Here is a 118,743-nt window from a genome sequence, read left to right on the forward strand (position 1 = left end):
AAACACCCTTGAATGAGTAGGTGTTCTAAACTTTTGACTGGTACTGTACATAGAGAAGAATCAGTGGAGGCTGCTGTGGAGAGGACGGCTCATAATGCTGGCTGGAACGGAGCGAATGGAATGACGGAAACCATATGGGAACCATGTGTTTGATACCATTCCACTTATTCCGCTCCAACCATTATCACGAGCTCGTCCTCCCCAATTAAGGTGCAACCAACCTCCTGTGATAAGAATACCTCCCATTTTAAAGTGATAGGACAGTGAAATTTGAAATGAACAGTATTTCCAAAAAAGTTCAACAGCTCCAGCTTGGTTAACTTGCCTGGGAACTAACACTAAAAAGTATTCCCCCTTATTCTTTTCCTGGTAAGGCAGGAGAAGAGTACATTAGTATTCATACATACTGTACTTTGACAGTATTCCATTCACTCAGCTGTTTGGTCATGAATAAGCAAACAGCTGAAATAAGAACCTTAAATTGTGATGGGGAGGAGCTCAACTGTATTGAGGGTAAAACATACATAAATCAGTGCCATTCAGTGTTAAACGTGTTGGCTGAGAAGTTAGAATGGTGATAATTTGTTCTCTTGGTCCCTTTTTATTGCTTTGCTCTGAAACAGTGACACACGACGGCATGCCATTACTGTTGTACTTCTGTTCTATGTCCGTCCTTTCATCCTCAATGTTGTTCCAAGTCCGATATTTATTCCTAGTATATTTGTCTGTAAAAAGAGATCTTAACGATAGAATCTGTAGTTGTGACATGCATTTTTGGACTAATATATTCCCATCAGAACCCCAAATATAAGCTTGTTTTACTCCAATGTTTGTAAACAATGTAAATGTAAACAAACACTGTATAGCCTCGAAACATGGTTCATACTATAATTTTGATAGCGTGGAGGGTCAGTCCCTTGCATCCATAGCTCAGTCTATGAATTAGAGTGTGGGTACATTTATCCAGGCCCATTCCTTTTTATTTATTTAGTTACATTGTTGTTTCAATTAAGGATTCTAGCTTTCAATACATTTTTCTGGAGCCTAAAAAAAATCAAGTATACCTTTCAAAATGTATACATCTATCGCTCCAATATTTGTTTAGAGAATTTGCTTCGTTTTGTTTATAATTTTTAAAGCCCAAAGTTTCTGGAGTTCAAGTTGTTCAAAGTGAAAATGCCAATAAATATGGAAACCTGTATGCCTATTAAATTGATAATTTTTGTGCATATTCTTAAATCTGTCTGTGCGCAAATAGTTCATTTCTGTTTTATTGAATCCCGGCCTAATCTTTGATTCAAGCATTATTCTACATGTCAATTTGAACGCGAGATATTATTTGCAATGCAGCTTTCAAAGGTAGCGTGTGCAGAGATCATTCACCGTAAACTGCTGCTCGTGTCGCTCAGCGTTAACCGACAACTGCATAGCAGACTTTTTTATTATTTTTTATTATTAAGCCATGGGTTTACGAAGCCCCAAGTCTGTCCACGAAAATAAGACCACGAAGTTAAGATTTTTTTTTGCATGGAGGTCAACGAAAAATGCAATTGCTAATTTGCTACGTGAGGAATTTTTTTGATCGAATAAAGTAGACGATTCGGGATAGTTAGTTTGTTACGAATGCACTGATATAAGTAGACGCATGGCATTTCGGCAACTTTATATCGCATTTGTGTATGCTCTTATTGTCTAGAATGGTCCCACCCAGTGGCGATTTTAGCATGTAAATATTGATGGGGCAAACAACAACAAAAAAGTGGGACGCAATGTCAGCAAAACCACTACACATACTGACAATTGAGATGTACGCAGATAAGAGGCCATCCTTAATTTCAGTTAATACATCAATGAGAAAGCGACCACGGACGTAGTCAATATAACTACTTGTTCAGCACTTTTGAAATGTACAGCGACAGAATTCAGAACATGGGCTGTTCTTACAGTCTTCTCCCTGTACACGTCAGAACCGTGGGATAAACACATGGGGCATATAAACAGACAATGAAAGCTCTTACAATAATCGATTATTACATTTATCTAAAACAGTTTATAGGCTATTTGTGCACCACCAAGTTAGAACAGCAGGTGAAATTAAGAGGTGAAAAATTGACCAAATTATTAGCGTGAGGGACATTGAACGTCGTTTGGGTCTTTGCGTGTCAAAAAAGATACACGTCATATAACATTATTTTCGTGTTTTAAATAGGCTTTTAATTTAACACGTAAAACACACAATTATATTATAGAATGTTGTGTGTGCTGAATTTGCACGTGCAAGCCAAGCACCACCACTTCTATCAGTAGCACTGTCAAAGCTGTACAAAAAAAGTAGCCAGTGTGTTTACAATACGCATTGGTGAAAATAGACCAACATATTAGCGTGAGGCACATGTGTAGTAAACTGTTAGTAGCCCAACATACACTTAGTATTACTTAGCTACAGCATACATTTCTCCCTTGCATATTACATCATTTATGCAGCAGCATACATTATTACATTGTTGGACTCGTAGCGGTCCTTTGTCAAAGTCTGGCATTCTTTGGATTTATGGTGGGAACTACTTTTTTTTTTTTAGCCACTCAATTGAATAGCAGGCTAACTTTAGTGGTTTCTTTGCAACGCTTGCAGTTAGCCACTGATTCCTTCCAAACGACTCATTTGATGTCATTCTGTGGCCAATGACCTTGAGCCTTTTTGGATGGGCACTTCTAATATAACTCAATGGCAGAACCCAAGGGGATAAAATGTAAAAGCTCTAACCTTAGAATGGGGGATGACGTCCTGTCCCATGAGTGACAGAAAACAGAGCCAATCAGGTGCAACGCTCTGTATTTCTGCTGGTTAGCCCCACCACCACAAAGCACTGAGCTAGGCTGAAACACCTACATTTTGGAGCTGCCTGTGAACTCACTTTTTTTTAAAACATTGTTCGCAAACTGATATGTGACATGTATTAATGGCAAAATAACAAGCAAAACAGGCAAGCCCACCTAAGTGTGCCGCTCAAAACGCCCTGAATGACGAGTCGCCACTGGTCCCACCTGATCTCGCCTCCTCCTGCCTGCCTTCCATTTTTGAGGACATTTCCATTGTTAGAGCCATCACTTCGACTATCTTTTCAATATAATAAATCTTGGTTGGGTCTAGATTTAGGGCTCTAAAGAGCAGGGTTTCCCAAACTCTGTCCTGGGGCACCACCCTGGGGGCACGTTTTGTTTTTTACCCAAGCACTATACAGCTGTTTCAAATAACCAACCACAGTATGAGTCATAATACCCATAAAATCTAGAGGTCAAACAAGGAAATGTTTACAATTATTTTTCCCCATCGAGGATTTTAGAAACACTTATACTGAACAAAAATATAAAACGCAACATTCAACAATTAACGATTTTACTGAGTTAGAGTTCATAAGGAAATCAGTCAATTGATTGGCCCCAATCTATGGATTTCACATGACTGTGCATGGGCACAGCTGTGGGTGGGCCTGGGGAAGCATAGGCCCACCCACTTGGGAGCAAGGCCAAGTCAATCAGGAGTTTTTCCCCACTAAAGAGCTTTATTAAAGACAGAAATACTTCCGGGGGGCTGGTCTCAGACAATTCCGCAGGTGAAGAAGACAGATGAGGTCCTGTGCTGGCGTGGTTACACATGGTCTGCGGTTGAGAGGCCGGTTGGACATACTGCCAAATTTTCTAAAAAGACATTGGAGGCAGTTTATGGTAGAGAAATGAACATTCAATTCTCTGGCTACAGCTGTGGTGGACATTCCTCTCGACTTGAGACATCTGTGGCCTTTTATTGTCCCCAACACAAGGTGCACCTGTGCAATGATCACGCTTAAGACATCTGTGGCATTGTGTTTTGTGACAAAACGGCACATTTTAGAATGGCCTTGTCCCCAGCACAAGGTGAACCCGTGTAATGATCATGATGTTATATCAGCTTCTTGATATGCCACACCAGTCGTCAGGTGGATGGATTATCTTGGCAAAGGAGAAAGGCTAACAAACGTGTGCAAAAAATGTTGGTTGTGCCCAGTCTTTTGGCTGCCATTGCTAGAAAAAGAGATTTATGACTTTGAAAGAGGGGTCTCAAAAGGACCATACGGTGTTTAAAGGGTGTGTCAGTCACCAGATCAACGCAATAACACTTTTTGTAGCAGTGCCTAAAATAGCATTTTCAACCAAACTATAGAATTACTTGTAGAATCTACCTCAAGGCGCATTGAAGCTGTTCTAGCGGCTTGTGGTGGCCCAAAACCATATTTAGACACTATGTTACCTGTACTTTTGAAAAAAGCTGCACATAAAAGGAACATTGTTCTCCAGGATATGCAAATTAATTTTAAAATAAGTCAAAGGTTTTTCCACAGATAACATTACATGTCTAATGATGTTGACAAGAAGTTGATATTCTGCCATGATTGTTGCTTTTTCCAATAGCTTCAAAATGACCCCAAGTTGGTCATCGATGCATGTCAAATATGTTGGTAGCTTGAGGGTTAAGCTTTCTGGATGGAGGCTTGAAAGTTATTTACAAACTGTTCATACAAAACAATGAACCTCAATTTGTTAGCATTGGGTTTATTTATCAATACATAGGGAGTTATTTAACACAGTATTGTAGAATCACACTGACAAAATATATATATATATTTAAATCGTTCAATTCATGAAATACAGTTCAGCAACTGATGTTTTTGAAAGACCATTCAAGTTAATCAGGGAAGCTGGTACTTATATTGTAACAAAATATTTCAAAACATGACTGTTGGTTTCAGTACAAACGCGTGTCTAGTTTCTTCTGTGCCCCAGTACAGGCAGGGGGCTTACCTCCCCGTGGACAAATATGGGTGGTCATTACATTTTAGCTCAGCCCATGACCAAGTACATGTTGACCACAGTTTATGACTTTAAATGTAATTCATATTAAACCTCAAACAAGGACCAGTAACCCCCCTGCTACTCACCTTGTACATTTTGCAGATCAAGTTGAAAAGCGAAGATATTGCTTTGTCCTGAAAGTCATCCGTGTATTCCTGCAAAGCAGCAAAGGAGGAGGAAGTGGAATGTCAATGTACAGGCTTGACATCGGCACAGTGTTTAATTGCATGACCGGCTGGCTATACACTTAAGAGTTTTAAGTAGCACTGTATCCTGTCAAAAAAATATTACTCGGTAACCCCATTGTTGATAAACAGTAGATACTCACCCCTGGTTGTACTATAGCCATGTTATCTACATTGTGCACCTAGTTTCAGTCCCGGCACGGTCTTCTTACCCCATTAATAGTCACCCAGGGGACGTGTGTTTTTGCCGGACTGAGAGCTTTGGTCTTCAGGGCGTTCTCATGCATCAGTTTGAAGCCGAGCTCTCCCTACTCACAGGACGTTACACTGTCCCACATCATGGAGGGGACGTGCAGCTGTAAGCACTAGATGAGAACAGAATGCAACCAGAGCCCTTGATGTAAACAAGTGCACAAATGCATTTTGAATGACGAAAAATGCAACAGCTAAAACATTAAGTTAAAAACAGTACAATACTCACAGGTTGGGCAGCATCAAGAACGTTAGCTGCAGATTCCATGCAGTAAATGACTGGGAATGCTGAGTACCGACCCACTGAATGTAGAAAACATGCCTAAGCGGAAGGTATGAAATCATGAATGAACAATATTTCAGGTTACAAGCAGTTTGCCATTTGATTGGCAGGCGCACCTCAATCATGTTACCATGACACTCTGGTTCTCCATGTTGAAAGGTGAAGGGAGAAATCCCTGAGGGAAGCTCCCGTGAAAGAACACCAGGAATAAGACTGCAGCATTAACACAACACAAGATTCACTTCTGTGATTACGGTTGATTTCTCTAATGTTCTTATTCACTCAGTAGTCTAACTGAACACGGATCCATCAAAAGGCCTAAATGGAGGTACAACCTGAACTTCACTTTTTAAAATGTGCCCTACTGAACCTGACCCAGTGCTCTCCACTTCGAGAAGAGGCCTACCTGTGCATTGCCGTAGGGCACCGATTTGACGTCCATGATGTCGTGGAGCATGGCCCAGGTGGGGAAGAGCTGCTGGGTGAGGAAGGCCCTGCAGCCTGGACACAAGCTCTCATAGTACAGGGTCACCTACACTCGGGGTACCGCCAAGTTGGGCCTGGTGGCATTGAGCTCTAGACACTGCTTCTGAACCTAGACAGGATCCATGAACACGTGTGATACATGTTCAGGGAAAGCACGTGTCGTGGAATCATTCTAATCAAAAGGAGAGACTTACATTTCTTCAAAAACAAGTCCACTTTAATATTTAATTACTGCAGTAATGGAGCTTGTCAACTAGCCCCCCCATTGGTGATTCGTTGAGAGCCCAACCAGCAGGACAATACCACAGCATTTTATAGCAAAGTCCCTCCTCCTGGATGTTCATGGCAAACAGATGTATGGAATGGGTCGCAAGAATAAAATGTGTATGAAAGATACTAATAATTGACAGCAAACAGTACATGCTGTAAAAACTGTGTAATGTGTCAATGTGTGAAAACCAGAGTCTGGCCCCCAGCTCCATATTGGAGCCACCCCGGATTGGGGTGGCATTTACCTGAGAATGAATATTGTGGGAACCAAAACAACTTCCAACCCCCAGTTACATGTTGAATGTTTAGAAATCATAGTAAAATGGAGGGCTTTGAAATTCTCATGAAGACACATTTAAGGGATAACTTGAACCGAAACAAAACAGCTTGTTGGCGTCACATTCTCATTGACATTTGGCTTCAGTCACATGCCCTCACGAAATGTAGGTCCTCTGGTGCTCAATTTCAAAAGCATGACTCATTCAATCATGGACAAGGAACTCTTTGAACATCAATTTAAACTGAACCCACAATCCTGTAAAACAATGTTTGGGAATATGGGATATACACTGACATTTACATATATTGCAGGAGAATGTCTTAATGCTTGGTGATATTACACACAAAAAGGACATTTGATATAGTAGAAAATGACATTTTAATCATTCAACTGCGACAGATGAAATACTTCAAGCCAGAATCAAGAGAAAAAAAATCTTGAATAGATTTGATAAAACAAACCTAAACTGAGCCCAGCAGTCATTATAATAATGTCTCAGTGCAGTTATTCAAACTTGATGATCATCCTTGATGACCCATTCACAAGCCGGTTTGGGCTTCGACTTTCCTTGGGATTTCTTGAAAGTAGAGCAGAAGAAAAAGACAAATACAGGTGCAAACGTCATGTTGCTTACAGGTACTGAAGCCAAAGCCCTTCCTTGACACTTATCTCAGACAACACTCTGACCAATTTGAAAAGCCAGTGGGTTGGAGCTCCTCCCACCAATGATTACGATCATCCTCAGGATGTGCTAACGAGATGGATTTTTGTGACCACTTGAGAAGCCAAACTCTCTCATTGGACATCCCACAGCAATTACAACAGCCATTTCATCTCTTCAACCACTTCTCTTTACGTAGAGACAAATTGGTTGGCAAAACAAAACAGAAGAACAAACATAAAACTTAGGCCAGAGTAAAAGCCTTCTTAATTGATTGATTAATTATCTAATAGATAATTAATAACATACATACAGTCACAACATCAAAGCAGTACCTAAATAAAGCAGTCCATCATCAGTAGTAACTAACTTCACAGAAAATTGCCAAGACAACAGTGAGGAACATCATAGACCATCTGACCACATTTTGACAGTAGATATCACAATTCTCCAAACGTTTACACTCAATTGCCTTCTGAGCAAGGGATTACTTTTCTCAGAAAACTGTCGGTAAAAATGTCAACAAAAAGGTATTTTGACAACTATACTCTTTTTAACAAATGGTTAATTTAGTCCTATACAAAACTACCAGTCTAACAAATACAACATGAAAACATACCATTGTTTATGTGCAGCCAGAAAGTAATGCAATAACAATTTTACAGAGTTGGACTAATGTTGCTTACAGTCAATTTTAAAGTGCATTTTGCAATGTTTTGGGGGGGTTTTCCATGTTTTAAAGTACTTAACTCCAACTTATGTCAAGGTTGTATAAATTACAGTTTCACAAATGCAAAAGTTAAAAACCAAGCAGTCTTAAAAACATTTGAAAGTCAAGATACAACAAACACTACGACAGAATTTCATTCTAGATATGCTTTTGAGCAGACAAATAGATCGTTAGAAAACAGTCTTTTTAATCTATTTGCTTATTTAGAGATTGTAAACACATTAAATGTAAATGTAAAGAAGATCCAAAAAATTCATATTAGCTTCTTCAATGAAATCTGTTCAGGTTATGATGAACAAATAACAAAAACACTGAAACACAGACGGGTTTAACGGCCTTTCATAAAAACCCATTTCAAACAGACCCTTAAAAGTGCCTCTTCAATGATGCCATCCTTGTCTTACAATGAATGAGATGTCCACGATGAGGAGTGTTCCTGACCTATCATAGCCGGTTATTAAATGAGCATGTTCAAGTCCAATTGTAATAAAACTCCTGAAACATATTAATGTCTTTGTGGTGCATTTACAGTTATAATATTAGTTATAATATTGGCAAGGCAACCTCCCGACTCAAACCTCAAACATTTACCCACTCACACACTTTCTCTCACAAGCTGAAGAAGCGTTTGGTGTTTTATGCTGCACTGTCATAACAGTCTGTGGGGCAATCAATGGACGATAGTCATAATCTCCAATCAATGGACGATAGTCATAATCTCCAATCAATGGACGATAGTCATAATCTCCAATATGGGCCCAAGCACACAGAAAAGGCCAGGGGAGATATATAACAATCCCTCTGAGCCTGGCTCACGTTGAAAAGACTGTCTACACGTTGGAGAACAAGCATGGTCTTACACTGCAAGTGCAATTTCAAAATCAACCGGAAACTTTTGGGGGATTGCTCTCTCTATTTACATACAGTACTCTCTCACATGCCCCCCCCAAAAAAATGCAATCTCACAGTTTTCAAAGATCCTTTGACCTGAAGGGTAGCCTAACTGAGCAGGACTCTGGCTGAAATGCTATGTTCAGTAAATAGTACACAGACTATTCATCTGTCATCTCTCTCCAAAGAGACCTTTTCTCCTAACTACCAGATACACATAAGAAACAGGTTTACCAGATTAACATAACACACAAAACAAACAATGTTGACCGTTATAAAACGTACATCACCAATCCCAACATGCTGGGCAATTGAATCACTCCTAATAGTGAGCAATAAAATGCACCAATGCAATGTCATCATACTATACAAGACATCGTCCACTTCTAGCACCAATAACCCCGTCACCCCTGCTTCTGGTTAGGTTAAGAACATGATAATAATACCATACAAGATCTCTAAATCAAGTGAGATTCTTGCGTGCAAAAGCTAATGATTTATGACCTTCTGTGTCCCTGCCGTTGGATTTCTACCTCAATACCTCCTCTAGTCTTGTTTAAAGGTCTGATTCATACACGACAAATGTGAGGGTTATCAATGTCGATAACGAGGCGTCATCAAGTGGTCTCCGAACTCGCTGCATAGTACTAATCAGTTTGTCAAAGTAGTTTGTTCGAAATCTAACAAGAATATCTTGTGTATGTTAGCATCACAAAACAGATTTGGAAGCTTGTGCCCTGAGAAATAAGTGCATTCATAAAGTGTGTCAGGTAAGGTCCAATTAAGGAAAATGCGTTTTGAATCATTGAAATAGGCTACTTATACCTTAACGAGAGACTGACAAATACCTCAGTTCATACAGCATACATAACCTAATGTCAACAGAAAGCAACTCATCCCCCGACGAGATTTACCAATGATCGACTCGAAAAATGTGAACATAAATCCATTTTCAACATGGACAATTCCAACACCACCATCATACACACACTAATGCAGGGGTGGGCAAGTTTCGTCTTCATAGTGTCTTTCCTTTAAATCAGCAACTGATTGAGACCTGGGAAACCAGAAGTGTGCACTCTGAGCAGGCAGTGGCAGTAGTGCCAGGTACAACTCTGAGGGAGTTGCCCATCTGCTCTAAGGCCATCAATAGTGAGGTCCGTTTCAGATTTCCAGTTTCACACACAGTGCTGTACAAAACACTTGGCATCTGATTGGGGCCAGGCATCCACACGGACTCTGATTTACAGAGAAATAATGGAAGACAGAGGATTAGAACAGAAGGCACTTTCACCACCAAGTGTTGTTCTACTGTGAAAGGGCACATAGCATGAAAGGTTACATAGAGAGCAGATAGAATGCTTTCTTTGTGTATGTGTGCTACCCAACACTGTGGATTTTGTGTTTGTATTAATATGTACTTGAAGTAAAGAAATAAAACATTGGCAGTTAATAATTACTGTTCTCCCTCAATTAGCCACAAAATCCCTAGTTTGAAAGCAACTGTTTTTCTGGAAGCTGTGCTGCGCCATTTTCCCCAAAATCCTCCCCCTCCTGTGCAAGCCCCCTAGTAATTTGAGTTCAACCAATGAGCTTCAGCCCCTCGCCATGTCAGTAACAGCTAGCAAGTTGCAAATGAGCAAGACAGAAAGGAATGAAGTGGTGCACATAGACGTAGTACATAGACATAGTGTGAGCGCTTCTTTCAGAACTACTGGCTAAAAAGTAGTGAAAAGTACGGGAGAATCCCTTTAAGCATTTTACCACAGTGGACAATGTGAGCAAGGCTTAATGTAAACAGAAAAGCGCTGGCAGGTCTTTTTGTTCTCCGTGTCTTGAATATCAAACCCTCTCGCAAAAAAAGCCCCTCTTTAACTGTAGAAAAAAGTAACAGAAAAATAAAGAAATACATTTCAAAGTCGATTTCAAAAGAATCTACAGCAATTACTTTTAGAGATTGAAATATGTTTCTCCAAAAAACGGTGTAGTGTTGTAGAGATTTAACAAAAATAGAACACGTGAATGTGCTCTTCCATGTCAAAATCCACTCCGCCCTCCCCCTCCTCTCAAACCCAACGCGCAGAAAGCCGTTTGCTTTTTTGTTTTCTTGTATGGGAAAAGTGAGGGTTTGTGGTCTTTGTGAGTTCTGTGTGTTTCCTCTGTGTGTGCCAGGCCCTGTCCGGGTTATCTTGCGTCTCATCTGGGTTGCCGCTGGGTTAGGACAGGACATGCCAGAGTTACATTCAGCAAGTCATTGTGCTGGACCAGGGAGGTGTGTCTATAGTGAAGCACCAGCTCTCTCAGGGAGCTGTACAGGTCGTAGGGCTCGGCGAAGCCGTAGCCCGTGGAGGTCTTGAATATCACACAGTGCTTGATGTCCCCGTCCACACTGCATGTACAGATATGTGAAGTCAAGAACAGAACCTTTGGTTAGCCGAAACACAGCAGTAAAAGTGATATTTCACCCCAAAACCACAGTTTGTCAAATGTTTTTCAAGACCTCAGAAGTGGACTACTATCAAGATCTACACGCCATAAACATTCCTGCTACAGTGGTTCCTTACGCTGCGACGTGTTTGTGGTAGATGGTGGCAGATTGTGGTAAATTGCCTCGTTCTGTCATTGCGCCACACTATCACAAGGGGGAGGTAGAACGCTGGCTATGCTTTTGGTTTCTCTCCCTCCCCCCGCAAAAATAATTGCTTTATTTACCACAGTGTTTTCCAGACCTGAGCTATTTATTAACTTACTTATGAACTGTACTGGTTTATTTAGGCAACTAAATGTATGTTTAGGTTAGGCATATTTTGTAGGCTATTTGGCAGCGCAAAGCTTTTTGCAGCACTCATTCGCGGCTTTGAATCAAAATAAATAAATACCAATACCATGTTCTGCAATTCCATAGGTTTGGAAGAGCTGAATCAGTTGTGTTACTGCTTGCTGGAACAAAAGCCTGCACCCATAACGGCCCTTTGAGGATAAGATTGACCAACCATGTTTTTAGATGGTCCCGATATTTCCTATGCATTTGAGATTTTCAGCATCTCGGCAGGTGAGGCCGGAAAACATCTGATAAACCTGGCTAAACCCCATCCAACTGTCTAGCCATATTCCAACCCGAATCATTCTGTGTTCACTAAAGCCTTGTTCACACGGCAAGCCTTAATGCTCAAATCAGTTTTGTTTTTCAAATCTGTTTTGGAATACTGACTGTCAAACAGCAAGTTACAAGTGACCAAATTGCATTTGTGTGTGTTCATACAGCAGTCATTTGCTGACATGGCTATGCTAGATGTAATCCTAATGACGGGGTATGTGTGCAGTGGTGTAGGCTGATTGGTGGTGGTGCTCGTGCTTCCTATCACTCAGAAATGATGTATCTAGCTAAGGTGGTGACAACAATGCCTGCCATGGACGTCTCCCAGTTGCTTTGAATGTTCAAAATGATAGTGTAAGAAAACATGTCAAGCCTCAAAGGATGAGATGAACTTTCAAAACAAGTCCTTTTTGGCTAGCCACAGCAGTCAACTAGCTAGCTAGGTAGCTGTTTAGCTTTCTAGCACATTCACTAATTTGTTTGTAAACGATTAACAAGCTAGTTAGATACCAAATGTTATTGTCAAACTGTCAACAGAGTAGCTAGGAAGCAACAATATATGCCAAATAACAGTCTAAAAACCACACAAGGGCAAATAAATTAGATTTGACCGTACAGACACAAGTCACATGGCCAGGAATCAGATTGGTATCGGATTTTAAACCACCTACAAAGGTGGTTTGAAATGTGGTTTGAAATATTTCATTCCATGCGCTTTTTGGCTGTTCAGACTGCAAGGGGAAAAAAACTAATTGAAATCAGATATGCAATACAGATTGCAGAAAAAAATCAATAGTTACATATCGGATATGATTTTTGATGATACAGTGCCTTGCGAAAGTATTCGGCCCCCTTGAACTTTGCGACCTTTTGCCACATTTCAGGCTTCAAACATAAAGATATAAAACTGTATTTTTTTGTGAAGAATCAACAACAAGTGGGACACAATCATGAAGTGGAACGACATTTATTGGATATTTCTAACTTTTTTAACAAATCAAAAACTGAAAAATTGGGCGTGCAAAATTATTCAGCCCCTTTACTTTCAGTGCAGCAAACTCTCTCCAGAAGTTCAGTGAGGATCTCTGAATGATCCAATGTTGACCTAAATGACTAATGATGATAAATACAATCCACCTGTGTGTAATCAAGTCTCCGTATAAATGCACCTGCACTGTGATAGTCTCAGAGGTCCGTTAAAAGCGCAGAGAGCATCATGAAGAACAAGGAACACACCAGGCAGGTCCGAGATACTGTTGTGAAAAAGTTTAAAGCCGGATTTGGATACAAAAAAATTCCCAAGCTTTAAACATCCCAAGGAGCACTGTGCAAGCGATAATATTGAAATGGAAGGAGTATCAGACCACTGCAAATCTACCAAGACCTGGCCGTCCCTCTAAACTTTCAGCTCATACAAGGAGAAGACTGATCAGAGATGCAGCCAAGAGGCCCATGATCACTCTGGATGAACTGCAGAGATCTACAGCTGAGGTGGGAGACTCTGTCCATAGGACAACAATCAGTCCGATATTGCACAAATCTGGCCTTTATGGAAGAGTGGCAAGAAGAAAGCCATTTCTTAAAGATATCCATAAAAAGTGTTGTTTAAAGTTTGCCACAAGCCACATCGTAAAAGCAACACAGCTCATCACCCTGAACACACCATGCCCACTGTCAAACATGGTGGTGGCAGCATCATGGTTTGGGCCTGCTTTTCTTCAGCAGGGACAGGGAAGATGGTTAAAATTGATGGGAAGATGGATGGAGCCAAATACAGGACCATTCTGGAAGAAAACCTGATGGAGTCTGCAAAAGACCTGAGACTGGGACGGAGATTTGTCTTCCAACAAGACAATGATCCAAAACATAAAGCAAAATCTACAATGGAATGGTTCAAAAATAAACATATCCAGGTGATAGAATGGACAAGTCAAAGTCCAGACCTGAATCCAATCGAGAATCTGTGGAAAGAACTGAAAACTGCTGTTCACAAATGCTCTCCATCCAACCTCACTGAGCTTGAGCTGTTTTGCAAGGAGGAATGGGAAAAAATGTCAGTCTCTCGATGTGCAAAACTGATAGAGACATACCCCAAGCGACTTACAGCTGTAATCGCAGCAAAAGGTGGCGCTACAAAGTATTAACTTAAGGGGGCTGAATAATTTTGCACGCCCAATTTTTCAGTTTTTGATTTGTTAAAAAAGTTTGAAATATCCAATAAATGTCGTTCCACTTCATGATTGTGTCCCACTTGTTGTTGATTCTTCACAAAAAAATAGTTTTATATCTTTATGTTTGAAGCCTGAAATGTGGCAAAAGGTCGCAAAGTTCAAGGGGGCCAAATACTTTCGCAAGGCACTGTATATCGTATCGTTTTGGCAATATCGCAATATTATGTTTGCGCTAGTTTTCTGTACCTGCACCAAAATGCCAGTATTCTTCCTTCATAGCCTGTCCTCCATCTTCTTTTTAAATAGGGACCCAATATGTTTTCAGCACTTTTATTTCCATGACTGAGCTAAACTTGTTTTCTCATGGCTCTCTCTTGCCACTCTGCAGAAGCAATATTTTGTAACATTGAATTGCAATAAAATCACAGTATTGAATCACAATACATATAGAATTGTGAGAATCGCAAAACATATCGTATCAGCACTTATCGTAAATTCCCCGCCCTAATATGCAAAAAAAATTAGATTTGAGTCACTTCAAACTGCCAGTGTTAACAAGGCTTTGCAGACCCCAGGTCAGGCTAACGGGACTCACACTACAGAGCAGGCGTAGGAGCCCTTCTGGGACTGGCTGTCTCGGATCAGGAAAGTGCCGTCACCCTTTCCCCTCAGCAACTCCTCGGCTTGGCTGCGCGTGATGTCGCCCACGTACCAAGTGCGCTCGTCGAGGTGCGGCAGGTCTTCCTCCTCATCCACCAGAGAATACAGGCTGGGAGGTAGAGGGGAGGAACGGCTGACATGGGGAGGAAACCAGTGTCAATACGATGCACGATACGACATGATAATACGTGGTAATACATTACAACTGGCTAATGGCCACATTGGTTTCACTCACTCTTCCATGTCATTTTTGATCCCCAGCCACTCGTTAATCTTCTTCTGTCTGGTGCCCTTCTGATTGAGCCACCTGGGACGTTAACACAAGCAAACTGTTGGACTGCCATGTTCCTAAATATTGGTGTGTGTGTGTGTGTGTGTGTGTGTGTGTGTGTGTGTGTGTGTGTGTGTGTGTGTGTGTGTGGTAGAAGGGTATAACTTACACCAGGTACTGGTCTCTAATCTTTTTCAGCTGCACGAGGTCCGTTTTCAGGCTACTCATCTTCTTATCGATCTCTCGGTTGTCCATCGCATGCTCCTTCAGGTCCTGCCCTAGCTTCCTCTTCCTGTCATGGATCTCAGTCACCCGCGACTTCAGCTTATCCCAATTACTTTGGATTCTGGGAGATGGAGCGGCAACATTGTTAGGTCCCCCACTTTAAAATCCTGATCACGACCAGCTTGATAGTCAATCAGAGGGCTAGTTCAAAGCCTGTATCACAACAGGAAAATCTTAGAGCAAGCAATGTATTGTGGATACCTCTCAGTATCTTTGCTGTTTCCCTCCCTGAGGAACTGGTCAATGTTCTCCTTGCTATAGCCTTCTTGGGTCTCGCACTGCTCCTCTGAGACCTTGATGGTCTCGTTGAAGGCCTCGATGGCCGTGCGGTTCATCTGTAACTCCTGAAGTACAGGGAAAACAGACGATATTGTGCTCATTTCAAATACTATGGAGCCCAGACCCAAATGGGACAGTGAAAAACATAAGTGTTGGATATGTACCTGAGAGGTGCGAGTATACTCTTCATACAAGAAGTCATATTCCCGGCTCGTCTCCTGGCAGTGTTCGTGGTACACCTTCAGTTGCTCTCCTACTGCTTCCACGCTGTCCCCTTTCACCACCTGATCCTGGAAACAACAGAGACCACAAGTCACTAACTGACCACAGCACTTGAGATGTTGAGATAAAGTGCATTCAATATGGGCTCAGTGCATTTCAAACAGAGAACGGCAGCAAGCAAACTGTTCTCACCTAAACAGAATTGTTTGGGGACATTTCAGACAAGCTTAAGTGCTCTTGGGAATGCCATGGGTTATTTTCCTTCACGCAATGTGCCATAAGAAATGTAGGGCCTTCCAGAAAGCATCGGAGTGCTGTTCGAAGGCTACATTCCTTATCTCTTATAACATCTCTGTCTAAAAACCAAGGAGTCCCATTAAGATATGGCCCAGAAGCCAAACCAAGACTGAGTCCCTTCAGAACAGGATACAGAACACTATAATAATAATAACAGAATGAGCCTACCTGCTGATATTTGGAGATTGGGTACAGTAGCCGTGAGTCCAGCTTGGGGTTGTACTGGGCCAGCGACTCGTGGTGATAATACAGGATGAGTTCCACCACAGAAGCAAAGGTCAGCGGCTCAGAGAAGCCGTACTTGCCTCCTTGGTGGAAGATCTTGATCAGCTGGTTGTTTCCTCCTTTCCTAGAAAAGTCCCGAGACGTTGTGCAACATTACTGAGGTTCTGTGAAAGACTCTGGAAGCTATCCAAAGTGGTAAAATGCCATTGCACTTCAAATGAGTGACTAGGCAAGCTCAAACTTGGAGTGTATTTTAGGAGGGACAAAATAATCACTTTTAGAAAGACTTCATTATTAATACCCTTACCTGAGAGTCAATGTATATTCTCCTTGCACCTTGCTTGAGGCATCTCGGACCAAGAAAGTGCCATCTGGTGTGTCTCTCATCTTGTCATTCACCTCATCTCTGGAAAAATGTATACAAATATATAGCATGATTATGTAATTAAAGATGGTTGAGTAAGACGAGTGACAATATTTTCTTCTTGAAACAGAAGATCGTGATTTCAACTGTAAATAACCAAGTGTGGATATCCATTATTTATACATTTTACCTGGAAATGTCTCCCCAGTACCACTCTGCATCAGCCATCTTGCTGCCATCCCCATTGACGACAGAAGATGCCATGGCTTTGGTTTTGGAAGGCTTGGAAGGTAGGGCTGTCAAAGAAATCAATAGGTGGTGGTGTTACAAATACAGTGGGACATCCAATCAAAACCTACCCAGGAGGCAAAGATGGGTTTTTAGTGTAATAACCTTATTAAAACCAAGTATAAGTTTATTTGGTATATTTAATTGGTATTAGATTTAAAAGATGATCGAATTGCTCCTGCATTGTACTGTCATTAATGCATTTATTTTTAATAAATATTTATTTAATGTACAAGTGAATAGGCTGATTTACTTTTAAGTTTAAGTTTTGATCAATAAGGTAGCTTGTTAAGCTGTGGCCAATGGGAGAGTCTACCGCAAAAGTATGCTCAGACGGCAGAGTCGATTTCCGCGCTTATAAACCCAGGGTCATTACACTATGAAAGACGATAAAAAATAGAACAAAACCCATCTCTACCGAGTTTTGAAGGGACATACGGATTTGATTTGATAAGAGTTATTATTATTTTTTGTTAAGAAACACTTGGAGGCTGAAGCTACCGTCGCGTTGTGGAGGTATTTGACAGCTCTATGAAAGTAGACGATAAAAATAGAACAAAACCCATATCTAGCGAGTTTTGAAGGGACATACGGATTTGATAAAAGAGTTATTATTATTTTTGTGAAGAAACACTTGGAGGCTGAAGCTACCGTCGCGTCGTGGAGGTATTTGACAGCTCGAGGTTAGCCTAGAATAGTGCGAGACCTGGAGGGAATTGCTTGTGGAAGATTAACGAGTTCATGTTTCCATGGGATATCTGTTGCTGCTAAGGAGTACTGTCGGCATTGATAGCTGTGCTTGCTGTGTATCTTGTGAGGACACCTGCTGGGAACTGCTATACTTCAGTGAGGAAATATCAACGAGTAGTGGGTAACTACAACGGTGGGGCGCTTCGGGACTTTATGTATGGCATAATGTTTTTGGAGCACCAACGCGCGACAACGACTCATTGGGGTTTATTCTTTTGATTTATTTTGATGTGGTACATTGAAAATGTGATAATACACATCTTTACCCTTATGTCTGTTGCATTGGTGGAGTCAATTACTGTTTCAGTTTAATTTAATGCATGGGAAAGCACATCCTTATATAACAACAAAAATCTATAATCATTCTATCTGAAGTTAATACTCTGTCATATCCTTAGCGAGTTTACAATAGGGATTCGTATTGGAGATGTCCTTCTCACCTAATACCCCATGCTGTTCAGATATTCTAAGGTAATATGGTGAGAGTCACATTCGAGCCTGGTGAGGGGGTTACATTAGTGAGTGTGCTAAATTGTTGTGAGCTTGTGTGTTTACCTGATGACATCTGGTCCAGCTCCCAGGCCCTCGCCACCAGCAGCCTCTCCAGCACCTGAACCTGATGACCTTCTTCTGACCTGGACGCAAATAAATACACTCATACGTAAGTCATTCAGAGTCATTCAGAGGACGGTTGCTGTTTGGGGTTTTAGGCTGGGTTTCTGTACAGCACTTTGAGATATCAGCAAGGGCTATATAAATAAATGGATTTGATTTTGATTTGACGGTGGAAAGAGAGTTGTTCAATGCGATACTGGGGTGGCGGGGTTCATATTTTACATTAGTACCAGATGGATGGGTGCCATAATAGGACTTCAGTTACTAACATGTGGGACATTGGAAAGGTGCTGAGGGGACGTATACTCTGCTGACTATAGAGAATAGTGTTATGGAACAGACAGGTGTTATGGCTTCAATCTCTTTCTGGCTCAATCTGAGGCCCATTCCTACAGCCAGAACTCTGTAGACTGACAACAGCATGCGCTCAAGAAGATGCTGGCACTGTTAATGCATTCTCTTCCTCTCTGTGTCTGTGGGCTGGCCAGTGTGTCTCTCTCCCTCTCTCGCTGGCACAACAAAGCCCTCGTGAAAGTGGCAGAGGGACCTGCCGTATATGAAGATGGCAGGTTTTTATCCTCTTTCAAGATTAGTCTAAATTTGAGTTTAAGTAAAAACAAATATTTTGTCTGAAAGTTTTATGACCAACATAGGTACAGTATTTTGTTTAAATGTGAAACTGACCCAGTGGTGAGCAGAAGAGGGCTGAAGAGGAATGCGAGGGTGTGGGGGTCCAGGCCGTTGTGGGCCGAGCTCTGGCCGTTGTGGGCCAAGCCCTGGCCCACTCGGTCCAGGTGTCTGAGCAGGTAATGCAGGCTCGGCAGGGGCACAGCCGGAGGCTCCAGAGCCTTCAGCAAACGCCTGCCTGTCTCCCCGACGGACAACTCTTGGATACAAGAACCAGCAAGGAGATTGAGTGACAATCTTAGTGCCTTGGCTGTGAGACACAATGGTAAGTAAGCAACATTATTTTCTATCCAATGCCAAATTAACATATTTTGCTTTGCATTTCTAAGGGATTCCAAAATATACACAATTATTTTGACAGTCCTGATAGTGTGCTTCAATGATGGCATTTAAATAGTTTTCCTTAGCTTTGTTGGCCACCAAGTAGAATATGCTCCTTGCATCAGTTCTTGACAAGATACATGAAGAAGCATGTGAGTGCTAAAGGTGCTGTTACCTTCTTCCTCTTGCAGGGTAGTCTTCAGGCTGGGATAGATGGACTTTGGGATGACGGGGGATGGCAGGTCCTGCAGGAATCCCATCAGGGCCTCTGAGAGAGCCTGGGTGTCGTACTGGCCCATCTCAGGCCCAGAGAGCTCTGTAAAAGACCACTTTAGTCGTTAATTCAGACACTGCAGAGTCCGTTTGTGTACATCGCTGGTTCTCCTGTTCTGTTGTAAGGTCTCCAGAGAGTGTTGTTGTGGTGTGGCAAGTGTTACTGGTGCGGCTAAGTGTGCTGTCTGGGAGACAGTGTCCAGACTCGTCCTACGACAGGTGACAGTGTCTGAGTGCCTAAAATAACGTCCTCCTTCTCTTCCACCGCTGCGACAGGCAGGCAGGCCAGACTGGCTGGGTGCTGTTTACTGCTCTGTCACGCCTCAGCTAGCAAACAACAGCTGTCTGAAAAGGCCTGCCTGGCTCGGCTGAAGTCTCTCTATCTGAGCAGATAGACTGTGGGGAAAGTGTCTGGCATGTGTGAGCACAAGGAGGGGAGAATCTGAGTTGTTCTATCTGTCTGTGTCATGTTAAAGGTATGTGTGGGTGGGTGGGTGGGGGGGTCTAGCTTACACCTGTTCTGTCTGCACATGCAGCAAGTCCCAGGTCACATGAACTCTAGGAACAGCCTCTCCACGTAAACAGATCTTACAAAACACACACTGTTCACTTTCTCCAGTCGAAACAAACGGTCATGCAATTATAGATATACACGTATATCAATCGGAACATGAACTTGTAGAGACCATTCTATTGCATTTAATGCAATCGTACTGCCAATTGTACTGAGTTCCTCTGAGGAAATCAGTCAATTGAAATAACTGGATTGGGCCCTAATCTATGGATGTCACATGACAGGGAATACAGATATGCATCTGTTGGTCACAGACACCTTTAAAAAAAAAAAAAAGGTTAAGGTCGTGGATCAGGAAACCTCATGCAGCGTGACACCTCCTTCACATAGAGTTGATCAGGCTGTTGAATGTGGCCTGTGAAATGTTGTCCCACTCCTCTTCACTGGCTGTGTGAAGTTGCACAATGCCATACACGCTGCCATCTTCCCGGTACAGTTGAAACCGGGATTCATCCGTGAAGAGCACACTTCTTCAGCATGCCAGTGGCTATAGAAGGTGAGCATTTGCCCACCGAAGTCGGTTACGACGTTGAACTGTAGTCAGGTCAAGATCCTTGTGAGGACAACGAGCACGCAGATGAGCTTCCCTGAGACGGTTTCTGACCGTTTGTGCAGAAATTCTTTGGTTGTCTCAAGACGAGCCCGCAAATGAAGAAGCCAGATGTGGAGGTCCTGGGCTGACATGGTTACACGTGTTCTGCGATTGTGAGGCCGGTTGGACATATTGCCAAATTCTCTAAAACAATGCTTATGGTAAAGAAATGAACATTCAATTATCTGGAAACAGCTCTGGTGGACATTCATGCAGTCAGCATGCCAATTGCATGCTACCTCAAAACTTGAGAAATCTGTGGCCTTTTACTGTCCCCAACACAAGGTGCACTTGTGTAATGATCATGCTGTTTAATCAGCTTCTTGATGTGCCACACCTGTCAGGTGGATGGATTTTCTTAGCAAAGGAGAAATGCTCACTAACGAGGATGTAAACAAATTTGTGCACAACATTTTAGAGAAATATTATTTTTGTGAATATGGAACATTTCTGGGATCTTTTATTTCAGCTCATGAAACATGGGACCAACACTTTACATGTTGCGTTTATATTTTTGTTCAGCATATATCAACCATTTTTTTTACACTGTTTGGACTTAGGCGACCCGAAAAAGTATTTCAATGGGAGCACCCAAGTATTTCAACGGCAGGAAAATCCCTGGATTGTCTTTAGAGGGGAGAACAGCAGAGCCGGGTTTCTAAACAGGCTGGCCTATTTCTCTACACTAACACAGGCTGTGTTATTGGCCCACTGTTGAAATTGAGCAAAGATAAATAGAGCATGCAGTGGATCCTCCAGGAGTGGGAGTCACAAGGGCAGCATGGTAATAACCCTCGAGTTAAGTTGGAATTTAACCTATTTAACTGAACTCAATAGGCAAGGCTATAGTATGAACAGCAGCACAGATCACTGAAGTCACAGGGTTGGGAGTAAATCCCTTTTTATCCCATTGGAATGGATGACTCTATCCGACCATGGCAACAAACTATACCAACTTGTGTAGCTCAGCAAAAGATGAATGTAAGAACAGCGCATGCATGCGCAGACATAAGGTGTAAGAGAGGAAGTGGGTCTTACCGACATTCAGGCTCTGTCTCTGACTGCCAGCAGCCAAGGAGCCAGGTGGCCTATTCAGAGTCTCACACTCCAAACCTGCATGAGTTTCTCTCTCTCACACACACACACACACACACACACACACACACACAAGTTAACTCACCCTTCTGAAATAGTCTCTTCTCTCCTGGCATGCCTGGATTAGTAGGTCAGTAACACATATATAAACATCCAAAATACATCACCCGGAGCTAAAAACACATGGGCGAGACGCTAACTGGAACACGGCGCGTTTCAACGCTAACCTGGCCTTTGACATGCTACCCAGAGGCCAAGGAGCCCCTTTTAGGAGTGCTAAGTCTGAAGGGTCTAAGACCAGATGGCGGGAGGAAAGGTTGACTGGTATTCAGGAGTAGAGGTGTGAGCGGAAAGGTGAATTCCTATCAAATCCCAAGCGTCTCACCTAGCTGATAAACACTTTCAAAAGTCACTGTTTCTATACCATAGGGATCGAAGTCGATCATGATAAAATCTAAATAAATATATGTATACATATGTCATGTCATGCATAAAATATCCCCTACCAAAGCATTGGTTTACATGTAAGTATGGATAACTGATACATTCATGCCAAATTGAAAGCACTATGTGGCATATTTTCTGGGCAATGCTGCTATTTATCTTGGCAAATTCCCTGTAACACCCCAGAATCAAGTGTTCTGATATTACACAGCCATCTTACCTTTTCTCTCAATGGCCTCTACCAACGTCCCCAAAGTGAAGGGGGGGGGGGGGGGGGGGGGGGAACGGACATTTTCTGGAGGAGAAAACAGCTGGACAAACTCATGAGCTGAAGTCCCTGGAAGACAAATTGGATTTTTGCATTTTTTTTGCCATTATTTTACCAGGTAAGTTGACTGAGAACACATTCTCATTTACAGGAACAACCTGGGGATAGTTACAGGTGAGGGATGAATGAGCTATTTGTAAGCTGGGATGATTAGGTGGCCATGATGGTATGAGGGATAGATTTGCAATCTAGCCACAACACCAGGGTTAACACCCCTACAATAAGTGCCATAGGATCTTTAGTGACCACAAAGAGTCAGGACACCAATTTAACGTCCCCTCCAAAAGACCGCATCCTACACAGGGCAATGTCCCCAATCACTGCCCTGGGACATTGGAATATTTTTTGGACCAACCCTCTCCCTTGTAACTATTCCCCAGGTTGTTGCTGCAAATGAGAACGTGTTCTCAGTCAACTTACCTGGTAAAATAACGGATAAATAAAAATAAATGCTGCTGGATAGGCTTTGATGTTGTTTAAAATCAATGAAAACTAGCACTTGATGGTTTTTGCGACTGCACTTGAAGAAACTTACAATGTTCTTGAAGTTTTACGGATTGACTGTCCTTCATGTCTTAAAGCAATGATGGACTTTCGTTTCTCTTTGCTTATTTGAGCTGTTCTTGACATAATATGGACTTTGTCTTTTACCAAACAGGGCTATCTTTTATATACCACCCCTACCTTGTCACAACACAACTGATTGGCTCAAATGCATTAAGAAGGAAAGAAATTCCATAAATGGACTTTTAACAAGGCACACCTGTTAATTGCATTCCAGGTGACTACCTCATAAAGCTGGTTGAGAATGTGCAAAGCTGTCATCAAGGCAAAGGGTGGTTACATTCAAGAATCTCAAATATAAAATATATTTTAATTTGTTTAACACTTTTTGGTTACTACATGATTCCATGTGTTATTTCACAGTTTTGATGTCTTCACTATTATTTTACAGTGTAGAAAATAGTAAAAATAAAGAAAAACCATTGAATGAGTAAGTGTGTCTGAACTTTTGACTGGAACTGTATGTATTTTAATCTAGCCTATTATAGGCCTATAATAAACTCTTCAATGAAGATGCGCTTATTATCCCAAATGGCCTTATATTGCATAGCCTATTTGAAGGTCAGTTGGCAATATAATAAGCTATAATAAGTTCCCTGTTACAAATGGTAACAGGAGCCCTGCTTGGCCTAAACAGTACAACATTGTATCAGCCCCTTCAAAACTCCCTAATTCTTCATAACATCCCTCACACAGGTCCACTGATGTCGGCATTTGCCTACATATTCAATCTTAAGTATTTGCTTTTCAAAATCTAATATTCCCATCACTTTTTCTGATTGTTTTCTCATAACTCATCAGGCCTACTAAAGTGGTTCAGACCAATCCACTGCTCATAACCTATATCAATCAGCATTGTGCCAGGTTTATCTTAGTAGGCTATAGTTTGAACTTTATAATGTAAAATTCTGTATTTTGTTTATACCATGAATATATCAATTGACATCAATTAATTTTTGTAAAACAACTAGTACATCATAAGCTGCTGTAAATAGGCAACCTACGTTATTGTCCTTCATCAGCCAGTAAGCTTTAACAGGACATACAGTGCCTTGCGAAAGTATTCGGCCCCCTTGAACTTTGCGACCTTTTGCCACATTTCAGGCTTCAAACATAAAGATATAAAACTGTATTTTTTTGTGAAGTATCAACAACAAGTGGGACACAATCATGAAGTGGAACGACATTTATTGGATATTTCAAACTTTTTTAACAAATCAAAAACTGAAAAATTGGGCGTGCAAAATTATTCAGCCCCTTTACTTTCAGTGCAGCAAACTCTCTCCAGAAGTTCAGTGAGGATCTCTGAATGATCCAATGTTGACCTAAATGACTAATGATGAGGCAGGTCCGAGATACTGTTGTGAAGAAGTTTAAAGCCGGATTTGGATACAAAAAGATTTCCCAAGCTTTAAACATCCCAAGGAGCACTGTGCAAGCAATAATATTGAAATGGAACGAGTATCAGACCACTGCAAATCTACCAAGACCTGGCCGTCCCTCTGAACTTTCAGCTCATACAAGGAGAAGACTGATCAGAGATGCAGCCAAGAGGCCCATGATCACTCTGGATGAACTGCAGAGATCTACAGCTGAGGTGGGAGACTCTGTCCATAGGACAACAATCAGTCGTATATTGCACAAATCTGGCCTTTATGGAAGAGTGGCAAGAAGAAAGACATTTCTTAAAGATATCCATAAAAAGTGTCGTTTAAAGTTTGCCACAAGCCACCTGGGAGACACACCAAACATGTGGAAGAAGGTGCTCTGGTCAGATGAAACCAAAATGGAACTTTTTGGCAACAATGCAAAACGTTATGTTTGGCGTAAAAGCAACACAGCTGAACACACCATCCCCACTGTCAAACATGGTGGTGGCAGCATCATGGTTTGGGCCTGCTTCTCTTCAGCAGGGACAGGGAAGATGGTTAAAATTGATGGGAAGATGGATGGAGCCAAATACAGGACCATTCTGGAAGAAAACCTGATGGAGTCTGCAAAAGATCTGAGACTGGGACCGAGATTTGTCTTCCAACAAGACAATGATCCAAAACATAAAGCAAAATCTACAATGGAATGGTTCAAAAATAAACATATCCAGGTGTTAGAATGGCCAAGTCAAAGTCCAGACCTGAATCCAATCGAGAATCTGTGGAAAGAACTGAAAACTGCTGTTCACAAATGCTCTCCATCCAACCTCACTGAGCTCGAGCTGTTTTGCAAGGAGGAATGGGAAAAAAATTCAGTCTCTCGATGTGCAAAACTGATAGAGACATACCCCAAGAGACTTACAGCTGTAATCGCAGCAAAAGGTGGCGCTACAAAGTATTAACTTAAGGGGGCTGAATAATTTCACGCCCAATTTTTCAGTTTTTGATTTGTTAAAAAACGTTGAAATATCCAATAAATGTCGTTCCACTTCATGATTGTGTCCCACTTGTTGTTGATTCTTCACAAAAAAATACAGTTTTATATCTTTATGTTTGAAGCCTGAAATGTGGCAAAAGGTCGCAAAGTTCAAGGGGGCCAAATACTTTCGCAAGGCACTGTATGTCCTACCGTTTGAAATGATGGTGTAGGGTACAATGCACTGCTGCAATATATGGGCTGGGCAACAGTACATTCCACTCAATATCAGATTAGCAGGATGATGTTGTATTTACAATGTTGCAAGGAGCAGCAATGGCTTGCCGCATGCTCCACCAACACTTTTTATTACATCAAAACAATGGATGGATTGAAACACACACTCAGAGCCGTTAGTGCTTAATGCATTTATTAATTAACAAGTAACTGAACGTAGCCATTTTTAGAATGAATCAAATCACCGTTTTTCTTCGTGCATAAAGGCTCTCCAAACCTGTTTTGTATGATTTAAAAAATACTTTCATAAACTTAAATAAACATAAACTTAAATAAACAAGATCAGAGTATTTTTAAATGTAACGGTGCTTCAACAGATATGAATATTTAGATGGATTTCATTCATTGATCCCAAATATTCTGAATCCGTTCTCTTCATATATTCTATTGAGGCTGTCAACAAAATATTTAAAGGGATGGCTCAAGATAAATGTACTGAAAACTCTAAGAGAAAATCTGTTGGCCAGCAAGTGGGTTTTCAGCATTTGAATTAGATTTATTCAGCACGTGCAAGAGAACCATGCATATAATCCTTAAGCACCTTCATAAGGTAAGTCTGCATTCCAAACAAAAGGCAATGAAGAAATTTACAAAACTAGAAACAAACATTTATTTATGGAGTAGAGGACATTGTGTATTTCAGGTAAAATAACAACCCAATGTTTATATCCCAGGACAAATTAGCTAGCAACGGCAAGCTACCGTGGACTTCAGGAAACAGCGGAGGGAGCAATCCCCTATCCATATCGACGGCACAGCAGTGGAGAAGGTGAAAAGTTTTAAATTCCTCAGCGTACACATCACAGACAAACTGAAATGGTCCACCCACACTGTGGTGAAGAAGGCGCAACAGGGCCTCTTCAACCTCAGGAGGCTGACGAAATTTGGCTTGTCACCTAAAACCCTCACAAACCTTTACAGATGCACAATTGAGAGTATCATGTCGGGCTGTATCACCTCCTGGTACGGAAACTATGTACAAGCGCGAGAGGTCTGTTCAGCATGTTAAGAAAAATATAGTTTACTTAACTAAAGATAATTTGAAGGGAGTTCACTACATCCAAACTTCATCGTTATAAATTATTATATCTAAATCTGAAATGTGATAGAATACAAATTGCAACAACAGATCAGGTTGGGGTCATATTAACAGAATGTGTAATTTAGCCCATTAAACATTTTCAGTCAGACATTCACGCTTGCCATACAGAGTTGGAATATCTAGCTAACATTTTTAATTGAATAACATTGCTTGTAAACATCAGAGCTGTAACGATTTGACGCTTTGGTTAAAAGCAAGTACAAACGCATATAGTATTCACAACGCAGTATCATTAAGTATGTACTATATATACAAATGAGCACAATGTTTTAGGTACTAAAAGCAAACTTATGCCACATCGAACTCAATACCAGATGCTGCTAATTGGCACACCCCTTCTGAATCCCTTTAAACTCGATGCGCCCTGAGTTTGTGTTATTAGTACAAATTAACATAACCGCTTATTTGGTTGAAGCTAGCTAGCTAGCTATTTTACAGTGAGAATGAGGTAAGTTATTGGACAAGAAATGACCAATAATCTAGTATTTTCTGTTTTTCAGCCCGCATATTTCTAAACGTAATTTATTTCAATCAGTTACGTATATTGGTTCAACTTCTAGACAGGAAGTGATATCTTTTCGCTCAACAGTATCTTGTATGCTATCGTTAGCTTTTTGGTTCCCGCCGGTTGCAACCCCAGTGAACATTGGAGCGTTTTTTGCTAGCTGTGCGGCGTTATTAATTATGTAAAAAGACAATAATATCAATTGTGTAAGCACATGGAAATACTTTTTAGCAAATTATTGAGGTATTTATTTCATGATTTAAAAGTGTCTGACTATGAAACTCAATCTCCCATGATTCCGTAGTTCCGAAACTGACGTTTTATCATTTGTACCGGAACTGACCATTGTGTTCGTTCTTATTATACCTATGGTTGTGTTGAACACCGCACGCACCCAACTTAAAATAAAGAATTACTCTGCACAGAATACATAACATATAACAAAATAATCTATTTGGCCTTTTAATTAGATATTTGATGGCGTAGCTAGTTTATTTATGGCCTGTGTGTCTCCCATATAAATAGGATTACATAGCTACACGTATCTACACATTTTAAACTGTTAACTATAATTCTCTTTTTGCTGTCTGTCTATCAATTGTGTAAATATGAATACACATCTAGTTCATAAATAATAATACTAGTTTTGTTCACAACTGAGTGAATTAAAGCAGATAAATAACAAACATGTGAGTGTTAACTATGGAGGCTTTGCCTTTTGCTTTTGCACAATATAACGCAGTTCCCACGGTAATGAAAATCAACCATCCACAATGTATACCAATTTACTTCTATCATGTGTGAATCTACTATATATATTTGATTGTCTCACAGTATATGATCACACGTTTAGTTACTTTTTTATCTTTGTACGTTAACATACAATTATGTTTATGTTCACACCAAATAGAGAAATGAGCTTGAGCAAAGAGCGGGATGCGGCACGGGTGGCATTTGAGGAGGCTCTTCGAGAAAGCTATTGCACAGCATTACAATTTCAACATGTAAGTGGTATTTCTTCCCATTTCCACAGTATATTTTTAGGGCAGTTGAATTGTGGGTACATACCACAGTTGTTGTGTTGTAATTTGAATCGCAGATATATTTCCATTCTATGTTTGAGTTGCATAAATACTTTAGGATCAGAAAGAGCGAGCTGCAAAGCGACAGTTACCTGCTCCTGCCACAAGCCTTGCCCCTGTCCAATGGATAGAGAGGGACAGAAGAGGCAACATAATTCCCCAGAGACCTGGACTAAGAAGGCTTCAAGCCATGGTAAGTGTTATGTGTCCTTTTAGTTGTGTGTTTGTTTACACATGTAAAGTCTAACCATTTTTTTTGTAAATAGATAACATATGCCAGTCCTGGCTGCCTCATGTTAATTCTATATTATTGTCAGCAAAATTCTCAGCGGAGGACATGGACCTTCCCGGAACAGGTGACCATATTGCAGCTAATGGCTGGGGCGAATACTGCCTTAAATAGAGCTTAACCCTGGGGCATCTGACCCTAAAACAGTGTTTCCCAACCCTTTCCACTGGCCCCCCCAGAAGTTTCACATTTTTGTTTTAACCCTAAATTGCCAAAACCTGATTTAATTAGGGCTTGATGATTAGTTGACTAATTGAACCATGTGTGCCAGTTAAGTGTTAAAACGAAAATTTGAAACGTCTGGAGAGGCCGAGGAGAGGTTTGGGAAACCCTGCCCCAAAAGAACCCCAAGGGAGATGCCAAGAGTGAAATCTCCCTCGGGGGATTTCTTAATAGACTTATCATGGCTAGGATCGTTACACTACTCCCTCAGTTCAGAAAACACAACCTGTGCTTCTCTATCACAAATCCCTCACGCCTGAACAGGACATGCTTTTGACCATCATACACTGTCCTACTCCTGCTCATCAGTGTAGGAGGGGGTGTTAACCTGCGGTAGGCATGAAGCCAGGTCGCTTGACCCTGAGGAAATCACACTACACACAACAACCCCCAAAAAGAGTAAGGGCCTCATCAAGGCTAGCGTCGTTCAACTGTCAGGCAGCATGACTACCTTGTTAGGACATTTATAACCACTACTAAATGCTGTTGCAATATACTGACCAATTTTTTGCTGACTCACTGGCTTTCATTTCAATACAAAGTAGTGCTATAAAACTTAAAAATCCTCAGACCGATTGACTGTAACCTAAGCCTCTGTCTTGCAGGCATGAACTCTTAGGTTGCATGTATTGAAAATATATTAAAAATGTTATATTACTCTCAAAATAAGAAGAACCACTGCTAATGTACATTAAAACCACATAGTTATGCACATGTAATTTAATGACATATCTAATATAATGATGTACAGGACATGTACAGTGCCTTGCGAAAGTATTCGGCCCCCTTGAACTTTGCGACCTTTTGCCACATTTCAGGCTTCAAACATAAAGATATAAAACTGTATTTTTTTGTGAAGAATCAACAACAAGTGGGACACAATCATGAAGTGGAACGACATTTATTGGATATTTCTAACTTTTTTAACAAATCAAAAACTGAAAAATTGGGCGTGCAAAATTATTCAGCCCCTTTACTTTCAGTGCAGCAAACTCTCTCCAGAAGTTCAGTGAGGATCTCTGAATGATCCAATGTTGACCTAAATGACTAATGATGATAAATACAATCCACCTGTGTGTAATCAAGTCTCCGTATAAATGCACCTGCACTGTGATAGTCTCAGAGGTCCGTTAAAAGCGCAGAGAGCATCATGAAGAACAAGGAACACACCAGGCAGGTCCGAGATACTGTTGTGAAGAAGTTTAAAGCCGGATTTGGATTAAAAAAATTTCCCAAGCTTTAAACATCCCAAGGAGCACTGTGCAAGCGATAATATTGAAATGGAAGGAGTATCAGACCACTGCAAATCTACCAAGACCTGGCCGTCCCTCTAAACTTTCAGCTCAAACAAGGAGAAGACTGATCAGAGATGCAGCCAAGAGGCCCATGATCACTCTGGATGAACTGCAGAGATCTACAGCTGAGGTGGGAGACTCTGTCCATAGGACAACAATCAGTCATATATTGCACAAATCTGGCCTTTATGGAAGAGTGGCAAGAAGAAAGCCATTTCTTAAAGATATCCATAAAAAGTGTTGTTTAAAGTTTGCCACAAGCCACCTGGGAGACACACCAAACATGTGGAAGAAGGTGCTCTGGTCAGATTGAACTTTTTGGCAACAATGCAAAACGTTATGTTTGGCGTAAAAGCAACACAGCTGAACACACCATCCCCACTGTCAAACATGGTGGTGGCAGCATCATGGTTTGGGCCTGCTTTTCTTCAGCAGGGACAGGGAAGATGGTTAAAATTGATGGGAAGATGGATGGAGCCAAATACAGGACCATTCTGGAAGAAAACCTGATGGAGTCTGCAAAAGACCTGAGACTGGGACGGAGATTTGTCTTCCAACAAGACAATGATCCAAAACATAAAGCAAAATCTACAATGGAATGGTTCAAAAATAAACATATCCAGGTGTTAGGATGGCCAAGTCAAAGTCCAGACCTGAATCCAATCGAGAATCTGTGGAAAGAACTGAAAACTGCTGTTCACAAATGCTCTCCATCCAACCTCACTGAGCTCGAGCTGTTTTGCAAGGAGGAATGGGGGAAAAAATTCTGTCTCTCGATGTGCAAAACTGATAGAGACATACCCCAAGCGACTTACAGCTGTAATCGCAGCAAAAGGTGGCGCTACAAACTATTAACTTAAGGGGGCTGAATAATTTTGCACGCCCAATTTCAGTTTTTGATTTGTTAAAAAAGTTTGAAATATCCAATAAATGTCGTTCCACATCATGATTGTGTCCCACTTGTTGTTGATTCTTCACAAAAAAATACAGTTTTATATCTTTATGTTTGAAGCCTGAAATGTGGCAAAAGGTCGCAAAGTTCAAGGGGGCCGAATACTTTCGCAAGGCACTGTATATCATCATTTCATGAAATATCTGTCAGAGTGGATTCTCATCTCATCACCCAATCAACACAGGTATACTAAGTTATACTTAAGTTGCGTTGATGAAGAAATATAACACCATTTTTATTTAATAGTTTCCAGTACCAGTACCCATCCTCCTGCAGTACCATGCTCCTGCACCTATCCCCACAAGATTCAGGTACAGAATGCTAGAATGCTAAACAAATACCATGCCAACTTTAACATGTTTTTAATACAGCCAAGCTATTCTGTTCATGAGTTCTGTCATAATTTTGTATTCAATTATTATTATTTTTTTACATCTCCACAAGACTCCCTGATGCAGGACCTACAGGAGCTGATGGGGAGTTTCATGGGGCCAGATTGTCACGTAACCCCAAAGGTGACTTGGGCAGAGAGGCAGACACAAGTTGGGGGAAAGGATTGAGGCAATGGTGGACAGCATGCTCTCTGCTGAAGGTACTGTGTTGGGCCAGTGTCAGTATTGAAACAGTGAGGATAGCCTGTCCAGGCATCGTCTCTGTGCCGCATGTGACATAGCCACCCATAGCACCAAGGTTTTGCACAACAGGAGTCTCTGTTTGAAGGGTTTTATTGCCCCTTGTCCCCAACCACCGTAATCCATCAGGATGATGCGTGGTCCCTTACCTTCCAGGAGCACGGTGTGTGTTGATTGTTTTGGTGTTTCAAATGAAATCTGATAGCACCTCCTGCAATACACACTTTTTAGTCAAGCTGCACACTTTCTGAGTTTAACTGATGATGCTACGGTGATGTAATGTTAATATTTTGTATCTTACACGACTGTAATAGCAATCTTTATATTGATTGGTTAGGCACACGGTAGTACATTATTAGAATAGCTGACTGAAGAAGAAGGGGTTTTTTTTATGGGGGGGGGGGGGGGGGTTGTGCTTTCATAATATATATTTGTTTGATCTGGATCTGCTTTCTCATTCTTGTTCATCTATTTCTACATGTCTGATCTTCTGTGTGCATCCCTGGCTCAGCTTTTAATTATTCTATTAGTCATCTTGATGTAGGAAAACTATATACATTCAAGTCTAATATTTTAGTGTGATTCACTTGACATATTAAAACCTTCACATATGTTATTCCTTAATTGAATTGAATTTTTTCAGAATGTCAAAAGGAAAGAGACGACCACATCCACATTCACATCCCTCCTTGTTCTAGTTCCACAGCAACTGGCCTGCCTTATCAGGAAGTAAAATCAAACTACTACCCTTTGCTTCCTTCCTTAGAAATATTAATATTCAGCAATAACAAGTTTGAACAGAATATGAACTTTCTGACCCTCCCATTGTCTCACTCAGTAACTTTCCATACCCAAAGTTCCTATTCACCCTTCATTGACCCCCAACATTTACAGTTGAAGTTGGAAGTTTACATACACTTAGGTTGGAGTCATTAAAACTTGTTTTTCAACCACTCCACAAATGTATTTTTAACAAACTATAGTTTTGGCAAGTCGGTTAGAACATCTACTTCTAATTTTTCCAATAAACTATCAAAATAAAGAAAGCCGCACACTCCATGTATAATCTCCCAGCAATTGAATGGGTATTTACAAGTAATATTTCCAACAATTGTTTACAGACAGATTATTTCACTTATACTTATACTTATTCACTTATACTCACTGTATCACAATTCCAGTGGGTCAGAAGTTTACATACACTAAGTTGACTGTGCCTTTAAACAGCTTGGAAAATTCCAGGAAATGAAGTCATGGCTTTAGAAGCTTCTGATAGGCTAATTGACATAATTTGAGTCAATTGGAGGTGTACCTGTGGATGTATTTCAAGGCCGACCTTCAAACTCAGTGCCTCTTTGCTTGACATCATGGGAAAATTTTTAAAAATCAGCCAAGACCTCAGAAAAAATTGTAGACCTCCACAAGTCTGGTTCATCCTTAAGAGCAATTTCCAAACGCCTGAAGGTACCACATTCTTCTGTACAAACAATAGTGTGCAAGTATAAACACCATGGGACCACGCAGCCGTCATACCGCTCAGGAAGGAGACGCGTTCTGTCTCCTAGAGATGAATGTACTTTGGTGCGAAAAGTGCAAATCAATCCCAGAACAACAGCAAAGGACCTTGTGAAGATGCTGGATGAAACCGGTACAAAAGTATATATGTCCACAGTAAAACGAGTCCAATATCGACATAACCGGAAAGGCCGCTCAGCAAGGAAGAAGCCACTGCTCCAAAATCGCCATAAAAAAGCCAGACTACGGTTTGCAACTGCACATGGGGACAAAGGTCGTACTTTTTGAAGAAATCTCCTCTGGTCTGATGAAACAAAAATAGAACTGTTTGGCCTTAATGACCATCGTTATGTTTGAAGGAAAAAGGGGAGGCTTGCAAGCCATAGAACACCATCCCAACCGTGAAGCACAGGGGTGGCAGCATCATGTTGTGGGGATGCTTTGCTGCAGGAGGGACTGGTGCACTTCACAAAATAGATGGCATCATGAAGAGGATAATTATGTGGATATATTGAAGCAACATCTCAAGACATCAGTCAGGAAGTTAAACATTGGTCGCAAATGGGTCTTCCAAATGGACAATGACCCCAAGCATACTTCCAAAGTTGTGGGAAAATGGCTTAAGGACAACAAAGTAAATATATTGGAGTGATCATCACAAAGCCCTGAACTCAATCCTATAGAAAATTTGTAGGCAGAACTGAAAAGGCATGTGCAAGCGAGGAGGCCTACAAACCTTACTCAGTTACACCAGCTCTGTCAGGATTAATGGGGAAGCTTGTGGAAAGCTACCCTAAACGTTTGACCCAAGTTAAACAATCTAAAGGCAATGCTACCAAATACTAATTGAGTGTATGTGAACTTCTGACCCACTGGGAATGTGATGAAAGAAATAAAAGCTTAAATAAATAATTATCTCTGCTATTATTCTGACATTTCACATTCTTAAAATAAAGTGGTGATCCTAACTGACGTAAGACAGGGAATTCTTACTAGGATTAAATGTCAGGAATTGTGAAAAAACTGAGTTTAAATGTATTTGGCTAAGGTGTATGTAAACTTCCAACTTCAACTGTACATTTTGTATACATGTAAAGTAATCAATACGTTCTAATATGATGACAGGAATAAGTATATTTCAAGCCAGAATCCAATAGGCAGAAAAGTGAATGTTTCTGTCTCTCAACCTCAGAATTGCGTTGATGTCAGTGGAGTCATGTTTGTGATTTGCTCGATGTTTGACAGCCACACTTCAGGATAGTCAGACAGGGCAGACACGGCATCTCCATAAGAAGACTGAGGGGCTTGACAGTGTGAGACAGAGGAAACACTACCTCTACCGTTGGACAGGTAAGCCCCAACAACAATATGACCTCAAACCCATTATTAATCAAGCAGTGAAACTGATTTGTGAAAGAAAAGGCATTAGTCATGCACATCAGACCATGTTGATGATCAAATGTAGGCATGACCTATGTTATCAATTGATCTAATGCAAAACATTTCATTCAACTGAGAAATTACGTGACCATAAACAACAGATCAACTTGTGAGCCACAACTGTGCATGCCTTGTGTAATGTTATAACTGCATGACAAATGCTTTTGAACTGAGTTAATTGATTTGTACTTTGTTTGTTTGTGCCTCTATAGTAGCTCTATAACTTTTAGTAATGTAATATATCTGATTTATTTTTTATTTAATTAACCTTTATTTAACTAGGCAAGTTAGTTAAGAACAAATTTTTATTTACAATGACGGCCTACCCCGGCCAAACCCAAACCCGGACGATGCTGGGCCAATTGTGTGCCGCCCTATGGGATTCTTAATCACTGCCGGTTGTGATACAGCCTGGAATCTAACCAGGGTCTGTAGTGACACCTCAAGCACTGAGATGCAGTTCCTTAGACTGCTACGCCGCTCGGGAGCCCCCAGTCCATCTAATCACCCCTTTTTATTCAGACGGCAACAAGAGGCATCAGATTCGGATAAAAATTGTTGAGGACAAGGCCTTGACAACTGCCATTGTTCAACTTCACGAGCAGCAGGCAAAGTTTAGGCTCAGTACTGACAACTTTGTGTGGTCATGGGAGAGACTTGGCAACAGTAAGTGAAAGATTGCAGAAGGTTTCTATCTACCTTCACCGTAGGCTGCAATCATTGCTGTTGTTCTGTTATATACCTCTGTGAGTTTACATCTCACAGGCAACAGCCATCTTGCCATCAAAAAGGCAATTTTTTACAGACTGATGTTGGTGAACAGACTGCAAGAGGAAGAGAGGATCCTGGTGCAGGAGATGAAGAGGCACTGGGGAAGCCTACAAAGAGCAGTTAGAACTCTGGCGGCACTGTCCCTACAGCTGCAAGGTCAGAGTAAATTGAAGTTTATACTATTTTTGGACTGAACTTTTTGTTTTGCTATACAAATACCTTCCACACTTATTTTGTGTAATGGAATTGTAAATAATTTAGTGCTTTAAATGTGACTTTTAGGCAATGCAGTGGAGTTGTCAGAGGGAGGGAGGAATGGCCTTCTCTGCCACCTGAAGAGAAGATTGAGTGACCTGACACAAGACGAAGTCAACACCAGGAATACCTACCACAAGCTCATTCTGGGAGAAGTGGATATTTTTGATGATTCTGTAGATGAGAACTCAAATGAAGATAGCAGTCCTATTAGCGAGAGCTCGAGGGCTCAGATGACGACTGCTAATGCTTTCTGAAATCATACACCACCCCTGCCTCTTTCTCTCGGTCTCGCTGTCTCCTACAGGAGAGGGAGAAGGCCACCACCACCTCCTTTGGGAGCAACCTGGTCTCTTAACGTTGGCCCCTTACCTTCTGAACCAATCCAGGGAAATGTAATTTGCCTGATGACTCGCTAGTGGAGAAGGAATGTCTCATTTCAGCCGCATTTGTTTCCATGTTTCCTCTCCTCACCTCCGTTTCTTCCGGTCCTAGACTATGGCGACGTCATCAGCACAAGACTGTTGTTTGAGGACCTCTTTACCGAGGAATGTGGTTGTTCTTTGTGATAGTTTTTTTTCCTTGGGGTATTTTTTTAAATTTTTATGTACTTAAAACAGTATTAAAAAAAACAGTTAACAAATTCTTATTTACAATGACGGCCTACCCTGGCCAAACCCTCCCTTAAAATACACAAATAATGGTCTTAATATTGGAAGATTAGCGTAAATCTAATTATAATAGGGACAATAGTGTTGGCAATAGTGTTAAATCTCAGACATGACATCTTCCGCATATGACAAACCTACCGCACTATACCCTGCTCTATTGCCTGTACAAACCCTGGAACTGTGTAATGACAGCGAAGTATTGCGGCACGCGTTGGGTTCAAACTCTGCTTGGTCTGCGATCGGCTCCGAAGTGATTTAAATTAGCCTACAAGTCTTTTTTTAATATGATCAACTGTTACTAATGATCATCGGCAACAACCACATGGCCGTTACGGCGTTTACAGAGGAAGTACATGAAAGTAAAGAAAACAATGTAATTAAATGAAATAACAATTAGGCTAAACCAACTGAAGCGGGCTAAAAGTAAATTGGCATTGAATTGACCTTGATAGAAATAGGAAACAGGGAAAGTCGTGGTAGCCGATAATTAAAACGTTTCGAGAGTGTCCATCCCTGCAAGCTAAAAGGCTGTACAATTTAAATTCTGCAAAATGGCACAGTATTTCATAAACTTTACTATTGGAAAGTTGCTAAGTTTATATGCTTGCGTTTGCTGCCATATGACTGATTTCACATGTGTCTCCAGCGATTATAAGGTAAAATGTATCTAAAACAAGTGTCATTTATATTTACAATTCCCTTATCCAAACGGATTACTAGTTTACATAGCTATTATCGTAAAAAATAATATATATGTTTTTTCCATTTGGTTCGCAATACCTTATTCATGACTTTCTTGCGCGTAAAGGAGGTGGAATTATTAGGGAATTAAGTCAAGGTCAGAAAACGGCGTACAGTATTTGTAGACACTTCAGCCACACCTTAATGTATTCGATCTCCACTCAAAACGAATAGCAGGTGAACAGCATGCTATTCTCATGCTTAAATGTCTGGTTCGTTTCTCTGTCCTGTTAATGTTGAAGTAGTGAGGTCGGAAAGCGCCCGTTTGGAGATGTCTGATTTCTGACCACCACTATTACTAAGCGGAGCTTCTCAGTCATTTTTGTAACCTTGTGACAATGTTTTTGAGAAACTAAAACGTTATTGAAATGAAACTGTGACGAGACAACTGTGACAACTGGCACGCAGATCGGTAGAAATGGTAGGATAAATTCTTAACTTCCCCAAATGTGAAATGTAACCATGGCCAGTAGAGAGGAAAGGAAAGGGAGCTAGGAAAGGAAATAAGGACATGAAATAGGGAAGGAAGCTAGGAAAGGAGGAAAAGGAAACGATGAAAGGAGAAAAGGAAACTAGGAAAGACTATTAATAAAGGGAAAGGAGGAAATTAAGAGGAAAGGAATTAAGGAAACGGAGATAGGAAATGGAGGTATGGAAAGAAAGGAAGTCATCAAAAGGAGGAAAGGAAGCTAGGACATGAGGGAAGGAAAGGGAAAGGAATCTAGGAACAAAAAGGAGGAGTTCATACATGTGGTAGGGATTAACCACGGCCATAACCACGGCCAGTAAGGAGGTAAGGAAGGGAGCCAGTAAAGAAGAAAAGGAAGCAAGGAAAGGTGGAAAGAAATCTAGGAAAGAAGAGTTCACAAATATGTGGTAGGGATTAAACACGGCCAGTAGATGGCGATAGTATTGCTTTTAGTGACTGGCTAGTTTCGTCACAGGCTGCATGTATGTATGAAGCTTGCTGAACACGCATCAGTTCAAAATAACTTCTTAAACAAAAGATAGGACAATGTGTGCCTTCAATATCAAATGCCATACGGAAACAATTTATTATCAAACCGTTTGGAAACATCAAGTAAAAACACAAAATAGATCAATCTTGACACTTGTACCAAGGATGGCCGGCATCCCTACTTAAACAAAAGCAGACAGATGTTCAAACGAAGCAAAGTGATGTGAGCCTGCAAAATTGTTCGGATTCTCAGGTACACAAGCACTTCTCGGCAAACACATTCAATAGTCCAACCCAACCATAGGCATATTCACATCCTAGCCATCTATTTACTCAACATTTGCTTTTGTTTGAATAGGGCGCTAGGCCATACAGTTAGAACCACAAAAAGAAAAACTAGTCAGACAAAACTGGCTTCAAATGAAACAAATATGAACACCACCATACTCTCCATATTCACATAAAATGGACATTATAGCACTGTACCTCCAGTATTTCTAACCCAATCACAGAATTAAACAAAAGGGAAAGAATTAATGTGGACATGTTTTTGCATATGTGTCCATTTGACCCTGTAAGTGTGTGACAATGTGTACAGGTACCCTTGTCTACAACTAAGTCAGCATAGAGGAGTTCCGATAGCAGACAAAATGGAAAATGTGTTAAAATGAGGGTTAAATGCAAGAGAGACAAACCACTGTAGACTAATGGACTATGCGTAGCCTAACCGTCTAAGCTTCACTCCCAGCCCTCGATGAACCACATGCATCCCCCTTATGACGTAGATGACGAAAGAGATTATTTTACCGCGCAGTGGTGAGAAAGTGAAAAACATTAGACATACACATCCCGAGAGTGGAAGATTTCATCCCAGTACACACAGAAAAATACCTACAACTATTAGGAAAACAGACCAGTTGTCTATTTGTGGTTCAGGGTATGATGAGTAGGAGTCAGAGGAAAGTGCAAAAGTTGACTTTGCACACAAATGCTCTATTAGACACACTGTAGAAACCCCAGCACCGGGCTATATAAACCCAGAGTACCATGCAATCAAGTATGATGTGTCCTTGTCTCATGCAGCATGCAGCTAACAAAGGCGTAAACAAGAGAAATGCATCATACTGTATTCTTATAGAACAGTTCGGAAGTTTTACAGTTCCAAAAAGGTACTTGAGTAAAAGCCTTTAAAACGGTGTAGTGTTGAAATGCACAGACTGCAACACAATACCTACACAGTACATAGAAACACAGGATTTACAAAAGACCATTTGTTCAAATTGTACATAGCATGTTCGTTGTAAACAATTCTGACCGGCTTTGCGAGATAGCATGTCCTGGGTATAATTCTATTTCACCACCACCGACTTCTGAGTAGTTCATCAAATCTGAAAATATAGACCTCTTTTGAGGATCTGTTGAGACGTCGAAAGAACATCCCCTCCGCCAACGCTTGATATATACAGACAGTTACATAACAGCAAGTACAAATGGACACAATATCAACCTTCAGAACTACTGTAGTGTAGAAAAGCCCAAAATGATGGTGTTCAACACAACATCACTAATTGTACAATATGCATTGCAATACTGATGTGATTCCCCAACCAGCTTCATCCTTGAGGCACATTTTTTACAGCCATTGTTGTTCACATCGCTTGTGCAACTGGTATGTTGGTATACTCCAAAATATAATAATATTAAGTATAATAATAATGCATATGGCATTAACAGACTCCGATATAAAAATACATAGTGAGGGAAAAAAGTATTTGATCCCCTGCTGATTTTGTACATTTGCCTACTGACAAAGAAATGATCCGTCTATCATTTTAATGGTAGGTTTATTTGAACAGTGAGAGACAGAACAACAACAAAAATCCAGAAAAACGCATGTCAAAAATGTTATAAATTGATTTGCATTTTAATGAGGGAAATAAGTATTTGACCCCTCTGCAAAACATGACTTAGTACTTGGTGGCAAAACCCTTGTTGGCAATCACAGAGGTCAGACGTTTCTCGTAGTTGGCCACCAGGTTTGCAGATCTTCTCCAAGTCATTAAGGTTTCGAGGCTGACGTTTGGCAACTCGAACCTTCAGCTCCCTCCACAGATTGTCTATGGGATTAAGGTCTGGAGACTGGCTAGGCCACTCCAGGACCTTAATGTGCTTCTTCTTGAGTCACTCCTTTGTTGCCTTGGCCATGTGTTTTGGGTCATTGTCATGCTGGAATACCTATCCACGACCCATTTTCAATGCCCTGGCAGAGGGAAGGAGGTTCTCACCCAAGATTTGACGGTACATGGCCCCGTCCACCGTCCCTTTGATGCGGTGAAGTTGTCCTGTCCCCTTAGCAGAAAAAACACCCCCAAAGCATAATGTATCCACCTCCATGTTTGACGGTGAGGATGGTGTTCTTGGGGTCATAGGCAGCATTCCTCCTCCTCCAAACACGGCGAGTTGAGTTGATGCCAAAGAGCTCCATTTTGGTCTCATCTGACCACAACACTTTCAATCAGTTGTCCTCTGAATCATTCAGATGTTCATTGGCAAACTTCAGATGGGCATGTATATGTGCTTTCTTGAGCAGGGGGACCTTGCGGGTGCTGCAGGATTTCAGCATTCACGGCGTAGTGTGTTACCAATTGTTTTCTTGGTGACTATGGTCCCAGCTGCCTTGAGATCATTGACAAGATCCTCCCGTGTAGTTCTGGGCTGATTCCTCACCATTCTCATAATCATTGTAACTCCACGAGGTGAGATCTTGCATAGAGCCCCAGGCCGAGGGAAATTGACAGTTCTTTTGTGTTTCTTCCATTTGCGAATTATCGCACCAACTGTTGTCACCTTCTCACCAAGCTGCTTGGCAATGGTTTTGTAGCCCATTCCAGCCTTGTCTACAATCTTGTCCCTGACATCCTTGGAGAGCTCTTTGGTCTTGGCCATGGTGGAGAGTTTGGAATCTGATTGATTGATTGCTTCTGTGGACAGGTGTCTTTTATACAGGTAACAAACTGAGATTAGGAGCACCCTTTAAGAGTGTGCTCCTAATCTCAGCTCGTTACCTGTATAAAAGACACCTGGGAGCCAGACATCTTTCTGATTGAGAGGGGGTCAAATACTTATTTCCCTCATTAAAATGCAAATCAATTTATAAAATTTTTGACATGCATTTTTCTGGATTTTTTTTGTTGTTCAAATAATTGTAATGGTAGGTTCAAATAAACCTACCATTAAAATTATAGACTGATCATTTCTTTGTCAGCTGGCAAACGTACAAAATCAACAGGGGATCAAATACTTTTTTCTCCTCACTGTACATAAATACATGTACAGTACAAAGACATAAAACTATCATCTGTTCCTAATATCTAAGCCCTGGGTTCTGACTGAAGGTACGTGACACTCCTCCATCGTTGCCTCTTCCTTATGTCGTTTACAAAATTCATGTCAAAATATACATTTTCCTTAGTGCACGTTACCCCAATGTAAACATCAACACACAGAAGAAGGAGATGAAAGAGGAATGGGTTTCTTACGCATGGACATTTTCACACGCACACTAGTCATTGTGCTCAAATCTGAGTCTAATACGTAGATAAAAGGTCAAAGGCTGCATTGAGGATCATTTGAAAATATGCACGCGGATCTTGTGGAAAGCTTCAACGGTTTATCTTTAGCTTGGTGGTGTCACCTGGACAGCTGAATTCTAGGATGTAGCCTAAAAAACAGGTTTGAGAGCAAAACTATCTGTGGCTTATCAAAACAATATCCTGTCAACAATTGCCTCTGTGACAGAGATTAGGTGACAGCATTTGATAGGATTAAAGTTCTATGCTTTAGAAGTACAAGCATTGGCAGCAAGCTCAAATTGCCATGCTACCATGATTTCAGCGAAATCATGTGGTATAAACCCTGTTGTCCATCAGAATCAGTACAGAGAAACCAGGAAACCCAGAAGTGGATGAGGTCGGGATGAACGAACATAATGATGAGGTTATGGCATAATATTGTGCAATATAATCAGCAGGTTTCAAAACGAACTAAACCAATAAGATTGGAAGAAATACCCTCTTTGTGATTTGGGTAAAAATGCTTAGAAATATAAACTAGCAAAATAATTGAAGCATTTGTAAAGGTGACTGCATTTTCTTGCTACTATCAAGCCTGCAAACAAGGGAATAAGAGCTATTTGTCAAAGAAGAAAGGCCCTCATTCCATAAGATATGGGTTAAGAGAACAAAAACAAAACAAATCTGTTTCATGGCAGCTAATACCATTTGTTAGTAATACAATGTCTTCACATCAACCAAAACCTGAACTAGCCATAGTGCATTCGGAAAGTATTCAGACCCCTTGACCTTTTCCACATTTTGTTACGTTACAGCCTTATTCTAAAATGAATTAAATAGTTAAATCTACACACAATACCCCATAATGACAATGTAAAAACAGGTTATTTCAAAACTAATATCATATTTTACATAAATATGCAGACCCTTTACTCAGTACTTTGTTGAAACATCTTTGGTGATTACAGCCTCGATTCTTCTTGGGTATGACCCTACAAGCTTGGCACACCTGTATTTGGGGAGTTTTTCCCATTCTTCTCTGCAGATCCTCTCGAGCACTGTGAAGTTGGATGGGGGGGTGTCGCCGCACAGCTATTTTCTCTCCAGAGATGTTCGATCGGGTCCAAGTCTGGGCTCTGGCTGGGCCACTCAAGGACATTGAGACTTGTCCTGAAGCCACTCCTGCGTTGTCTTGGCTGTGTGCTTAGGGTCATTGGAGCAGGTTATCATGAAGGATTTCTCTGTACTTTGCTCCGTTCATCTTTCCCTCGATCCTGACTAGTCTCCCACTCCCTGCCGCTGAAAAACATCCCCACAGCATGATGCTGCCACCACCATGCTTCACCGTAGGGATGGTGCCAGGTTTCCTCCAGACGTGACGCTTGGCATTCAGGCCAAAGAGTTCAATCTTGGTTTCATCAGACCAGAGAATCTTGTTTCTCATGGTCTGAGTCCTTTAGGTGCCTTTTGGGAAACACCAAGCGGGCTGTCATGTGCCTTTTACTGAGGAGTGGCTTCTGTCTGGCAGCTCTACCATAAAGGCCTGATTTGGTGGAGTGCTACAGAGATGGTTGTCCTTCTGGAAGGTTCTCCCATCTCAACAGAGGAACTCTGGAGCTCTGTCAGAGTGACCATTGGGTTCTTGGTCACCTCCCTGACCAAGGCCCTTCACCCCCGATTGCTCAGGAAGAGTCATGGTGGTTCCAAACTTCTTCCATTTAAGAATGATGGAGGCCACTGTGTTCTTGGGGAACTTCAATGCTGCAGACATTTTTTGGTAGCCTTCCCCAGATCTGTGCCTCGACACAATTCTCTATCGGAGCTCTTAGGACAATTCCTTCAACCTCATGGCTTGGTTTTTGCTCTGACTTGCACTGTCAACTGTGATACCTTATATAGACAGGTGTGTGCCTTTCCAAATCATGTCCAATCAATTGAATTTACCACAGGTAGAATCCAATCAAATTGTAGAAACATCAAGGATGATCAATGGAAACAGGATGCACCTGAGCTCAATTTCGAGTCTCATAGCAAAGGGTTTTAATACTTATGTAAATAAGGTATCTGTTTTTTATTTTTAATACATTTGCAACAAAAAAAATCAAAAAACAGTTTTTGCTTTGTCATTATGGGGTATTGTGTGTAGATTGAGGGGAAAAAACTATTAAATATTTTTTTAAATAAGTGTGTAAAGTAACAAAATGTGGAAAAAGGGGTCTGAATACTTTACGAATGCACTGTAATTAGTTCAAATAACAATTACCCTGCAGTTTTATATGATTCAAAATATACTTCAAACTGTTCAAGACGCAGTCCGGCATCTTAAGCACAACAAATTCTTAATATATTGTTTGAATTGGATTCGTAACAAATCATACGAATTAAAAAAATAAATTAAAAAAAAAAAAAAACGTAATGGATGGCATTGTACACAATTGGATGATGTAGTACCCGTTTCGGGACCCGTTTTGGCTCGTTAGCACCACTTTCAAAACTACTGGCTGAGATTATACAAAAGCATCACTCAGTCTCAGTAAACGAGCCTAAATCAAAACATGAATGTGTAAAAAATGAATTCCTCTCAAACTACTCACTTCTTTGAACTATTAGCAACTACTCTGTAGAATGTTTTAAAATAGACATAACAACAAAATATATGGACACAAAACATGATTTAACCTTGGCTAGCCACTATCAATTTAACATTTTCCTTTTTTGGCCCCAAAAATCCACTTAGCTTATAAAAGTAATAAATAAGCCCAGGAAATAAAGTGCAATCTATTTCCTAGTGTTACATATTTACAAAACAATATCCTGGATCAAGTGAAATCTACAAAATAAAATCAATGTCGCGATTCGTTTGAGTTCCTTCGGAGGAGAAACACTCTTTTGCCCAAACATTTCCTTCCTTCAACAGTGAGAGTGTCAAGGTGCATCCTTGGAAGATATGTGCTGCATGAAATGATTCAAGGAAATGTCACTTCCTTAGCTTCCCTTTCTGGGGGCTAGAGTCTACTGCGGTATCCAACCTTATCAGAGGCAGTCTTTGTGTAAAGCAGCTGTCGCTTCTGGTGCCTTACTGGAGACGTTCACCGTGAGAGAGACATCCTTAACAAGCTGCTGTGTGCCAACGGTGTTATCTGTAGATTCGGGCTCCTGTCTCTTGCCGTCGTCCTCCTCTCCGTCTGAGCACGGCTCCCAGTCGTCCTGCTCTTCACTCTCCGTCGAGCCCTGCACAGCAATCTGAGGCACCAGGGTGAAGCGTTTCACCTCAGTCACCTCCTCGCTGGGTTGGGACATGGGCGTCCAGGAGGCTGCCCTCTGCTGGAGCCTATTGGCTCCAGGGGCAGTGAGCATCACGGTGAACGTGGGGCTTGTCTTCTGGTCGTCAGACTCGTCAAAGCTCACCTCCTGCACCGCCTCCTGCTTCTTGAAGGAGTCACGGCGTTCCGAAAGGTTGAGCTTCCTCATCACCACCAATTGCTCTGAACGCTCCGCCGCCCAGTCCCTCAACCTCTGGCAGCCCCCATAACCCCCCAGCAGCCTCCCGTGGTCCCCGAGGTAGGAGACCCCCCCGCCGCAGACCCCCTCCACCTCCACGTCCTCCCCCTCGCCCTGGAAAGGCACCTCCAACGTGTGCCTCCGGTGGGGGTATGACTTCTTGTCAACGTGGTAGGCGCTGGAGAGCCTCTCAGCCGACTGCACCCTCTTTAGGAGGGGAGAGCGGGGCGGCTCTGCGCTGCGGGGGCGCACACAATGGCGGACAATGGTTGGGGGGGACAGAGTCTTGCCACGGACTGTGTGGAAGGTCTTGGTGATGCCAGGGAGGGGAGAAGGGGAGCGCTGGGGCGACAGAGGCTGGGGAGAGGAGTTGCAGGCCAAGGGGGACGGGGGGATGCTGCTGGTGGACTTGCGGCGACCCACCTTGGTGTAACGCTGGATACTTAGCTTGGAGCCCAGGCCGTGCAGGGAGCTGGGCCGGATGTGTGCAGCCGGGGAGCTGGGAGAGCTGGAACAGGGAGAAGTGCTCTGTGGAGAGTTTGTGTCTGAGGGAGAGGTAAATACAGTTTACAGTCCACCTCAAAGGGGCTATTGCATTGTCATGGACTAAGAGATATTGCAAGCAAAATGGGGAGATAAAAGCTTAAGTTAGTGGTAACAGTAGTCGTTTTAGTAGTAGCCTAGTAATACAGTAATGACTGTAGCCACAGTAGTAGTAATAGTGACAGTAGTATTAGTAGTCATAGTTACAGTGTCAGTAGCAACATTGCTGCAGGAGCGTGGGCCTTGTCTTACCTGCAGGCTGGTGGTCGGGGGCAGGACTGCGGCAGGGGGTGGAGGGGCCAGGTGATAGGCTGTGTGTGGGGGAGCCTGGCAGGCTCTCGCTGGACGACACAGAGTGGTGCTGCAGTCCAGAGTTGAAGCTGCGGCTGCTGTGAATCACCGTGCTCTGCTTGGACAGCTTCTTCAGGATGCTCCTCCGCCTAGCTCAGTCAGTGGTTACAAAGAGTTATGAAGGGGTTGCGAAGGGTTTCGAAGGGTAAATAGAGCCAAAACATTATTATTATAGTACGTGATTCACAGCCCAATAGTTTTTTTTCTGAAAATGTATGCTGTAAAAGGATTATGAGGATAATTTGGTTTTCTAATTGATCGGGGATAGGTCAACTTGTTTCACAATGATGATAGAAATGAGAGGGAATACTCTGTGCAGTAAGGAGGTCTTCTACAGTATACCTTACGTTTCTTAGCCTAAAGTCAAGGCTTAGATTTCTTACTCCATTTTGAAAAAAAGGCAACACTGGTGAGGTACGCAGTTTGTTGTCATCCATGCGGTAGTGTGTTGTGTGTAGTGATCTCGATTGAACACTGGGGGGAGATTCACGTCGACGGGCGTCAAGTTCCTCTGTGTCCACATCACTAAGGATCTATCATGGTCCACACACCAACACATGCCTCTTCCCCCTCAGGAGACTGAAAAGATTTGGCTAAGATCCTCAAAAATGTTATACAGCTGCACCATTGAGAGCATCTTGACTGGCTGCGTCACCGCTTGGTATGGCAACTGCTTGGCATCCGACCGCAGGGCGATAGAGGCTTGTGCGTATGGACCAGTACATCACTGGGGCCGAGCTTCCTGCCATCCAGGACCACTATACTAGGCAATGTCAGAGGAAGGCCCTAAAGACTCCAGCCAATCAATTAAAGTCTGGAACCAACAGGACCCTGAACAGCTTCTATCCCCAAGCCATAAGACTGCTAAATAGTTAGTTAAAAAGTTTACCAAATTGCTACTCGGACTATCTGCATTGGCCCTTTTTGCATGAACCCTTTGGACTCGTCACATACACTGCTGCTACTGTCACTTTATTCCTAGTTAAATGTACATATATAGCTCAATTACTTTGTCCCCTTGCACATTGACTCGGTACTGGTACCTTGTGTATATAGCCAAGTTATCGTTAACCATTGTGTATCTATTATTACGCAAATACTTTTCTATTATTTCTCTGTTTTATTTCTCTCTGCATTGTTGGGAAGGGCCGGTGGGTAAACATTTTTCTGTTAGTCTACACCTGTTGCTTACGAAGCATGTAACAAATACAATTTGACTCGATTTGGAATAGTGACTTTTGCAGTACGACTCTTGCTGGATGTACTTATATAAATGTTTTGATACAGTATCAACCCCCACCAGGTTAATATATCATAACAATGGCAATACGGCAGCAATATTCCATCAAATTAAATGAGCACAAAAACACATCTAAATATTTTCCCTCACCTGTCCTGATTGTCCCTTCTTTTGCTCTTCTTGCAGCGTCTTGCCATCTTTCCCTTGTGGCTGGTCTTTCGAGCCGGCCCAACCTTGATAGACGTGTTCTCCAATGCCGTAGTCTGAAGGGCCACCTTGCCGCCACTCTGTTGGTGTTTCACAAAAAAAAAATATGAAGGATTGGCTCTTCTAATATCTCCAACAGTGTTGTTATAGGTTGACAATAGGTATAGGCTCTAGGGTGTGTATTGTTTTATATACCTTCAGAAGCAGCTCCATCATCTCTGTGTGGACCAGACCCTGCACGGACTCTCCGTTCACGTGAGTGATGAGGTCACCAGCCCTCAGTCCTGCCTCGTGGGCTGGGCTGCCATCTTCAACACTCTGTAAAACAAGTGTTTTTTTTATTATCACAATTCCTCAGTCTTTGTGGGTTGATGCCGCCTTTTATTGTGTAACTATTGGCTAATTCTGGAGCAGGATAGAATAGCGACACTCACCGAGACCATGTGGTGCACCGTGTAAACGTCGCTGTCGCCCATATAGACGCGGATGGCCTGCATGGTGAAGCCGTATTTCTTCCCTGAGCTGTGGATGACGATGGGTGGCCGCAGGCTTCTGAGGCTAAGCGACAGGTCACGGCTGGGGGACGAATCGCGGGACGAATGATTGGAGGAGAGCGAGCGCGAAGAGATGGGGCTGGGCTGGAGGCCGCTGGGCATATCATCTGGAATGGTACACAAAGGATGAGTTCAAGAAATGAGAAAAGGCATGGGGCAATGGTTGTATTTAGAACAAGAGCCTGCTCTTGTTTAGCATTTACAATCAACTTAATAACAGCCATTAGCTCTGTACAAACACACCTGCCATACCATACCCTATTCAGCGATATCTGCCCGCTGGGCACTAGTAACCCTGTATGACTAACTTACACTATATATACAAAAGCATGTGGACACCCCTTCAAATTAGTGGATTTGGCCCGTTGCTGACAGCTGCATGAAATCGAACACACAGCCATGTAATCTCCATTGACAAACATTAGCAGTAGAATGGCCTTACTGAAGAGCTCAGTGACTTTCAACGTGGCACCGTCAAAGGATGCCACCTTTCCAACAAGTCAGTTTGTCAATGTTATTCCCTGCTAGAGCTGCCCTGGTCAACTGTAAGTGCTGTTATTTTGAAGTGGAAACCTCTAGGAGCAACAACGGCTCAGCCGCGAAGTGGTAGGCCACACAAGCGTGCTGAACTGCTTCACGCATAAAAATAGCCTGTCCTCGGTTGCAACACTCACTACTGAGTCCCAAACTGCCTCTGGAATCAACGTCAGCTCATTAACTGTTCTTCAGGAGCTTCATGAAATGGGTTTCCATGGCCGAGCAGCCGCACACAAGCCTAATATCACCATGCGCAATGCCAAGGGTCGCCTGGAATGGTGTAAAGCTCACCACCATTGGACTCTGGAGCAATAGAAACGCGTTCTCTTGAGTGACGAATCGCGCTTCACCATCTGGAAATTCGGCGGATTAACTTGGGTTAGGCGGATGCCAGGAGAACGCTACCTGTCACAATTCATAATGCCAACTGTAAAGTTTGGTGGAGGAGGAATAATAGTGTGGGGATGTTTTTCATGGTTCGGGCTAGGCCCCTTAGTTCCAGTGAAGGGAAATCATAACGCAACAGCATTCAACGACATTCTAGACTATTCTGTGCTTCCAGCTTTGTGGCAACAGTTTGGGAAAGGGCCTGTCCTGTTTCAGCATGACAATCCCCCGTGCACAAAGTGAGGCCAAAAAAATCACCAATTCCGTAGGAGCGAACAGGGCCGTGTGCACTCTGACAGAGATGGGCTATTTATGAACTCAGGTTTGATCACTAGTTTCTCCTGGCATCTGTGGCGCTGCTTTCCTGTGCTAGTCTACAAGCCATATGCACTGTAAGCCAAACATCTGGACAGATTTCCTATCTTTTCATTCAAAATCTTTCTCTCGAGCCGCCAGTTCTGGTTGTAGACCACACGTACACAGACACATAGAAATGTATAGAGGGCACACTTGCCACTACACGGGAAAGCCCTCCATGGGCTTTGTTTTCACATAAGTGATCAATGGCAAAGATCAATGGCAAAGATGACTCTGGATCGATCAGAAGGTTGTGTGTTTGATCCCAGTCGTGGACACTGGTTTTACATGTTTTCTTTTAAAACCCATTCCAAACTTTACCTTAACCCTTAACTTCGAAATTTGATGTTTGGAGAAATGGGCCCACATAGAGCGGCAGGAGTCAACCCAGGGTGTCAAAAACACTCTGAAATTTGGAGCAACGTGGATAAATGTCTAATTCAGCAGTGAGACTGTGAGAGCTTGTTGCCTTTCTATAATCGCTCGAGAACTAACTGAGGAAACAAGTCGAGATCAGATCATGGAAACGTGCCCGTTAGAGATATGATTGTGAAAGTAACGCAAGCTCTGTTTGACAAAGTAACTGTAATAATATTACCCCATTATTTATTATATTACCCCAAAGTAATCTGATTTACGTTACTTTTGTAATGCATTACCCCCAACACAGACCTGCAGTGATGATGAGAGACAGGGCGGAGATGGAGGCAGACTTGGGGACTTTGCTCCCAAGCCTCGGTCTATCTGGTGTCTGTCTATCTGGTGTCTCCAGCTGGTTTCCAAAGCGTTGGGGGGCTCTGTGGTTCCTGGGGGAAGAGTGTTTGGCCCCGGTGCTGTTGCTACGAATCCTGATCCGATGCAGGTTTGACACTACCACCTCAGCTGTAATACACAGGAATAAGGGTTCAAATCAAATGTGTTTGACCAAAAAAGGCCATGTCTGAAGTATCTTTGCAAATAATTTGTTCTGGATGGAAGCTCACTCTAAAGAGAAAGTCACTACACTCTGTGTTTGTGACTAGACTGCTTTTTGTTTTGACGGTTTGCCCTTTGATCAGTCTGCCCCTGGCTTGGTCATGAATCCTCCTATCAACACAAATCTGTTTGTTTTTATGAAGAATGTTTCATGAGAAATGAAATATATTATGTAATATTTCAATTTTTGTTGGTTTCCATGAGGTTGTGGAGACTTGAAGAAGAGTGGAGGGGTTTGGGACTGAGCTCACCTTCATCGTCTGTGGAGAAGGCGAAGCGGGGCATGGTCTCCAGACTGTGGGTGCTGCTCATCACCAGGGGGCTGGTGCCCCTCTCAGAATGGAAGGAATTGGACGAGGCCCGAGGGCGCAGGCTGCAACACATCACCGGCAGTGTCAGTTAGAAGTAGAAGGGGCAATGGTGACATCCTATCTACAGCTAAAATAGTAATTTATGATATGTGCAGCCATTGGTTATGCCCATCCTATTCAGCAAACATTTCTAGACTTTTCGGAACTAATCATCATTTTATGCACTTTTCGCCCACTGTTTTGGAGTGCCTCCAATAAAGACGTGTTTTAACTCTTACACAGGGAATCCGAACAGAAACAGAGCGCTACAAACTCATTCTGTCTCTGCTCACCTGCCCCTGCGATCTTGGTGCTGGCGTTCCTGTCTCTGAATGTCTCCTCCCGGGGAGGGTGTGAAACGCCCATCCCAGCCCTCCTTGTCCTCACTGTGGCTGCGGTCCGATGAGAAGCTCAGGTTGGACGGTGTGGCCAGATGTTCTGTGCTGCTGTACACCTGAAAGCATGGAGTAGCCACGTTAACTAGGGTGGTCACGTTTGGTGAACTTGGCACCAACAAAACCTTTTTTTTCTCTTCTCTTTCACAGATTTAAGGAGTGTTCCATTATATTCTATTTACAAAGAACTGCTCAGCAAATTACTGATATTATTGACATTTCTAATATTTGAAAAGGTACGTTCCAAACCTTGCTGAAGCGGTTTGACCAGGAGGAAAACTGACGGATTTCCAGGGAAGACTCTTCATCGTTGGTTTCGTCATCCTCATCTGAGGCCAAATGGTGGTAACGCTCTAAGCGAGCTGAAAACATGACAACACAAAATGAGTGGAACTCAGGAACAGGGACAGTACCATAAAATCTGAACCAGGACATTTAGTGTATTTCAGGAAAACATATAGTTTTCATTAAACACAATTGACTAATGAAAATATCAATAAGAATTAGACAGGCATGAAGAGCAAATATCACTACATCTGTGGAGATATACTGTTAATAGAAATAATGAATCTTTGTCTTTAATAAAAGCACTTATGAAGGACTGCCCGTACTGTCAAAGTAGCTGGTGTCGTCCTCCGCTTCCAGTTGAGGGATGAATTCGGCTTTCAGTCGCAGTAGCCCGTTCCAGTCCACACGTAAGAAAAAGGGGTGTTGTTTTACCTCAGATGCTCCTCCTAGAACAACATTTATTTTTCCGATTACAGTCGTGCGCAAACCTCAGGAAAAATAGCCAACAGCAAAACGTCAGACCAGGATGATGTGACATGAAAAACAAGGCCTCGGGTTCCAATATCTAGACTAGCGCACCACTTAGAACGAAGCAATAGGACATGCATTCTAAGTGGGATGCTAGTATGGACATTGGAACGTAGTTTTGTGGTCTACGAACCTGTCCCCAGGCGCTCCAGAGGGCTCTGCCTCAGCAGCCGTGTGATCATGTCCTGGGCGTCTGCAGGTAAAGCATCATCCCCATCGGGCCAGATGATGTCATCTGTACATCGTGCAAGCAAACGTTAATGAGAGGATCTCCACATTAAACACAATTAAAGAAAGCCTACATACTGTACATATTCCAGCAACGGAATACTTACCACTGACAACCTGCCCAAAGAGTTCCTCGGGCGTGTCCCCAAAGAAGGGCACACATCCAACCAGGAACTCGTACAGGATGACTCCCATGGCCCACCAGTCTACTGGCTTCCCATAGCCCTGTCTCAGTATCACCTCTGGGGCTATGTACTCTGGGGTGCCACACACCTAGAGAACCACACCAATAATATTCAGTTATACTGTAACATTTGCATTGATTTTTGTAACACAATGGAGTTGAGTTACAACAATAGTTATGAGATGGTACACCTATCCTGGGTTGAGTATTTGAACGTATTTGACCTATGCATTTGATCCTGGTGTGAGGATGTGTTCAAAAAAACGTTTCTGGCATTTGGCTATATTGTTTTCCTATGCCTTATTATGGAGCTGAATGTATTTATAGTGAAAGGACAAATAAAGGGTTAAGCGGTTGACAAGACTCTCACCTGTTTGTCGATGAACTCCCTGGTGTCTTTCTCCATGTGACCCTCGTAAAGGTTAGTGGTCATGTTCATCAGGCCAATTCTGGACAGGCCAAAGTCGGTCAATTTGATGTGGCCCATAGAAGTGATCAACAAGCTGCAAGTGGCATAGAGAGAAATGTTAAAGCTATATTTTCTTTGACTTGAGGTTCACTCTGTGTGCAATAATAGTGGTTAACATGATTTTTTAATGACTACCTCATCTCTGTACTCCACACATAAAATGACATGTAAGGTCCCTGAGTTGAACAGTGCATTTCAAACACAGATTCAATCACAAAGACCAGGGAGGTTTTCCAATGCCTTGCAAAGAAGGGCACCTATTGGCAGAAAAAAATACATTGAATACCCCTTTAAGCAGGATGAAGTTATTCATCACTCTTTGGATGGTGTATCAATACACCCAGTCACTACAAAGATACAGGCGTCCTTCCTAACGCCTAAGTTGCCAGAGAGGAAGGAAACCGCCCAGGGATTTCACCATGAGGCCAATGGTGACTTTAAAACATTAACAGTGTTTAATGGCTGTGATAGAAGAAAACTGAAGAAGGATCAACAACATTGTAGTTGCTACACAATACTAACCTAAATGACAGAGTGAAAAGAAGGAAGCCTGTAGAGAATAAAAATATTCCAAAACATGCATCCTGTTTGCAATAAGGCACTTTAGTAAAACTGAAAAAAATGTGGCCTGAATACAAAGTGTTATGTTTAGTGCAAATCCAATGCAACACATCACTGAGTACCACTCTTCATATTTGTGGCTACATCATGTTATGGGTATGCTTGTCATCGGCAAAGACTAAGGAGTTTTAAAAAATTATAATAATTAAATGTACGGAATAGAGCTAAGCACGTGCAAAATCCTAAAGAAAAAACCTGTTTCAGTCTATTGTTCAACAGACACTGGGAGACAAATTCACCTTTCAGCAGGACAACCACCTAAAACACAAGGCCAAATATACATCTATACTGGAGTTGTTTACCAAGACGACATTGAGTGTTCTTTAGCCCCTAGTTACAGTTTTGACTTAAATTGTCTTGAAAACTTATGGCAAGACTTGAAAATAGCTGTCTAGAAATGATCAACAACCAACTTGAAAGAGCTGAAGAATAAAAAAATAATGTGCAGATATTGTACAATCCTGCTGTGCAAACCTCTTAAGAGACATGCCCAGAAAGACAGCTGTAATCGCTGCCAAAGGTGATTCTAACATGTATCGACTCAGGGGTGTTACAAATTTGCAAAAATGTAGATTTATTTTATTTTCTTCACTTTGTCATTATGGGGTATTGTGGTAGATGGGTGAGGGGGGAAAAAACTATTTAATCCATTTTGAATTCAGGCTGTAACACAACAAAATGTGGAATAAGTCAAGGGGTATGAATACTTTCTGAAGGCACTGCTTGTAAAGAGGTTTAAAGTTTGTTCTGGACTCACTTGTCAGGTTTGAGGTCTCTATGAACAATGCCATAGTTGTGAAGGTATTCCAAGGCCAACACAGTCTCAGCAAAGTACATCCGGGTCATGTCCACGGGAAGGGGGCCCATGTTCTTCAGCAGGTTAGCACAGTCCCCACCTGCAGGAGATAATCAACAGTTATGCTAAAGCTAGGAGAAATCATGGGTGGATCAAATTCGCCTTTCCAACTATACTGAACAAAAATATTATATATATAAACACAACGTGTAAAGTGTTGGTCCCATGTTTCATGAGCTGAAATAAAAGATCCCAGAAATGTTTCATACCCACAGAAAAGCTTATTTCTCTCAAATTTGGTGCACAAATGTGTTTGCTTCCCTGTTAGTGAGCATTTCTCCTTTGCCAAGATAATCCATCCACCTGACAGGTGTGGCATATCAAGAATCTGATTAAACAGCATGATCATTACATAGGTGCACCTTGTGCTGGGGACAATAAACAGTCACTCTATAATGTGCTGTTTTGTCACACAACACAATGCCACAGGAGTATTTCTGTCTGCAATAAAGCCCTTTTGTGTGGAAAAACTCATTCTGATTGGTTGGGCCTGGGAGGGCATAGGTCCATCCACTTTGGAGCCAGGACCAAACAATCAGAATGAGTTTTTCCACACAAAAGGGCTGCGTCCCTACCCAGTCATGTAAAAATCCATAGATTAGAGCCTAATTAATTCATTTCAATTGACGGATTACCTTATATGCACTGTAACTCAGTAAAATCTTCATTGTTGCGTTTATATTTTTGTTCAGTATATTTCCATTCCAACATGACGAACAGAGTCATGATAAACACATCGCTTTTGGGTTAGAATATCATGACATTACCTTCTACATACTCCATCACCATGCACAGGTGCCTGCGGGTCTCAAAGGAGCAGAACATGGAGACCACAAATGGGTTCTCGGCGAAGGTCAGGATGTCCCGCTCCACAAACACCTGCTGGATCTGGTTCCTCAGGACCAGGTTTTGCCTGTTGATCTTCTTCATGGCGAAACGCTGCCGAGTGTCTCTGTGTCGGACCAGGTATACAGCCCTGCCAACCACCACAGTACAGGAGCCGTGTCATACGAGACCTCCACATTGATAATCCATGACTACAGGGACAGTTCAATCCATAAAAGGTGGAATTGTAGTTAATATTCAATAGTTTTCTAAATGTTTACTAACCATGACAGAAGTCTACAGTTGGCATTTTACTGTTAACCTTTAACTGACTATAACTGAGGTGACAGAGTGCATTGATTTCAAATCAACATGATAATAGCTAATTGGGAGTCCATGTTTTCAGTGATCAGCGTGGTTAACCACTTGCCTGTTTAGCTCTTACCCATAGGCTCCATTACTGATGAGCTTGATGGTTTCAAAGTCACTCTCCAGTGGTTTCCTTCGCGTCGGGGTGAGTGCCTGGGGACACTTGTTCTGCTGCAAACAGTGCAAACAATTAGAGAATTAAGAGGCAGCCATTATTCAAAAGGTGCCGGGGGGACCCACTAACCCACTGGTGCCAGTATGATTACATAGCCAGTCTACCAAATAACGTCATGTAAATTAAGCTGCCTATGTTGTTAACTGAAAGTCCAGTTTATGTGATTCTGTTGGCAATCTCACACTAAAAACCTAGTACATCACAGGCAAGCTAATGCCCAATTTGCAGTAAGTCATCTTAACGCAATCTCGCTCTGCTACTGGATGGAGCGCATAGGGTTTCACAATGCAAGACAAAATGGAGGAGAGCCTAGTTTCTCGTCCGAGAACGCATTTATTTTGGGAGATTGCAAAATAGGCCCTTTTCATTCAAGACAGGAGAAACATATTGTTTCAGGTGATAATAAAACATGTTTCGTTGAGTTACTTTTTCCTCAACTTCTTTCTCAAACGTTCTATCAAGTCAAGCTAGCTTACAGAGCAACTAGCTAGCTAACTAAAAGCAAGGCTAGGTTGAAAATACTGTAGCTAGTGATCTCCACCTAAAAATTATTATCAAAAACAAAAGTCATTACCATCACAATAAACTAAAACAGACATATAATATAATTGGATTAACAGCCAACATTTCTATTAAAATAGTACTCAATTATAGGAATGGGTACATCGCCGAAAACCACATATATTTTCATATTGTTCTGTGGTTTGGTAACTTCCTATTCTATTGACAGACTCGGGCTGCACTGAAGACGTTGCATAGTTTGACGCAATGCAACGGACTGCTCAGGCGGAATGTGAATGAGGCATAACTCCTTACCTCCACAGACTCATCAGACTCCAATGTCATCGATGGAGCGGACTCATACTGCTCAAGCTGTACCATATCTAAAAGAGCAGGGTAGAAAGATATGATTTAAAAGCAATGCAATGATGTTGATTGGTACTGGATGTCTGTCTCAAGTGCGGGAAATTCAGGTCAATGTTATGGCAAAGGATATACCAATACCTTCGAGGGGGTCGCGAGTCAAGCCCAGTTGGTTGATGATGTAACGTGGAATATCCGTCTTGATGCCCTGGCCCTCTTTGGCATGACCCTCGGCTGCCTCCAGCAGATGATAGAACTCTTCCGGGTCAAATTCCTGCCAATGACATCCAAGGGCCATTAGATTAGATTGGATTAAAGTTAATAAAATCACTTAGTCATGAAAGAGCTTATTGGCGATACAGTGGCTTAAAAACCAGCGACAAAACAGATTAAGAGAGACAGCTTTCCAACGCTCTCAACAGAATCAAATCACATTTTCAATCGGAATGAGATTTCCTCTCCGTCTCACCAGGCACTCGAGCAGCCTCGCCGGTCGGGATATGATGATGAGAATCTTCTTCACCAGCTGGGTGATGACGGATACCTCCTCGCTCTCCGAGCGATCGTACGCCTGAAATGCAAAGCCAAAATGTTATCAGCTTCTGAACAGAGCACAACATGGGAGATGATAAACTTTGTTGATGACGCAGAGAGCTCAAAAACAGAGGAGCCTTTATCTCTCTTTCACCATAGCAAAAGCGCAACCACATAGCATTAAAACCAACATACTACAAGAGCGCAACCACATAGCATTAAAGCCAACATACTACGTTCAAGCCAACCTAGCTACCTGCAGCATGACCACAGAATGCATTACTTGCAGACATAGGCCCTGTCTAGAAAGAAACCCTGGCCCCTAGGCACTTCTGTAGATCTGAGGACTGAATAAATTAAATAGCGATAATTCCACCCAAGTGCTTAGGGGGAAGGGACAATGGGTTGTTCTTTGTTCTTCAGTGGTTAATCAATTCCAGAGAATAAATTGTTCTACAGAACACAAATCAGGAAGCCAATGGATCTTAAGCCCTCGCACTATGCATCATTATTGGCTACCCCAAGCATCACAATCAAGTACCTGGGCGGCAGGTAGCCTAGCGGTTAGTGTTGGCCCAGTAACCAAAAGGGCACTAGTTCGAATCACAGAGCCGACTATTTGAACAATCTGTTAATGTGCCCTTGAGCAAGGCACTTAACCCTTATTGCTCCAGGGATGCCGTTGATAATGGCTGACCCTGGGCATGACCTCACTCTCTGAGGTCGTCTCAGGGGCAGTTGGAGTATGCAAAAAACACTGTGATGGAAAATTTGATGTGAAGAGACAGCCTTGAAAATGTTCATCTTGTCTTAGCGTCATAAATAATCCTTGGTTGCTGCCTGTGCTTGGTAAAGACATGAGGGGTGGCGACATGACCCCCTCCTTAAGACCATCTGGCAGAATGCCAAGAATATGGTCTATAAGTTAAGATAGGAGACGGTGCCTGTGTAAGCAGTATATAAGAGATCTAACAGGACTGCCCCGGGGGAGCTCACTTCAAACCGGTACTTTAAGCATCTAAGTTTGACTGTGACCTCTCCAGCTTGCTGTCAATAAACAATGATTCATTTAAGATTGACTTCGAGTGTCCTTGTGTAGAATTTCCACGACAACACATTTGAAATAAGACAAATATAAGCAGCCACCAAATTATTATTATATTTTAGTTTGTATACCAGGACCAATAGGGAGAATAGCATTGGCTTTTGATTCGCTGTCCTTCTGAGGCCAGTTGCAAGTGACTGGACAGCTGGGTCACAATGTACAGACACCAGACCTGGGTTCAAATACATGTGTATTTGAGTATTTTCAAATAGTGTGGACAAAATCTACTACTGCTATTTGAAGTATTTGAAAGTATTTTCAAATAATTTCCTATTTAGTCTAATAATTATTAGGTTCAAGTGCATTGGAGTATTTATTTGTATTTGAAAATACACTGTGTATTTGAGTATTTTCAAATACATGCCAAGACTTTCCTAGTGTATTTCCAAATATTCAACTACTATTATTTTCCAAATAAATTATCTGAATACTTACTTTTAAATGTATGTGAAAGTAATCAAAATAATTGAAATAGTATTTGAACTCAGGTCTGATACACACACACAAAGAGGATGACTAACTACACTGAACAAAAATATAAATGCAAAATGTAAAGTGTTGGTCCCATTTTTTATGAGCTGAAATAAAAGATCCCAGATATGTTCAATATGCACAAAAACATTTTTTTTCAAACATTTTGGGCACAAATTTGTTTACATCTCTGTAAGTGAGCATTTGCCTTTTGCCAAGATAATCCATCTACTTGACAGGTGTGGCATATCAAGAAGCTGATTAAACCACATGATCATTACCCAGGTGCACCTTGAGCTGGGGACAATAGAAGGTCACTCTAAAATGTGCAGTTTTGTCACACAACACAATGCTACAGATGTCTCAAGTAGAGAGAGCGTGCAATTGGTATGCTGACTGCAGGAATGTCCACCAGAGCTGTTGCCAGATAATTGAATGTTAATTTCTCTACAATAAGCCACCTCCAACGTCATTTTAGAGAATATTTCAGTATGCCCAACTGTCCTCACAACCACAGAACACGTGCATGACGTCGTGTGGGAGAGTGGTTTGCTCAACGTTACGAACAGGGTGCCCCATGAATGCACAGAGATACTGTGACGAGATCCTGAGGCCCATTGTCGTGCCATTCATCTGCCGCCAGATGTGTTTCAGCATGATAATGCATGGCCCCATGTCGCAAGGATCTGTACACAATTCCTGGAAGCTGAAAATGTCCCAGTTCTTCCGTGGCCTGCATACTCACTAGACATGTCACCCATTGATCAAGCTTGGGACGCTCTGGATCGACGAGTAAGGAAGCGTGTTCAAGTTCCCGGCAACTGCTCCGCCCACAACTGTAAGGCTCTCCAGAGGGTAGTGAGGTCTGCACAACGCATCACCGAGGGCAAACTACCTGCCCTCCAGGACACCTACACCACCCGATGTCACAGGAAGGCCATAAAGATCATCAAGGACAACAACCACCCGAGCCACTGCCTGTTCACCCCGCTATCATCCAGAAGGCGAGGTCAGTACAGGTGCATCAAAGCAGGGACCGAGAGACTGAAAAACAGCTTCTATCTCAAGGCCATCAGACTGTTAAACAGCCACCACTAACATTGAGTAGCCACTTTAAACAATGCCACTTAATATAATGTTTACATACCCTATATTACTCTTCTCATATGTATATACTGTACTCTATACCATCTACTGCATCTTGCCATCTTTATGTAATACATGTATCACTTGCCACTTTAAACAATGCCACTTTTATATGTTTACATACCCTACATTACTCATCTCATATGTATATAATCTACTCGATACCATCTACTGCATCTTGCCTATGCCATTCTGTACCATCACTCATTCATATTCTGTACATATTCTTCATGCCTTTACACTTGTGTGTATAAGGTAGTTGTTGTGAATTGTTAGGTTAGATTACTCGTTGGTTATTACTGCATTGTCGGAACTAGAAGCACAAGCATTTCGCTACACTCGCATTAACATCTGCTAACCATGTGTATGTGACAAATAAAATTTGATTTGATATTCAGCAACTTCGCACAGCCATTGAAGAGTGGGACAACATTCCACAGGCCACAATCAACAGCCTGATCAACTCTATGCGAAGCAGATGTGTCGCACTGCATGAGGCAAATGTTGGTCACACCAGATACTGACTGGTTTTCTGATCCACGACACTACCTTTTTTTTAAAGGTATCTGTGACCAACAGCCAGATCAACTCTATGCGAAGGAGATGTGTCGCAATGCATGAGGCAACTGATGGTCACACCAGATACGGACAGTTTTTCTGATCCACACCCCGACAGATGCATATCTCTATTCCCAGTCATGTGAATTCCATAGATTAGGGCCAAATACATTCATTTCAATTGACTGGATTTCCTCATATGAACTTTAACTCTGTAAGATATTTGAAATTGTTCCATGTTGCGTTTATATTTTTGTTCAGTACATTTACCACACGTTACATAAAGTGAGTTTGCCTTCAAGGAAAACTGTCTGCTTGGGTTAGAGTGGTGAGAGCAAGACTGAGTTTCGGTATAAGCGGAACTCAGGGGAAGAGAATGCACGCTGCTCTGGATAGAGGAGCTCTGGATAGAGGAGCTCTGGATAGATGAGCTCTGGATAGATGAGCTCTGGATAGATGCTCTGGATAGATGAGCTCTGGATAGAGGAGCTCTGGATAGAGGAGCTCTGGATAGAGGAGCTCTGGATAGAGGAGCTCTGGATAGATGAGCTCTGGATAGATGAGCTCTGGATAGATGAGCTCTGGATAGAGGAGCTCTGGATAGAGGAGCTCTGGATAGAGGAGCTCTGGATAGAGGAGCTCTGGATAGAGGAGCTAAACACAGAACAATAGTGTGCAGTGAGAACTCTGAATTAAAAATGCAAAACCTGAAATGTGTTGCGCATCACAGAAAGACGTCTAGCTGGAAACAACCCCACGGAACCACATGAGACAGCCTCAGTCATGCTGTGGCCTCCGTGAGGGCAAATTTGATTTTGATCCATCAATAACAAAACAAGCCAAGGCAATGAGGACGAACGTCTGAAAAAGGAGGAGAAAAGCGATGTGTCCTTAACAGATGGGTTAAATGTGGCCAGAAATATTATACACACACGTATCCCCAAGAAAATGCATCAGACAGGACGTTACATCAACAAAGGAGAATACTCCTTGGCTGTATTCTGAGGGCCTCCTGATTCAAACGGTGAGTCCTCATCATTGGCTGCGCTAGCTAAACCGTACAAATAACATGCCATCCAAAAACAACTTATTTATTCCTCAGGGGGTTGAAATATCATATGCAAATCATAAAACAACTGGATGCCCAAGGGTAGTGGTGAGGAAACACATTTTAGACTCAAGTGCCGGCAGTTATTGTCCGATCACACTGATAAACCTAGACGCAAAGATATTTGTGGATATCCCACCTCGTGGAGCAGCTTCTCCAGTTTCTCCTGCAGCTCCACAAAGTAGCGTGAAGTGACCAGGCCCGTGTGGGACTTGTCCAGGCAGTCTCGGACCAGCTCCACCAGCTGGTGCTGGATGAAGCCCAGCACGCCATCGGACAGTGGGAGGGTGCTGTCTGGGGAGCAGGCGGTGATGATATCCAGCAAGCGCTCTTCCATCTGTGCTGTGGCCTAAAGGGACAGCGAACACACACAACATTATACCAAAAAAACACAATTAAGCATTAGTTCAGTAAGAAAATGCATTCAATCACAGCCTGTAACCAAGTGTAATCCTCAGTAGCACCCAAAATAGGGTAGCCATGGTTAAGTGGTCCTTCTGGAGCACCCACTACTGCTAATTACCTTCAGACATGTTATGGCGACCATGGTTAGTCCAAGTGCAACGTTCAGAAAGTCAGATAAATCAGAGTAATCACATTCCCCAGGAGCAGAGGGGAAATTAGCTTTCGGATTATGGCAAATACAAACAGACATTGCTTCCTGTACAACAAAGGGGGAGGAGACAACATGACATACCGTAGGGAACCGTTCTTTGTAAACATGGTTCATCATGACGACCTCATTATCGAATGAACCCATTGTTCTTCCGGGGCTAAAACAGAAAAGGACACAGATCTTGTCAATGTTTATTATTCCAATCCAACCAAATGGACTGACAGAGCTCGCAAAAATCTGTGAAGCAGTCGGCATTGACAGTTCTTATTGGGTGGTTGCAATATTTTGAATAGTGGCTAAAATGATCATCCCAAGTGAAGATTCATTGTGGAATAGTGAACGTGCAACATTGCTTCCAAGCTCATTTCCTGTTTTACTTTGCTACTTTAGATTTATTTATTTTTTACTCCTCAGTATTAGGTAAGAGAACAGCTGGTGTAAGACATGACCACATCTACACTGTCTGTCTGGCCCATGTAACAGACCAACAGGCCCTTCCCTCTCACGTCGTCCCGCCTAATCTCATTGTCCAAGAGTTAGGGGTACGGTGTAGAAATGCACCCCAGCCACAGACGCATTCAGCGCTTTTTTTTTGCAATGAAAAAGGCTTCTGTTGCTGCAGATGGCAGCCTGACCACCACACACTGCAGCCCGCCCCCTCCCCCTAACCCGCCCCCTCCCCATAACCCGCCCCCCTGAGAACCTCCAGCCTAGCTGGTCCCCGCAGTGCTCTGCACCCACCCACCCACCTACGCATTGCACGCCATGCCACGACAACACAACGCTGCTCGCTTTAGGCCACGCGGCAACACCACGCTCTGCGTCCTAATCTATGCTTAAATCGGACCCTACGAGAGTCCCACAAATTGGTGCAGTATGTTACTTATTACAAAACAGGCTCATTTTCTACAATATTAAACCACACGAGAACAGTGAAGGTGGGAACTGCAATCCCACTGTGTAGTGAGTTTAGCTAGAGGTCAAATTGAGGCGTACTGAACATTAGCAACCGCAAAATACTTTAGCTTTACTTTGTTACAGGACTGAATACATTTTGACTGACCACACTGTCAGAACTAGCAGCAGGGTTGGATTGTACAAAGCAGGATCAATAACTAGCAAACGCATTGATTCTGCTTTGTGACACAGCCCCCAGGTAAGGGGATGTAGACGAATACATTGACTCCATTCGTCAGTTCACTGTGTAAATACTCCACTGACTCATGCTCTCGTCCACACCTAAGTTCTCTATCGCAACACAAAGGGAGGTGAGTTCATTAAGCAAAACAATGAGATCCTGGTACGGTAGAGTCAAATCTGTATTTGACTTAATACATTGTATTTGAAGATATTCCAATTAGCATGTAATAAATTCCCAGGTCTGATTTTTTTTTTCCACAAAAATGTACGTAAGGGTGATGATGCATTATATCTCATTTTGATGATATGGCACATTCCAGTTAAGGCGAGGATTAACGGACGGCTACCTGAGGCTGCGGGAGCGAGGGCGCATGAACGGCGAGGGTCGCACATCCTCGTCTGTTACGCTCTCTGAGCTGCGGAAGTGCTTGAACAGGAAGTGGAGCTCGTCTTGAGTGGGCTGGTAGGGGAGCTGGTGCAGGCGCTCCTGGGAAGAGGAGGAGGACTGGAGGAAAATTAGTACTTTTAACATTCAAACGCCAACACTTTATCCTGAAGGATGGAGGATCGGTATCATAATTAGGACAAGAGAACGGTTATTTCATGTGGCTTTTGAGGCTGAGTACATTATTTTCCTGATTATTTTTATGAGATCAAAGGCACACTCTGGCAGCTCCTGGCAATCTGTCAGATGTTTTGCCCCATGGGTCCTGAATAGCAGTAGATCATGGTGACTTGGCCTGCTGCATCTGTGATGCCCCTTTTCTGCCTGCTCATAAAGAGGTCACTGAGGATCACTGAAAGGCCTATTGTCTCAGTCTGACCTTGCCGCATATGCCGACCTTTCCCTTATAAAACTACTCACAAATGGAGGAACACATGGCCTGTTCTCATCTTAGATCCTCATCTAATTTTTACACCACCCTTCTCCTTCAGAATGGAGACCTTGAATTATTATTTTTTTCCAACCTAATTCAGCCTTGGGACTATTTTTTTCTTGAGCAGATGGTCAGGGGGCCAGAACATAATTACAAATAATCTGAAGACTGCAAATTGACCGCAAGAAGTCCAAACATACAGTGCATTCGAAAAGTATTCAGACCCCTTGACTTTCCCCCCTTTTTGTTACGTTACAACATGATTCTAAAATTGATTAAAATGTTTTTTTCCTCATCAATCTACACACAATACCCCATAATGGCAAAGCAAAAACAGGTTTTTAGACATTTTTGCAAATGTATAAAAAATAAAAAAAGCGTAAATAATACATTTACATAAGTATTCAGACCCTTTACTCAGTACTGTGTTGAAGCACCTTTGGCAGCGATTACAGCCTCGAGTCTTCTTGGTTATGACATTACAGGCTTAGCACACCTGTATTTGGGGAGTTTCTCCCATTCTTCTCAGCAGATCCTCTCAAGCTCTGTCAGGTTGGATGGGGAACGTCTCTGCACAGCTATTTTCAGGTCTCTCCAGAGATGTTCGAGGTCCTGAGCGCTCTGGAGCAGGTTTTCATCAAGAATCTCTTTCCACTTTGTTCCATTCATCTTTCCCTCAATCATGACTAGTCTCCCAGCCCCTGCTAGTGAAAAACATCCCCACAACATGATGCAGCCACCACCATGCTTCACCGTAGGAATGGTGCCAGGTTTCCTCCAAACATGACACTTGGCATTCAGGCCAAAGAGTTCAATCTTGGTTTCATCAGAGCAGAGAATCTTGTTTCTCATGGTCTGAGAGTCCTTTAAGTGCTGTTTGACAAACTCCAAGCAGGCCTTCGTGCCTTTTACTGAGGAGTGGCTTCTGTCTGGCCGCTCTACCATAAAGGCCTGTCTGGTGGAGTGACGCAGAGATGGTTGTCCTTCTGGAAGGTCCTCCCATCTCCACAGAGGAACTCTGGAGCTCTGTCAGAGTGAGCATTGTGTTCTTGGTCACCTCCCTGACCAAGGCCCTTCTCCCCCGATTGTTCAGTTTCTTCCATTTAAGAATGATGGAGGCCACTGTGTTCTTGGGGCCCATCAATGCTGCAGACATTTTTTAGTACCCTTCCCCAGAGCTGTGCATCAACACAATCCTTTCTCTGAGCTCTATGGACAATTCCTTCGACCTCACGGCTTGGTTTTTGCTCTGACATGCAATGTCAACTGTGGGACCTTATATAGACAGGTGTGTGCCTTTCCAAATCATGTCCAATCAACTGAATTTACCACAGGTGGACTCCAATCAAGTTGAAGAAACATCTCAAGGATGATCAATAGAAACAGGATGTATTCAGACCCATAGCAAAGGATCTGAATACATACGCAAATAAAGATATTTCTGTTTTTCATTCTTAATAAAAACCTGTTTTTGCTTTGTCATTATAGGGTATTGTGTGAAGATTGATGAGGATGTATATATTTTTTAAATATATTTTAGAATAAGGCTGTAACGTAACAAATTGTGGAAAAAGGGAACTGGTCGGAACACTTTCCGAATGCACTGTACATAATACCTGGCTAAAACAATCATTTTAAACCTTGCTGACATTTGTATACGATATATCTCTCAATTATGCGTGGGAATAATTTGGAACAGATTTCCAAAATGTAAATCACTTGGAGCTGATTTGCTGGTTATTTTACAGTCGTATTTAAAAAAAACTAAAAAATCACACGCATTAGGCTGCCAGTTTGTGAACCCTGTCCTACTGTCTCACGCAGCACATATAGAGTGAAAAGGTACCAAGTTCATCTGTCTGTCAGAAACGTAGATAATGGTGGATTTGTGAGCATGAGAGTTTGTATTAGATTTGTTGGGGCGTATGGGGAGCAGAGGGCTAAACTCTCCCCAGTCGCTATAAAGCCCCCACAGTTGTATTCTCGCATATAGAATATTTGATGTTCACATCTTATTCTGTTAATTCTGTTCATGCTTAACCATGAACAATATCCGCAGGTTAAGCAAAATATATGAGGGCATTTAAGTGCGCACCCTTTCGGCACAGGAGCATTGATAATGCTCTTCGAAGCATCAAATCCTATTACAAGCACAAATACAGAACATTAGCTCATCACGTCACACTCGAATACATTCATGTACTGTGGACCCATTATCACTAGACATTATCCACCGCAGGCTATGAGCCAAACATAAATGACTCATTCAGACACATGATGATTCAAGATAGGATTTGTCCCGTTTGATCACATGGTCACAGTGTTGTCTCTATCAGCCACAGACGCATTTCTTATCCTATTCAGATCTTGTTGAATGGTTTATACGGTGTTGTGAAACTGCAGTTTCATATGGACCCTGCGGGAGCTGGGTGAGGGCTAGAGACTTACAGAGACCGTGGAACTGGGGGGGTTGGTTCCGTAGCCGGAGGAGGGGAGGGACGCCAAAGACCATCGTCTGCCTTCCGCTCTGGAGAAAAACAGACAGACATGGTTATGTTACCTTGTACATTTTTTGCATGTCATATCAACTGCCTTATAACGCGTTACGTCTTCCCCGCACTACACTGAAAGCCTTGTGTCTTGCTATTACTCTGTTCTTCGTGATGTAATACGCATTCGGGGATTGTGTCATGTGTAATTACTATGCACTTGCAATGTACAGTCAGGTCCATAATTAATGGCACCCTTGATAAAGATGAGCAACCAAGACTGTATCAAAGAAATAATACAAATACTGAGCTATACTGTATGCTCAAAAAATGTGAGAAATGATATTATTCGATACTAATACAATTGCTCAGAGGAATAGATTACTTGTTAAACAATCTAAAGAAGATAGGGGTCAAAATTATTGGCGCCCAAGTTTTCAATACTCCAGCACCCTCCCTTTGCGAGGATAACAACACTGAGCCTTCTTCTAAAATGTTTTACGAGAACACATTGGGAGAGATCTTAGACCATTCCTCCATACAGAATCATTCCAGATCCTTGATGTACTTCGTCTGTTCTTATCGATTGCCCTCTAATTCAAACCACAGGTTTTCAATGGGGTTCAACTCCAGAGACTGAGATGGCCATTGCAAAATGTTGACTTTGTGGTCAATTAACCATTTATTTGTGCTTGGGGTTATTGTCTTGCTGGAAGAGCCACTTGCTGCCAACTGTCACCCTCCTGGCAGAGGCAACCAGGTTTTTGTCTAAAATGTCCTGTTACTTGGTAAAGTTCAAGGTGCCGTTTCTAAAGTCCCCTGTATCGAGGACCTGTGTGGTTCTGGTACTGGTTCCAACAGACATTTTAACTTACAAATTGATCTGTGGACACCGTATATAGAAATGGCTTGAATTGAGCGGTAGCCCTGGTTCCCACGGACTCATGAGCCTATCTCTTCCGCCTGTGTGACGTAGGATGTGAAATCTGACAGCACTTAAAGCTGGGATTTCCCTCCTACCATTTAACTCCTGGCTGAACCCTATGTCACAGCCACTGACAAAGCACATGCCTGGAACCTTACATCGTAGCCAGCAGGAGAGTGGTTTCGTCGCTCTAGCACATTCAGAGATCGAGTTCTAACCAACTTCATCAAAGTCATCTAAAATAGATTTAAAAAAATAAAAAAACACTTCCTGCATATGGTTCTGATTTTCTAACGCCAAACCCACCACTGGTGTGTGTGACCAAAGAGCTCTATTTTCATGTCATATGACCATAGCACCGGTTCCAATCCAAGTGGCAATGCAGTTTATCTCTGATGTTATGGCTATTTAGCTTTCACTGGTACTGTGGCCAGTGAACGGCACCATTGACCTTAATAGCTCAATATAGCTGCAACATAGCTACAATAACAGCTGCAATATAGCTCAGTGTTTATATGACCTATTTTACACAAGGTATTTTTTGCTGTTCTTTATCAAGGGTGTAAATAATTACGGGCCTGACTGTATCTGGGCTGATGAAGGACAAGGGGGTGTGATCTTTTCAGAAGAAGTGGTAACCAAATATAGAGGCGAGAAAGGAGAAAAGGCACGAAGGACAATAGGATAAGAGAGAGACCTACCTGTCAGCACGAGCCATGTGGCTGAGGTCACGACAGCAGGAGAAGCAAGAGAGAGATTACGGGGGAACATGTGAAACTGTTACAGGTTAAGTTTGCATCTTTCCACAGTCTCATGCTTAGATTGAACATGACTGCGATAGTGAGCCAACTGACCTGTGACATTTCATTTGACGAATGAAGTCGGACACAATTGGCTAATGTGTCAGCCTTCATTTGTCTAGCATGGGGAGTACAGGTTCAACATGAATTCAAAGAGCAAAAAAAAAATGCTGTAGCACTTATTTTCTCTTTCTAAAAACCAGGGATACCGGCAACGGAAATGATCAGGGGGCTGAAATTATAAAGGGTCTTATCATTTCAGTGCAGTTCCTTTTCAGCCCATATCAAATTTCCAGAGACATTGTGTAAAACCATATATTTTCCTATCAAATCTGGGTTTAAGAAAAATTGGTTATGCACATTTCTCTACATGTTGCATAACCAATAATGAGTTGCCATCAGGAATCGAAGCCAGGGTTGTGAATAAAGGGATGTTGAGTAACTGCAAACACACTGCTGGCCAAATGTGGTTTTAAAGAGGATCAAAATGAAAGCCGACTAAAAACAAATTGTTCCAGCTTAAAGGATTCAGCAACTCCTAGTTGAACGTTCTGACTTTTCCAGCCCGAAAACAGCTTCCTGATGGCAACAGCTGTCGACAGTCTTCCAACACTGGGTACATCTTCTTAATGAGAAAACATTGGAATAAGACTGATTTAGTATAAAACCACATCCCATTATTGGTTTCTGCAATGTCTTGATTTCTGTGTGGAAACATGTCTGAATGATTAAAAAATGTCTGATGTTTGCGGGTATCTGTTCTCTTGTTTTTATGTTCACCTGCCCAGGGACTGCAACACATCTTCTCACGTATACTGGGACTAAAGTTTTTGATGTACATTGTCACCGCTCAAATAAACATAACAAATAAACATATTTTATAAATACAAAAAAAACGACTTTATATTTAAATATATTTTCACGCACGCACGCACGCACGCACACACACACCTCATCTGAGTGAGGAAGAGGCTAACCTAGCAGGAAGGATGTGATCTCCACTATGACTCAACCAACCATCCAACCACAGCCTCCAGCTCTCTGCTTTATTTACAGTGCATTCAGAAAGTATTCACACCCCTGGACTTTTTACACATGTTGTTGTGTCACAGCCTAAACTTAAAATGGATGACATTTAGATTTTGTGTCACTGGCCTACACATAATACCCCATAATGTCAATGTGGTACATTGTTTTGAGACATTTTTAACAAATTATTTAAAAATGAAAAGCTGAAATGTCTTGAGTCAATAAATATTCAACCCCTTTGTTATGGAAAGCCTAAATAAGTTCAGGAGTAAAAATGTGATAAACAAGTCACATAATAAGTTGCATGGATTCACTCTGTGTGCAATAATAGTGTTTAACGTGATTTTTGAATGGCTATTTCATCTCTGTACCCCACACATACAATTATCTGTAAGGTCCCTCAGTCAGGCAGTAAATTTTAAACACAGATTCAAATAAAAATACCAGGGAATATTTCCAATGCCTCGTAAAGAAGGGCACCTATTGGTAGATTGGTAAAAAAAAAAAAATGAATATCCCTTTGAGCATGAAGTTATTAATTACACTTTGGATGGTGTATCAATACACCCAGTCACTACAAAGATATAGGCTTCCTTCCTAACTCAGTTGCCAGAGAGGAAGGGACTCTAATGGCTGTGATAGGAGAAAACTGAGGATGGATTAACAACATTGTAGTTACTCCACAATATTAACCTAATTGACAGAGGGAAAAGAAGGAAGCCTGTACAGAATAAAAAATATTCCAAAACATGCATCCCCTTTGTACTATTCTCCATATTTACAAGTATAGTGGTGGCTGCATCATGTTATGGGTATGCTTGTAATCGTTAAAGACTGGGGAGTTTTTTGGCATAAAAAAAGGGCCGTAGATAGAAGAGGAAAATGGCCCTTAGAATTCAGACTAACACACACAAATAAACATCCAGAGAGCTTAATTATAACCAGGTCCGCATACTAAGGTTGAATATTTTCCCGGGGTGTCATTCAAAAGCATTATAAAGCATAAACAGTGCCTTCAGACCCCTTGACTTCTTCCACATTTTGTAACGTTACAGCCTTATTCTAAAATGGATGAAATAATGCCCTCAGCAATCTACACACAACACCCCATAAAGACAAAGCGAAAACAGGATTTTATTTACATAAGTATTCAGACCCTTTTCTATGAGACTTGAAATTGAGCTCAGGTGCATCCTGTTTCCATTGACCATCCTTGAGCTGTTTCTCCAACATAATTGGAGTCCATCTGTGGTAAATTGAATTGATTGGACATAATATGGAAAGGCACACACCTGCCTATATAAGGTCCCACAGTTGACAGGGCATGACAGAGCAAAAAACAAGCCATGAGGTAGAAGGAATTGTCGGTAGAGCTCTGAGACAGGATTGTGTCCAGGCACAGATCTGGAGAAGGGTACCAAAAAATGTCTACAGCATTGAAGGTCCCCAAGAACACAGTGGCCTCCATCATTCTTAAATGGAAGAAGTTTAGAACCAACAAAACTCTTTCTTGAGCTGTTTGCCCGGCCAAACTGAGCAATCGGGGGAGAAGGGCCTTGGTCAGGCAGGTGACCAAGAACCCGATAGTCACTCTGACAGAGCGCTAGAGTTCCTCTGTGGAGATGGGAGAACCTTCCAAAAGGACAACCATCTCTGCAACACTCCACCAATCAGGCCTTTATGGTAGAGTGGCTAGACGGAAGCCACTCCTCAGTAAAAGGCACATGACAGCCCGCTTGGAGTTTGTCAAAAGGCACCTAAAGACTCTCAGACAATGAGAAACAAGATTCTCTGGTCAGATGAAACCAAAATTGAGAGGATCTCCAGAGAAGAATTGGAGAAACTCCCCAAATACAGGTGTGCCAAACTTGTAGCGTCATTCCCAAGAAGACTCGAGGCTGTAATCGCTACCACAGGTGCTTCAACAAAGTACTGAGTAAAGGGTCTGAATAATTATGAAAATGTGATATTTCAGTTTTTTTTTTAATAAATTGGCAAACATGTCTAAAAACCTGTTTTTGCTTTGTCATTATTGGGTAATGTGTGTAGATTGAAGAGGGGGAAAAAAACAATTAAATCAATTTTAGAATAAGGCTGTGACACATTGTGGAAAAGGTCAAGGGGTCTGAATACTTTCCAAATGCACTGTGTCTGGATTTGATCAGCATGAAAATTCCAACCTGATGCTACCTGAGCCTGATGAGACATATATTAAATACATTTTATGAGCCCTACATTGACAACATTTAATGAGCCCAAGCCCAAATGATTGTGCAGTTATCCAGTACATTGCACATTACTCACGACAGAAAGACAGAAAAGCCCATAGAAGTAGCTAGCTATATGCTCTCTTGGGTAAATAAATGTAACTAGCTCCAGCAGGCTCATATTTTTGAGTGTGAACTGTATTTCTGTACTGTATTGTATTATATGGACTGGAATTACACACATCGTTCAAACCATGATAAAGCTGAAAGAACATCCAATTCTGGTGCACCAGAAAGTACATGCTAGAGAATTTGATTGCAATTTTGAAATATAAAAGGGCATATTTGTATAATCAGTAGGCTGACGAATATATACCTTTCATATTTCCCCTAATGTTATTGGCCTACCTCCTCTTTCTCTCTCTACTGTTGCTTCATTCTTTCCTCACTTTCAACAGTTTTATTGTCCTTATCTTCATCATTCTAATGACATGCTTGAATAATATAGGACTAGAATTAGATGCAGACGGCTTTCACCTCTCTTTCCAAAGATTGAATGGTTATGGGTCTGAATAAATGACTGCAATAGCCTACCGCCATCGCGTGTACGCTCTTCTTTCAAACTACCCGTGAGTTCTGTTGGCTGCTCTATTTAACGTTCAGCAAAAAAAGAGCTTGCGCCCCTCTTCAAATAGTCTAATAGTCTTTCTAGTCTTTTTAAGAGGAGGCCAGCAGAGCACAGGTGCATGCGTATTGCGCAAGAAATGGAGGCTAAAAGTCAGAAGCTTACTATGCATAAACCATTAACTAGCTAAATATAAGGCTAATACTGCATTGAATGTATTACCTAAAAGAGGTAGGCTAGAACAAATACATACACTGTATAGGGCTACATAGAGCTGCTTCCTGTGCTTGGCCCTCCTATATAGAACATAATAAACGGCTCCCTTTCCACCAGATGTGTACCAAACTCACTAAAAGTGGCAGTAATAAAGCCTCTCTTGAAAAAGCCAAACCCAGAAAATATAAAAACATATCGAATCTACCATTCCTTTCAAAAAAAAAATTGGAAAAGCTGTTGCGCAGCAACTCACTGCATTCCTGAAGACAAACAATGTATACGAAACGCTTCAGTCTGGTTTTAGACCCCATCATAGCACTGAGACTGCACTCGTGAAGGTGCTACATTACATTTTAATGGCGTCAGACCAAGGCTCTGCATCTGTCCTTGTGCTCCTAGACTTTAGTGCTGCTTTTGATACCATCGATCACCACATTCTTTTGGAGAGATTGGAAACCCAAATTTGTCTACACGGACAAGTTCTGGCCTGGTTTAGATCTTATCTGTCGGAAAGATATCAGTTTGTCTCTGTGAATGGTTTGTCCTCTGACAAATCAACTGTACATTTCGGTGTTCCTTAAGGTTTGTTTTAGGACCACTATTGTTTTCACTATATATTTTACCTCTTGGGGATGTCATTCGAAAACATAATGTTAACTTTCACTGCTATGCGGATGACACACAGCTGTACATTTCAATGAAACATGGTGAAGCCCCAAAATTGCCCTCGCTAGAAGCCTGTGTTTCAGACATAAGGAAGTGGATGGCTGCAAACTTACTACTGTTAAACTCGGACAAAACAGAGATGCTTGTTCTAGGTCCCAAGAAACAAAGAGATCTTCTGTTGAATCTGACAATTAATCTTAATGGTTGTACATTCGTCGGCGCTCCTCTGGACCCTGATCTCTGTTTTGATGAACATATCAAGATTGTTTCAAGGACAGCTTTTTTCCATCTACGTAACATTGCAAAAATCAGAAACTATCTGTCCAAAAATAATGTAGAAAAATGAATCCATGCTTTTGTTACTTCTAGGTTAGACTACTGCAATGCTCTACTTTCCGGCTACCCGGATAAAGCACTAAATAAACTTCAGTTAGTGCTAAATACGGCTGCTAGAATCCTGACTAGAACCAACAAATTTGATCATATTACTCCAGTGCTAGCCTCCCTACACTGGCTTTCTGTCAAGGGAAGGGCTGATTTCAAGGTTTTACTGCTAACCTACAAAGCATTACATGGGCTTGCTCCTACCTATCTCTCTGATTTGGTCCTGCCGTACATACCTACACCAACGCTACGGTCACAAGACCCAGGCCTCCTAATTGTCCCTAGAATTTCTAAGCTTACAACTGGAGGCAGGGCTTTCTCCTATAGAGCTCCATTTTTATGGAATGGTCTGCCTACCCATGTGAGAGACGCAAATTCGGGCTCAACCTTAAAGTCTTTACTGAAGACTAATCTCTTCAGTGGGTCATATGATTGAGTGTAGTCTGGCCCAGGAGTGTGAAGGTGAACGGAAAGGCTCTGTAGGAACGAAACGCCCTTGCTATCTCTGCCTGGCCGGTTCCCCTTTCTCTGCTGGGATTCTCTTCCTCTAACCCTATTGCAGGGGCTGAGTCACTGGCTTACTGGTGCTCTTTCATGCCGTCCCTAGGAGGGGTGCGTCATTTGAGTGGGTTGAGTCACTGATGTGATCTTCCTGTCTGGGTTGGCGCCCCCCCTTGGGTTGTGCCGTGGCGGAGATGTTTGTGGGCTATACTCGGCCTTGTCTCAGGATGGTAAGTTGGTGGTTGAAGATATACCTCTAGTGGTGTGGGGGCTGTGCTTTGGCAAAGTGGGTGGGGTTATATCCTTCCTGTTTGGCCCTGTCCGGGGGTATCATCGGATGGGGCCACAGTGTCTCCTGACCCCTCCTGTCTCAGCCTCCAGTATTTATGCTGCAGTAGTTTATGTGTCGGGGGGCTAGGGTCAGTTTGTTATATCTGGAGTACTTCTTCTGTCCTATCCGGTGTCCTGTGTGAATTTAAGTATGCTCTCTCTAATTCTCTTTCTTTCTCTCTCTCTCTCGGAGGACCTGAGCCCTAGGACCATGCCTCAGGACTACCTGGCATGATGACTCCTTGCTGTCCCCAGTCCAACTGGCCGTGCTGCTGCTCCAGTTTCAACTGTTCTGCCTGTGATTATTATTATTTGACCATGCTGGTCATTTATGAACATTTGAACATCTTGGCCATGTTCTGTTATAATCTCCACCCGGCACAGCCAGAAGAGGACTGGCCACCCCACATAGCCTGGTTCCTCTCTAGGTTTCTTCCTATGTTTTGGGCTTTCTAGGGAGTTTTTTCTAGCCACCGTGCTTCTACACCCGCATTGCTTGCTGTTTGGGGTTTTAGGCTGGGTTTCTGTACAGCACTTTGAGATATCAGCTGATGGACGAAGGGCTATATAAATACATTTGATTTTGATTTGATGAAACATGGTGAAGCCCCACAATTGGAAGCCTGTGTTTCAGACATAAGGAAGTGGATGGTGGCAAATGTTTTACTTTTAAACTCAAAACAAAACAGAGATGATAATTCTAGGTCCCAAGAAACAAAGAGATCTTCTGTTGGATCTGACAATGAATCTTGATGGTTGTACCACAATTAAAACTGTGAAGGACCTCAGCGTTACTCTGGACCCTGATCTCTCTTTTGACGAACATATCAAGACTATTTCAAAGACAGCTTTTTTCCATCTACGTAACATTGCAAAATCAGAAACTTTCTGTCCAAAAATGATGCAGAAAAAATATATCCATGCTTTTGTCACTTCTAGATTAGACTGCAATTCTCTACTTTCCGGCTACCCGGATAAAGCACTAAATAAACGTCAGTTAGTGCTAAATACGGCTGCTAGAATCTTGACTAGAACCAAAGAATTTGATCATATTAATCCAGTGCTACACTGGCTTCCTGTTAATGCTAGGGCTGATTTCAATGTTTTACTGCTAACCTACAAAGCATTACATGGGCTTGCTCCTACCTATCTTTCCGATTTGGTCTTGCCGTACACACCTACGCTAGGGTCACAAGACGCAGGCCTCCTTATTGTCCATAGAATTTCGAAGCAAACTGCTGGAGGCAAGGGCTTTCTCCTATGGAGCTCCATTTTTATGGAACGGTCTGCCTATCCATGTGAGAGACGCAAACTTGGTCTCAACCTTTAAGTCTTTATTGAAGACTCGTCTCTTCAATAGGTCCTATGATTGAGTGTAGTCTGGCCCAGGAGTGTGAATGTCAACGGAAAGGCACTGGAGCGACGAACCGCCCTTGCTGTCTCCGCCTGGCCGATTCCCCTCTCTGCACTGAGGTTCTCTGCCTCTAACCCTATTATGGGGCTGAGTCACTGGCTTACTGGTGCATGCCGTCCCTAGGAGGGCTGCGTCACTTGAGTGGGTTGAGTCACTGATGTGATCTTCCTGTCTGGTTTGGCGCCCCCCCTCGGGTTTGTGCTGTGGGGGAGATCTCCGTGGGCTATACTTGGCCTTCTCTCAGGGTAGTAAGTTGGTGGTTGAAGATATCCCTCTAGTGTTGTGGGGGCTGTGCTTTGGCAAAGTGGGTGGGTTTATATCCTGCCTGGTTGGCCCTGTCCGGGTTTATCGTCGGACATGGCCACAGTGTCTCCCGACCCCTCCTGTCTCAGCCTCCAGTATTTATACTGCAATAATACATGTGTGGGGGGGGCTTGGGTCAGTCTGTTATATCTGGAGTATTTATCCTGTTTTATCCGGTGTCCTGTGTGAATTTAAGTATGCTCCCTCTAATTCTCTCTCTCTTTCTCTCTCTTCACCGGACGTGCTACCTTATCCCGGACCTGCTGTTTTCGACTCTCTCTCTCTACCGCACCTGCTGTCTCAACCTCTGAATGATCGGCTATGAAAAGCAAACTGACATTTACTCCTGAGGTGCTGACCCGTTGCACCCTCTACAACCACTGTGATTATTATTATTTGACCCTGCTGGTCATCTATGAACGTTTGAACATCTTGGCCATTTACTGTTATAATCTCCACCCGGCACAGCCAGAAGAGGACTGGCCACCCCTCAGTCTGGTTCCTCTCTAGGCTTCTTCCTAGGTTCCTGCCTTTCCAGCCACTGTGCTTCTACATCTGCATTGCTTACTGTTTGGGGTTTTAGGCTGGACATCTGTATAGCACTTTGTGACATCGGAGGATGTAAAAAGGGCTTCATAAATACATTTGATTGATTGATTTCACTCTAGAACAGGATGATCTATTTTGGATGCAATATGAATGAAGTTGATGGAGAGAGAGAAAGACTGCGAGAGAGTGGTCGCGCATGCACTGAGTTACAGCAACAATATTAGAGTGATAGGCGGTTTTAAAACTCTGCAGCTGCAATGAAAAAAAGTATAATCTTTACAAGAGAAGCATATAACTTAACAGTTCAATTTCACACCATGCTAATCATATAAATAATGTATTATAATTTACTGGTGTCTCACAGTTATTTATTCCAGGAAAAGGGATTGGTTTTGGGCGGTAAATCCCGGTAAAATGTCGGTAACAGGGTTTCCGCCATTCAACCCTACCACATACCTGCGAGCAAATGGGAAGTTGAGGGAGGCACTGGTGGACACATTTCGGGGGCTGTCTATGGGACTGCTTGCAGCTGAAAAGAAACAAGGGATGATTATCATCATTACAATGAATTAAGCTCGGATAAATAAGAATAGGTAATTATAGCGATTGAAACCCTATTCATATTTTGAATAAGGTCGAAGCAAACTGTATGGAGGCAAGTCTCAGGTACTGTAAGTAGCTAGACTGAATAATATCTCAAATAGGTCTGGTTTATGGTGCCAAACATAGCAGCAGTTAGCATCAAAGGGCATTAATGGAGAGGAGGCTATGCGACATTGTAAAGTATAATTTTGTTTGTCTTTGACAGTGCCTGGACCTTTGTGTACTCGAGACACAAGTGTTCATTAACATGGGAGCATTTTGCTACCAATTAATTCAACTGAACATAATGAATGCTTAAATTGTGCCCCCTAATCAGATAGGTCTCGACATGATAGAACTTGAAAGAGAATGTCTGCACATCTCTGGCATGTAGGGCCCTCGTGCAGAACTCTATTCATAGGGTGCTTGACAACCAGAAGTGATACAGTGCCTTCAGAAAGTACTCATACCCCTTGACTTATTCCACATTTTGTTGTGTTACAGCCTGAATTCAAAAGTTATTACATATATTTTCTCTCACCCATCCACAGTATACACAATACCCCATAATGACAAAGTGAAAACATGTTCTTAGAAATGAAATACAGAAATCTCTCATTTACATAAAGTGCTTAGCTCTATTCCATTTCTTTTTATCCTAAAAATCTCCCTAGTCCTTGCCGATGACAAGCATACACATAACATGATGCAGCCACCCCATGCTTGAAAATAATATGAGTAGTAATATTAACTCAGTGATGTGTTGGATTTGCCCCAAACATAACGCTTTGTATTCAGGACTCAAAGTTCATTTCTTTGCCACATTTTTTTCAGTTTTACTTTAGTGACTTATTGCAAATAAGAATGTTTTTTATTCTGTACAGGCTTCCTTATTTTCACTCTGTCAGTTAGGTTAGTATTGTGGAGTAAATACAATGTTGTTGGCCCATCCTCAGTTTTCTCCTGACACAGCCTGTTTAAAACAACTGTTTTAAAGTAACCATTGGCTTCATGGTGAAATCACTGAGCGGTTTCCTTACCCTCCGGCAACTGAGTTAGGCAGGGCGCCTGCATCTTTGTAGTAACTGTGTGTACTGATACACCATCAACAGTGTAATTAATAACTTCACCATGCCCATAGGGATATTCAATGTCTGCTTTTTTCCCCCAATAGGAATTGGAATTGGAAACCCTGGTCTTTGTGGTTGAATCTGTGTTCGAAATTCACTGCGCGACTTAAGGACCTTACAGATTATTGTATGTGGGGTACAGAAAATCATGTTAAACAGTCCATGCAGCTTATTATGTGACGTGTTAAGAAGAGTTTTACTCCCGAACTTAATTTAGGCCTGCCATAACGAAGGGGTTCGGTACTTATTGACTCAACATTTCAGCTTTAGATTTTTTAGTAATTTGTCAATGTCTGAAAATAATAATTCCACTTTGCCATTATAGGGTATTGCGTGTAGGCCAGTGACACAAAATCTCGGTCTAATCCATTTTAAATTCAGGCTGTACCACAACAAAATGTGGAAAAAGTCAAGGGGTGTGAATAGTTTCTGATGGCACTGTATACACTCCCATTGATTCAAATGCTAAAGGGAAACACAAAAACCCACCCTTTACTGAAGAACCAATTTTTATATTTTCTGACCAATAAGATGTATGTCTCCTCCTTTATTTTCTACAATCAGCACAGCATATATCTAAAAATGCTTTGAGGTCCCAATGATAGCAAGAGAAATCCAAAATATTGATACTTGCACTTGCTATGTTGTAGTAGGACAGCCTACTCTAAAACATTCAAACGTGTCAACGGGTAGGAATAAGTCTACGTAGTGTACTATAAGCTACATAAACAGGCTACATACATTGGAGACAAACTTCTGTTCCTGTGATGGTTCTTACCGGTGTGGACGGAGAGTGGGGAGAGAGGGCGTGACAGAGTGGGCGAAGGTGTCCCCAGGCCAAGACTCTTCCTGTTGCTGCTCCGGCAACTGTGGAACATAAACAGGAACAGAGATGTCAGTCACCAGCTACAAAACACTTCAGTCATCCATCTGGCAGTGCTTCAAAACATGAGTTAGTTCCGCCTTCAAATAGCAATAGGAATAGTTCAAGTGATGTCATGAGTCTAAGCCACAGGGGGGAAAAGATCATCAAAAACAGGCTTGTTTCTATTCTGGAAGGGGCAAAGATGCATTGCTTTCAATGTGAGTAATTGGCTATGACTAGCAAGCAATGCAGGGATTTTTCTGCCACTGAAATCCTTGGGCGGGCCACCTAAGCGTTTTTTGGGGTTGCCTAAGTCCAAACAGTGTAATAAACAAACGTTGTCTAAACTTAAACAACTAAAACAACATATAAAGTATGTAGAAAAGATAATGAACACATTATTTTACCATCTTTGAGAACTAAAAGCTAGACTGTCAGAATTGAAATTTCCAAAAACAACAGCATTATCTATGACATAATGCATATAATTGCTGGAAACTAACTTTTAAACGGCAAAACTTTCTTTCAAAACTTCAATATAACCAAAATCAACACAATTGCAAACGGCTATTGTTAATAACTGTGAAGCAACAAAATGTGAGGGTGAGACACTTGTATAACAAAACATCCACTAAAAATCGACCACTTTGATCATAGGCCTATGTACATCAACAGGAGGCATACTCACAGACAGAGAGTCAGACCGTTTATTATAAAGACTGAGGAGGAGTCAAGTAAATCATCTCGATTTGACCAGAATGGGCACAATAAGGGTCAATAAAGGACAGATGAGCATCACATGTATGAAATAGGACATATATCAAATATAAGCACCCATCAAATTATTGTAAGTGACTCCCATAGGTCATCCAGAACTAGGATGTTTTTGCACAGCAGTGAGCAACCAAATATTCTACGTGAACCAGGAATATTTATTCTGCATAGTGTCATTGTTTTGGATCTAACAAGGACTGTAGTTAGGTCATTAATTATTGAATACATAACTATTTTGTTCCCTTTTTGTTATAACAGTATTACAGACTTAAACACGAATAATCTGTAGGCCTATTTGTTTTGCCTTTCAATAACTATATTGTAGTCAATGATACATATTCACAATCAGCACATTTTCTAAGCACTGACCACGTTTAGCTGAACGCTCTGAAACTAAAACAATGGGGATAAGACCGCGCGTGGCACCAATATCGAAACCAAATGGGAGCCAATGAATGAGCGTCAACATCGGCTATGTTATCACTTACAAAGTAATGTTTTTATCTAGTTACATTGTTTCTGAATATGTGAAATGGACACAATGCAAGTTGAGGTCAAGCATGTGTCCATCTGGATGGCCATCTGGACCATAGACGGGTTATTTCAGAGACTTGTCTGAGAACATCAGCAAGGCCAACACAAGAAAAGATCCTTTAAAAAAAGAATACACAACACATTAAAAGGACCATAATTGTCTGCCGTTGAGCTTTGTTACATAACTACATAAACCAGAACCTTTCCTACCTACCTTTTTGATCGTTTTAGCATTGATCCTGTTACAAAATGAGACTTGTTGTGGGTTGGCACTGCGGTCCAGTAACTTGGATCCGACATGGTGGATGTTGTTTACAACGAAAAAGAACACACATTCCGATCCAAAATAAATAATTATTGAATCTCCTAGATGGTGGATACAGGACCCGAGAATGGAACCCACAAATCCACGGGTAGACCCTCCATCGCGGTGGCAGTATGTTGTGTTCCCTGGACTAGCTAGTCAGCTTGGCTATCATTCAACCAGCTTTCAGCGCCACCTTCGCTTTATTTTGCCTCATATTCAAGCACCTAGGCCTACATCTTCTGCCTGGAAAGTGTTCCCGGTGGACATGGGCTACTCTCTCTGCTGCCAAAACTCCATCGCTGACTGATATAGCCTACTACCATAGACACATTAGACTTTTCACTAGTATTCTGTTCAGCACACACGATGACGTCACTTCCCTGCGTTAATAAAGGAAACCTTTAAAATAAAAGTCGGCATTCCAAAACATTGCAAAGTGGTTACCTCTTTCAAAAGATATTACATTTTTATTAATGTCGATTTTTATTGTGCTTATAAGCAAATGCAAGAAGGAATTTATGGGAAATGTTTTAAATATGTAAAACTTGAGACCACTATTGAAAAATACAATGGTCAGACTGGATTGTTGACAACATTGGGCTTAGTGCAATTTTTTGGGGGGTGCCTATGTAAAAGTGGGGTTGGGAGCACTCAGTAGGGTCTGTAGAATCTACATTGAACAAAAATATAAACTCAACACGTAAAGTGTTGGTCCCATGTTTCATGAGCTGAAATAAAAGATCCCAGAAAATCCACAAAAATATTACTTTTCTAAAATGTTGTGAACACATTTGTTTACATCCCTGTTAGTGAGCATTTCTCATTTTCCAAGATAGCCCATCCACCTGAAAGGTGTGGCATATGAAGAAGCTGATTAAACAGCATGGACATTACACAGGTAGACCTTGTGCTGGGGGCGATAAAAGGCCACTCTATAATGTGCAGTTTTGTCGTACAGCACAATGCCACAGATGTCTCAAGTTTTTAGGGAGTGTGCGATTGGCAAACTGACTGCAGGAATGTCCACCAGAGCTGTTGCCAGATAATGAAATGTTAATTTCTCTACCATAATCCACCTCCAACGTCATTTTAGAGAATTTGGCAGTATGTCCAAATGGCTTCACAAGCGCTGACCTCGTGTATGATGTCATTTGGCAGAGCGGTTTGCGGATGTCAACGTTGTGAACAGTGCCCCATGGTGGCGGGGTGGTTATGGTATGGGCAGGCATAAGCTGCAGACAAGGAACACAATTGTATTTTATCGATGGCAATTTGAATGCTCAGTGATACCGTGTCGAGTTCCTGAGGCCCATTGTCATACCATTCATCCGCTGTCATCATCTCATTTCAGCATGATAATGCACAGCCCATGTCGCAAGGATCTGTACATAATTCCTGGAATCTGAAAATGTCCCAATTTGTCCATGGCCTGCATACCCACCAGACTTGTCACCCATTGAGCATGTTTGGGATGCTCTGGATCGACGTCTATGACAGTGTTCCAGTTTCCGCCAATATCCAGCAACTTTGCACAGCCATTAAAGAGGAGTGGGACAACATTCCACAGGCCACAATCAACAGCAGATCAACTCTATGTGAAGGAGATGTGTCGCACTGCATGAGGCAACTGATGGTCACACAAGATACGGACAGTTTTTCTGATCCACACCCCAACAGATGCATATCTGTATTCCCAGTCATGTGAAATCCATATATTAGGGCCTACTGAATTTATTTCAATTGACTGATTTCCTTAAATGAACTGTAACTCAGTAAAATCTTTGAAATTGTTGCATGTTGCGTTTATATTTCTGTTCAGTATATACAGTATATGGTGTAATTTCATGGGGCACTGAATAATACGTAGTGTTGCTGGAATTTTACTTCAACCATTCCATAGGTCATAATGCAAATATACAGTGCCTTGCGAAAGTATTCGGCCCCCTTGAACTTTGCGACCTTTTGCCACATTTCAGGCTTCAAACATAGATATAAAACTGTATTTTTTTTTTTGAAGAATCAACAACAAGTGGTACACAATCATGAAGTGGAACGACATTTATTGGATATTTCAACCTTTTTAAACAAATCAAAAACTGAAAAATTGGGCATGCAAAATTATTCAGCCCCCTTAAGTTAATACTTTGTAGCGCCACCTTTTGCTGCGATTACAGCTGTAAGTCGCTTGGGGTATGTCTCTATCAGTTTTGCACATCGAGAGACTGACATTTTTTCCCATTCCTCCTTGCAAAACAGCTCGAGCTCAGTGAGGTTGGATGGAGAGCATTTGTGAACAGCAGTTTTCAGTTCTTTCCACAGATTCTCGATTGGATTCAGGTCTGGACTTTGACTTGGCCATTCTAACACCTGGATATGTTTATTTTTGAACCATTCCATTGTAGATTTTGCTTTATGTTTTGGATCATTGTCTTGTTGGAAGACAAATCTCCGTCCCAGGTCTTTTGCAGACTCCATCAGGTTTTCTTCCAGAATGGTCCTGTATTTGGCTCCATCCATCTTCCCATCAATTTTAACCATCTTCCCTGTCCCTGCTGAAGAAAAGCAGGCCCAAACCATGATGCTGCCACCACCATGTTTGACAGTGGGGATGGTGTGTTCAGCTGTGTTGCTTTTACGCCAAACATAACGTTTTGCATTGTTGCCAAAAAGTTCAATTTTGGTTTCATCTGACCAGAGCACCTTCTTCCACATGTTTGGTGTGTCTCCCAGGTGGCTTGTGGCAAACTTTAAATGACACTTTTTATGGATATCTTTAAGAAATGGCTTTCTTCTTGCCGCTCTTCCATAAAGGCCAGATTTGTGCAATATACGACTGATTGTTGTCCTATGGACAGAGTCTCCCACCTCAGCTGTAGATCTCTGTAGTTCATCCATAGTGATCATGGGCCTCTTGGCTGCATCTCTGATCAGTCTTCTCCTTGTATGAGCTGAAAGTTTAGAGGGACGGCCAGGTCTTGGTAGATTTGCAGTGGTCTGATACTCCTTCCATTTCAATATTATCGCTTGCACAGTGCTCCTTGGGATGTTTAAAGTTTGGGAAATCATTTTGTATCCAAATCCGGCTTTAAACTTCTTCACAACAGTATCTCGGACCTGCCTGGTGTGTTCCTTGTTCTTCATGATGCTCTCTGCGCTTTTAACAGACCTCTGAGACTATCACAGTGCAGGTGCATTTATACGGAGACTTGATTACACACAGGTGGATTGTATTTATCATCATTAGTCATTTAGGTCAACATTGGATCATTCAGAGATCCTCACTGAACTTCTGGAGAGAGTTTGCTGCACTGAAAGTAAAGGGGCTGAATAATTTTGCACGCCCAATTTTTCAGTTTTTGATTTGTTAAAAAAGTATGAAATATCAAATAAATGTCGTTCCACTTCATGATTGTGTCCCACTTGTTGTTGATTCTTCACAAAAAAATACAGTTTTATATCTTTATGTTTGAAGTCTGAAATGTGGCAAAAGGTCGCAAAGTTCAAGGGGGCCAAATACTTTCGCAAGGCACTGTATATGAACTATATATTGGCGTATAGTGAAAAAAGGATTCTGGAGGCATGTTTCGGTCTAAAAAGGGCCTAAAAGGGTCTAGAATGTTCACTTTCATCATGATGTTCTCTAATGATTTGTGATACAAATGTAAAAAGCATGCCAAACATACATCCTCCCGATGAGGTTTCAATGTGAAAATTACCAGAACAAATATATATATTTTTGCCAAATACATAAAAATCTCCAAAGAAGATTCCAATACTAGTTAGGGCTATAACTCAAAGCGCTTATCAGATAGTCAATCATTTAGCAAATTCTGTTGTTCTATTGAAATGTAGCCCAAATAAAGTAATGAATAAATAAAATTTTCATTTGAACTAAAATGTTGGTCTTAAGTGTTTGTTTTTTGAGAGTAGTACTGCTGGGTATTTAAATAACATGAAATAACACCATATATAGATTCTACAGACCCAACTGAGTTCTCCAAACCCCAGTTCACATCAGCACATAGAACAGTTTTTTTTTTTTTTTTACCTATAAGCCAATGTGTAATGCATATACAGTGATTTGCATTGTGGCCAATGTAATGGGCGAAGTAAAAGGCCTGCAACACTCCATATTACTCAGTGCCCCATGAAAAGACACCATATATAGATTCTACAGACTCTACTGAGTACTCCCAAATCCACTTTAACATCGGCACATGGAGTAGTTTTTTCAAATGCTGTGCACATATAGAGTTGAAGTCAGAAGTTTACATACACCTTAGCCAAATACATTTAAACTCAGTATTTCACAATTCCTGACATTTAACCCTAGTAGAAATTCCCTGTCTAGGTCAGTTAGGATCACCACTTTATTTTAAGAATGTGAAATGTCAGAATAATAGTAGAGAGAAGTATTTATTTCAGCTTTTATTTCTCTCATCACATTCCCAGTGGTTCAGAAGATCACATACACTCAATTAGTATTTGGTAGCATTGCCTTCAAATTGTTTAACTTGGGTCAAACGTTTAGGGTAGCCTTCCACAAGCTTCCCACAATAATTGGGTGAATTTTGGCCCATTCCTCCTGACAGAGCTGGTGTAACTGAGTCAGGTTTGTAGGCCTCCTTGCTCGCACACGCTTTCAGTTCTGTCCACAAATTTTCTATAGGATTGAGGTCAGGGCTTTGTGATGACCACTCCAATACCTTGACTTTGTTGTCCTTAAGGCATTTTGCCACAACTTTGGAAGTATGCTTGGGGTCATTGTACATTTGGAAGACTCATTTGCGACCAAGCTTTAACTTCCTGACTGATGTCTTGAGATGTTGCATCAATATATCCACATAATTTTTCTGCCTCATGATGCCATCTATTTTGTGAAGTGCAGCAGTCGCTTCCTGCAGCAAAGCATCCCCACACCATGATGCTGCCACCCCCGTGCTTCACGGTTGGGATTGTGTTCTTCAGCTTGCAAGCCTCCCCCTTTTTCCCCCAAACATAACGATGGTCATTATGACCAAAACAATTATATTTCTGTTTCATCAGACCAGAGGACATTTCTCCAAAAAGTACGACCTTTGTCCCCATGTGCAGTTGCAAACTATAGTCTGTCTGTTTTATGGTGGTTTTGGAGCAGTGGCTTCTTCCTTGCTGAGTGGCCATTCAGGTTATGTCGATATAGGACTTGTTTTACTATGGATATAGATACTTTTGTACCTGTTTCCTCCAGCATCTTCACAAGGTCCTTTGCTGTTGTTCTGGGATTGATTTTCACTTTTCGCACAAAAGTACGTTCATCTCTTGGAGACAGAACGCGTCTCCTTCCTGAGCGGTATGTCGACTGCATGGTCCCATGGTGTTTATACTTGCCTACTATTGTCTGTACAGATGAACGTGGTACCTTCAGGCTTTTGGAAATGTAATTTATTTTTATTTATCAATTTATTTTCTGAGGTCTTGGCTGATTTCTTTTGATTTTCCCATGATGTCAAGCAAAGAGCCACCGAGTTTGAAGGTAGGCCTTGAAATACATCCACAGGTACACCTCCAATTGACTCAAATGATGTCAATTAGCCTATCAGAAGCTTCTAAAGCCATGACGTCAATTTCTGGAATCTTCCAATCTGTTTAAATGCACAGTCAACTTAGTGTATGTAAACTTCTGACCCACTGGAATTGTGATACAGTGAGTTATAAGTGAAATAATCTGTAAACAATTGTTGGAAAAATTACTTATCATGCACAAAGTAGATGTCCTAAACGACTTGACAAAACTATAGTTTGTTAACAAGAAATGTGTGGAGTGGTTGAAAAACTAGTTTTAATGACTCCAAACTAAGTGTATGTAAACTTCCGACTTCAACTGTATATGCACTTTTGAACGAGAAATTGCCAAGAAACTGAAGATCTCTTACAATGCGGTGTACCCTTCACAGAACAGTGCAAACTGTCTCTTACCAGAATAGAAAGGAGTGGGTGGCCCCGGTGCACAACTGAGCAAGAGGACAAGTACATTAGTGTGTCTAGTTTGAGAAACAGAAGTCCTCAACTGTCAGCTTCATTGACCACGTGACTGGGACAATGCTGGGGGGAAAGGCCAAAAAACTGTACAGATAATGCCTTCATCAAACAACACTGTTTCACGACACATCAGTGACATGGCAGGAGACGTTTTGAACCAATTACTGCTTCTCATGCAAGCCAGTGAATTCTATGCATTACAGCTGGATGAGTCAACAGAGGTGGCTGGCCTGGCACAGCTCCTGGCATATGTCCGTGTCATGTTCGTCATAACGAGGAGACCAAGGCGCAACGTGATAAGAATACATACTTATTTTAATGAAGAATAAACACTGAACAAACTATACAAAACAACAAAATGAACATGAAGGTAATAACACGAGTGCTAACAGGCAACTACACCTAGACAATAACCCACAAAATACCCAATGAATATGGCTACCTAAATATGGTCCCCAATTAGAGACAACGATAAACAGCTACCTCTGATTGAGAACCAATCTAGGCAACCGTAGACATATAAACCCCCAGACTAGAAAAAACATAAACATACAAAAACCCTAGACAGAACAAAAACACATATACCCACCCTCATCACACCCTGACCTGACCAAAATAATAGAGAAAACATAGATAACTAAGGTCAGGGCGTGACAGTACCACCCACCCAGACCCCCCCCCCCCCCAAAAAAGGTGCGGACTCCCTGCTGCAAACCTAAACCTATATGGGAGGGTCTGGGTGGGCATCTAACCTCGGTGGCGGCTCTGGTTTTGGACGCCGTCCCCCTTTTTTACTCTTAGTCCGCTCTTGTAGCACCGACCCGTGGATCATCGTCGGAGGCTCTAGACTGCAGATCCTTGCAGTAGGCCCCGGCCTGGGGACCCTCGCTGCGTGGATCATCGCAGGATGTTCTGGACTGGGGACCGTCGCTGGAGACCCCGGACTGGGGACAGTCGCTGGAGACCCCGGAATGGGGACAGTCGCTGGAGACCCCGGAATGGGGACAGTCGCTGGAGACCCCGGACTGTGGCCTGTCGTTGGAGGTTCCGGACTGTGGCCCGTCCTTGGAGGTTCCGGACTATGGCCCGTTGTTTGAGGTTCCGGACTGTGGACTTTCGCCGGACGCTCTGGACTGGGTACTATTGCCGGACGCTCTGGACTGCCGAGGCGCACTGTAGGCCTGGTGCGTGGTGCCGGCACTGGTGGTACCGGGCTGGTGACCGTTTACTACGGTCAATTAAGGAAGACATCCTCTTCTGCAAACCACTGGAAACCAGGACAACAGGAGAGGATATTTTTAAAGTACTGGACAGCTCTGTGACATGAAATGGACTTTGGTGGTCAAGATGTGTTGGTATCTGTACTGATGGCGCAAAAGCCATGACAGGGAGACATAGTGGAGTGGTAACGTGCGTGCAATCAGATGCTCCCGACGCCACATGGGTACACTGCAGCATCCACCGAGAGGATCTTGCTACCAAGGGAATGCCTGACAGTTTTGGACACTCTAGAAAACAAGGCCCCTGAACTCTTGTGTATTTTCAGCACTATGCAATGATATGGGCAGCGACTATGTAATATTTTTAAAACATACCTGTTATCATTGGACAAAGTATTGACAAAAAAAATTTAATTGAGAGACTAATTTTCACTTGTCTGACCACTTGCATGATGACGGGTTTCTCACACAACTGGCCTATCTGGGTGATGTTTTTTCTCGCCCGAATGATCTAAATCTAGGATTACAGGGACTCTCCGCAAATATATATTCAATGTGCGGGACAAAATTGAGGCTATGATTAAGAAGTTGGAGCTCTTCTCTGTATGCAGTAACAAGGACAACACACAGGTCTTTCCATCATTTTATGACTTTTTGTTCGCAAATGAACTCAAGCTTACGGACAATGTCAAATGTGATATAGCTAAGCACCTGAGTGAGTTGGGTGCGCAATTATGCAGGTACTTTCCCAAAACGGATGACACAAACAACTGGGTTCATTATCCCTTTCATGCCCTGCATCCAGTCCACTTACCGATATCTGAACAAGACAGCCTCGTCGAAATTGGTTCTGTGAAAATTGAATTTAATCAGAAGCCACTGCCAGATTTCTGGATTGGGCTGCGAATATCAGAATATCCTGTCTTGGCAAATCGCGCTGCTAAGGCACTGATGCCCTTTGCAACCACATACCTATGTGAGAGTGGATTCTCGGCCCTCACTAGCATGAAAACTAAATACAGGCACAGACTATGTGTGGAAAAAGACTGAAACTCTCTCCAATACAACCCAACATTGCAGATTTATGTGCATCCTTTCAATCACACCCTTCTCATTAACTTGTGGTCAGTTATTTGATCATCAAAAATTGTGAATAAGGCTTTATATGTAAGATGGTTAAATAAAGAGCAAAATTATTGATTATTATCATATTATTATTTGTGCCTTGGTCCTATAAGAGCACTTTGTCACTTCCCACGAGCTGGGTTGTGACAAACTCACACTCATTATGTTTAATAAATGTATTGTATAGTGTGTGTGTGTGGCAGGCTTACAATGATGGCAAAAAACAACATTTGAGAGTGCGCTGGCCCTGGTGCTAGAGGAGGTACGCAGCTGGAGGTTGAATGTTTGAAGGGGTTCGGGACTATAAAAAGTTTAGGAACAACTGGTGTAGAGAAAGAAATTGATGCATAACGCTTTAGTGTTGTAAAATAAAGAAATCTTGGTGGTCCAAAAAAATAATTTGATCAAACTAAAATGAAGTTCAACCAAATGTCATTTCAAAAACTATGACTGGTATATTACAGTTTCTCTGTGAACAGAACTGAACAATATTCTTGGTAGTTTTGCCAAATTATCAGGATACAGATGATTTCTCACTATATGTATTACAATAACCTAATGCTCTACATAGCATTCTGTATGCTGCTTCGGTTTGCCATATGGTTTTCCTTTCCTCTGCAGTGTACCATTGGGGGTTGCCAGGCAACCACCATAAGCCAGGCAACCTTTCCTCCAAATGACTTCCAATAGTTAAGACAATTTCTAGCAGCTGCATTTTGCACGTTGCAACATGTTATCTAAACAATATGGTTCAGTGTTTTAACGTTTATGGTTCAACAAATTAGGCAATGTTACTGCGATGAAAAATGTGCTTTCATCAGTGAAATTAAATTTGCAAAAATACAGTCCGTAAAAGCAACGTCTGCTTTAAAGGTATCTTCATAATTCCTCACAGGAGCTGTTCTCAAGCCCCCTGTCTGTTCTATAAAGTGGGCCTGATTCCCTTGTGTGGCTGTATGTGGCTGTGTGCTGTATGTGGGCTGTCTTTCTTACCTCCAGGGATGTAGGGTTTGTAAGGGGCTGCAGGGGCTGCATGGGCTGCATGGGCTCAGTAGAGTTGGGCTCTGGCAAGTGGGTGACAAACTGTAAGGCAAGACACGGTCACATGGATCAGTGTGCTGACTCAGCACGGTCGCTGTTGCCTACCAGTGCCTGGGTAATGGCTGAGATGCACCCCAAGGTCTCACTTTCATTGGCTGACATTATAGGTCTGTGATAGACACTCGGCAACTGTTTGCAAATGACACCAACTTACTTCCCAGCTGTGTTTTGGGATACTTTTTCCAGATAGTATTGTATGGATAATAGTCTGTCATCGGATAGCCATTTCAGTGTTCTGTACAAGACACCAGATCGATGTCAAGGGTATGTCACAGCATGATTTTTTGCTCACTTGCTTTTATTTAGATTTGTTTACCTTTATTTAACTAGGAAGGGCTCATTGAGATTAGAAATCTCTTTTTCAAGAGCGTCCTGGCCAAGAAAGGCAGGTCCAAGTCATTACACAATTACAGACAGACAACATGACAAACTACAAGTAATCTAGTAAAAACTATAGAATTCACAAGAGTATAAAAGAAAAATCATAAAATAGCAAATTAAAAACATTGACAGGTCAGGGAATCAGTCTCAAAATCCTTCATCAGTGATTTAAAAACACCAATCGGGACAAGTTCTTCCAGTTAAAAGTATTTTGTAAGGTGTTCCAAGCTGATGGCGCAAAGTACATAAAAGCCCTTTAACCAAATTCAGTTGGGACATTTGGAACAGTTAGCAGGATAAAGTACTGCGAACGAAGAGAGTACCCACCACATTTCTGAACAATAACAATTTCCCAAATAAAATGGTAGTGAACCCAAAATGGCTTTGTAAATAAAAGTATACCAGTGACTGAGCCTACGAGTGACTAGAGAAGGCCAGCCAACCCTGGTATATAAAGTGCAGTGGTGCGTCAGGGCTTAGCAGTTTAAAAATAAATCTCAATGCACCATGGTAAAGGGTGTCAATTGATCTCAAACACTGAGCGGAAACATTCATATATAAAATATCCCCATAGTCTAGTAAAAGCATAAATGAAGCTCATACTAGCCTCCTTTTGGCATCAAAAGAAAACAGACTTATTCCTAAAATAAAATCCCAACTTCAGTTTCAATTTTTTTGTAAGTTGTTGAATATGCAATTTAAAAGAGAGGCCGTCATCAATTAAAATTCCAAGATATTTATATGAGGTTACAGTCTAAATCTCATTGCCCTGACAGGTAGTAGTAGGTGAAAGGTTCAGAGATCTATTTCTTGTATTAGAAAACACCATTAGTTTAATTTTGTCAGTATTGAGGATAAGCTTCAATTGACACAAGGTATGTTGAACAGTATAACAAGCAGTTTGGAAGTTCTGGAAAGCTTTTGTGAGAGACAAGGCACAACAATAAATAACAGTATCACCAGCATAAAAGTGAAGTTGAGCATTTTGCACATTTTTGTCTAAATTATTTATATAAATAGTGAATAAGAGGGGACCAAGTACAGAACCCGGGGGCACACCATTATAGACAAACAATTTAACAGACATGAGCCCATCAAATTGAGTGCACTGAGTTCTATCAGACAGATAGTTAGCAAACCATGCAACTGCATGCTCCGAAAGACCTACACTCGACAATCTCTGCTTCAGTATGGCATGAGCAACTGTATCAAAAGCCTTAGAGAGATCAATAAAAGTTAGACACCGTGCTGTTTTTTGTCAAGGGCTTCAGTGAAATCATTTAAAACCTTCATGGCTGCTGTAATTGTGCTATGCTTCTTCCTGAAGCCCGATTGGTATATTGATACAATTGAGTTAGTATATAAAAACTATTTTAGCTGTTCACTCACGAGGGTTTCAAGTATTTTCACCAGGGGTGACAGCTTTGAGATTGGCCTATAATTATTTAAAAGAGTTGGAGCTCCTCCTTTTAAAAGTGGTAGGACAAATGCTGATTTCCAGATCTTTGGAATATTTTTACAATCCAGGGTTAGATTGAACAAATATGTAAGTGGTTCAGCTATGAAATCAGCTGCCAGATTTTAAAAGCAGGGATCAAGAAGATCAGGACCTGCAGGCTTTCTCTGATCTAAGGATTTCAGGGCTTTATGTACCTCCTGCACTTAGAATGTCAAAAAGCTAAAAGTTTGACCAGCTCTCACTGGTTCATCCACACAGGGATGAACAGAGACAGAAGACACAATCAAACAGCCTACCAGATGATACAAAGTGCTCATTGAAACAATTCAGCATTTCAGTTTTGTCATATGCAGCAACAAAGTCCTTCAATACACTTGACAGTCATTCATTAACATTACTGTTTCCAGACATAGATTTAATAGCCTTCCAAAACTTTCTAGGGTCATTCAGGTTATCAGAGGTAACAGACATAAAATATTCAGACTTGGCCTTCCTGAGAAGAAAAGAACACTTGCTTCGTAACTGCCTAAAAATAAGCCAATCAGCATTAGAACATGATTTCCTTGCTTTGGCCTAGGCTAGATTACGTTCGTGAAAAATACAAGAGAGCTCAGAAGAAAACCATGGATTATCCCTCCCTTTAACTCTGAACCTGCGGAATGTGGCATATTCGGAAAATATTTGGAAAAAAACATAATGAAAGAATTTCCAGGCAGTTTCCACATCAGGAATAAGTTCATACTTGCTCCAGTCAAAATAAAACAAATCATGAAAGAAAGCCTGCTCATTAAAACTCTTCAAATTCCTCTTATGAATAAAGCGTGGGTTTGTCTTAGGAACGTTAGTATTTCTAACAGCAACAACAGCATAATGGTCTTGCTGTTTTCAGTCAAAGCAGAAGTTAAATGAACAGACCTTTCAGACCATTGATTACTTTGGCCTGGTTTCCCATTAAAAGGTTATTGGCCAAGTCTAGCTCCATAACACTGGTTATCTGATAGGTCTAGCCTAATGTCCCAATGTAGACACCATCTGAGAATTTAAATATATAGCGTGTCAGATATATACATATCGGTACACAGTCTTATATTTACATTTGACATTTTAGTCATATAGCAGACGTTCTTATCCAGAGCGACTTACAGTTAGTGCATTCATCTTAAGATAGCTAGTTGGGACAACCACATATCACAGTCGTAGTAAGTACATTTCTCCTCAATAAAGTAGCTATCAGCAAAATCAGAGCTAGTAAGGGGGAAATTACTAAATTGGGAGTGTTAGTTCACAAAAGCTTTTTTTATGTCGGGGGGGGTCAGGTTTGGGCGTGAGGAGGGGGTAAGGGGGGGGGGGGGGGTGCTGTGGGACAAAAGACCAGATGTGGCAGAACGGAGTGCTTGGGTTGGGGTGTGTGGTTTGGGCATAGCTTAAAGGTAAGAAGGGCAGTTCCTCTTGCTGCTCCGTAAGCAAGTACCATTTTGTAGTAAATCAAAAACTTTGACTGGAAGCCGATGGAGTGTGTGGAGAAGCAGGGCAACATGGGAAAACTTGTGAAGGTTGAACTGCAGGCAGACTGCAGCATTCTGAATACGTTTCAGGGGTTTGATGGCACAAGAGGGGATCTCAGCCAACAGCAAGTTGCAGAAATCCAGATGGGAGATGACAACTGCCTGGATTAGGACCTGCGGAGCTTCCTGTGTGAGATAGGGTCGTACTCTACGGATGTTATAGAGCATGAACCTGCAGGAGCGAGTCACTGCTTTGATGTTTGCAGAGAATAACAGGGTGTCCAGGGTCACACCAGGTTCTTTGCATTCTGGGAGGGGGACACTGTGGAGTTGTCAACCGTAATGGAGAAGTCTTGGAGCAGGTAGGCCTTTCCCGGGAGGAAGAGCAGCTTCATCTTGTAGAGGTTGAGCTTGAGGTGGTGGGCCGACATCCAAGCTGAGATATCTGCCAGGCACGTAGAGATGTGTGTCGTCACCTGGGTGCCAGAAGGGGGGAAGGAGAAAAGTAGTTGAGTGTCATCTGCATAGCAATGATAGAAGGGCAGCAGGTAGCCTAGTGGGGTTAGAATGTTGGACTAGTAACCAAAAGATTGCAAGATCGAATCCCTGAGCTGACAAGGTACAAACCTGTCGTTCTGCCACTGAACAAGGCAGTTACCCACTGTTCCTAGGCCGGCATTGAAAAAAAGAATTTGTTCTTAACTGACTTGCCTAGTTAAATAAAGGTAAAATATATATACATTTTTTAAAGAGACCATGTGAGGATATGACAGAGCCGAGTGACTGGTGTATAGAGAGAAGAGGAGGGGGCCTAGAACTGAGCCCTGGGGGACACCAGTAGTGAAAGTACATGGTGCAGACACAGATCCTCTCCATGTGACCTGGTAGGAGCGGCCTACCAGGTAGGAGGCAATCCAAGAGTGTGCCAAGCCTGAGACCCCAGCCCTGAGAGGGTGGAGAGGAGGATCTGATGGTTCACTGTGTCGAAGGCAGTGGATAGATCTAGGAGGATGAGAGCAGAGGAGAGTGTCAGCTTTGGCAGAGAGAGCCTCCATGACACAGAGAAGAGCAGTCTTGGTTGAGTGACCTGTCTTGAAGCGTGACAGGTTAGGGTCAAGAAGATCTTTCTGAGAGAGATAGTGAGCGAATTAGTCAGACGCAGCAGGCTCAAGTGTTTTGGAAATAAAAGCAAGAATGGATACCGGTCTGTAGTTTTCTATGTCAGAGGGGACACAGCCAATGATCAGGGATGAGTTGATGAAGGAAGTGAGGAATGGGAGAAGGTCAAAGTTGTCCGCATAGAGGGAGGAGGGAGGGGAAGGGGGTGGAGGACTAAGGAAACAAGCTGCCAAAGGCGTCAGCTAATGGGGAGCCTAATAAATAAAAAAGCATAGGCTGAGATGAACTCGGTGTGCTTGACCGCAAATTGGCAGTTCCAAGGAGGGAGGAGAAGGTGGAAAATAGTTTCCTAGGGTTAAAGGAAGAAGCTTGAAATTTAGAGTGATATGAAGTAACTTTTGCAGCAGATATAGAGGAAGAGAAGGAAGAGATGAGGGAATGAAAGGATGATAGGTCCTCCGGAAGTTTCATTTTTCTAAATTTTTGCTCAGCTGCCTGCAGCCCTGTTCTGTAAGCTAGCAATGAGTGACTCAGCCATGGAGCAAGAGGGGAGGGCCGAGCCGGACAGGAGGAAAGGAGAGAGTGCAAATCATAGGATGCAGAAAGGGAGAAGAGTAGAGTCGAAGAGATAGAATCAGGAGACAGGAGGGAGAAGGATTTAGCAAAAGGGAGAGATGATAGGATAGAAGAGGAGAGAGTAGTGGGAGAGAGAGAGAGAAGATTGCGACGGCTCATGATCATCTGGATAGAGGCTGAGTGGCTATGGTTAGAAGAGAGGGAGACAGAAAAGGAAACAAAGTAGTGATCAGAGACCTGGAGGGCGGTTAAAGTGAGATTAGTAGGCGAACAGATAAGGTCAAGATGAGGTCAAGCATATTGCCTGCCTTGTGAGTGGGAGGGGACTGGGGAAGGTCAAAAGGGGCAAGGAGGGGAAAGAAAGAGTTGGAAAGAAATTAATAAAAAGCAGGCATCAGGAAGTTGAAGTCGCCAAGTACGAAGAGGGGTGAGACATCATCAGGAAATGAGCTTATCAAGGTTTCAAGCTCATTGAGGATCTCTCTAAGGGCACCAAGTGGGAAATAGATGGCAACAATGTTAAGCCTGAGTGGATAAGTGACACTGACGGCATGGAATTCAAATGAGGAGATGGACAGGTGAGAGAGGGAGACAAGAGAAAATGTCCACTTTGGAGAAATGAGTAGCCCTGTGTCACCACCACGACAACCAGATGTTCTCGGACTATGACAGAAAAACGTAATCAGATGAAGTGAGAGCAGCTGGAGTAACAGTGTTCTCTGCGGTGACCCATGTCTACATCAGGGCCAAAAAGTCAAAGGACTGAAGGGCAGCACGTGTCGGACCCCAGTAAGACAAGGCGTTGGCTAATGGGTATCCTATTTTTTTTTAAGCATAGGCTGAGACGAACTCAACGTTCTTGACCACAGATTGTCAGTTTCAAACGCTGCAAGAGACCAGGAATTCCACATGGGTTGTGTGAGCAGGTTAAACTAAATTAGAAGGGTTGCAACCAAGGGTGGGGAGCGTCTGTAAAGCCTACGGGGAAAGGAGCAAACAGGTATAGAAAACACACACATAGTTGCTAAAGCTACAAAATAGCCAAATGAGATCATCTGAAAATAACTAGGTAAGGTACTCAAGTGAGAGAGTGGTGTGGAACCTTCCTCTTTTATTTCCTACCTCGAATAACTAAGCAGAACTGTCTTTGTTTTGGCGACGGTCTTAGTTTTGCCACTGACAGTTGCCACTGAGAAAACAGGGGAGACTGAATTACTAACACTAATTCCCTTTTTATTTTATTTTTTTATTTCACCTTTATTTAACCAGGTAGGCTAGTTGAGAACAAGTTCTCATTTGCAACTGCGACCTGGCCAAGATAAAGCATTAGCAGTGTGAACAGACAACAACACAGAGTTACACATGGAGTAAACAATAAACAATAAACAAGTCAATAACAGTAGAAAAAAAATAATCTATATACATTGTGTGCAAAAGCCATGAGGAGGTAGGCAATAAATGGGCCATAGGAGTGAATAATTACAATTTAGCAGATTAACACTGGAGTGATAAATGATCAGACGAACATGTGCAGGTAGAGATACTGGTGTGCAAAAGAGCAGAAAAGTAAATAAATAAAAACAGTATGGAGATGAGGTAGGTAAAATGGGTGGGCTATATACCGATGGACTATGTACAGCTGCAGCAATCGGTTAGCTGCTCAGATAGCTGGTGAGGGAGATAAAAGTCTCCAACTTCAGAGATTTTTGCAGTTTGTTCCAGTCGCAGGCAGCAGAGAACTGGAAGGAAAGGCGGCCAAATGAGGTTTTGGCTTTAGGGATGATCAGTGAGATACACCTGCTGGAGCGCGTGCTACGGGTGGGTGTTGCCATCGCGACCAGTGAACTGAGATAAGGCGGAGCTTTATCTAGCATAGACTTGTAGATAACCTGGAGCCAGTGGGTCTGGCGGCGAACATGTAGCGAGGGCCAGCCGACTAGAGCATACAGGTCGCAGTGGTGGGTGGTATAAGGTGCTTTAGTAACAAAACGGATGGCACTGTGATAAACTGCATCCAGTTTGCTGAGTAGAGTATTGGAAGCTATTTTGTAGATGACATCGCCGAAGTCGAGGATCGGTAGAATAGTCCGTTTTACTAGGGTAAGTTTGGCGGCGTGAGTGAAGGAGGCTTTGTTGCGAAATAGAAAGCCGACTCTAGATTTGATTTTAGATTGGAGATGTTTGATATGAGTCTGGAAGGAGAGTTTGCAGTCTAGCCAGACACCTAGGTACTTATAGATGTCCACATATTCTAGGTCGGAACCATCCAGGGTGGTGATGCTAGTCGAGCGGGTGGGTGCAGGCAGCGAACGGTTGAAAAGCATTCATTTGGTTTTACTAGCGTTTAAGAGCAGTTGGAGGCCACGGAAGGAGTGTTGTATGGCATTGAAGCTTGTTTGGAGGTTAGATAGCAGGTGGATCAGGGAATCACCCGCAGCAAGAGCAACATCGTTGATATATACAGAGAAAAGAGTCGGCCCCCCCATAGAGACTGTCAGAGGACCGGACAACATGCCCTCCGATTTGACACACTGAACTCTGTCTGCAAAGTAGTTGGTGAACCAGGTAAGGCAGTCATTAGAAAAACCGAGGCTACTGAGTCTGCCGATAAGAATATGGTGATTGACAGAGTTGAAAGCCTTGGCCAGGTCGATGAAGACAGCTGTACAGTACTGTCTTTTATCGATGGCGGTTATGATATCATTTAACACCTTGAGCGTGGCTGAGGTGCACCCGTAACCGGATTGCACAGCAGAGAAGGTACGGTGGGATTCGAGATGGTCAGTGATCTGTTTGTTGACTTGGCTTTCGAAGACCTTAGATAGGCAGGGCAGGATGGATATAGGTCTGTAACAGTTTGGGTCCAGGGTGTCTCCCCCTTTGAAGAGGGGGATGACCGCGGCAGCTTTCCAATCCTTGGGGATCTCAGATGATACGAAGGAGAGGTTGAACAGGCTGGTAATAGGGGTTGCGACAATGGCGGCGGACAGTTTCAGAAATAGAGGGTCCAGATTGTCAAGCCCAGCTGATTTGTACGGGTCCAGGTTTTGCAGCTCTTTCAGAACATCTGCTATCTGGATTTGGGTAAAGGAGAAGCTGTTGAGGCATGGGCGAGTAGCTGCGGAGGTGTGTGGGAGGTGGGGGGGGGGGGGGGGGGGGTGGAGCTGTTGGCCGAGGTTGGAGTAGCCAGGAGGAAGGCATGACCATCCGTTGAGAAATGCTTGTTGAAGTTTTCGATTATCACAGATTTATCGGTGGTGACCGTGTTACCTAGCCTCAGTGCAGTGGGCATCTGGGAGGAGGTGCTCTTGTTCTCCATGGACTTTACAGTGTCCCAGAACTTTTGAGTTAGAGCTACAGGATGCAAATTTCTGCTTGAAAAAGCTGGCCTTTGCTTTCCTGACTGACTGCGTGTATTGGTTCCTGACTTCCCTGAACAGTTGCATATCGCGGGGACTATTCAATGCTATTGCAGTTCGCCACAGGATGTTTTTGTGCTGGTCGAGGGCAGTCAGGTCTGGAGTGAACCAAGGGCTATATCTGTTCTTAGTTCTGCATTTTTTGAACAGAGCATGCTTGTCTAAGATGGTGAGGAAGTTACTTTTAAAGAATGACCAGGCATCCTCAACTGACGGGATGCGGTCAATATCCTTCCAGGATACCCTTGCAGAGGTGAAAAGCACATAGTCTAGCGGAAGACACATTTCAGTTGAATGCATTCAGTTGTGCAACTGACTACGGTAGGTATCCCCTTGCCCCGTCCTCACCTCCAGGTAGTGATTGTCTAGGAGAGGAGAAACCACTCCCCCTCCAATAGAGCCACTGATTATGAAGACAGCAACAGTCACACATTTCCATAAACCTTAATCCTGGTTGATATGTCAACAATCATCTGCAAGTCAATAGCAGTCAGCAGTTCATACATAGGGAACACAGACAGCACTTAAAGTAGATGGCCCTAGCTAGCAAAAAGACAACAACTGATTAAGACAGAAATTACACTTCTCACTCCTCAAGATATCAGGAGTCCTTTAGATATAGAATGAAGCACACTGAGATGGAGCCTGAGAAGTTCTGTTCTTGTGTTTTGGAACATAGAATAAGCTCATGCCGTCCTCTGTATTCTATAGTAGGGCTGGCACAATTACCTTATAACCTGTGTAACTGACAGTTATGGGTGAACACCGTCATAAAAAAAGAAAACTGTTTTTGTATGTTTTGTGGAACGAACAGCTGACTGAAGACGGCGAGGCCGGGCATCTGCGCGTTTGAGTCTGTTTCTACGACAACATCGACTCTCAACAACGGGATGAAACTTTCTTGCTCCTTGCTGAAACAAGCAAGGTGTTCTAGCAAACAAGTCTTTGGCTACCTAGGCTGACCCCCCCTCCCCACCTCCCTGCAGCAGCAGCAGCACACATATACATATCATCTATTTATATGGAAGCACATGCAGTCAGGAGCGGGAGAACATTTAAAAATACACTTTAAAAAATAAACAATAACCGTCCTCGAAATTCCATGACCGTCACAGCCCTATTCCATAGGAAGACTTGCTATAGAAACACACCCCAAAACATCTGCCATTGTGCTCACGTGTCAAAATATGACCGTTCAGCTATAATACCGTAGCAGGCTGGCCGTCAGAAGTCATCTGCTGGAAGGCTGGCTTTATTGATTTTCATGTACAGATCTGTGCTTTGCTATCACAAATGCACAATGTTGATATGGTTTTAGTGTTGCTGCGGCAGAGGGCTCTTCAGATCCAGTGCAGAACATAGCCCTGGCTTCTGCGGCAGCGAGATGAGCCTGTTGTCATAGTAATAAAAGAGATGGTTGGAAAACAAGCCTCTGCACGAAGACACTGCACTGTGCTAACTCATAATTACCTATCACTCACAGTCACGCCTCATCATTTCAAAATATTTTTTTCTCACCCCTCCAACCCATCTACGATGCTCTGAATTAGATTGTTCCACATTGTGCGTCACCTCATTGTTAATCGTTAGATTGCAGCTCTCCACCTACTTAATTAGTGAGTGAGGTGTTATGTTTATATCCAGTAGTGATGGACGTTTGGGGGAGCTGCATTTGCTGCAACACACGGTCAAACCCGAGAGCTCCCATGTTTTGCTTTCGTTTTGTGACTGAAAAAACAAACTTTGTGTGAAGCGTTCTGTGAACACAGTGGCTGCTCAGAAAAGGGTCTCTGCAGTGCGCTCATGTTGCTCATCGTGCTGCACCCACAAAACTGGGGGGTCAACACCCTACGCTGAGCCTGTGATCCATGGGAGAGTCAGATTTTGGAGAAAAAGCTCCTACGCTTTATGGATCAGCGTCTAGTGGGCAGCAGGCAGGCAAACAGGCAGCCCCTGGCTACATTGGCTCAGAATGGAGAGTGGGTGGGTGGAAAGACGAGAACTGCAGCAATGCTAATCCTTTGAAGGAGGCAAGAATCACAGTAAAGCGTTTGGGAAATGGGTGCATATTTCCAAAATGACAGACATTTGTGTAGGGAGTGAGTGATATGTGAAACACGTGTTTGACACTGGCCTGAATCAAAGCTATGTGACATCTTGACAATAATTCTGAAAAGGGCAAATAATCTGTGTGCGGAGGTCACTTTGAAAAACATCTAGTCTAATGTATTTCTGGATTGAATGTAGACAAATTCCTATCCCCCCACCCACCATCAAAGTGGGAAGCACCCCTCAAATTCACATTCAGTTTATGATCTGATAATTGGTTCAATTTCAACAAAGTACAGTATATACCAGCATTCATAAATTCACCAACATAAATATGCCAAGTAGGCTGGCTATAGTAGCTCATCTTGCCGAACTAGCTTAAGTCATTGGTCAAATCTCAATAGACAAAGAGACAGAAAAATAAATTAACGTTCTGAGTTCTACACCAGGATAATCACTCACTCAATGCGTGTTCAAAACTCCTGCAGCCTACAAGCTGAGTGGGTCTCATTGGGAAACACACTAGGTGTCTGTAGGTTCCATACTGCGTGTTAAATACTGCGTGCAAGAAACTGGTTGCAACTGGTAGAGTTGAGAGATACATTGGCACACCACTGTAGCCTGTTGTCTTTTCTTATCAAGCACATACTGTAGGCTAGCTACTATTAGGTCTTCAATCGCTGTAAACTCTCAGAAAAAAAAGGATTCTTCAGCTGTTTGCATAGGAGAACCATTTTTGGTTCCAGATAAAACCCCTTTTTGGATCCAGGTAGAACCATTTTGGGTTTCATGTAGAACCCTCTGTGGAAAGGTTCTACCTGGAACCCAAAACGGTTCGACCTGGAACCAACAAGGGTTCTTCAAAGGGTTCTCCTATGGTGACAGCTGAAGGACCCTTTAAAGGTTCTAGATAGCACCTTTTATTCCAAGAGTGTACCATATCACTTCAAATACTCACAGAAAAATAAGCATGATTTGAGTGCATCAGAGTACAGTAGTCTATAGGGATTGTAGACTATTATAACATCTAAGACATTAATTGATCATTTATAGTCAAACATAGGCTACAGTAGGCCCTACATACATCAATAATAGAACATTATACCCAAAGGTGCACTTAGGCTACATTTACTTACCTTAATAAAATATAAGTGATTTCCCATGGTTCCCCCGACAACATGAATGAATGGTCATGTAGATCAATGTGCATAAGTTATACACTATATAAAAGCATGCAAACTTACTCCAAAGTAAGGGAGGGGATTTTCAGCTTGTCTCTCCTCGACTTCATCCTTCTACGACTCCTGCCAAGAGGGACCTCCGTTGACTGCTGCTTGCACTTCACTTGTCACGTTGCGACACTGGTGATTTTGCGAACAGTTTCTCTATCATAGTGCGGTGGGACCTAAAAAGAACTGTCAAGTAGCTGTCGTTTATCAGTGACTTCGGCACATCGTCGCTAAACACAACATGTCAATGAAGGCAAACTCGACATAGGCAATCCATTTCTGAAAAGGCGCGCGTCAAGTGTGTAGTCCAAAGCGCACCAGTGAAGAACTGAGGAGCAGCAGCGCGGTTGGAACCGCGGTCACCACCAGGGACGGACTTGGACCAGAAATCGGCCCAGGCATTTCTATCACACCAGTGCATTTTTCCCCTCGAGGCCTCCACACCGGTCGATTTTTTTTTATATCAAGGCCATCAATATTAGCCATATAATTACAATTTTGCACAAAAAAATAACAACAATTTAGACAGGCCCACTGTGCTAAAAATGGACCAGCCCATCTGGCTTTTGCCAGACTATGGTGCGAGGGTAATGGTGAAGGTGTTGATCAAGGTAATAAATCGGCCCTGGAGAAGGTGTTGGAAGAGAAAAGTTGTGTTGAGAGTGTAAGATTAATTTACCTCCTAAGTTAAATGGATAGTTCATCCAAATTACAAATGACATTTGGCTTTCCTTGCCCTGTAAGCAGTCTGTTTACGTGGCCACTGTTTTAAATGCTAACTTTTTTTCATTTGTGGCACGAACCAATGCAAGTCAATGGTAAGTTACCTATATTAGAATTTTTTACACTTCATGTCCAAATCATCTATAGTAACTTAATACATTTTTAGATGCTTTAGGGTGATTTGGACATAAAGCACTAATATACAGTAGGTATCACTGACATTCATTGGATTTGTGTCACAAATGCTAAAAAGGTTACCATTAAAAAAACACGTGGTCAGCTAAACAAAACCAAAGCATGGATTTCTGTCATACCTTGAAAAAAGGGTTCCAAAAGCATTCTTAGGCTGTCCTTATAGGAGAACCCTTTTAGGTACATATAGAACCCTCTCTGGGACCAAAAAGGGTTATTCAAAGGATTCTCCTATGGGGACAGTCGGAAAACAGTTTTAGGTTCTAGATAGCACCTAAGAGTGTAGACTGTTTACAGGGTAAGGAGACCAATGACATTTTGACATTTGAGTGAACTATCCCTTTAAATCTATTTGAATTGATAAAAATCCGGCTAAATCAATGACGGTGTGCAATCTGAAATAACATGCAAATTGATGTGCATAATTATAGCCCGGGATAGCCGTCAGTAGGCAATTTACTGACGCACCGACAACATAATCACAAGCTGTTGCTCAAGATGACGACTGTTGGTGGCCTATCCCAAAGCTGCTCCAGGAATTCCTCTCAGTCTACTATGCTATCACCAGAGCCAGATCTACTCTGTATATTAGTCTCTATAAGATTTGTGCGTGTGTGTGCGTGTGTGCGTGTGTGTGTGCATGTGTTTTCATAAGTGTGTGTTTGGGCATGTGCGTGTGCGTATCTGTACTAATTAGGTTTAATGCTTATATCTTATTCTACAAAAATGTAGACAACATTGGTTACTAAGGCAGCACATGGTTACTGGTGGTTGCTAGGAGCCTGCGCATACTCCAGATTTGACCCTATGCATCTGTGATATTCAAAGCTTGCTTGGAAAGACACATTTTGGAATTCCACCCTTAAACTCCCCCTCCCCTGAACATCCCCCCTGTATTCCATTAATCAAACCACAGCTCTCTCTCAAAAGCACAATGTATTAAAGCAATGTCACATTAACTAATGGGATATTTAGTGTGAAACATTGACATTAGAAGGAAGAACAATATATCCTATGTTCAAAGAGGACATAAGTGAAAATGGAGGACATAAGTGAAAATGGAGGACATAAGTGGAGGTTTCCTGTTAATGCTTTTCTCTTGTTTTGAGAAGCTTGCTGCTTGGAACAGCTAAAGAGAACAGGTTCCTCTGTTACCATGGTGACAAGGGCTATACCTCCGCCTCACTCTTTTCTAACTATCTCTTCCCCATCCAGATGGACATTTAGGCAGAACAGAAAACAGAGTGCAACAAGTGAGCCACAGCTAACGTTGCTTTCATATTCAGTAATGAATTCAATTTATTGTCAACATATTTATTGTCAACATATTTGAATAAAACAGCCATTAAAAGAGCAGTTCAAAAAGCACAGGAGCATGATTCCTCTGGATTTTGAGTTTGCTTCATGTTTGGATTAATTCAATTCAGGCCCTGATGTTGTATGTCACAATTAGCAAAAAAAGAAAACAGATTTGTGATCCGGTCTTTGATCAGAGTGATTCCAACAAAATGAAGTACTGAGAATTTGTTCACGATTGTGTCATAAAGTCTGAAAAGGCACCAGTTATTCTATAATGAAAATAATCAAATGAGTCAGCAATGATATACAGTCGGGTACAAAATTATTGGCATCCCTGATGAACATTAGCCAAAAAGACTGTATAAAATAAATACAAATACTCAGCTATATTGTATGCAAAAAATATAATTTTTCCTCATAAAATTGAAAAAAAATTGGTTTAACAATTTTTTTTTTTTTTATCTAAAAAAGAAAGGGGTCTTGGCGCCCCTGTTCTCAATACCTTTCAATATCTCACATTGCGAGGATAACGGCACTGAACTTTTTTCTAAAATGTTTTATGAGATTAGAGATCACATTGGCAGGGATCTTAGACCATTCCTCCATACAGTCTTAGCATCTTTTTTTCTATCTAGAACCTGAAAGGGTTCTTCGGCTGTCTCCATAGAAGAACCTTTTGAAGAACCCTTTTTGGTTGCAGGTAAAACCCTTTTGGTTACAGGTAGAACTATTTTGGATTCCACAGAGAGTTCTCTGGTGAAACCTAAAGGGTTCTACCTGGAACCAAAAATGGTTCTCCTATGGGGACAGCCGAAGAACCCTTTTGGAACCCCTTTTTCTAAGAGTGTACGGAATCTTTTCAGATCCTTGATATCATTCAACTGCCCTCTTCAATTTATAACCACAGGTTTTCAATGGGAGACAGAGAATAGAGAATATATATTGCTGGAATATCCACTTACGGCCAAGTTTCAGCCTCCAGGTAGAGGCAACCAGGTTTTAATTGACCACAAAATCTGATATGTCTGCCAGGCATGCAGAGATGTGTGCTGCCACCTGGTTGCCAGAAGAGGGAAGGAGAAAAGTAGTTGAGTGTCATCCGCATAGCAATTATAGGAAAGGGGGCCTCCCGAATGGCGCAGTGGTCTAAGGCAATGCATTGCAGTGCTAGCTGTGTCACTAGATAACCTGCCGCAAATCCAGGCTCTGTCGCAGCCGGCCGCGATGGGAGACCAATGGGGCAGCACACAATTGGCCCAGAGTCATCAGGGTTAGGGGAGGGTTTGGCCGGCAGGGATGTTCTTGTCCCATGTTCTTGTCCCATCGCGAACTAGCAACTCCTGTGGCACGCTGACCCGGTCGCCAGGTGTACGGTGTTTCCTTCGACACATTGGTGCGGCTGGCTTCCGGGTTAAGCGGGCATTGTGTCAAGAAGCAGTGCGGCTTGGCTGGGTTGTGTTTCGGAGGATGCACAGCTCTAGACCTTCACATCTCCTGAGTCATTCTGGAGTTGCAGCGATGGATAACACAAAATTGGGGACAAAAAGGGGTAAAATAATTTTTAAAAAGCAAAGATAGGAGAGACCATGTGAGGATATGACAGAGCCGAGTGACTTAGTATATAGATAAAAGAGGAGAGTGCCTAGAACCGAGCCCTAATAAAATCAATGCAGTATTAGCCTTATGTTTAGCTAATCAATGATAGCTTATGCATAATAAGCTTCTAACTTACACTACCATTCAGAAATTCCCTTGTTTTTGAAAGAAAAGCTCATTTTTTGTCCATTAAAATAACCTCAAATTGATCAGAAATACAGTGTAGACATTGTGTAGACATTGTTAATGTTGTAAATGACTATTGTAGCTGGAAACGGCAGGTTTTTAAAGGAATATCGACATAGGCGTACAGAGGCCCATTATCAGCAACCATCACTCCTGTGTTCCAATGTCACGTTGTGTTAGCTAATCCAAGTTTATCATTTTATCATTTTAAAATGCTAATTGATCATTAGCAAACCCTTTTGCAATTATGTTAGCACAGCTGAAAACTGTTGCGCTAATTAAAGAAGCAATAAAACTGGCCTTCTTTAGACTAGTTGAGAATCTGGAGCATCAGCATTTGTGGGTTCGATTACAGGCTCAAAATGGCAAGAAAAAAATGATTTACTTCTGAAACTCGTCAGTCTATACTTGTTCTGAGAAATGAAGGCTATTCCATTCAAGAAAATGGGTTTCCATGGCAGAGGAGCCGCACACAAGTCCAAGATCACCATGCGCAATGTCAAGCGTCACCTGGAGTGGTGTGAAGCTCACCGTCATTGGACTCTGGAGCAGTAGAAACACGTTCACATTCTCTGAAGTGATGAATCTCACTTTACCATCTGGCAGTCCGACGGACGAATCTGGGTTTGGCAAATGCCAGGAGAACGCTACCTGCCTCAATGCATAGTGCCAACTGTAAAGTTTGGTGGAGGAGGTATAATGGTTTGGGGCTGTTTTTCATGGTTCAGGCTAGGCCCCTTAGTTCCAGTGAAGGGAAATATTAACACTACAGCATACAATGACATTCTAAAAGATTCTGTGCTTTGTCGTGGAAAATTACATAAGTTATGCTATCCCGTGTTTTACTGCTTAAAGAATAGTCTCTTGTTATATGCTCATGTTTTTTCTAACCTGATACGAACTTGACTTTGTGGGACAGAAAGACACATGTATGGAAACTTGCAGAAAGGAGCACATTATAGTGTTTGTGAATGCAGTTAGATGGTTGAGCCCTTGGGCTAGCAACCTCGTGCTATGTTAAATCTGCACAGACAACTAATTGCTTTTTACACACTATCTGCTGACTAACACTCATACAACAAATATGTATTTTTCTATAAAAGTAGAGATCCGACTATGTTTGTTAAGCTTTCAACTCTTAAGCATTCTTGGTGATGGTTGATTGCTTCATTTTTGTAAATGTTGTAAAATTGTTGTTTGAAAGATTCTCCAGTCTCTCTCTTCCTATGGAATTGCTTCCAACTTTTTGGCAACAGTTTGAGGAAGGCCCTTTCCCATTTCAGCATGATAATGCCCCCGTGCACAAAGCGAGGTGCATACAGAAATGGTTTGACAAGATCAGTGTGGAAGAACATGACTGGCCTGCACAGAGCCCTGACCTCAACCCCATCGAACACCCTTTAGATTATTTGGAAAGCCGGGCCTAATCGCCCAACATCGGTGCCCGACCTCACTAATACTCGTGGCTGAATGGAAGCAAGTCCCCACAGCAATGTTCCAACATCTAGTGGAAAGCCTTCCTGAAAGAGTGGAGGCTGTTATAGCAGCACATGCATATGACGTTGGAATGAGATGTTCGACAAGCATGTAGTGCATTTCTTATTATACTTGTGAGGACTGTTTGGGGACCAATAATTGATTCCCAATTATAGTCCTTTTTTCCCTACCCCTAACCCTAACCCTAACCCTAAACCTGACTTAGAGCAACTGGGTTGTGAACTCTACTGTAGATGTTATTAGCTTCTACTTAGAAGTTCTACCATGCAGACCTGATGGCCATGGACTTCATGGGAGTGAAAGGAATTGTATAATATCTGTCACATCTGCTCCCTCTGGTGTTCATCTGGTGTCCTCTTGACCTGCAGTTACTCCCCATGTACACTCTCTCTCTCCCTCTCCCTCTCTCTCTCTCTGTGTGTGATTGTGTGGTTGGAGACAGGTGTGCTGGAGTCAGAGCAGATCCCTACCAGCTGCAACTCGTTCCATAATCAAGACCTGTACAAATAGTCAGTCCTGCCACTTCCACTTTGCCAGATGGTAATCTCTGCTTAGTCAGTTCATGATTCTAGCCATTTATGATTATTCAAGATCCTGTTACGCTGATGTGCCTGCCTGACACAGTTTATCCTCTCATTGCAGTTACCGCTCTGTCTCCTGTTCCACATCTCACCACCCAACTACCTTGCTCTGGATTTTACTCACAACCACTATCTTGGATTCCCCTCAGGACCTGTTTACCCTGTTCTATTCAGTTAACTCCAACCTCAGTCTCCACATCTGTTTTTTCTGCAACTTATCCAAGCTTCCCTGGATCTGCACTCCATATCTCCCTGTATAACAAATATTTTGGCTCATTTATCCCTGTTTCCTTATCTGAGGCTCTTGGGTTCCCCTGTGTCACTCCGCTTAACAAATATCTGTACATTATTGGAACACCTGTAATTACAAAAGTACAATGATTCATGCTTTGCTTTAGCTTGAGATTAAGAATCAGTGGTAGACATTTTGTAAGTGCACGAAGAGCTCAATTGTACAAAAGCCATACAAATGCCTGTTTGAAACTTTCAGTTTCTGTTGATACTATGTTCCAGTCTTACTTCTGATAGCAAAAGGAGGAAGAAGGATTGGGAAACTAACTGCAAATAACAAACTGAACTCCACCTAGCAGAAACATCTTTGTGTTAGCAGCTATTAATTATGAGCTTATATGGTATTCATGTTAAGGGGCATCACCCTGGGCAGGGTGAACCTTAGTAGCATAGAGTTAAACAAGAACAAAACAAGCAAGTTTTAATAAGAGTTAAAGTTGAATCAACTCTGGAAATGTAACACTTGGTGAAGAGTTAATTTTACACTGTGTGGAGTGGGACCATGTTATCTCAGGCAGTGTTACATGTGTGTCGTTCCACGAAATGAGTGCCTTTTGTGTCTCTTATTTTAAGTAGAAATTGTGCACCAATATTGAATTTTATAAGACTTATATTCAATGAAGTGCCCTTTAATATAAACCACATGGGAAATTAAATAAATCCCTCTGTGACTTCCAGGAAGATTTTAACCCACTTAACCCCAACATTTCTCCAAGTTGTCCCCATCATTGTAAAGTTATTTTGTTCCTTTGACAAAGCCATTTCTGAAGATTATTATTGTTCAAGATAGCATGCCCAGGTCGCCGCAGGTCTGTGGAGATCTTCACAATTGCTGTAATAACTTGAGCAGAATCTCGAACGGCATTGATCTCTTGCACCATGTACTTTCAATGTAATCTCAATTGCAATCCAGGACATTTGGTGATGCTATTAGATGAAGCAGAGGTACAACACATTCATCTCGTGAATAAATAAATACAATATCTCACATTGCATTCCAATTTGAACTTTGCTGTGCTTTTAAATGGTTGAAAGTGCAGTGACATTTGGGTGAGATCTAAACCAAAAATCAGTCATTTAAATAAATTCATTAGGCCCAAAACTATAGATTTCATATGACTGGGAACTGATATTTGCATCTGTTGGTCACAGATACCTTAAAAAAAGGTAAAGGCCTGGATCCGAATATCAGTCAGTTTCTGGTGTGACCACTTGCCTCATGCAGCGCGACACATCTCCTTCACATAGAGTTGATCAGGCTGCTGATTGTGGCTGTGCGAAGTTGCTGGATATTGGCAGAAAATGGAACATGCTGTCGTACACGTTGATCCAGAGTATCTCAAACATGCTCAATGGGTGACATGTCTGGTGAGTATGCAGGCCATGGAAGGACTGGGGCATTTTCAGCTTCCAGGAATTGTGTACAGATCCTTGTGCCATGGGGCAGTGCATTATGATGCTGAAACATGAGGTGATGGCGGTGGATGAATGGCACGACAATGGGCCTCAGGATCTCATCACGGTACCTCTGTGCATTCAAATTGTCATCGATAAAAAGCAATTGTGTTTGTTGTCCATAGCTTATGCCTGCCCATACCATAAACCCACCGCCACCATGGGACACTGTTCACAACGTTGGTATCAGCAAACTGCTCACTCACACGATGCCATACATGTGGTCTGCGGTTGTGAGGCTGGTTGAATGTACTGCCAAATGCTCTAAAACAATGAGGGAGGCGGCTTTTGGTAGAGAAATTAACATTACATTCTCTGGCAACAGCTCAAGTGGACATTCCTACAGTCAGCATGCCAATTGCATGCTCCCGCAAAACTTGAGGGATAAAACTGCACATTTTAGAGTGGCCTTTTATTGTCCCCAGCAGAAGGTGCACCTGTGTAATGATCCTGCTGTTTAATCAGCTTCTTGATATGCCACACCTGTCAGGTGGATGGATTATCTTGACCAAAGAGAAATGCTCATTAACAGGAATGTTAACAAATTTGTTTCCAAAATTTGAGAGAAAGAAGCTTTTTGTGCGTATGGAACATTTCTGGGAACTTTTATTTCAGCTCATGGGACCAACACTTTACATGTTCCATTTTATTTTTGTTCAGTGGACATTGTTGAAAGTATAGAGATAACACATCTCTTTGAGTGGTTGAACATACTGTAGGTTGTAATGTCATTGATCAACGTCTCAACCAAACATTACCCAGTTATCCACGTTGAAATGACGTGGTGTGCGCAGTGGAATTTGCACATAGAAATCTAACGGGATGCACCTTTAATGTGGAATAGGTACAAAGAGAGGTATAAAGTGACTAAGCAATGTTAAAGAAATGTTGTCATTTCATAGAAAATGGAAATCCAATTTGAGGATGTAAGAGATGAGAAATTTCTCAGAATTGCCCACGCCTTCAGCTGATTGCCTGAAAAGTCCTACCAAAGTGTCTTCATTCAGATTGGCCGAGCAAACCATTGCAAAGCCAGTTTTCTAAACCTCAGTGATGAGTGATGCTTTTAATATGAAAGAGTCCATCAAAGCCTAAGCTGCATGGCAGGGGTTAGCTTGAGAGTGATGTGAAAATAGATTATGCTTCTGAACGTAGGAAAGGTAAAGTAGGTAATTTTGTGTCACTGCAGAAGATTGCAGTGGCCAACATCCTCTCTGAAACATTAAGTCAAGGTTTCTTTTTTAACCTGCCAACAGTCAGCACGCTTCCCTCCCCAACATTGTGGTTTGTGGTGTAGAGACAACATGTTCTGCCCTTTTATCTGAGAAAGAACAAGAGCATGCAGACATTTTTCGCCCCCAACAGTGTCATTTACGAGAAGCGTAACTGAAACAGATTTGAGGAGCTGTCGACGGCTGCATGGAACTGTGTTAACAGTCTAGCAAACCCAAGTCTCTTTGGTCAAACGCAGGCTGATCAACCCTGGATTGTCACCTGTTTGGAGACTTTACACACTAACTCCGTCAAGGGGTTGTCGAGGTGATGGAGACAAAGGAACACTGGTTCTTGCAAGGATTTCTGCTTCTTGCTATGGTAATAGCTCAAGGTATGAATCTTTTTCTCTACTCAGTTAGTCTCAGGGGCTTTCAAGTGGCTCTTGGCCCAGCGTCAATTCTGTTCAGCTTATCTCCGTAGTGATACAATTATCATACTACCAAAACCATAAAAGACAAATAAGAAGCATTTACTGTGATTGAAGTTTGACATGAGGCTGAAGATTATGGTTAGCTTATCAGGGCAGCATGGTTTTAACAAACAAGAGTTTGTGACAGGGCTGCTACTGTAAATGAACTGTGCAGAAATACAGATGAAAGATATGCATATTATTTATTGCACACTGATAGTTACAATTAGTAGTCAATCAATCAATTCAATCAAACTTTTGTAATACCCATTTGTAATTTGGGGATAATTTTGCAAAGTAACATCTAATATAATAATTTATAGAATATATTCTATTCATAATATCTAATAAATTAACTTGACCCTCTCTGGTGAAAGCAAAGAAGTTGTACAGTGGGGTCTGAAATGATTATACTCCAAAATGACACAATACATTATTTACCATTCATTTCTATTGGGCACAAAATAATCTGAAACACAACCAAAACAAACTATACATGCAGCCAACCAGTTTGTCACAAGCTTGATTTAGTCATTGCGTGCTAGGAATATGGTACCAAATACTAAAATTGACTACTTTATTATAACAATCTATTAGGGGTGTCAATTGTTTTGTTTTTTTTAACAATAATTACTTGTTAAACAAAATGTATTTCTCTGAACAATTGTATTAGTATGAAATAATAAAATTTCCCAAATGTTTTGCATACAAAAATATACCTCAGTATTTTCAGAATTTATTTTACACAGACATTATTGCTCATCTTTAACAAAGGTGTCAATAATGTCAGACCCCATGTATACATACTAATGAACAGGACAGCAACTCACTGAATTTTTTCAATATTGTTTTTTACATTTAAACACTTTAAATTTCCTTTATAAAAGGGGCAACTATTAAATGTCCTTCTAGTCCTCTGTGCTACAAGAAAACTGAAAGTGCCACCATCTATACATGTGAATGGGAGACATCTGAATCTATGAAGAATGCAACTTATGAGCTTTTTTACAGGTAAGTGAACTAGCTATGCATGCTTGGGAACCTTCCATGAGTTACACAGACAGAGAAGTTGTATTATGACACCGGAAAACCGGCAGGTGCTGGGTGTGTAGTGGCTAAACAATGCATGAGCAAATGAAGAACTCCTCATTTAAGAGCTACCTGTATATACATTGTAACAATTTTATTATAGCAGACAAAAAGAAAATAGTGTTGTGATGTGTGAGCGTGTGCACGCTACGGTCACCGGCAGATAAATCAAGACGGAGGGTTTGACAGTAGGAAGACAGTATTGCCTTGTGCTTGAGAATTAACTATCAACCTTAGTAGATCCCCAGGTAATAAAACATTGATCATGCAAATATCTGTTCAGTGTGCGAACCAAATGTTGCTCTCATCCTTAATGTTTTCAGCCGCTCCAATTCCGCTGCAAGTAGAACATCGTTGGGCAGTAGTAGGAAGAGCTATATCTGTGTGCAAGACAATACAGTGCTCAACAAAGTGTTGGTGGATATATGGGTGGTCGCTTACATGGGCAACGGGAGCTGCCAGTCACTCAATACCACTGTTACACTTTCTGAAAGAGGTAAATCATTTTTTTGTATTTTTGAACTGTTATTCGGTGTAAAATGCAGGCTAAGAATCCACTAAGTACTTTACACAACTGACCACAGTACAATTTGAATCCCAAGATTCCTATTGTAATCTTTGTTTTTTGTGTGTAACGTGATTTGCTTTCTCCCTACAGTTAAGTATGAAGCTCCCCAACGTATGTCTATGGCAAGATCCTCGAGAAATCTTACCCTCAGCTGGGATAACAAGAAAGGTAGTTAAGGTGCTCAGGGCCTTGCACAGTCCTTTGGGAGGGCAGGTGCTCAACAGTTTTCTTCCAAGATTCAAGAGGTTATGAGAGATTAGCTTGTTTTGTGTTACAAGTAACGAGACTTACGTTGAATTTTGGGGGGGGGTTTGTAAACACAACCAATATGAAAAAGCAATTTCTCATATGTGCACGTGCCTGAAGATGCTGTCATAGAGGTCAAGTTCAGAAGACTAGAGGAAACCTCAGGGACATGGGTGAGACCTCTTCTTTTCCTTGCAACAATGCTCTCATTCATTATTTTCTGATGAGTTTAGTATTTTTGCCTCAATTAATTTGACCTTGTCTCTGTTGGTCTAGAAGACACTTAAGAAAGAAGTCAAACAAGGTGAGCTCCTTTCAGTTTCATTTTAAGATCTTTTGAAATATAAGCAGCCACATTATTGTAATGTTTATTTCAGTATTTTACTGCAGTGTGGGTCTCAATAAAATTGAGTATTTGAAAAGTGCAAAGCTATCACTACTTGAGTGAGACTTGCAGTAAACCTGTGTTTGTCTGTACAGCCATGGTCACTCTGGAGAATTTCCAGAACGAATCTGTGTACCAACTACAGGTCAGACAAATGTCCAAGCATGTCAAACATCCCCTGTGGAGCGACTGGACTCCAATCCTGGACGTTCCCACTGGTGAGCAATGAATATTTAAATAGTCTGTGCCTACAGTGAAACTCACCAGGGTTGATGGCAATTCTATTCAAAATCAGTCAATTCTGTTCACATGATGATTGGAAACAGTGGCAAGTTTTTAAATTCATGAATTGAATTTCAATCTTCTGTATTGTCAGAATTTTTTATTGACTCTATGTCCTGAGATGAAGACATGTTCCTGGCTTTGCCCTTCTAGAATTGCAGAGGATGTACCATTTCTGGTTATAACTGTCATTTTGCTGCAGAAATCTCAAATCCCCCAGAAGTTAACTGGACAGTAGAGGATTTTAACAATGGTACTCGACTACTCAAGCTGACTTGGGGTGTAAGTTACAAAGTGCTACAAAACATTGAAAATGAAGTAACATTCTAGACTCTGCTGGTTACAATTAGGCTCAAATTGTGTTTCAAAGAGTTGCATCACTTACATCTATTTGTGTACCCCTGTGTCTTCCAGACACCACCTTATCCAGTCTCTATGCAGGTGAATTACAACCTGTCTCTCCATATTTGGCCATGCCTACTAAAGCGAAAGAACTTCACCATTGTCACTTCCACTGAGTTCAGTGTTTATGTGACTTACTCTGCTGTCAGTGGTGACATTATTGCCTTTAATAAAGTGGGAAAGTCATCCCCGACACATATCCTTGTCCCAGCAAAACATCTTACATTTCCCTGCAAGTGTAAGTATGTGTGTGTGTGTGTGTGTGTGTGTGTGTGTCTGCGCTTATGATTAATTTACCTCTACACAATGATGTTCATTCCTGAAATCAAAATGTTGTCATTTAATTTCCAATTAGCTTGGCCTAATGACAGACTCATCCCACTCAAGTATGCGCATGGCTTTATGAAATCCTGCCTGGAGTGGTACAAGTCAACAGACGGAGAAACGCGACCAGAAAAAGTGAATAGATCAAAACTAAATGGAACCGTGAAGAAAAAACTAAAACACGTCAGAGAAAGTAAGGGGGGGATTTCACCCCAAAACATTTTGTGGGGAAGAATAGGAAATGTCTCTATTCGTTTTACTGTGCTTTACCAAAGTGTGATATATCAAGATATACAGGTGGTATGTCTCGCAAACTGAGATAATAAACACGTCTGGTTTTGTTCCAGAGATGGACGACTATGTACGGTACTATTACCTCGTTCACAAACAAACTGATGGAAAGCCACAATCAACAGAGACGTGTCTCATGTATAAAAAGGAGGGTGGTAAGCTAAGCTCATTTTAAAAAATCTGACTGTCACAGCAATGCTTGTATGCAGTTCTTTCCTACATAACAATGTATACATCATCTAACACGGATGTCTTGTTTTCAGCACCCAGTAAGGCACCTGATCATTTCACTGCTCCTATTCTTAATGTTACAACCAATTCTGCAATGCTGCATTGGAAACCTATTCCTGTGCCAGACCAGCGAGGTTTCCTTACACACTATGAAGTCTGCTACACAAGGAGAAGCCAAAAAAATGAGTCACAAATTGAATCTGGTAAAGTCCTCCTCCAAACTTAATGAGTCGATGCCCCGTGATAAACGTGTCATTTATGTAATTGTGTAATTAATGTATATAGATGAATACACATATTTGTCTCTTATCAGAGTGTCTCAAGAGCTTTGCATCAAAAACAGAGAATCTTGTTCAAAACCTGACACCTGGGTCCATCTACAACATCCATCTCGCTGGAGCAACAGCTGCAGGTTCAGGACCAACGACAACTATCCAAATCATGACAAAGCCTCTACCCCAGTCCGTTATTGGTAGGAATTAGGAATGTATTATTGTTATGGCACAGACTAGACCAGAGAATCAGCAAAAATGTTAAACAATTTTGAAATTACGAGAGTCCACATTCATGGTATAATTGACTTGATCACTTGTGATTTTCAATTTTCAAATGAGTGATATGTGGATGTTGCCTGCACTGTTTCACCCTACAGACTCAAGATGCTTATCGAACTCAACAACATCAAATTAAATAATTATCTCCTTTATCTTTTCCAATAAGGTTGGATCATAGCTGGCATAATTGTTTCAATTGCAATATTAATAACAGTATGCTTGTTCATCATCCAGAGGTAAGCTGAAAATATATACTTTTTAATAACATCCGATCTTCAGGATTAGCAAGAAAGCCTAGTCTTTCAGGGATGAATATTGTTCATTTTTCAAGGACTTCAAAAACATTTCACACATCATTCTAAACAGCATCTATAACTTTTGTTCTAATTCTAAGATATAAAAAAAATATCTTCCCACCAATACCACGTCCTGTGGTCGTAGAGTCGGTGAATTACCGAGCAAGGAATCAGGTAAGATCCTTTTAACAATTGACATATTTAGGATTGTGTTCAGACTTTACTGTGCAGAACTCTGCATTTTCCCTAAATGTCCTGCTTTGTAAGTCAGAATGCACGCAGCAACATGATTGAACTGAAACAGAATTGAAAGTAGACATCATGTGACATGCTTTGATCTTTTACACTAAATCACAAATTATAAAGTACCATAGCCATGATTGAGCCCTGTCAGGCTGCCATCATAAAAGGTAGGGTTAGTTATTGTGTCTACAGAGGTGCTCAGGTCTATATGAATACACTGGTGGGAGGAAAGCACCTGCTGAGCAAGGAAAGCACAAACATGGTGAGAAGAATCTTCCCTTGACACTCAGAAGCCACAGACCTTCCATACATTCCACAAACAATAACGCACCCCAAACTTATTAAATAGCTGGTTTATCAACGTAACTTTTTACAAAACATGTGAAACTGATGCTTTATAGGTGCAAAGCATAAATATCTGGTGCACGACTTTGTGTGTGCTTAACTTGAACATTTGTCCAAGTCATGTGTTGATGCTGACATCACTGAGACATTGGCATGATTTGATCCTGAATGGGTATCCCTTTGTCTCAACAGAGTATGCATGAGGAGGAGGTGCATGAGCTGCAGCTATATGACAACTGCAGCCAAGACCCCAACCCTGAGGAAGCCACTGTCCTGGAGGTGTCTGAGACATACGAGTGTGAAGACACGGACGAGAAGTGCCTGGGAGACTCCAGCACCCCAGTCAGTGACCTGCTGAGCCCTGATTATAAGGCCCAGGTGCTACGTCTAGAAACCCCTGATTCAAGCCAAGGAGAGATTGACTGTTTGGTCACCATGTTGATGTACAGGAACGGTCTGGTCTTTGATATGAAAGCATACTCCACCGAGGATGTCGGGATCCCACTTTAGACATCACTGCTGTAGCACTCGCTCGAAGCCTGTAATTATAATATATGACCCCCTTATTATGGTGTATTGTCACTTTCTATTGGTCCTGACTAAATAACAGCCATCTTGAGTCAGTTGAGAGAATGGACATGTTATAAGCCTTATAATAATGCATTATAAAGGCTTATTCTTGTTTCTAACAAGTTATAAAGCGTATCTGCATCCTTTAAGTAAAGTGTTAGGCAACACTGCCAGAGAGTGGTGACAGTGGCCTGGCTGGGCCATTTGGCACTTTGTCTGTTCAAATATTCAGGCTAGTTCATTAACAGATAATTATTATATTATTGTGGACATTAAAATATGTTTAAACACTGTAGATATAAATAATACTGAAAAAGTTTGCATTGATGTATTTCTTTAAAATATTTGATTCAACTTATTTTCTTGACAATAAGCAAAAACAGACAACTTCATTTACATACATTTCCACAAACATTAGTGGCATCACACTTGCCCAGACCCACATGTTCCCACACAAACAAAGAGGTGTAATGGGTTAGCACTCAAAAAGATGTCGCATAAAGCTTACTGTACTTCATTATTCAATGTTTTTCATTATTTTCACTGCATCAGACGTTTCGGCTTTAGTGCTTTCTAATGCTCTGCCCCATGTGACGTCAAATTGTGTTATGTTGTTTCTGTCTGTAGACAGATTTTTCCCATATTTAAATAATAAAGCATTTGATGACCCCCCACATTCTAAAATTGCGGTCATGTGGTCGGGTAGGCTGTTTGGCTAACATTAGCTAGCTAGCTCACTAACTGTAGGTATTATTTTTGCCTCACTCACACTAGACCTGAATTAAATGATGAAACTAGCGGCCAAACGTTTCTTGACAGCGCAATGTGAGTTTTTATTAGAATCAGTATAGCAATGTAACGTTATTGATTATGTTCATATAATCTCAGACATAAATTACTGCAGTTTAAGACCATCCATAGATCGTACTATATGCCAGTGAAACTGAATAACATGCACTCAGAAATGTATTTCCTCTGCTGGAGGTGTAAAATACAGAAGGGGGGCCTCCCGGGTGGCGCAGTGGCCTAGGGCACTGCATCGCAGCGTTAGCTGTGCCACCAGAGACCCTGGGTTTCGTGCCCAGGCTCCGTCGCAGCCAGCCACGACCGGGAGGTCCGTGGGGCGACGCACAATTGGCCTAGTGTCGTCCGGGTTAGGGAGGGTTTGGCCAGTAGGGATATCCTTGTCTCATCGGGCACCAGTGACTCCTGTGGCAGGCCGGGCACAGTGCACGCTAACCAAG

General features: G+C 42.0%; 3 protein-coding genes, 2 long non-coding RNA genes and 1 pseudogene across 9 annotated transcripts; 3 read left to right on the forward strand and 3 right to left on the reverse strand.

Annotated features, from left to right (window-relative positions):
- Positions 1 to 4,783: 4,783 nt before the first annotated feature.
- Positions 4,784 to 7,271, reverse strand: LOC118964716 (annotated as a pseudogene).
- LOC110524144 (phosphatidylinositol 3-kinase regulatory subunit gamma) lies at positions 7,006 to 36,546 on the reverse strand. 2 transcript variants are annotated; one of them, XM_036977959.1, is made up of 13 exons: positions 36,406 to 36,546; positions 19,636 to 19,776; positions 19,137 to 19,338; positions 18,393 to 18,472; positions 16,990 to 17,095; positions 16,743 to 16,841; positions 16,379 to 16,559; positions 15,856 to 15,981; positions 15,614 to 15,756; positions 15,297 to 15,473; positions 15,092 to 15,163; positions 14,792 to 14,989; positions 7,006 to 11,317 (listed from the first exon to the last, which is right to left on the reverse strand). In XM_036977959.1, exons 2-13 carry the CDS (start codon positions 19,757 to 19,759, stop codon positions 11,125 to 11,127), a joined length of 1,701 nt encoding a protein of 566 aa, XP_036833854.1. In that variant the 5' UTR covers positions 19,760 to 19,776; positions 36,406 to 36,546; the 3' UTR covers positions 7,006 to 11,124. The 2 variants fall into 2 exon arrangements, with proteins under 2 accessions (XP_036833854.1, XP_021459192.2); XM_021603517.2 differs by lacking the exon at positions 36,406 to 36,546 and adding an exon at positions 21,938 to 22,022.
- On the forward strand, positions 28,655 to 32,115 carry LOC118964627. The gene is made up of 3 exons (XR_005051769.1): positions 28,655 to 28,855; positions 31,667 to 31,731; positions 31,865 to 32,115. It is a non-coding gene; the product is annotated as an uncharacterized LOC118964627 (long non-coding RNA).
- Positions 36,547 to 44,097: 7,551 nt separating the features above from the next.
- Positions 44,098 to 102,459, reverse strand: mast3b (microtubule associated serine/threonine kinase 3b). 4 transcript variants are annotated; one of them, XM_021603519.2, is made up of 28 exons: positions 102,185 to 102,459; positions 90,325 to 90,414; positions 79,264 to 79,352; positions 77,230 to 77,302; positions 68,451 to 68,471; positions 66,784 to 66,862; positions 63,805 to 63,962; positions 62,399 to 62,474; positions 61,841 to 62,050; positions 57,249 to 57,350; positions 56,921 to 57,053; positions 56,732 to 56,799; positions 55,817 to 55,908; positions 55,314 to 55,522; positions 54,448 to 54,586; positions 52,971 to 53,103; positions 52,524 to 52,689; positions 52,322 to 52,423; positions 51,984 to 52,106; positions 51,622 to 51,734; positions 51,271 to 51,431; positions 50,879 to 51,000; positions 50,325 to 50,534; positions 48,252 to 48,478; positions 48,013 to 48,135; positions 47,761 to 47,897; positions 46,272 to 46,459; positions 44,098 to 46,021 (listed from the first exon to the last, which is right to left on the reverse strand). In XM_021603519.2, exons 1-28 carry the CDS (start codon positions 102,229 to 102,231, stop codon positions 45,009 to 45,011), a joined length of 4,404 nt encoding a protein of 1,467 aa, XP_021459194.2. In that variant the 5' UTR covers positions 102,232 to 102,459; the 3' UTR covers positions 44,098 to 45,008. The 4 variants fall into 4 exon arrangements, with proteins under 4 accessions (XP_021459194.2, XP_021459193.2, XP_021459195.2 ...); XM_021603518.2 differs by having other exon boundaries at positions 55,817 to 55,911; XM_021603520.2 differs by lacking the exon at positions 68,451 to 68,471 and having other exon boundaries at positions 55,817 to 55,911; positions 102,185 to 102,458.
- Positions 102,460 to 108,162: 5,703 nt separating this feature from the next.
- LOC118964530 lies at positions 108,163 to 109,535 on the forward strand. Its single transcript, XR_005051587.1, has 2 exons — positions 108,163 to 108,202; positions 108,305 to 109,535. It is a non-coding gene; the product is annotated as an uncharacterized LOC118964530 (long non-coding RNA).
- Positions 109,536 to 111,268: 1,733 nt separating this feature from the next.
- LOC110524147 (interleukin-6 receptor subunit beta) lies at positions 111,269 to 118,451 on the forward strand. The gene is made up of 16 exons (XM_036977960.1): positions 111,269 to 111,595; positions 112,561 to 112,684; positions 113,086 to 113,258; positions 113,421 to 113,498; positions 113,697 to 113,749; positions 113,853 to 113,880; positions 114,057 to 114,179; positions 114,446 to 114,525; positions 114,658 to 114,883; positions 115,001 to 115,162; positions 115,317 to 115,415; positions 115,524 to 115,694; positions 115,805 to 115,963; positions 116,212 to 116,281; positions 116,440 to 116,515; positions 117,122 to 118,451. Exons 1-16 carry the CDS (start codon positions 111,532 to 111,534, stop codon positions 117,437 to 117,439), a joined length of 2,004 nt encoding a protein of 667 aa, XP_036833855.1. The 5' UTR covers positions 111,269 to 111,531; the 3' UTR covers positions 117,440 to 118,451.
- The last annotated feature ends 292 nt before the right edge of the window (positions 118,452 to 118,743 follow it).

The sequence above is a fragment of the Oncorhynchus mykiss genome, chromosome 5 (assembly GCF_013265735.2).
Source record: "Oncorhynchus mykiss isolate Arlee chromosome 5, USDA_OmykA_1.1, whole genome shotgun sequence".
In the NCBI taxonomy this organism is placed as follows: Eukaryota; Metazoa; Chordata; class Actinopteri; order Salmoniformes; family Salmonidae; genus Oncorhynchus; species Oncorhynchus mykiss.

Bases quoted from the DNA above. Each gene is read 5' to 3' on its own strand.
- LOC110524147 (XM_036977960.1), top strand. From the start codon at position 111,532: ATGGAGACAAAGGAACACTGGTTCTTGCAAGGATTTCTGCTTCTTGCT. The intron at 113,259-113,420 runs GTAAATCATTTT...TTCTCCCTACAG, and splicing joins TGTTACACTTTCTGAAAGAG to TTAAGTATGAAGCTCCCCAA. The intron at 113,750-113,852 runs GTGAGACCTCTT...CTGTTGGTCTAG, and splicing joins AGGAAACCTCAGGGACATGG to AAGACACTTAAGAAAGAAGT.
- mast3b (XM_021603518.2), bottom strand. From the start codon at position 102,231: ATGAAGTCGAGGAGAGACAAGCTGAAAATCCCCTCCCTTACTTTGGA. The intron at 68,472-77,229 runs GTATGTGGTAGG...TCGTGACCTCAG, and splicing joins AACTTCCCATTTGCTCGCAG to CCACATGGCTCGTGCTGACA. The intron at 52,690-52,970 runs GTGAGAGTCTTG...GTGGTTCTCTAG, and splicing joins GGGAGTTCATCGACAAACAG to GTGTGTGGCACCCCAGAGTA.
- LOC110524144 (XM_036977959.1), bottom strand. From the start codon at position 19,759: ATGGGCCAGTACGACACCCAGGCTCTCTCAGAGGCCCTGATGGGATTC. The intron at 17,096-18,392 runs GTAAACACACAA...TTTCTTTGACAG, and splicing joins GCTGGACCAGATGTCATCAG to CCCTACCTTCCAAGCCTTCC. The intron at 15,164-15,296 runs GTAAGTTATACC...TTAACGTCCCAG, and splicing joins ATTAGAGACCAGTACCTGGT to GTGGCTCAATCAGAAGGGCA.